This window comes from Sarcophilus harrisii, chromosome 5 (assembly GCF_902635505.1).
Source record: "Sarcophilus harrisii chromosome 5, mSarHar1.11, whole genome shotgun sequence".
Lineage (NCBI taxonomy): Eukaryota > Metazoa > Chordata > Mammalia > Dasyuromorphia > Dasyuridae > Sarcophilus > Sarcophilus harrisii.
This window is the reverse complement of record NC_045430.1, coordinates 245,205,204-245,327,099: the sequence shown is the minus strand read 5'-3', so window position 1 is coordinate 245,327,099 and position 121,896 is coordinate 245,205,204. Positions and strand designations below refer to the sequence as shown.

The following is a 121,896-nucleotide window of genomic DNA, read 5'->3' as shown; positions in this document are numbered from 1 at the left end:
GTAAGGAAAGAAGGAAGGAAAGAAGGAAGGAAAGAAGGGAAGGAGAAAAAAAGGAAGAAAAAAGGGAAGGAGGGACAAATGAAAAAAGGGAGGCAGAGAGGAAAGAAATGGAGGAGGGAAGGGAGGGAGGAAGGAAGGAAGAAAAAGGAAGAAAGAAAGAAAGAAAGAAAGAAAAAAGCTGTGTTTCCCAACTGCCAGTTCCAGTTGGGTCCCCAGTGGGCACTTTACTCACTGAGGTTGTTGTTTGTCCTTTGTTCTCAAAGACCATGACATCAGTGAGGTGATGCCATGACATGCAAGTGAACTGCATCTCAGTGAGGGTGGGCTGGACAAAGTCACCACTCTCACTTTCTTCTCCAGTGTCATCTAGGTCCAGACTTTTCTCATTAAAAAAGTCGATTCAAACACCATTTTCCATATTTAAATTCCACAAAACATGGACCAGGGAGTTACTTTGGGTAAAACCTATTGGGTAGAACAATGAAAACCCAATCCCAATCATCAAGTAACTTATGAGTTAAAATTGTGATCTCATGTGTCTCCTTTTTGTATTATATTTATGTGATTTGGCCTTTGTTATCTGGCAGGGAGGGGAACAGATCCCAGATTTTCTAACACCTGCAGTCAGTGTTATATTCACCTCTGCCAGGGTGAATTCTTCCTGCTTTTGACTGTTTATGAAAATCCAATTCTATTAGAAACAGAGGCCTTTGAATTTAGAAAAATACAAGATGTTGAAATACAAAGGCACTTTTTCCCCCTTTCATTTGTTGTGCCATTTCTGTAGTTTTTATTTGGATAATCACGTTACTTGGTAACTCAATGGCATTTGTCATGGAACATGGCCGACTTAGTAGAATAGAAATTGTATTTTCATACCATGGGTTTTACTTAGGATCTTATTGAGAGGAAAGAACCTATCAAGAGCAAAGTCCCCTCTTGAAAAAATGAAATCCTAGACCCTCCAGAAAAGTTTTAAGTTGACTCTTTGTATCCACATTTGGGGTTTTCTTGGCAGAGATACAGAAGGAGTTAGCCATTTTCTTCTCCAGCTCATTTTATAGATGAGGAAACTGAGGCAAACAGGGCTAATAGTTACATAGTTAATAAATGGCTAAGGTCAGATTTGAACTCAGGGAGATGAGGCTTCCTGACTTCAGGCCCAGCACTCTATCCATTGCACCATTTGCTCTCTCCAGAAGGTAAGATCAACTCTAGAAAGATTCTTCCATAAAGAAGGTAATTTTGGAAAAATTTCAGTTCAACTCAATAAACATTTATCAACTACCTATTATTTTCTATATTCCAAACTAACTTTGATAGATATAGCTAAATAGTGATGTCTTGTGCTAATGTCTTTGTATATTAGTCAAATCAAATCAAAAGACATGAGTATGAACCCATTATTCCACTTACTTGATGTGTAATTTGGGGTAATTTCCTTGACTTCTCAGAGATCTCAGTTTCCTCCTCTGTAAAATGGGATTGATGATAGTAATATTATTAAAATTCTGTTGTGAGAATCAAGATAATGTATGTAGAGACCTTTATAAACTTTAAAGCGCCCTAAAAATATAAGCTAACTTTATTATCATTGTCTGATACATGAATTGAAACTATGTTTGGTTCTGACTGTTAATTCCTAGACTGAGACATGTTTACAGGTTTCACTGATAGGTCTAAGGCAGAGGCAAGAGAAAAAAAGGGAAAAGAAAAAAGAAAAGAGAGGAAGTAAGGAATAGAAGAGGGAGATAAAATGAAGAGAGAAGAAAAGGAAAAGGGAAAAGGTGCATATTATGCAGCACTGTGCTATCAGTAATAGTCTCTAGTCTTGTTTTGTCACAATCTGTCCAAAGGTCTAACATGTAGAGTCCTTTATAATAAAGAAATATTGACCAATTTCATGTTGGTTCACTGGCTTTAATGATCTTTGACCTTTTAGTTGGTTCTTAGACCCAAATTTTGGTCCAAGGAATTTAGGTTAATAAATCTGATCTTCTTTGCAGAGAAGAGTAGATCTGTGCTCTCCTGAAGAAATGACTTTGAACAATATATGTAATTTACTTCAAAATTCTACATTAGTCACCATGAAGATACTCTCTCCTCCATTTTGTCTTAATATTTATGTTGACCACCAAGTTTCTCTCCCCTCCCCTGGTACCCAGTAGTTTTATTTTCTAAAACAATATGCAATAAAGAATTGCCTGTACTTTTTAAAAAAAGATATATGCAAGGATCCATTTAAATCTTCAGCTGTGTGCTGATGTCCTACTGCCAATCCTTTCTGAATAAATTCAGTATTTATTGATCTTAAGAGCATCTCTTTTATTCACTAGAGCTTAATATGATGGTTGAAGTCTAGCAATGGACCATTAACGGCACCATTTTTTAAGCTATCTTTTTTTTTTCTTCTTTATTTGGAGGGTCTCTGAAGCTTTGTACTAATGAAACCTTAGGCCATTTGTATTTTCCTTTACATAAAGCATCACATATGTTCATTTCCCAAGACTGCAGATTTTAGCCATTCCCATCCTTCATGAACTTGTGAATTTCAAACATCAGTGGAGATAAGCCAAATCAAATAAAAGCTTAAATACCAATGGTTTTGTATTTATTTTGCAGTATATTTCCACACAGATGAGACATAGTATGTACTTTTCAGTTACGTGGTCACATTATTCATTAAATGGGTTAGTGTAAATTCAGTATTTTTCAGCTACTGCTTAAAAATAGTCTACAATGGCAATTCTAATGTTGAGACAGAGGTTATTTTGCATTCTTGAATTCACTGAAAGCATAAAGGTTATTTTGAAGTATATTAGGGAAAAATATTTACAAATTTGTACAGTTTCCAGTTTTTATTATTTTGTTTTGTTTTTGCTTTGGCTATACCCATCCAGCAAAACTAGACTTCATTCCCATCATTCCAAATTTGTTCTCATTTATAGTTTTCCAGCTGGGCTCTTAGGCTTATCTACTGATGGTGACTAAATAGGTTCCACGGAAGGAGGATATGCTAGATTGTCCTTGTAATTTATCTGATCAGCTAACTGATCTATTGTTCTCTTTACAAAGCTTGCACCCCAAAGAGCTGATCTAGTAAAAGAGTAGACAAGTTTCACGTTTCTTTTTAAAAATGTTTTAAGCAAAATGCTAAAGGTTGATTTTGCAACTCCATAAAGGAGCCCAGTGTTGTAGGAAATCTTGACTCCTTTATTCACTCTTTTCCTCCCTCCACCCCCACATCCCAACCATTTACCATTGAAAGTTATTTCTAATTAGGTTATTCATGTTGGAAAAGGCTGATGGGTTTATTGGCCACAATGGCAACAATCTGTTGTAAAGGACAAGCATGGCTTTTAGGCAGCTCCCCCATGCTGCCACTAATGCATGTGCTGGTTTCTTGTGAAACAAAACAAATAGGTTTTAGAAAGAGAGAAGAAAATGTCTTTTATGTACATCTGTTTCATCATCTGATCTCTCGTGTCTATATTTGAATTCATTTCTTCTTTGCCAGAAATATTGCGCTTCCCAAAAGATGCCTGGTTTAGTGTTTCAGAATGGGCTATGGAAAGCAAGACCAAAGTACCTGGTTGGGTAGAGCTCCCAATTGTGACCGTATCAAAATCCTCAGCCCCTCTGCTATCAAGGAAGCAGCCACACTGGCTACCTTCCTTCCTTCCCCCTTTACGTTTCCCCTGCCCTTTTTCATAAGTCCGTCTCCCAGATTCAGGGTAAAGAAGTGCCTCTGTGGCAAGGAGTGCCAGTGACTGGTTTCTACCATCCTTTTCAACGAGATGGAGATGGCACTGAGCTCTCATGTCCAAGAACAACTAGGTCATTGCTCTGCAAAGGGAGTTGAGCTGTTTAGCTTGTAGCTGACACCACAAAATAAAGAATAGAGTCAAGTCTTTGTCTCAGGGTCAGGAAGGGTACTCTCCTTCACATTCACACCCCTGAAAGTCGCGAAAACTCCTTTGCTTTGCAATTTTTAGATATGCCATCCCAGAGCCAAAGGCTCCAAATTGAGCTAATTTATTCTCTCTGGGCAACACCGCAAAATAATAAGGCAATAGCATGATAAATCTTTCCAGTCCCCTATTTGGCAATAAGATATCTGGATTCTAGATAACACGGGCCTCAAAATTCTGGCTCATTAATGTCATCTATCTCATCAATTTGAAAGATGGGGCCAATTACTTTTTTTTTCTTTTTAAGGAAAGACAGGATGATCAATCCAAACAGGGATGTTTTCCTTCAATTTGGGAACGAGGGCAAAAACAGAGGCTTTTTATTGGTGAAGAATGTCACGGGAAAGATAATAATAGCATTGCCAGCCAGGATTTGCTTTCTCCTTTGCATTTGCCGAAAGCAACAGAGAAATAGAAGATGGAACATCTTAAGTTCTACTATTCACTGCGGAGTCCCTCAGGGTCTTTGAAAGGAACATCAAAATGTCAGTTTAGTCAGGTGTTCTTCTTTTGGGTGAGTCAGCCATTTTCCTTGCCCACCCAAGGCACACCCAATAGAACTGTCCCGGTTCACAGGTGAGTTTGATGGTCCTTTCCACCAGCTTCTGAAGGGCCAAGTGCCTCGATGGCAGTTAGACCTTCTGCATCTCAATCTGCTGGTGATAGTGCCGTGTCTGACCTTTGCCGTTCAACTTATACACAGAGCTCTTCTGCTGTCGCCGTCTGTAGCACCACACGGCGCTGATCACCACCAGCAGCAGCAGCAGACACAGGACGATTACTATGACGGCAATCACCGGACCTTTGCTGACACTTGAGCAATCCTCGCCCACACAAGACTCGTTCGTTGGAAGAGGCTCTTCTTTTACGCTTGAAGTGGGAAGCTCCTGCTCCATGAATCTCTCAGAGGGCACGTCTGGGAAGCTCTCGTGGGTGCTCATCATGGTGGTCGGGGCGGGAGGAGGCGTGGTAGCCTCTCTCTCAGCATCTCTGGGTGATGGGATGTGGTCCAGGGGCTGGGAATCTGCTATTGTCATGGTCCCTGGGGTCGAGTTGGTGAGGTCATAGAGTAAGGTGGACATCGGAGATTCGTCCGTTGCAAATCCCCAAGGCACGGTGGACTCATATGTGACCACATCGCTCACTCCTTTGCTGGGACTCACATTCTCAGGGGCAGTGGTAGGTGTGAAGGTCACTGGACCATAGTCCAATGTTCTCATCAGAGTGACGGTTATATCTTCACCTATAGTGAACATGGTACTGCTGGATTTTTTTACTTCTACGTGGTTGGGCTGGTCAGTCATAAGCAGCATGCTTTCATCCAGACCCACTGAGCCATCTCCTTTGTCCCCTTCATCTTCATCTTCTTCCTCTCTGGTCCCATCGGTGACGGGGTAGCCATCCAACCAGGATTCATCACTACTGCTCACGATGTGCTCCCCAACTTTGGTGTCATTTCTGACCAGTGTTGGGCCAATGGGGAAGTCCGCACTGTCATAGATCATTTTGGTACCTGGCTCGTGGTGTCTGGATTTCACTCCAATATGGTTATCGCCATCGGAAAAATGCTTCTGGGCCTTCTCCTCTATCATTTCCTTCTCCAACTCAGGCTCATGAAAACCCTCAGCTGGAAACCAAAACAAATGTTTCTGGCTCAACAAAGAGACTGGAGATTCTGTGGGAGCTCTGCCTTCTCCTCCAGGCAGGCCCCTCGTCTTTATGTCTTTGTTGCCAGCCATGCTTTCTCTTCCTAGAGAAACAGAGATGGAATAACCCTGTTTTAGTTTTTCGGAGGATTCCTCCTGGCTCCCGCTCTCCTTCTTTTCCTCCTTCTTTTGATCCTTCTTGTGATCTGTGAATGGCACTGATCGGTCATCAGGGAAATTCTCTTCATAGTCAATATGTGTCTCAGCTTCATCTAGGAAAAAAAAGAAGGGGGCATTAAGTTACATTAAACCAGCTTTTCCTGTCAAATTGTGAGCTTCTTGGGAGCAGGGACTGGCTTTTGCCTCTTTCTGTTATCTTCAGTGCTTGGAATACAGTGGGTGCTTAATAAATGTTTATTAGTTGATTGACCCATTAGGGACATTACCAAAGCAAGCTAAGCTTGCAGTATGCTCCCTTGTTAAGAATTACAAATAGTACAGAGAATGTAAGCATATCCTAATAGCTGGGTTGTTATTGACCAAGCTCCCCATTACATTGACAAAAGAGAGACAACATATGGTGCTTGGGCTATGGTTGGCTCATGGAGTAAGAAGATGACACACTGTGGAGGGTTTGCTTAAAACATGACTGACTAGGCTGCTCTTCAGAGATACAGGTTTTGATAGTGTGAGATTTCCTGTCAAAAATTGGACTCCCAGATCTGCCATTTGCTACGTGTTTGACAACGCTCCATCATTGGAATCTGCAATAAGGGAATCACTCACTCTCTGGGCTCAGTTTCTTCCTTTGTAAAATGAGGGGATTAGATTAAATGATTCTTAAGCTTCCTCCAGCTCTGTGCTTCCTCTATGCTTCTAGGATCAGCATTTGCAAAACACCTTATAAACTTTACTTCATTTGAACCTCCCAGCAAACTCCATTTAGGTTCTACCATTATTATACCCATCTACAGATAAGACAATTAAAATTCATTGTCAACAGCCTTCCTGACTCTACATTCAGAATTTGTGGAGGTGATTCAAGGCAATCCCAACAGATTTGTGATGGCAAATGTCATTCACATTACAGAGATAGAACTCCAGAAACAATGTGGATCAAGGCTTTTTTGTTGTTGTTTGGTTGCTTGCTTTTTTTTCTCTCATGGTTTTTCCCCTTTTGATCTGATTTTTCTTTTGCAGTATGATGCATTAGTTTTGTTTGTACAAAAACTTTTCAATTTGATATAATCGAAATTTTCTAATTTTTGATCAATAATGATCTCTAGTTCTTCTTTGGTCATAAATTCCTTCCTCTTTCACAGGTCTGAGAAGTAAACTATCCTATGCTTGTGCAGGATGATGAATATGGAAATAATATGTAGAAGAATTGCACATGTTTAACCTATATCAGATTGCTTGTTGTCTTGGAGAAGGAGGAGGAGGAAAGAGGGAGAAAAATTTGGAGCACAAGATTTTGCAAAGGTGAATGTTGAAAACTATCTTTACATGTATTTGGAAAGATAAAATAGTATTAAAAAAGTTTGTGAAGATGGTCCCTTGTTTCCTTTCCTTTTATTACTAGGTCTCAGCCCAAGTGACAAGGGCCCAGAATTAGCAAGGTATAATCTAGTAATTGTCATCGTTCAGGTTTAGAGCAAGTGGGAAAAGACTTTTGAGATGCCTTCTGCAGAAGTAGCGACCAAGGGAGTAACATCCAAATATAGAGAACATAAAAACCAGATCCATGGATACCTCAGCATGGAGCAAATCCCAACTGCATAGGTCTCCAAGGGGATGTCAAGAATGAGAAGGATCTGGAACTGAGACTCTACTCGGCTGTAGACATGATCTAGACTAGCCCGTGGAGGGGAAGAGATGGAGCTCCATTCTATTCCATTCCTGGCATCAATGTAGACAGAAGAGTGCTTTTGTCCAAGTGTACAATTCAAATCAATGCTCATTTATTCAGTCCCTATGCTGAGCAAAACTTGGTGCTAGTGGCAGAAATTTAAAAATAAAAACCCAAACTGCCCTTACCTTCAAGAATTATACATTCTAGTGGGAAGGAACTCAACATTATAAATAATAAATAAAAGATAATCCAAGGATGATGCATTGGAAGAGAGTGGTTTATGAAAGCCTTCTAGAAAAGATGGTGTCTTAGCTGAACATTGGTGGGTACTCTGAGAACTGGTCATGGGGAGAAAGTGTATCCTGCAAAGTATGGAAACGACAGATGAAAAGCTAAGCTAAGGAGACAGCTAGAAAGCGTGTTTAGATGAAACATGGAGGACATGAAGGGGAATACTATGAAATAAGTTCAGAGAGGAAAGTTTTGTTATTCAATTGTTTTCAATCATATCTGGTTCTTCATGTCCCCATTTGGAGTTTTCTCAGCAAAGATAATAGAGTGGGTGACATTTCTTTCTCCAGCTCATTTTTACAGATGAGGAAACTGAGGCAAACAGAGTTAAGTGACTTGTCCTGGATCACACAGCTACTGAGTGTCTGAAGCCAGATTTGAATTCAGGAAGATGAGTCAGGCTGCATGCTCCAGTCATTATGGTACCACCTAACTGCTTAGAGAGAAAGGTAATGGCCAGATTTTCGAATAGTTTCAAACAGTGACAAAAAGACTATACTGAAAAGTGTTTATCTTAACCTAGAAACAGAGGAGGATCACTGAATTAATTTTTTTTATCCTTTTGTTTGTCTGCAAGGCAGTTGGAGTTAAGTGACTGGCTCAGAGTCACACAGCTAGTGTCAAATGTCTGAGATCACATCTGAACTCAGGTCAGCCTGATTCCAGTGCTCTATGTACTGTGCTACCTAGTCACCCCTAACAACTGAATGTTAGAAGATGTTTTGGAGAGGGGGAAGACTGAAGAATTAGAGGATGTATTATTAGTCTAGATGAAGGAGAATTGAGTAGCATCCATTTGACTGAAGAGAAAGGTGATTTCATGTTGTGGAGTTGAATGTTAGTTCCTGGATAAGGAGGGTTTTGTTTTTATCTTTAGAATGTCAGCATCCAGCACCCTTGCACATAGTTTGTTACTGAATTGTGGAGCTAGAATCTACAAGAAGACTCAGTGCTCACTCAGAAGCTAAAAACCTAGGTGCTTGGGAGAACAGAATCATGAAGATGAAGAATAGTTTCTGTTGATTACATTCGAGGTTGCCTGCCATTTTCCCATTTTGGTGTCTATTGTTGTTTTTGCATTTTAGCAAGTGAGAAATTTATATCATGTTAAACTAGGATGATTCCTGAATACATGAATGCTTTATGAAATCTCCCGTTAGATTTTTAAGTCTTTGATGCTGGGGATTGTATGAAGTTTTTTCTCCATTTTTCTACAACTGTGTCTTAGATGTACTTAATGCTTTAAAAAAGATTATTGAATTGAAACTCACTGAGCTGTATCCAAAGATTCAATGAGCTTCGCTATTTTACCATGAAATCAAATTCACTAAGTTTTACTTGGTTCCCATTATTATTCATTCATTTGACAATTTTTTGGGGGAGATTCTAACATGGGGTAGGCTTTGGGAGAGATAATGATATTTAGGTTAAGATATGGTCCCATCTGTGTGGAATAACCTCTACACAGTGAAAGGGGGAAGGAATAGGGGAGAAAAAAATGTAATTGTGTATAAATCTAGTATTATGTATTAAGTGCATTATAAAATTGTGATTCGATGCTTCCATGAAGTTAAGGGGGAAAAACTACTCTCAGCTGAAGAGATCGGTGGAAGCTTTATGGAATTGGTGACTTTTGACATAGGAATTGATAAAGCATTCAGGCATCATCTTAGTTTCAGTGGGACACAAATTTCTTATTTGCTCAGTTGTAAAACCCAATACATAATAGGATGGGAAGATGGCAGCTACAGCAAACACATTGTTTCTGCTCATCTTCAAATATGGCAACAGAGATGTTGGCTGCCTTCATCTAAACATCCTGTGAATCAAGGCTACTCTTTGTTCAGGCAAATTTCTGAGGCTTGGGGATTTAAACAAACAAAACCAAAAATCCAAATAAATTTAGGATCTCTTTGAAAACAGTTTTACCCTTATCTCACCACCCCAGGCCCTCTCCTCAACCTTTTTTATTGTTCAGTCATTTTTTCAGTTGAATCTGACTCTTTGTGACCCATTTGGAGTTTTCTTGGCAAAGATACTAGTGTAGTTTTCCATTTCCCTCTCCAGTTCATTTAGCAGAAGAGGAAACTGAGGCAAACAGGTTTAGGCGACTTGCCCAGGGTCACACAGCTAGCAAGTGTCTGAAGCCACATTCAAACTCAGGAAGATGAGCCTTCCTAACTCCAATGTTGGCATTCTATCCACTGGGTCCACCCAGCTGCTCCATTCTTCATTCTCAGAGGGGATTTCTCCTGGAAAGACCCCAGGATTAAAGCAAGGAGAGTTCTGGCTATTCATTGTAATCTCTTGCTTCTCTCAGGAATCAGAGAGAGAACAGCCAGATCTTCCCACTGGGTGTAAAGTAAGCTACAAAGTTTTATCTGGAATTTCCAGCAGACATCTTGCTTAAGTCTCGTTCACTGTAGACAATGAGATAATGGAGTGAGTTGGCTGTGAGATAGCCCAAGGCCCTTCTGTGTTTGAACAGTCCATGGTAGCCACATTTATGTGTGCAGGAGTTGTTAGCTTTTGGGGGGGGGGACTGTATGAAAGCATCCATTCAACTCTCAGAACATCAAAGGCGTCCCTTTCCCCATCTCTATCAGAATGCCCTGGCTGACTGGCAATGTTCTGCCTTCCTGTCTCTGCTCTGTAAACTAGAGAAAGGCACCGTTGGTCACTGGATGGTCATGTGGCTAACCCCAGTGTCCCAAGAATTAACTGAGTCCTTTACTTCTTGAGACAGAGGCTTAGATTTGGGGTCGGGAGACGTGGATCCAAATCTCCCTCTGCCCCTTATTATGATTTTTGGCCAACCTCTTCACCTTTAAAGATCCATATCCTCATTTGTAAAAATACAGATATTGGACAAATGATCTGCCACTCAGTTTCTTGAAGCTTTAATGCCTGCCTCTTAGCACCTTTATAGATATACATTATTTTATTCTCTCAATAACCCTGGGAGGTAAGGAAAGTCTTACAATCATAGACTTAGAGTGGAAAGGACCATCGTGATTATCTCATCCAGTTCCATACTCTTATAAATGAGTCCATCACTCAGACATAAACTCTCATAAACATTTAGCAATTAGCATCAGAAAGCACCTACTATGTGTCAAGCAACATATTAAGCTCTGAAAATGCAAAGAAAGGCAAAAAATAGTTGTTGACTTCAAGGAACTTACAATCTACTGGGAAAATCTAATGAAAAAAATTAAAGGCTGGAGCAGTTAAATTATGGTCAAATGATTATGGTCCTAAAGATAACGACAGGCACAGCTGAGAAAATATTATGGGTATTATTGTCATCACTTCAGGCCTGAAAAAAATATAGCCATTGAATCAGTGTGAAATGAAGGATTATAATTCAGGTCCCCCTTGTTTTCTAGCTCCACATCTCTTTCTACTACTGTTCTGCCTTTCTCAAGCACCTGCTACATCTTTTCTCCAAAGCACTTGTTGATAAGGAGGTAGCAATGATCGTGATGATGACAGCCAACACTTATATAGTGCTTTAAAGTTTGCAAAGTACATACATTTATTTTCTTATTTGATTCTCACAATAACCCTGGGAGGTAGGTGCTTTATTATCACTATCTGATTGAGACTAAGAGATAAACTGACATCATAGAGCCAGTAAGTGCCAAGTCTGGATTTGAACTCAGGACTTCAGTGCAACACTCTCTATACTATATCTTTTCTATGCGGAGGTAACACGGAAGAGCTCTCTGGAGAGTTTATTTATTTAGTTTAGTCTCTAACTTAAACATAGCAGCCATTTGGTTGACTCTGGGTTTATTGTTCTATTGACTGATTTTGACCTTTCCTGATGATCTCATCACCTCTTGCTCCCTTCTCTCACCCTGGGAAGGCTGTCACACTAGGCTGACTAGCTAATGTCTGTTCCTTCTACTGCTAATGAGGCATCTCACTGTGCCTCATATACGGGCATTTAATGAAACTGATCCTACTGCTCCAGCAGCATCATTCAGCCCAACAATCATACTGATGATGCTCTCAGAGCCCAGAGGGCTAATTTCACTCCAAGATCAGGGGCAGAAGGCTAAAGTGACCCAGAAAAACAGCAGCCTGTCCTTGACATCCAGCCTTCAAATTCTGTGCTTTGGTCTCATAGAATGCAGTGCAGCAAATGCCAGAGGTGGAAAGAACCTTAGAGATAATGGAGTTCAATCTTAAGATTCCAAACTCTGGGATTCCCATAATATCTTAGCTCTGACAGTCAAGAGGCAACAAGAGAAAGGCTAATGTAATTTTTTTTTAAGTGACCAGGATGTCACATTGAAAGGAAACACAAAACCCTAAGGATAATTTTTGTATTGAAAATACATGGCCCTTTGAGGTGCCCAAGGCATATTTTCCCCATTTGACAGATGAAGAAACTGAATCTCAAAAAGCTTAAATAACATGCTCAAGGGTATAAAGCCTGCTAGATTAGATTAGATTATATTGATATTTTTATTTTTACTTTACCCTCATTTCTGATTACATTGTTCCCTACTCAGCAAATCATCAATTGTAACAAAGAATAAAAAAGAAAAGGTTCAGCTAATTAATCAAGAAGGCAACTGAGTCGTGCATATTCTTTACTCATGGTCCCTAAAGTTCTCATTGTTTCTATAGTGGGACAAGCTTGCTCATTATAATTACACAGCAGAAATCGGGTCTTTCCACTTTCCACTGCCGCTTCACCCGCCATCTTCCTTCATTGGGAATCAGCAAACAAGAAAAAGGAAAAAAAAAAAAAAAAAAAAAGAGACAAGAAATTCTCCCATGTTGGGTTTTTGTTTGTTTTGTGTTTGTTTTCTTAGAACTAAGGAAAGAAATGATAGTCTATCTAATCCTGGATTATGTCTTTTGCTTCTACAGATGGCTTGCAACAACACATCAAGATTATCTCAACTAGTGGCAGCCCTTTTCGGAGTGGCTAAAAACTGGAAACTGAATGGATGTCCATCAGTTGGAGAATGGCTGAATAAATTGTGGTATATGAATATTATGGAATATTACTGTTCTGTAAGAAATGACCAACAGGATAATTTCAGAAAGGCCTGGAGAGACTTACACGAACTGATGCTGAGTGAAATGAGCAGGACCAGGAGATCATTATATACTTCAACAACAATACTATATGATGACCAGTTCTGATGGACCAGGCCATCCTCAGCAACGAGATCAACCAAATCATTTCTAATGGAGCAGTAATGAACTGAACTAGCTATGCCCAGAAAAAGAACTCTGGGAGATAACTAAAAACCATTACATTGAATTCCCAATCCCCTATATTTATGCCCACCTGCATTTTTGATTTCCTTCACAAGCTAATTGTACAATATTTCAGAGTCTGATTCTTTTTGTACAGCAAAATAACGTTTTGGTCGGGTATACTTATTGTGTATCTAATTTATATTTTAATATATTTAACATCTACTAGTCATCCTGCCATCTAGGGGAGGGGGTGTGGGGGGGTAAGAGGTGAAAAATTGGAACAAGAGGTTTGGCAATTGTTAATGCTGTAAAGTTACCCATGTATATATCCTGTAAATAAAAGGCTATTAAATTTAAAAAAAAATTAAAAAAAAAAAAGATTATCTCAACTAGAGCAACTCAACACTCCTCCCTCATCCTAAAAAGCAAGGTGTGTGAAATGGAAATGAGCATTTATTAAAATCTGGTTTCACACTATCTTTCCAGACTGATCCTGTGTGACTCCCCCTCCCTCACACACATTCTGACCCCCCTGATTGACTGATTCAATTCCCATTCAGGACATTTCATCTCCTGTCTGTCCTGTTCATAAGTTGTATCTCTCTTCACCTCCAATCTCTTAACATCCCTGGCTTCCTTCAAGGTTCAGCCCAAGACCCACAAAGCCCTTCTAGCTTCCACAGCTATCAATGCTTCCCTTACAGAAATCACTTTGTATTTATGTTGACTCTTTTCAGTCTCTCTTTATGTATATACTTATTGATTCTCCCTAATAAAATGGAAGCTCTTTGAAGGTCAGAGAGGTTTTGTCTTTGTCATATTCCCAGTGCCTGACACAGTCTTTGGAACATAAGTGACTAATAAATGACAGCTGAATTGAATAAGTAGTTGAAATAATTGCTACTGGACTGTAAGCAAAGCTAATGCCTGTCTGGAAAATAGCTATATCCTGTATTTACTCAAGTATCATATCATTTCAGTCCAAATCCATACATCAATTTTAAGATTTAATATGAAGGTTTTTGAAGGTATCCAACTCCCAGTTAGTATTTTGGCAGCTACAATAATCTCATTAGCGTGGGTACTATTCGCAGTTAATACATGTTATAATCAAGCTTCCTTCCTAAAGGAGCTGGAGTTGATGCCAGATATTATATGGAATTGGGAAAAAGTCTATGTGTCTAACAAAGGGAGGAATAAGCTCCCACTTTATGCCATGGATTAAAGGAGACCTATTTGGGAGAGAGGGCAGATTCTGAAGGATGGCTACTAGCCTCAGGAGACAGATTGGAGAGAACTTGAGTTAGCTCAGCAGGGTCTGATATAATGATGTTCATACTTACACATTTACCATGCCAGGAAGTGCTAAATACATGTTTGCTAAATGTAATTAAAAGGATTTAAAAAAAACCCAAACAACCTCAAGAGATGGAGCAGCTAAACAGATAGTAGGCTGACCTTGAAATCAGGAAGACTGATTATTAGCTCCCAATTTAATTATAAGCAAATTGCTTGCCTTCTCTTCCCCTGGCAACTTTATTAGACTCCAAATTCCAAAGAGCCATGTCTTTTCATCATTACTTAGAACTCTCCTTCCCATGAGATCTAGACAGCCCTCCTCAAAAAAATCCCACCTCGTTTTTGTTGTTACAAATTAAAGGAGCTACTTTAGATCAAAGCTTCTTAAACTGTGGGTCAGAATTCCATATGGGATCACATCAGTGAATGTGGGGGTTGAGAAAAATTTAGCAATAGTAAAAGGTTTCTGAATGTTCTTTATATGCTGCGGTATCAAATATGCCACCAAGATTTAATTCTTTATTTAAAAATAAACAAGCAATTTATCTCATTAATATGCAAACATGCTTTCAGCTTTAACAAATGGTAAAATTTAATAAATGGTAAAATTAATAAATAGTAAAATATGTATACCAAAGGATTATTTTAAAATAAATTTCTAGATGATTTATTATGAGTAAATGTGTGATTTGTATACCTGTTTTATATACCTATATACCCAGGGTCATGAAAAAGTTTCTTGAACAAAAAGAGATCACAGTAGAAAAAAATTAAAAAACCTTGTTTTAGACCAGGGAAAAGAAGTCATCAAATGTACTCATCAGAACTACCTTGTGTCCTATTCTTGTAATTTCTCTTATCTGTCTATATGCTATCATCCTTTCTGTCAGAATGTAAACTTACTGAGGGTAGGGGCTATTTCCCTTTTTTTTTTCCCCTAGGGCTGAGAGCAGTGTCTAGACACAGAAAAGGTGCTTAATGAATGTGGATTAATAGACAAAGTTCTTTTCATATTTTGTCATAATGATAATCACTATTATCATTGTTATTCTTCTATACTAACATCCCACCCGATGCCTTATTGTGACATGGAGGTAACCTTAGCTCTAGAAGGCTATACCAACCCAATACAGATTCTGGTTACTATGCTGAGCTGACTTTGAGCAGTACTCAAAGGACTAACCCAGCTAAGTCTGGAAAGCCTTAGCTTTTTAGGTGATGAATATATTTTGGCCAAAGCAACTCATGAAGAATGTTTCTTTATGGAGAGGGTGCAATTTGTGCTGGTAGGGAAAGTACCCAATGTAGACTAAATCGGGAGCCTTTGGAAGCACTGAAGTAAGAAGAAGAAGAATTTATTCTAAATCTCACTCTGACTAGATTTGGAAGGGTTTCATTGGGACACCATCCCATGAAACATTTCAAATCCCAATTTGAACTTAATGTGAAAACTATCCCAGTGAGTGAGAACAGAGAATCTACAGTTCATTGAGTAGAATATAAAGAGCTCAAGAAGACAGTAACTCAAACAGCATCTGGCTGTGAAGGGGCAGAAGGAGCTTATTCCCTCACAGCCCAAAGAGATGCCAGGGCCAAGGCCTGGGAAAATGGCCAGTGATGTCATCTGGGAGTCCGGTAGTTTCAGGGTAAATACTCTGACTCTATATCATGGGATCAATATGTCGCAAGAATTATTTTTAAAAAAGAAAAGAAAGTTCTTCCCCATGCATTTTCTATCTAAATACTCAATTGGTGAAACTGTGAAAAAATTTACTTCAAAATTCAAAGGGACATCTACACCATGTCTCCCCCGCAACCTTCTATCCCTCACTCTCCACTCTCCAATTCCAAAAGCAACCAGGACAAATTAATATCTAGATAATTTTTCATTGCTCCAAAGAGTCAAATCTACAACTTCTACCAACTTAACAACTTTCACAGCTGAGGAAGTCTTTATCATGTGTATTTTCTCCTCAAGCTGAGATATCTCCTTTTTTCTTTTAATAAAATGTTTTCAATTAACAAATATTTATTTTTTCTCTTTTTCAATTTACTTTTCCTCCATGAAAAAAAGAGGAAGAGAAGGAGGAAGAAGAGAAGGAGGAGGAAGAAGAGGAGGAAAAACACAAGCATAAGCAGCAGAGAGAGGGAAGGAGAAGAAAGGAAGAACAGGGGAGGGAAGAAGAGGAGAAAAGAAGAAAGAGACAAATAAAAGACAAAAGAAACAAATAAAAACAAACAAAACAAATAGACATAATGAAATAAAGCAAATATCAGAGCCCAGAGGGCTAATTTCACTCCAAGATCAGCGGATTAATATCTAGATAAGAGGATCATTTCTTTATTTTGATCATTATCAAAGGAGAATCATTTCTTAATTTACTTTTTTTTTTTCTTTTTTCCCTATGGAAGCTCCATTGAAGGACTTGGACTATATTCACACAGAATGGGAAAATAAATCACTGGATCATAACATTGCTAAAGTTGCAAGCAGCTTCCAAATCCATCCAGGCCAGCCTTATTTTTTTTTTTTTAAATATATGAGGAAACTGAGGAACAAAGAAAATGATTTGTCCAAAGTAACCAAGATAGTAGATAAGGGATCCAGGATTTGAATCTGGATCTTAGAACTAATTTTAGCTCTCATTCCATCACATCTAAGGAGGAAGTTCCCACACTGATGAGATCACAGATTCATTAAAGTATCAACTTTCTATCCTTACTATTACCTTAACTAACTTCTCTGCCTTAACAATTCTTCCTTTCTTCAGTTCTGCTTCACTCATTCCCAAAGACCACAAAATGGTCCATTTGAACAATATTTCACTAACATCATAATTCACTCCAACTAATGTTTTCTAAAGCTGTTCTCATGATGTTTTTTGATTATAAAATTCTTGTACAAAGTTGTTTTATGGCCATACAGTATTATATCTTCATTCTCCCAACTCTCCCCACCTACCTTTTCTCTTAACTTTCCTGTTTCTGCAGAAGACTCCATCATGCCTAGAAAAACTCTCTTTCTTCACCTCTACTTCAATGAAGCCCTTACTTCCTTCAAAAACTCCTTCAGGAAGACTTTTCTGATTTCTCCCAATTAGTAATGCTATCCCTCTGTCCTCCAGATACTATCTGTATTTTGCATAAATTTCTACCTAATTGTCTTCTTATAAATGGCGTCCCATGAGCTCCTTGGGGTCAGGGACTGTTTATCTCTGTTTCACCATAGTCCATTATAGTTCTTTGGCAGAGAGTAGGTGCTCAGTAAATACTTGTAAAATTGAATTCTACTAAATTTCATTAGTGCTGGCATAGGCTCAACGGATGTCTCTGTGCCTAAATTCTCACCTTGGATCCTGCACAAAAATCAATTTTTGCAATGAATTATAATTTTTTAACTTGAAAAAAAATCTTTATACTGTGGTCTTTTTTATTTCATAGAAGAGTGTCTGTTGTTCATTCCTTTCACTCACATGCGATTCTTCATGACTTCATTTGGGGTTTTCTTGGCAAAGATAGGAAATTGGTTTGCCATTTCCTTCTCTGACTCACTTTACAAATGAAGAAACTGAGTCAAAAAGGGTTAAATGACTTGTCCAGGGTCACACAAATAAGAAGAGTCTGAGGACAGACTTTTTTTATAATAGCTTTTTATTTTCAGAATACATGCTAAAATAGTTTTCAACATTCACCCTTACAAAACTTTGTCTTCCAAATTTTTCTCCCTACCTTTCTCCTATCCCGCTCCCCAAGACAGGAAGTAATCCAATCAATATAAGTTAAACATGTGCAGTTCTTCTAAATATATTTCCATATTTGTCATGCTGCACAAGAAAAATCAGATCAAAAAGGAAAAAACGGAGAAAAAAAAAGCACGTAAACAACAATAAAGATGAAAATACTCTGCTGTGATGTGCATTGAGGCCCCATAGTCCTTTCTGGATGCAGATGGCTCTCTCCATCACAAGTCTATTGGAATTGGCCTGAATCATGAGGCCAGATCTGATTTCACAAAGTTGAGTTTTCCAGATTCTAAGTCCAGTGCTTTGTGTACCATGGCACCACCTAGTTGCCCAAATAATGTTTTGGCTTGGGATTCAATGTGATCACTAAAGTATTTTTTCAGTTCTATGATTTCATTGGCAGGTGCCATCCATGCAGTAAAGCGAAGTCACAATAAACATTTTTTTTAAGGATTTCACTTCCAATGAATGCAATGGACTTAATCCTCAGTTGCCCTATTAACACCACTGAATAATGATGGCAGTGCAAGAAAGTGCAAAGGGTTTGAACTTGGATTCAGGAGACTCGAGTTCAAGTGCTCTCTGAATTTACTAGCTGAGTGACCTTAAGCAAGTCTTTTAAACTCAATAAATCTCATTTTTCTCATTTATAAAATAATGATAGCAATGCCTACAGTGCTTACAGTGTAAGGATTTTTGTGAGCTTCAAATGAGATAATATATATAAATCTTCTTGCATGACTTTAAAGAGCTATGTAAAAGTTCAGTAATTATTAATTAGCACCACAGATCATAGATTTAGGATAGAAGCAATGGTTAATGTTTTAACAACTGGCTCTTCTCCCAAATAAATGTACACAAGGCATACTTTCAACTTTAATCTGTCTTATTTCTCCCCAACACTTTCTTAAGTATAGACAACAACAAAACAATAAATCAAGTCCTTATTTGTAGCATTTGACAATTTCCTAGATTTAAATGCTCCTGTGAAAATTTAACAATAAGCTCATTATGAGGTGGTTCCAGCACTTCTGGAAAAAGGAATATTTAAGGTCATCTAATTTTCTCTCTCATTTTAGAGATTATAGTCTTATAGGATAAATGCAGGGATCCTCAAACTAAGGCCACACGGGCCAGATGCAGCAGCTAAGGATGATTATCCCCCTCACCCAGGGCTATGAATTTTCTTTATTTAAAGGCCCACAAAACAAAGTTTTTGTTTTTACTATAGTCCGGCCCTCCAACAGTCTGAGGGACAGCGAACTGGTCCCTATTTAAAAAGTTTGAGGACCCCTGGAAAGAATTTAGTGCTAGAATGGACTTCAGAAATCATCCAGTTCAGTCCTTTCATTTTACTGATGAAGAAAAACTAAGACCCAGTTGGCTTAAGTGAGTTGCCCTGGGTCGTACCCAACATTCTTATCTACTATGGCATCAATTAGTTGTGCTTCATTACGTTTTCCCATACCATTAGAAAGGTTCTGCATATCATCTAGAGCTCTTGTGACAAGCCCAAGAGCTTTCAAAAATCTCAATACCTACCAATCTGGAAGATTATATTATAAAGCATCGTTCTCTGAGGACTTCTTTCTTAAATGGAAAGATTAAAAAAAAAGTATGCTTCCACTATTACTCCCCAGCCTGCCTCTGAGTCTCCACCAAGATAACACATCATCACACAGTTGTCAAAATGAAATTCTCTAGTTGCCTTATGACCAGGTATGGGAAGAGGTCAAGCTGAGAATGTCAGGGAAAAGAACATCTCTCCAAGGTATCTTCCCATGAAGAGAAAAAGCCTCACTTAATCATATTAAAGCAAGGACCTAGAATTGGTTTTTTAGCCCTCACTTTATAAATAAACTCACCCTGAGCAAATTACAAGGAATGCTGATTTTGCTCATTTTATTTTAAGTACAACCTTGATTTGACTAATTTTTTGTTTATTGGTTCATCAAGTCTTTGATTTGGAAGGCATCTTAAAGGTAATTTGATATAACCACCATCCAAATCATGAATGCTGTTTAGAATTCTTAAAATAATGGCCTCTACCTTAAGGACTCTAGTGACAGGGAATTTACTATTCCATTGAGATAACTTTCTCCATTCCTGAACTGTTTTAATACTTGGGAAGCTTTTCCTTGTTTTAAGTCAAAATCAACTACTCTTGATGGTTTATGGATAACTTCCACCTGAGTGGGAGCTCGACAGAACAAGCCTAATCCCTCTTCTTACATGGCAGCTCTTCAAATAAGTTCCTATCCAAAAAAAAAAAAAAAAAAAAAAAAAAATCAGACTGTTTTAGGAAAAAAGAAGTCTTACTTGTTGTTTCCTATATTTGAATCCCATCTTGCTCTTCATTGGGTCTTTGCACAGGCTATGTGCTATTTTGGAATGCTTTCCCTCTATTTTCATATCTCCGAGATTCTAACTTCCTTCAAGACTCAGCTCAAATTCTACTTCCTTCAAGATCCAGCTCAAATTCTTCAAGGAGCATATCCTTATTTCCCCAATTGTTAATCCATTCACCTCCTGGAAAACCCTTTTTAACTATATTATATATATCCTCCATTTGCTCATCTGTCTACATTGCTATATCTTCCAATAGAATTATAGGCTGCTTGAGGGCAGGGACTTTCTCATTTTTCAGTTTATATCCCTGGTCCCTAGTATGTGAAATGTGAAAACTATGTCTATAAATTGAGGGTTTCAGAGTAGCCATTTGATGTCAGATTGAATCATCTGAGGAACTCAGTCTTTTTTTATTCTTTTCTTTTTAGTACACATTTCTTTTTGAATCATGTTGGGAGAGAAAAATCAGAATAAAAGAGAAAACCACAGGAGAGAAAAAAAACATAAAAAAGAAGTGAACATAGCATGTATTGATTTATATTCAATTTCCATAGTTCTTTTTCTGCAGATGGCATTTTCTATCCAAAGTTTATTGGGATTGCTTTGGATCACTGAACCACTGAGAAGAACCAAGCCTTTCATAGTTAATCATCGTGCTTTCTTGCTGTTATTGTATACAATGTATTCCTGGTTCTGCTTCTTTCGCTCAGTCTCAGTTCATATACATCTTTCCAGGCCTTTCTAAAATAGACTTATTCATCATTTTATTTTTTATAAAACAATAATATTCCATTGCCTTCATATGCCACAACTTTTTTAGTCATTTCCCAATTGATGGGCATCCACTCTTTTTCCAGTCCTTTGCTAGCACAAAAACAGCTGCTACAAACATTTTTGCACATGTGGGTCCTTTTCCTTTCTTTATGATTTCCTTGGGCTACAGACCCAGTAATGGCATTGTTACGTCAAAGTTTATGCACATTTTGAGAGCCAATATAGCATAGGGAAACTCAGTCTAACTCTGGATTTTCTTCCTAATTATACCACCCATTTTCCAAAGAATACTAGTCAAATTATTTTAATTAGGTGTACCTCCAATTTTCTATCTTCAAAATGGACAAGTAACAACTGAAAAACAATGTTGTAACTTTGAATGATCCCAGGTCACAAAGCATTTTGGAATCCTTAAAGGCAGTGAAAATCAGAGTATGGCTCAGGGGAAAGACTGCTGAAGACTAACAGTTTGAACCTCAGCTCTGTCAATTATTAGCTATGTGTAATTTGAGATTAATCCCTTTCTCTCTCTGGGACCTCAGGCTCATCATCTGTATGAGGGAAAAATTGGACTAGATCATTTGTATGGCTCCTTCTAATTCTAAGTACCTTGCTTAGGAATATGCAGCTAGTAAATATCAGAACACAAGAAATCTATAGCGATGGAAGGGTCTAATTCTGGCACTTTATAGATGTTCAACCTGAGATCCAGAGAGATTACAAGATTTTTAGAGCTGGGGGAAGGGGAGGCTCTAACTCCAAATCCAAGGCTCTGTCTATAGCACTATCACACATCACTGTAAAAAAGCAAGAAACTTGGACAGAAAATGGTTTTTTTCTCACCACAGCCCAGCAGGAAGTATGGCTATTTTGCCCAGATTGTTCTCTGTAAACCATTTCAGAGAATCTCCCCCCCCCAAATGATTTCATTCCATGCTATGAGCATCCCCCTCCCCAAAATGAAAATGTGCAGCAAAGACAAGTCATTGATTCTGTTGCAAACCTACTCCCAAGCCTCAAAACCTTGCCTTTCCACAAAAAAGTGACGACACTTTTTTTTTAATCCCTAAATCTGTTCTGGACTACAATATTACATGCCAAGTTATTTGGGGGAGGGGGCAACGGACAAGGGGTACGGGAAGAGTATGTTCTTTCTACTACAGAAGAAATAATAATAAACTACAAAAACATACATTTCCTAGTCCCCTGCCAAAGGTTGCTATGTTTAGGCTGAATATGCCTATGTTCTCTGCTAGAACACAGTCCCCTTTCATGATGGGGAAAGACAGGAAACAGTAACTCTTCAGGACCTTTTTTCCTCAAAAAGTTTTCTCGATTAGAAATTATGGGCTATTACCTCATGTGTGTAATGTGCTGTAGGGCCTCTTACCACAAATTATCTGATTATGATGTATTTCTTTGTTTCTCCACGGTTGCCACAAGACACCAAAAAGTCAAGAACGAGCATACGGAACGGTTTAGTGCATGTGATTTCAGTCATTCCTGGATCTCCAAGGCACTATTTCTGACATTTCAATCATCTTTGCATTTCATCATGCCGAGATCCTATACAGCTAGCCATAAATGGGCTGCCTGAGCTGAAACCTGCCCGGCGTCCTTAATAACAGACGGCGGGAACGGTGAGACCGTCAGGTGAGCTTGGGCCGCATCTGTTCTGGGCCACGTTCAGTCGAGGCGGGCGATGGAAACCGGCCACATGTAGGCAGCCTGGCTAGCATCCCAGCAATCACTCTCCAGTTCCATCATCTCCTTTTAACTACAGACATATGAGTCTGTTCAACAACAGGTGAGCCCATCTAGAGACCATTCTTTGCCCAGAGAAGCAGCAACCAAATATTCTTGTGATAGCAGAGGCTAAAAACATCTTTGTGGGCTATGCCATATGCTTGCTGTCCCAGCACCATCGGGTTAGCTGGCTTCCTTCATATCTGATCCTTACCTGTAGTTCCCTTACCTGTTCCATACCTGAAATCACTTCTATTCTGCTCTGCTCACAACCCCATCTCCTTCATCTTTTCCTATGCTCCCCCCATCCATCCCTTGACTCCCCCCACCTTCTATCACCCCCACTCCACTTCTGTATTGTCTGTCACCTCCTCTGATGATCTTTTATCTGCCCTGATCAATCCTATCCTGGTTGTTGACTATATTGTCCCTGACCCTTAGTTCTCTCTCCTGCCAATCCCTTTTCCGTCCCATATCTTCCCAGATGGCACCATGGGGGAAGAAGGATCCTCCCATATACAGTGCTTGCTTTTCTTATTTGGAGTGTGAAATGGGAAGTCAGGGAGGATTTCTCAGAGCTGTCTACAGGCTACCTACTCTTTAAGCAATCATTTTTGTGACCGAGGTCAATCTATCCCCCTTCCTTCCTACTTCTAGCATCAGCCATGATTGCCCTGTGGTGACACAATGGATAGAGGACCTGGCTTGGAGTCAGGAAGACCTGAGCTATGTGACTTAACCTCTATTGCCTCAGTTTCTTCATTTGAAAAATGAGAATAATAATAGCACTCCTTCCCAGAGCTGTTGTGAAGACAAATGGGATAATAATTATATAGTGCTTGGCAAGTACTAAATGCTATATAAATGTTGGCTATTATATTTTTATGGAGCATAAAGACATGGCAGAAACAAGGATTGATGCTATTCAGGACGTTAGGGGATGCTGGCAGAGATTTTGAAATTTTGTTCCTAGGTTTGGCCATTACTGATTTAATAGAATGATGGGTAAAGGAAGAGATGAGGCAAGAGCCAGAGGGAGACAAAGGATTCAAAGAACTTGACTAGAAAATGCCATTCCAAAGTAAGTGCATGTTTCTGCCACTGTACTAGACCTCTCTTCATTTTGATCAGAGCAAAGTGGATGACAGGAGTAATGGTTCGAGGGCCTGGAGGAAGGAGATTCTCAAGTTTTTGCATCAGGAGGACAGAATGAAGGGCTTCTCCAATTACTCCTGCCAGTAATATGTTGAGTGCTTTTTGTGCCCAGGATGGTGTCCAGCTACAGAATTGAAGGATTTAGACCACAAGGCGCCAGAAGAGATTTGATCCAATCCCCTCATTTTACAAATAAAGTGATGGCCAGATATGGAAGTGACTAGCTTGAGGTCATACAGCTAGTCATAGGTCATAGGATTATTGATTTTAGAGCTTAAGGATTTTAGAGGACATTAATTACAACTTTCTCATTTTACATAGGGAAAATGATGACACTGGGAAAGTGACTTGTCCAAGTTCACACAGTTATTAAATATCTGAGGCAGCATTTGAACTCAGGTCATCATGATTCCAAGTCTAGCTCTCTATGCACTTTATCATACTCTTAAATCCGGGTATTCTGATGGACTCCAAACCCAATGCACCTTCAAGATTTGGGTTCAAATCACAGCTATGCAACTTACAACTTCACAGCTCTTATCTATAACATAAAAAGTCAAACTACCTGACTTCTATGGTCTTGTCTAACCCTAAATTCTATGTTCCAACAAGCAGAACTGGAGAAAAAAAACTGTGTTATATTAGGATATCATTGAAACAACCAAACACCAGACCAGGGAGCACGATACATTCTCCATTTTCCAGTTCTACTCCATTAGAAGGTGGAGAAGGGAAGATAAGCCCTTACCTTTACTTCTGCCTTCCACAGACCCAGAGGACCCTGACACTTCCCAGCCCCTATTTGTACCCTATGTCCTCCTGACTCCTTATCTTGAATGGAAAATTAAACCTGCTTTTGTCAGAAGGATCACTGGCCTTTTAGTCAAAAGATCAGAGAACTAAGAGCCTAAAGAAAGGCTGGAAGATCATTTATTTCAGTCACTTGCCCAAGATAAAAGTAGCCTCAGAAGTTGAACTTGGAAGACCACGGCTAGTTTTTATTATCTATGGCCATGTGACAGTGGGAAAATAGTGTAACAATTTAGAATCACTGAAGACAAAAGACTGGGTAATTCACAAATGACTTTCTTATATACCTTTAGATGATTTAAATGATAATATTTCCATAGACACTGGGTAACTTTATTCTATTGCTACCTAGATATTAATTCCCTTAAAAGAGTGAGGAACATTCCAAAAATGGCTTTAGATATTGGCCAGGAACAACGACTTAACAAATGGTACAGATAAAAGATTCTTTTAATGAGTCCCTATGGTCAGATCACCAGAGAGTAGGGTTATGGGTTTATAACCTGAAGGGACTTTCAAGGTTGTCCTGGCACTATTCAGTACCTGGTGAAATGGATCCCTCAGAACAGACAATTTAAAAAAATAATCCGTGTAATAAAAACCTATCTGAAGAACTCTGGTAAAAAAAAAAAAAAAAAAAAGGACAGTTGTTCCCTGGGTAAAGAGCAGCCCAGAGGATAAAAGGCACCGGCAAGGACTTTAAAACTGTTAGCAAAGAGGTTCCGAGGGGTGGGAGGAGCTCCCTGCCGCACTGAAAACCATTTTTATATACAGCTTGCCCCAAAGCACACACTCAGGCCCAGATCAATCCCACCTGGGGGCAAAATTAACCCAAATCACCTCAGATCTACACCATAATTTTCTTCTAATGGTCTCAGCTGGTGTGGTGGAAAGTCAGGAGGCTGAGGGAGGAGGTTGGGAGAAGGTAACTTCCTTCTCAGTTCCACGAGTCCTTGCCCACAATAAAGGTCATCATTTAAGGCAAAGTGAGCTTCTCTAGCATAAAAGGTCCCTGAATCACAGGATTTAGAAGAGGAAGAGATTTAAAAGATAATCTAGTCTCTCCTCCTTTCCCCATTTTATAGATAAGTAAACTAATTGCCACCAGGCGTGATTAACTTGATTAAGGTCATACAGCAAGAACATGTGGCTTTTAAAGCCCTCCTTAACCTGGTTACTTCCAACTCACTTGGGTCTTACACCTTACACTTGCCCCTCTGCCAACCATTGGCACCTGCCTCCTTGCTGCTCCTTGTAATAGCCATTCTATCTCTTGACTGCTAATGTTTTTAACTGACTGTTCCCGGCCTCCACGCCTCCTCATCTCCTCCTCCTGGCTTCCCTTAGTTTCTACCACATCTCAGTTAATTTCTCATATTTTGCAAGAAAACTTTCCAGATCCCACCTAAAGTTATATCTTACCTCCCTTGTTCGTCTGCAATTTATCCTGTGTGCATCTTATTTCTTTGCAAGTTGATTCTCTCATTAGACTGAGAGCTCCTTGAATGAAGGGACTCACTGTGCCTTAGCACAGTGCCTGGCACATAGTAGGTGCTTACTAAATGTTTGTTTGCTGACTGAATATAGCAGAGCAGGATTGGAACCCAAGCCCTCTGATACCATCCTTCTTTCTCTTTTGGATCATAGCTATTTGTGTTTTTCACCAAAGTTCTCCCAAGCCTGGTCAGAGGGATGGCAGATGACCCTGAATACTGTAAAGCAATGCTAGCTGGGTATCAGTTCTGGCAGGTCCCACCAAGGTTGGAAAGACTCCGTGTCCAGAAACGGACTGTCTATCTTCTGAGAACCAACCTCGCCCTATTAAGAGAGACCAACTCATCACCAGATTGGCTGTAGTGCCCCAGAAGCTCCATAAAACATGGAGGCTCCAAGATCTTAGTGCAAGAAAAAGACACAGACAAGATCATAGATCCTTGATGTATTGATGGGAAATTACTTGTGTACATGTTTCATCATCTCATTAGTTACGAGCTACTTGAGGTCAGGGAACATATTTTTTTTAAATCATCATCTATTTACTTATATTTTAAATTACATTTTATTATTATTTTTTCAATGAATAAGCATTTATTTTCTTATCCTCCCACATTCTCAGACCTTCCCTTGGGAGTAAGGGGGTGAGGGAAGGGATGGGAAATGAAAAAGAAAACCCTTGTAACAAATATTCATAGACAAGCAAAACAAATTCCCACATTTACCATGTCTACAAATGGGTAAATCATTCTGTATATTTAGTCTATCACCTCTCTATCAGGAGGTAGATAGAGTGCTTCCTCACTGGTCCTCTGAAACTATGGTTCCGTGCCTTATTCGTTTTTATGTTCTCCAGTATTTATCTTGGGGCCTTACAGATAATAAGGCTTTAACAAATTTTCACTGAATCAAAGTGAATTGAATATTGTGAAATGGACAATGTACAGATTAACTGACTATATGTATATTCAGTCACGTTTGTCACCCCATTTGGGGTTTTCTTGACAAAGATACTAGAGTGGTTTGCTATTCCCTTCTCTAGTTCATTTTACGGGTGAGGAAACTGAGGCAAATAGGACAGGGTTAAGTGATCTGCCCAGGGTCATGCATCTGGCTGGTATTTGAAGTCACATTAGAACTCGGGTCCAATGCTTTGTGCACTGGGCCACCTGGCTGTCTTAACTGACTCCAGTGATTCCCAGATTTTTGATCTCAAGATTTCTTTATACTTGGCTTCCCCAAAGGGCTTTTTATTTTGTGGGTTATACATAATGGATATTTTTTTATATTAGAGATTAAAATATTATAACAAAATAGTTTTGACTCTGAGAAGCCCTTGAAAGGGTCTTGGGGACTCCCTAGGGTCCCTGAATCCCACTTTGGGACCTACTCAATAGAATGTCAGTAAAAGGTTTCAGAAGCCTCTCTCTCCCAATTCATGATCAAATGCAAATACAAAGTTTTTAATTCTGTAGCCCAGGCTGTGAGAAAGTGACCATGGAAGTTCTGCTGCCCCATCGGAAAACCCATGTAGATCCAGACATACAAACCCACCCTGACCTCTCTTACTCGATGAACAAAACCCTTGGCTGACCAGTACAGCGAGTAGCATCATCTCCACCAAATGGCTCTAAAACAGTCTCCTGTGGCTGTGCTAGAGCCAGGAAATCCCCCTCATCCAGTAAAGACAAGAAGCCCATTAAAGGTCTCCAATGTGAGTCAGATCCAACCTTTGGTGACCACATCAAACACATGAGATCAACTCTCCAGGCCCAGGGTTTGAGTCTAATCTTCCAGTGCAGGTTGGTGAGGACAACTGGCCTCCTTAGTGAGAAAAACTGGTGTGACAGAGGAGGAGGGGAAAGGATATGTCCAAGCCTGGGAAATGAAGGGAACAAGAGCCCCCTCCATTTCTAAGAGCATCCTTTCTCCTACATCCTTCTCCCCACAAATACCTTCTCACTGAAGATCATGTTATACTGCTCAGAGACTTTTAAGGGTCTCTTGTTCTAGGAACTTCAGCCTCCAACTGTTGTACTTTCTTAAGCAATGACTGAGCCACCGAAGCAGAAGGGGAGTCTCAGCTTGGCTTTGGGATAGCAGCTCTGTCATCAAGGGACCTTTCTCTATTGATCAGAGGAATCAAGAATCTCTTCTTTTCAATGATTTTGTGTTGTCTATCCCATCCGCATCCCTAGTAGACTTGAGGACAGAGCCTTCTAAATAAATGTCTTTGTACCCCCAAAGAGTACCAAGTATTGCCTGGTAAGTGCTGCCACTGATACCTCTTCATATTCAATTCCTCATTAGAGCAATATGAAAAGGTCGCATCTATGAATGGGAGTAGCCCCAGAACTTCGCCTCTACTTCAGCATTGGTCATTTTCCTCTTCCCACCCCCTGGGTGGCGCGGGAGCACCATTCTTAATTTGTCCAGCTAACCGGCCATACAAGTAAACAGTAAGCTGGTGATAAGAAAACTGAGAAAGAATCAATCAATAAGGTTTTTACTCTGTGTTGGACACTGGAGATAAAAATACAGAAATGAAATCCATCCTAGACCTGGAAAAATATATGGTCTAGGAAGGAGAGACTCTGTGTGTGTGTGTGTGTGTGTGATGGACAGATATAGATCTATTTATTTAGACAGAAATATTTTATGTATATAGGTATTCACATATATCTGAAAGTAAGTCAGGGATGTGTATGTGTGTGTGTATGTGTGTATAACTCTCTGGTAGATAGATGGATAGATATAGATCTATTTAGATAGAAATATTTATGTATATAGATATTCACATATATCTGAAAGTGAGTAAGTTAGGGTGTGTGTGTGTGTGTGTGTGTGTGTGTGTGTGTGTGTGTGTAGCTATATGGATATAACTCTCCCTCCAGTAGATAGAAAGATAGATAGATATACAGATATATGTATATGTAATATATATATTATATATAGACACACATATATTTGAAGGTAAGTGAAGTATGTGTGTGTGTATGTGTGTCTGTGTCTGCGTCTGTGAGTTACCTGAGCCCACAAATCCATCATTATGCAATCCTTTGCCCATTGGTGGTGATTTATGCTTCATGCCAGTAATTGGATTTAAAGGAGAGTTGTTCAGAGAAGTAGAGACGAGAGACTGATTTTATTCAGTCTTTTGGGGGACTTTTGGCTTCCAGTGTTTGCGAGAGAGGACGTGTGAGATTCCAACTTCTCTTCAGGGCCATGAAGGCAGAAAGACTCTGGGAAGACTCATGAGAGGAGCTGGCAGTCTCTATCATGTCCTTATCCTTAGCTTGGTACACTGGAAGCTTAAAGGAATTTTCTCTGACTCTTCATCTCTCTGTCTGTCTCTTTGTCTTTTTGTCTTTGTCTCAGTATCTGTTTTTGTGTCTCTCTCTTCATCTGTCTCTCTTTTTTCTCTCTGTGACTGTAACTGTGTCTGTCTGTCTCTATGTCTGTTTCTATCTTTGTCTCTGTCTGTTTGTCTCTATGTCCCTGTGTCTGTCTCTGTTTCTCTTGGTTGAGCTGAGATACCTTACTCCCAATGGAGCTCCCAATGGGAGAGTATCTTTAGTCTGTATTGCCTGGTATATCTTTTTACATGTATATTCTTTCTGACTTCTGTTTTGCTATTGATTTGGATAAATGGGTTTTTTTGTTTTTTGCAATCAGCAATTTGCAGTGTATGTCTCCATTGTGGAACTGGTATTGGTGGGAGGAAGTCAAGCTTTGAATATAGAGGTTGAGATCTTCCTTTTTCCAATAAATCATATTGATCAAGAGTTTAGCTTGAATTGAGAAATACACCCCCTATAATTATGACAGACTTAGCTCTTCTCAGCAGTGATCCAAGACAATTCCAAGAGACTTGGTCTAGAAAATGCTGTCCACATGCAGAGAGAGAACTGAAGAGACTGAATGTAGATGAAAGAGTAGTATTTTCACCTTTTGTTGTTGTTTGTTTGCTTTTTATTTCTCATAGTTTTTTTCCATTTGGTATGATTTTTCTTGCACATCATGATGAATATGGAAATATATTTAAGCTGATATAATCTATATTAGATGGTTTGCTGTCTTGGGGAGAAAAGAGGTAAGGAAGAGAGGGAGAAAAAGTTTAGAACACAAAATCTTACAAAAATGAATGTTGAAAAGTATCTTTACATGTATTTGGAAAAATAAAATACTACTGAGAAAAAAGAACTCCCCTAAATGAAGGATGTTTAATGGAATAGATAGACATAATTTGAGCCTGCTATCCTTTTCTATGGAGAGCAGAATGATCAGCCTCTACCCTCCACTTCCTGTTTCCCTCCTGGCAGGAATTAAAATCTTCCTGGAGAAGACTGGGGAAAGGAGATGGTAGAGATATCTTATTCTGGTCTCCATGTGAATCATATTGAGATAGCTTTCATTAAGACAAATATACAAAATAGATATATACAAGATAATTTTGGGGGAGAAGATGGCAGCAGCTAGAGGGATAAAGGAAGACTTTATGAAGAAGCTGATGCTTGAATTGAATCTTGAAGGAAGTCAGGGATTTCAAGAGGTGGAGGAAGGTGTGGGGGAGAGTCAATGCAAAGACAAAGAAGAGAGACATAGTATCACTACCTATGCAAAATGAAAAATTCATGTAATCTCTTAGCCTCAGTATCCTCTATGAAATTGGAATGATAATAGCAGGATAGTTGTGAAGATAAGATGAGGAAATATTTGTAAAGTGCTTTGCAAACCTAAACTAGTTATTAGTATTAATTATTAAAATAATCAATATATTATTTATAATGTAACATTATGATTATCCTATTGTACTATAGCACAGAGTGCTATAGTATATGTGAAGGGGAATAATTTGTAATAAGCTAGAAGGGTAGGATCTGATCAGCTCATGAAAGGCTTTATTTTATCTTATTTTATATTCAAAGTAATAGGAAGTCACGGGAGGTAATTGGGGAGAGGAAGTAGTGGGGAAGATGTGTTGTAGTGAGGAGAGAAAACAAATTATTTATTATCTTTTATATAATTATCTTTCACACAATTAGACACTTCCTTCTCTCCCACCTCTAATTCTTTCTTTCTTGAGTTGAATAATCTGAATTTCTTCCTTCAGGAGGAAGTAGAAGGCAAAATAGGAGAGGAGAATAGAAGGGGGAATGGTGCAGACAAAGCTCGAAGCCAGGAAGGATGGGTGAGTTGCAGAAAGGATATGATAAAAACCCAGTGGAAGATAGGAAGTGGGGTAGTAGTAAAGGGATTATAGGAGGGGAAATATTGTGACATTGGTTTTCTAACCATAATCTTATAAGCCTGAGCTGCTTCTAGTGGCAAAGGGCAGTAATATGACTGAAGCAACTAATTCTCTCATTGACTGAACTTGGTCTGAGGAAGCTTCCACTAAGGAGACTCCTCATGCTCTGAAACAAGAACTGAGAACCTCCTTGCCTGGCACATAGTGGGCACTTAATACATGTTTGTTGACAGATGGGCTGGCTCTTGTAAAGAGAAAGGAGAGACTGAAATTGTTGGTAACTTGGAGCTAGACTTCATGAGTAAGTAGTTCAACATGGTTGCTGCATTCTGTGATCCAACAACAGGACAGAAGCGTCTCCACAAAGCTGGCCACAGGCCTGTCTAATGGCCACACACCGAGGCCATGAAGCAGTTTCCAGGCCAGCAAACACTCCTGATGGTTTCATCTCACAGTCAACCAAACGAAGGTCATCCAAACAAAAGCTCTACCTCATTGAATCCTAATTTCTGACTGAAAGAAACCAAGAAAGTTGAGTTCTTGAAAGATCTGAGCTATTTTCTAGGATGTTGTTGGACAGCTGTATCTAAACTCTAGTTTCCTCTCATGCTGCCCTTTGTTCTTTACTTGGGGATGGATGGGGTTGTCTTTGAAACAGAATTCCAAGATTGAAAGGGACTCAAGAGACCTTATCAACCCATATCTGTATAGTAATATCCTCTATAGCAGGGCTTCTTACACTTATTCCACTCACAATCCCTTTTTACCTAAATTTTTACATGACCCTAAGTATATAAGTATATAAAATAGGCACACAAATCGAACATTTACTGATAGTAAATCACAATTTCATGACCCCTCACATTCAGTTACACCACCCCATGTGGTGTTGTGATCTATGGTTTAAGGAGTTTTGTTCTAAAATATTATCAACAAGTAGCTATCTACTTTATCTACTATTTAACACTTCCAAGAATGGGGAAGTCACTACCTTCCAAAACAGCCCATTGCATTTTGGGAAGTTCTTTCTTATATGGAGTCAAAATATTGTTCAAAGCAACTTTGACTGCTGGCTCTTGGTTCTGACCTCCGATCAAGCAGAATAATTACAATCCCTCTTTGATAAACCTAGTCCCTTGGAGACAGGGATCATGTCTTCCTTCTCTCCTCTAGTCCAATCATCCCTAATTCTTCATATCCATCCTCAGATCTATGTCTTGGTCCCTGGTCCTCTTGTTTCTCCATCATCATACAATGTCTTTTCTAAAATGGGGCTTTCAATCCCTCATCTTCCTTGAGTCCAGAACTGTGCTAGTGTTAGCTTTGCTGTTATATCATACAGTGGACCCAAATTGAGCTTACAAACTACTAAAACCTCTAGATTTTTAAAAAACAAACTTCTTTCTAGCTCTTCCTGCCCATCCATTATGTGTGGAACATCCTGTGGGAACCCCAATATGGCGGGCTTACCTTTCACACAGGCCTGTACCAGTCCATACCATTCCCCACAGCTGTCACAGAGCAAAGTGAAGGCAGTTTCCTTGTGACCCATGACGTAGCCCTGAGCACAGACATACAGCAGCTCATCTCCCATCTCAAATCCAGTGTGGCCATGTAGGATGGTGTGAGGGAAGGAAGGGGGATCCCCACATGGTTTATCTAGGAGAGAAGAAAAGGAATATTGTTCATAAATTACAAAAAAAAACACAGCCTGGTTTGAAGACTTCGAGAAAGAAAAAATTATTAAAAGTCCCAGTGTGTTTTTGGTCTTGCAGCAAATTTTTCCTAAAATAGTTGTCAAAGCCATCTCTTTTACCGATAACATCATGAAGATAGAAAATAATCTCTACAAGGAATCTTTTCTTTGATTCAGGCATCTGCCCCATTTCTCACTTAGTATTTGGCTAAAGATTTGTGACCCATAAGTCCATGAGGCTGCCATTTTGGGTTCAACAACATGGCTTCAACATAAGCAGCTTGACTGTTGGTTTTCATAGTTTTACGTAGACTTCCATTTTCACTAGAGCAAAAAAAGAGGATTGAACACACAAAAGGGAAACTTCATTGACAGCTTTATTCTGTCTTTGCTTTTCGCCCTGTGGCCAGAGAAGATGGATTACAGTCTTTGTTTCCCTTCATGGAGGCCACTGTTATCTGGTGATGATTTCTAGTCAACCTGAAATCTATCCTACTTAATTCTTTAAAGGCCCAGTACTTCTCTTCATGCTCTCAGCCATTAATCTCCTCTCAGAACATGGGTCTCTCTTTCTCTATTATCTAATCTTGTTAAAATCGTATTTGGATTCAGTCAGTGATGGAGAACATTGGACTTTTCAACCAGCAGAATACTACAGACATTCTTAACTTGGACTCCATAAAGTTCAAAAAATAAATTTTGATAGTTCTTTCAATAAAATTGGCTTTCTTTGTAATTATATGAATTTTATTTGAGTCATTTGAAAACCTTCTGAGAAGGGGTCTATAGGTTCTACCACTCTGCCAACGGAATTTGTGACACACAAAAATTAAAAATCTCTGGAATAAAGGATGTCACGAAAGCATAGTGATGACCCTATATGTTCCATGTCTGGTACCACTCCCCAACCATATCCTCTGCTGCAGAATACACTCATTCATCCTCTCCAATTTTATTACTACACAAGGTTGGGGTAGGCACTCTATTCTCCCTAGAGTGTGACAAATATTTTTATGAACTGAGAGAAAAAGATGATTAACCAAATATAGCACTATTCTCTCCTAAGTAAAACCCAAGCTCAATAGCAGATAGAAAAGAAAATATTCCATCCCACAAGACTCTGGGGATCTTCTCCATCGGAGGATATTTCCATAATGGCATAGGCGGGGAATCTGGCCCAGGAAAACCACCAAAACCCATCTGACTTTCTCGGACCATTTACTATAGATTTCTGGGTTTCCCACACACATGCAACAAGTAAGTTCCAGTCATTTGGCCTGGGTGTTTTCTGACTCTTGGACGAAAGCTTCCTATTTTCACTAAATATGCTGAGTTTAGGAAGCAGCATTCCCAGTTAGAAACTTCTTGAATTTAGTGCCCTGGGCTTCCTATCCCTTTGCTTCTGGACTCAAATAAGGAAAGAATGAAGTATCTCTCGCTATGGCTGTCTAGGAAGCCAAAATGTTTTCGGCCTTTACCATCAACTCTCAATGATCCAAGGGCAGGATTAGAGTCCTGGCCCTGGAGTCAGGAGGGCCTGAATTCAAATCCGGACTCAGACACTTAACACTTACTAGCTGTGTGACCCTGGCCAAGTCACTTAACTCCAGTTGTCTAGAGGAAAAAAAAAACCCAACAAAAACAAAACTCTTAATGATGTAGTGGTTGATGATTCTAGTAAATAATCCTAATACTAACTATCTCCCAGAGTTGCTGGAGTACTCAAGTGAGATGATGCACATAAAAGGTTTCTTAAGCTGCAAAAAACCCTATAAACAGATATTTTGTTGGAGTTAGGAGAATGACAGACATGTAATTATAGACTTACAAGGCCAACATCTTAGATTTAGAATTGGAAAGACCCTGGAGATCAAGTTCAAGTCTCTCATTTTTCCAAATGAGGAAATAAGAGGCCCAGAGTGGTCAAGTGATTTTTGTAGGGTCACACAGTAAGTAACCAAGGCAGTAAGAATTTAAGGTCAGGTGCTCCTGACTTTAGCCACTAATTATGCAGTTTAGCAGGAAGCTCCCATTAAGTGTTAGTTAATTAAGTGTTAATTAATCTCCAAAGAGATTTCAACACTTATGAGAAAGGGCACCTACCCTGCAATTTAGAGACTTAGAGAGAGCTATCTGGGGGGCCATTAAGGAGTTGAGATATTTCCCCAGGATCACACAGTCCATATATACTTAAGGTAGAACTTGAATCCAAATCTTCCTAGCTGCAAGGTCAGCTTTTTATGTTTCACTGTTAATAAGTATCACTAGTATTCTAATGTCCTGCTTTTTAAACTGTGGTTTGGGACTCCATATGGGGTCTAATAATCAAATGTGGGGATCATAACATTATGGTTTATTATCAGTAAATGTTTGATTTATATACATATTTTACATACTTATATACACAAGGTCACATAAAAATTTCTTGGGTAAAACAGGGTCACGAGTGGAAAAAAGCTCTGCTTTAATGGATCTGTGCTGAGTTTTCCCTTCAGTGACACAGATTGTCACTTATCCATGTTTGTTCATGCTGTACAGCTGTGATTCACATCTTCACATCAATTCACCCTAAGGGAACCATCCATTGTGCCAGAATCATTCCTCATATTGTTCTGACATCATAAAGACAATGAGCTCTCCATTTTTATCACTTGCTCTTTTCTCTCACCAGCCTGCCTTCTCTTTCAAATATACATGTTTTTGATGGCATGCTTTATTCTCTCCACCTCCTCCTCCTCCTCCTCCTCCTCCTCCTTCTCTTTTCCTGACATTGATGGCATGCTTTACTCTCTCCTCCTCCTCCTCCCCCTCCTTCTCCTTCTTCTCCTCCTTCTCCTCCTCCTCCTCCTCCTCCTTCTTTTTCTTCTTCTTCTCCTCTTTTCCTGACATTTCAGTGCAATGAGCCCTAGCCCTTTCATTATTTGATACAATAATCACAAAACACAATTTCATTAAAAAAACCCAAAACATTATTTGATTAAAAAATAACAAAACATTATTTGCTCAAATAATAACAAAATTCATTTGAAAAAAAGATCTGGAATGTCAAGGGAAATGATGAAAAAAATACTAAGGAAGTAGAAATAGCACTTCCAGACTTCGTTATATTATGAAACAGCAAAACTATTCAGCATTGGTTAAAAGATAGAGAAGTAGTTCAGTGAAACAAATTAGACAAAGGATAGCCAGAAACAATGGACATCAATACTCCAATGTTCATTGAGCCCCCAAAATAAATTATTTAGGAAAAAAATCCCTATTTTATAAATTATTTTGACCAAATGTCATTCTCCAGTAGTTGAGTGGTCAAAGGATAGGGAAAAACTATCCTCAAAAGAATTGCTCTTAATAACTGTATGAAAGAATGCTCTGAATCACTAACAATTAGAGAGATTCAAATCAAAACAGTGAAAGGTTTTATTTCATACCCTACAAACTGGCAAAGATGACAAAGGAGAGCAAGGAAGGTTTGCAGGAAGATCTAGTGCATTATTGGTGGAGCTGTGAATCAGGCCTAGATAAATAAATTAGATAGATATATAAACCCACATTAATATACAGTGTCACATAGTAGTACTTTTTTGTGATAGCAAAGAAATGGAAACAGAATAAATGCCTATTAAATAGAAAAATGACTAAATAACTTGTTGTGTGTGAATGTAATATAACTTAATACTGTTCTTTAAGACAAATATGATGAATATAGAGAAGCACCAAAGAGTTATAGGAATCGATGTAGAGTAAAAAAAGAAAAACCAAGAATAAAAATACACAATGACTACAGAGATGTGACTATAAAGAACAACCACCACAAAATAATTGGAAGTGAACCCTGAAGAATTACAAAGAACAAAAACAGTCCCAAAGAAGAGTTACAAAAAGACATATACACTAACTCCTTTGCAGAGGTTAAAGTTCCATGGATGTGGGACATTGTCTTTTTAGACATTTTTCAATGTTTTGTTGATTTTTTTCTCATGCTTTTTAAAAAAAAAAATTCTGTCTTATATGGGATGACTCTCTGGAAAAGGGGAAGGAGAAGGATATGAGGATAAATTTTGGTGGTGTAAAAACAAGAGTTATTCATACTTTAACATATTTAACATGTATGGGACTACCTGCCATCTAGGAGAGGGGGTAGAGGGAAGGAAGGGAAAAGTTGGAACAGAAGTTTTTGCAAGGGTCAGTGTTAAGTTTTGTCAATAAAAAGCTATAAAAAACAAGAGTTATCAATAAGCTTTCTTTAAAGGTAGAAATAAGAGAAGCTTGAAGCCTGTGATTATGATGCAATTTGTGATCTCAGAAGCACAGAATATTATTACTGAAGGGGATTTTGGGTATCATTTAATCCAACTCTCTCATTCTCTAGAGAAAGAAACTGAACCTCATAGAGAATCAATGTCTCTAAGGTGACACAAATTTTGGATATAGTGGTCACAGGGATGTTACAGTAATGGAGTGATGGAGATAGATTTACATAGTGATATAAGTGATGGAGACAGTGTTACACAGTTATGTCACAATGATGGAGACACAGATGATGGAGATAGTGTGATATAGTAATATAACATTCAAACAACTAGATACAAGGGGAGAAAAGAGACACAGAGAGAGACAGAGAGAGACACAGAGAGAGACACAGAGAGAGAGACAGAGAGAAACCGAGATCAAGCTCTGGTAGCCTTATAAAACACAACACTCACATTAATCCCCATCTACTTACTTCCTTGGAAATTGGGTTTCCTAACTCTCAATGATAGATATAGAAGATACTGGACCCAGTCCAAACTAACAGAATGATAAAAGGGATACAACTGACTAAGACAGTGGGATGGTCCTAGGCAGTGAGAGAAGTAGAAAACATCAAAAAGTCCCCCTTGGGCCACAGCAGTTACTTTTCCTAATGAAGGATATGACCCAGTTGTCCTACCCTGGGTGGGATAGGGAAGGTAACTTGGGCAGAAAGATTTCTTTTCAATTAAAAACGGGAAGCCAAGGTAAGCAAATCACAGACTGGGCCGAAAGGCCTGGACTCCACCCCGCAGAAAACCTCAACTGCAGCTGCCACATGATTCAGACGGCTATATCCAAGACAAATGCCTACTAGCATGGAACAGAAAATCTTGTTTCCACCTGAGAATCAGAACCACAGATTCTTTCAACCTCAGAGAGGTTCCTTCCTCTCTGGCTGTCTAGTCCCACCAATATTCATCTAGAAATTCCCTCTACAATGCCTCGACAAATAATGATCATCCAGGTTCTGATTAAAGGCCTCCATAGAGGGGAAATTTATGACCTCCAAAGCAGCTAGCTCATTCCACTTTTGGATCTCTTTGATTGTTAGGAAGATTTTCCTCACATAGAGCCAAAATCCAACTCTCTTCAACTTCCAATCATTGCTTTTTATTGCTTTAAATTTTTTTGATAAAATATTTATTTTAAAAAATTTTAATTTTTTTTGGTGCTCCCATTCCATCATTGATACTTCCCAATAATTCCCACCTGTCCCATCCCAAAAGAAGCCTTCTTGGTAACAGCAACCACACTTTTCTCCTAATTCTACTCTCTGGTGCCAAGCACACTAAGCCTAATATTTCTTGCACATTGCAGCTTTTTCAGTGTTTAAAGATTGCTACTGTTTGTCCTTTGTTCTTGAAGAGGACCAATGACATCAGGAAGGTGATTCTTGGATTTAAGTGAGGGAGGGCTGGGCAAAGTCATCAACCTCATTTTCTCCTCCAGAATCATATTAGTCCAGTGACAAGACATAGATCAGGTTGACTGAAGATGCCCAGGATGCAGCAGATCTTGGCCTTTTTAAGCTAAGGTATTTCTCAGGTCTCATGTCTTCCCTAAGTCTTCTCTTCTTCCAGGTATATATTGTTAGTTCTTTCAAACGGCATATCATATTCTCCAATCTACAGACTCCTCCTCCTTGCCCCCCCCCCCCAGACTTATCATTAGCTTCTAGATCAAAGCTTCTTAAACTGTGGATCATGGTCCCATATGGAGTCACATAACTGAATGTGATGGTCATGAGATTATGATTTATTATCAGCAAATGTTTGATTCATATACCTTTTTAATATACCTAAATACCCGGGATCATGTAAAAAAATTCTTGGGCAAAAAGTGGTCAAAAATCGAAAAACTTTTTTTTCAATGTGATTTATATTTTTTATTTTTCTTTCGTTTTTATTTTTTATTATTATAGCTTTTTTATTTACAAGTTATATGCATGGGTAATTTTACAGCATTGACAATTGCCAAACTTTTTGTTCCAATTTTTCCCCTCCTTCCCCCCACCCTCTCCCCTAGATGGCAGGATGACCAATACATGTTAAATATATTAAAGTATAAATTTTTTTAATTTTTAATGACAAACTCCAGGTCATACCCTTTCCTAATGGCCACTATCCAGAGTTGATTCTGATAAAAGTTTCATCTACAAGTTACAACTTAAAGCCCAAGTGTCTGGAGAGAGTACCTCTTACTCTACAACTTCATTTGAGCTGCTTCTCCTTTTCAAATAACACTTTTATTAGGTAGGTTTCAAATATCTCTTATTCCAGACTTGTTGGGGTGATGGTGATGATGATGATGATGATAGCCGGCACTGGCACAGCTCCTTAATGTTTGCACAGCTATTCACATCCCATTAGATAATAGGATAATTATCTAGTATATAACTGCCATTAGAACACAAACTGGTTTCAATTCTTGGGTACATGTACATACCATCATTTGCTTTCTTTATATTGTACCAGAGTAGTTCCCTTGATGCTCTATAACCATACTTTATTGGCCGTATAATAATATAATCAAAGAAAGAAAGGTGTGAAGAGGTCATCGTGCTTTGCCTTGGAGCATTGAAACATATTTCTAGATTTGTCTGTTCATCTCCAATATAGTAATAAAGTTCCTCCTCATTGGCTTCAGTAATAACTGTGCAAGGGGCAGAGTCAGACCATACATTCTCAAATAATTATTTCATCATCTTTATGAACTCCCCTTTCAGCAAGAGGAGGAGATGGAGGGTAACTGCATACGCCAGTAGGCTTAGATGCCATTCATCTCGGGAAGAAAAAATGACCTGTTGAAATACATAACAAGTGCTTAAAAGCAGGAGGGAAATTTGTAAAAATGAAATGATAAAAACAAAAATTCTTGTTTAAATCACAGTAAATTTTTTAAAATCTCTCTATGATTGGGAAAAACAGTAGTGTATATTGAAAAGCATTCTGAATTTGGAATCACAGAGCACTGGGTAAGAATTCTGGGTGTACTTATTTTGTATGTACCACTGGGTCATTCATTAAACTCTTCTGGAGCCCAGTTTTCTTATAAAATGACAAGGCTAAATTAAAATAAAACTTTAAAGATCTTTTCAGGTTTAAAACCTATAAGCTCCTATGATTACAGAGGAAAGGGGAGTTAAAAGAATGCACATAAATTTAATATATTTGCTAAAGTGAAATGATGATCTGTTTGACTCAGTACATCATTAACAAATGTAATCCTGACGGGTTCCTGCTTAGTTACATAGAAGGCAAAATGGCAAGGATTTTAGTTCTGATTCTATCAGACTTGTTCTATACTTTGGAGATAATCTAAGTCTTGATTTCTCTGTCTTGAAAAAAAATTCTTATGATAAATAAGTAATATGGTGTGATGATTAGAAGATGAGACTAAAAATCAAAACAACAGGGTCCTAGTTCTCATTGCCTTTAATTAGCTGTGGGTCTAGTCAAGGGTCTCTCTGAACCTCAATTTAGTCATCTGTAAAATTAAAGAGTTGGACTCAATGTCTCGCATCCCTTGTAGACTCAATGATTTAAATCTCTATCCAAACCCCTTCCCAAGTCTAGTTCTGAAGTAACTGATCAATAAGCATTTATTGCCAGATGCCAGGTGCAATGCCAAGTAATGGTGTACAAGACAAAAATGAAACAGTTTTTCTCTCCTTACGTAGCTTATATTCTATCAGGGGAAATGATGTTCATATGTATAAAAAGATATAAAACATATATAAAGTAATGAAAAGATAATTTTTGGGGTGGGATCAGCAACTGGGAGGTAAGGGGAATCAGAAAAGGAAAAAAATAATATTTAAAATTAAAATATTACCAAAATGCAGAAAACAGTCAATATACTACCTCATATGGGAATTAGTATACTAAAAGATAAAAGAAAAAAAAAACTTATTTGGAACTCATTGGTATTGATCCATAAGTCACTTCAAGACAGTATTTGTATTATGTTAGCTACAAAGTCAGTTTGTTGGTGAAAACACCATCTTGAGAAAGCCTAGTGACTCACAGGAACAAGTCAGCCTGCTATTAGGACAGGATTTTGCTCAGGATTTTCCTGCCATTAATTCTGAGCAAAGATACCCCATGGCTACAGACGTCGTATTCCTGCCTTGGATCCTGCTGCTTTCACCCGGATAAGCATTGACGTTTGTGGCCGAGATCCACAGCTTGATTCATAATTGTACCAAACCAATGACTTCCATGTTTTGATATACTTCCCCTCTCCTCCAGACTGCTTTCCACAATCCATCACATCAGCTGTCTGCTTTTGCAATATGTCTCCTCTCTGTCTTCTCCTCCTCACGTTCTCCTTTCCCCACAAAGCATATACTTAACTTTCTCCTTGCTCTCAGCTTCCTAGTTGATACTTTCTTTTTTTTTTTTTTTTTTTCTATCATCACTTCTTGGAGAAGAGATGCACACAGCTGAGTACTCGAAGTTCAACTCAGACTATAAAGCTTTCCTCCTCCATCACTGTGGTCAACCATAAAGCTAGAAAATAGGGGAGTCCTCAAGCAAAAACAGGATTCATTTTTTTGGTAGCCATCATTTTAAAGATAATGATCTTCGGTGTTTTATAAAGAGCTGAATAACTGTGCTCTGATACTGGGGCTACTTGGGCAGGAGTCACTCTAATAAAGAGAGGAGATTGCTCTATCTCATGTTCTAAACCAAGTTTCCTGCTTTTCCCCATGCAGAAAGAAAGAATTCTCTCTCTCTCTCTCTCTCTCTTTCTCTCTCTCTCTCTCTCTCTCTCTCTCTCTCTCTCTCTTCCCTCTCTCTTTCTCTCTCTCCCTCCCTCCCTTTCTCCCTCTTTCCCTTCTTTCCCTCCTTCCCTCCTCTCTTCTTCTGGCCCTTCCTTTTGTCTCCTCCCCCTCTCTCTTTCTTTTCTTTCAGTCTGGACCTATGATTTCACTGATGGAAGGAATTATACATTAGGAAACTCTACCAATGGAGGTCAGAACCCAAATTTCTAGACTTCTAGGAATTAGTTCTTATTTAGAGAAAGTACACTGGGGCACCAAGGAGTTAAGTGACTTGCCACAGCCATTCTGTCAAAGGCAGAATTTGAACCCAGGGCTTCCTGCCCGAGATTGCCTTTCTCTCAACTATTCCCTGGTCAAAAGAATTCCTACAATTCTGAAAAATGTGTCTTCTCTCAATATCTCCTATGGAGATTTGGATCTTTCAATGAACTGAAAACCAATACAACTTTAATGATCTGTGGAAATTTCACATTCTCTGAGAATTTGTTTTACCTTAATAGGTCTGAGACTCCAAAATTGCAGGTACTCCCCGTGCCAAGAGATTAAGACTTCTATAGAAGCCTCCTAATAGAGGCTTCTCTATTCTTGTCTAGGGATAGCTAGGTGATGAAATGGTGTTAGGAAGGCCTGAATTCACATCTGACCTTAGACTTTTACTTGTTATGTGATCCTGGGAAAGTCATTTAACTCTTCCTGCCTCAGTTTCTCCTCTATAAAAATGAGCTAGAGAAGGACATGGCAAAATACTCCATTACTTTTGTCAAGATGGGGGTGTAAACAAAGAGTAGGACATGACTGAAACAAATGAACAACAATAAATTCTTGACTTATATAAATCTTCTACAGAGAATCTCCATGATGTGCTAGAAAGCTTTCTCTCATTATTATAGGATCTCAAAGAAGAATAATGCACCATTAGAATTCCTGATGGAGAATTTCGATTGGAAGAGATCTCTCAGCCACAAAGTCCAAATGATACTTGAAAGACTCTCTACTATAACAACTATAATAATTTGGAGACTTGAGAGGTGAGCTAATAAAAAACCCTCCTAATTTGTGTCTGCTCAGGCTTGGCTTGAACAACTTTGGAGACAGTCCAATCCATTTCTGGACACCACTAATTGTTATGAAGCTTTTCCTTTTTAAACTTCCACCCCACTGTTCTTAGCTCTTTCCCTCTGGGTCCAAGGTAAACAAGGGTAGTTCTCCTTCCACATGACATCCCTTCAGATACTATCCCAGCCCTCCACCATGCCAAGTCTTCTCTTCTCCAGACTAAACATTCCCAGTTCTTTCACTGAGTCTTCATATGGTATTCACCCTCCTGGCTGCCTTTTTCTGGACTTTTTCTCTCTCATCCTCAAATATGGCCCCCAAAAGTGGACATCTGTTGAGGCTCTCTACCTTAAAGGAGCCTTCATCATTCTAGCTTCCAGAGTCTTAGCCTCCCTTTCATGCAGAACACACACACAAACATCCTATTTGATTATATAGCAGCACATAGCAATTTGGGGTAAAACCTTCTTTTCAAAAACACCTTTTCTCTGGTCATGTTTATTTCTTTTAACTGGGAATCCAACTTGAGAATTCCACCTGCTAGGTCTCATCAGTTTTCAGACCCAGGGATGAAAAGAAACAGTGGCTCCCAGAAGCCAAGTGGTAAGTAGCAGAACCTGTAGGGATCACAAGTGTTATAAGACCATTTGATTCCTTGAATTCTCAACTCCCTCTGGGATCCCTAGCGGCCTAGGACTAGAATGGGTTGGGTATCATAAAGTTACTTAGACAGAGCTTAGGAAGCTTGGACACCACTAGGTCCAACCTTCAGGAAATTAAAGCCTTAGAAAAATTCTGCAACTTTCCCAATGTCACACAGGCAGTAAGAAAACAGAGGCATAATTTGGACCCAGAACCTTTGATCCTAAAAGGCAAGTGCTTTTTTTCATTGTAACGTCCTTTCCTTAGTTCTTTTTATTTGGTAATTTCTTCACAGCTAGTTCTCTTTCATCTCTGAGTTATTCTGGAGTTATTTAGGATATCGATTTGGTCTTTGGTTAGTTTGGGTATTTTCTATAATTTGGAGGTGATATTCCTCTAGGTCAGGTAGATGGCACCGTATTGCATAATGTGTTGGGTCTGGTGTTAGAAAAATATCCGAGTTCAAATATGGCCTCAGACTCTTAACTAGCTGTGTGACTGTGGGCACTTAACCTTGTTTATCTCAATTTCCTCATCTGTAAAGTGATCTGGAGAGGGAATAGCAAATCACTCTACTATCTTCACCAAAAAACTCTTAGTGGAATCAGAGTCTGCCGTGACTGAAAAACATTAAACAACAATTTCTCTATTTCTTTTGTGTTCTCAGTTCTGTTATCATATGCATGTGTAAAATAGGCTCTAATCATTCTTTTTCACTTCTTCTGATTTTATTGTGATTTTACCTTGTTTGTCTGCTATTCTGTTGATTTGAATTTTCTGCTCTCTTCTCTTTAACCATCTTGGCTAAAAGCTTATCAGTTTTATTAGCCTTTTCAAAGAACAAGCTTTTAATTTTACTCATCACTTATTTGGTTTCTAGTCTACCTGTTTCTCCTCTAATTTTTAATATGTTTTCTTTTGTGTTTTAGGTTTCTCAATTTTATAATTTTTAGAAATTAAATTGTTATTTAATTTAATATTTAATCCTATTATATAATTTTAAATTAATTTCATTATTCCTTTCTTTTTCTATTTTGTTAATGTATGTTTGAAGGGATATGATTTTTGTCATGAGGACTGCTTTAGCAGCATCCCAGAAATTTTCAGTGTTATTTCAACATTATAATTTTATTAGTAATTGTTTTTATATTTTGTTCTTTGATCAACTTGTTATTTAGGATTCCTTGTTTAACTCTTGATTTGGATCTTTTGTGCCTGTTCCCTGAGCTGATTACTCTTTTTATGGTCTCTATGATTATGGCATAGAGAGGATATATTTATTATGTGTAGCTTTTCACATTTGATTGCAATATCTCTGTGCTTTAATACATGGTCAATTTTTATAAAAGTTCCATGTGGTGCTGAGGAAAAAAAATGTATATTCTTTGGCAGCTCCATTTAGAAGAAGTCTCAAGTTTCTCCAGCAATTTGTACAGTTTTATATTTTCCTTTTTGTTTATCTTTCTGTTAGAATTATTCAAAACTGAGAAAGGAAAATTGTATTATTGTTTGTGTCTTTCTGAAGTTGTTAATTTTTCCTTTATGAATTTACATGCTAAAGTATATAAATTAAGGTTCAAATTAAGAGTTAAGGGAGAACGCTTAACTCTTTCCATTACATCATATTGCCTTCTCAAAAATGTCTTGTGCCTCTCCATTTCTTCTCATGCTGTTGATTTTATTTGAAATTCCTTCCTCTTCCTTGCCCACTCATTCCTCCTTTTGAACTATTATCCACTCTTCAAAGTCCAGCTCAAATACTGCTGCCTCCATTAGCCATCTCTGATCTTCTCACCAGAAGTGATCTCTTCTTTCTCCAAATTTCCAGATCACTCAAAGTCCTTCTTCCACACTCTTTTTGTGTCCAAACTATCCTGCCAGTCACCCAGATTTTTAACCTTGTAATCATCCTTGGTTCTTTTCCTTTCCTCACTACCCCATTCATCATTCAATTCATTGTCAAGTCTCAGAATCTTGTGGGTTCACCCTCTCATGTCTGCTCTCTTTTCTCCACTCATGGTCATTGTCCTAATGTGGCCCTCATCACCTCTCCATTGGATTCCCATCAAGCTGTCCTAGTTGGGCTCTTGCCTCTCTAATCCATCTAGGAGGAAAAGGGGAGGGGAATAATATGGAAAGTGTAGGAGTTGTAAAAACCAAAGTTATCAATAAAAATATATTTTTAAAAATGGGCTAGAGATATAGCACAAACATAAAACAGTCTCTACCCACAAGAAGCTTCCACTCCACTGGGTCAGAAGTAATATTCAATATGTACATGAATAAATTCCACAGAGCAGCCAAAACTAGATTCTTAAGATATGTTGGACTATGGTACTCTCTCTTTCAAAATATTTCCAAGGCTCCCCATTGCCTCTATGAAAAAAATACTAATTCTGTTCCTCCAAAATGATTGCTGCCCATCTTTGCAGCCTTATCTCTTGATCCTACACTTCAAATGCTCTCTGGTTCAGTCCAATGGAACTGCTGACTGCTCCTTACAATTGCTGCTTAATAAATATCTGTTGAGTTGAATTGTATGTGGTTTGTCTCCCTACACAGCAAGCTCTCTGAGGGCAGGGGCTCCTTGCTTGGTGATTAGTATAGCATCTTTCAGTACTTGAACACACACTGTAGCACTTAACAAAAGCTTATTGATTGACTGGTTGGCAGCAGTTTCTCAATAAATAAGATTTGAATGAAAATACAAATGAGTCAAAGAATTAAATGAACCAGGTCTACTGCTGATGGCACTGATCTACCATCCCATCCAGGCATTCTGGGTTAAATAAATCCTGATTCATTCAGTTTGCTTCCTTTGAAACAGAGAGATAGTGAGAGACAGAGGGAGAGGGAAACAGACAGACAGAGAGACACAGGAAGGGAGACAGAGAGGCAGATATAAGAGACAGAAAGATAGAAAAAGAGACAGAGAGATACAGGGAGGGAGACAGAGAGACAGAGGGACACAGGGAGACAGAGAGACAAACAGAGAGATAGAAAAAGAGACAGAGAGACAAATATGGGGGACAGAGAAACAGAGAAAGAGACAGAAACACAGAGAGACAGCAAGAGAGAACAAATAGGAATTCATTTCAGACAATAAAAATAATATATCTATATATTTAATATATGTATTTATTAGTATATACTTATATGAGATAAAGGAGGCCTAGGAAAGACTTCTTGTATTTTAGTTGAGACTTGAAGGAAATCAGGAGGTGATGATGAGGAAGGTGAGAATTCCAGACATCAGGAGTCAGTCAGTGAAAATGTCCAGAGTTTTGAGATGGAAGGTCATAAATGAGGAAAAGGAAGGAGGACAGGGTCATTGGATTATAGAGTAGGAGACAGAAAGGTGTAACACATTTTGAGAGGTAAGAAGGCTCATCTTTGAACATCTGAGGATTGGATATTTGATCATGAAGGCTATCAGGAGTCACTGAAGTTTGAATGGTCAGACAGGAACTCTAGTGAGACCACTTGGACAATTGAATGAGAAGGTGGGCTCTGGGAAAGTAAGGCCATTTGGATTGGGTGGGGCCATCCTTAGGGAGAAGAACTAAGAAGAGGTCGATTGAGGTGGCCAGGAGGGAGCCAGGTCACCCTTCCCTGAAACAGAAGAAATGGAAGCCCAGAGAGACTGAGTTCAGGTGGACTAGAACCTGGATCTCATGACGGTCAGCACTGGGATGCTTTGCCTGGAGCAGCCGGGATGTCAAGAGAAGCAAGGCTTGTGACCCAGCATGGAGGAGGCTTCTTTCACTGGCATCCGGTTAGTTAAGAATAACTTCATTTATTAGTTTAAGTGAGATCACCAGAGGGCTGGAAATTCACTGTCAGCCTAAATGCAAAGTATTGGAAAGGAAATAAAAAGGCCTGCTTTGTGGCAAAGTTTATTAATAACAATAATCTTTTTAAAAGACGGCCCATGTGAACACTCCCCAGGACTTGTTTGCCTTCCGCGCCTTTTACATAAGTTTATGAGACTTATATTTGCCTTTATTGGAATTCTAAGCTGTCATTTTTCCTTTATGGCCAAAGAGAAGGGGAGCTGAACTGACTGCAGAATACATCACTGGGAAACAGGCAGCTCCTGACGAGTGCCACAAACCAGAGAGAGGAAGCCAAGCAAAATCTGGGTCTTGTGCATACGGCAACAGCCCTGGCCTTGGAGGACCTCGGGTCGAGGTTGGGTGAGTCCCTTCGACTGTCCAGGACTCAGTTTCCTCATCTGTAAAATGGGAGGGTTCTGTCTGACTAGATGATCTAGAGCTCATGTCATAGAACTTTGAACTGGAAAGAACTTCTGAGGTTCTCTAGTCCAACTCCTTTTTAAAGATGAGGAAACCAAGTCTCAGAAAAATGAATGAACTTGCCCATAGTCACACAGTTAGGAATTAACACAGCTTGGATTCCCTTAGATTCCAAATCCAGAGTCTTTTCCATTGCACCATTTATTTCCATTGATTTTATTTTAAAATATAAATATCAATAATAATCAATAATCAATAAAAGTGATGACAATGTAATATATAGAAGGCATCAACAGGAAAAATATATCTGAATTAGAAGCCATGAAAATGCTAAAGATGGAACCAATTGTCAACCTTCCTTTTCCTATCATTCCAGTAAAAATACATAAAATAGAATTTTTGGGGGGAGGACAACTCACACTTAAAAAATAATAATAGCTTTTATTTCTCAAAATAAATACAAAGGGGCAGCTAGTTGGTGCAGTGGATAGAGCACCAGCTCTGAAGTCAGGAGGATGTGAGCTCAAATCTGGCCTCAGATACTTGATACTTCCTAGCTGTGTGACCCTGGACAAGTTACTTAACCCCAATTACTTCAGCCAAAAAAAAAAAAATACATGCAAAGATAGTTTTCACCATTCACCCTTGCAAAAATCATGTTTCAGATTTTTTTCCCTCGTTCCCCAGTTGTCCCATCCCCTAGACAACAAGCAATCCAATGCACATTAAACATTCCATTGACTTTTACTATGATTTCATTCCAGGTCTAGAGATATATTTTGGATCATTATGGGATGCTGGCTACTCCAGTTCCCATCAGCCACAGCAAAAGAATCCCTTAGGGCAGCAGAGACTAGCAGAACTGGAGGGGACTTTGGGGAACATTTCATCAAATATTCATCTGAAAGTACTGAATAGGAAGCCTTTGCTGATCTCTCTCAAAATCTGCGCCTTCCCTTGGTGGGTTCTCTGCAGTTTATCTTGTAGGCATCCTGTTTGCATGTTGTCTCTCCCTTTGGCTTCCTCCTGGTTCTGGCTTTGGGGGCCAAGAAGAACATGTTAATGCCTCCTCCAAAGAAATAATAATAATAAATAATATAGCTAGTAATGGCTAACCTTTATGTGGAATTTCCTATGTCCAGCCACTATACTCAGCACTTTACAATGATTATCTTAATGGATCCCCACAACAATCCATGAGGTACGTGTGATTATTATTATCCCCGTTTTACAGTTAAAGAAACCGAGGCAAACAGGATCGTGTGAGTTGTCCAGGATCACACAGATAATAAGAATCTGAGACCAGATTTGACCAGGAAGACCAGACCTTCCTGACCTCAGCCCCAGCACTCTATTCACTGCATCATCCATCTGTCCCTTCAAATAACTTGGAGACAGTTCTGTTCCCCCAAAGTCTTCGCTTCCTCAGGCTAAACATCCTCAGATCATACATAAATGAAACATAACTTTTAAAAAATATTAACTACAAATTTGTTATTACACATGAAATTTATTGGAAAGCTCTCCTTCCATTCACCCTCAAGGAAAAAAAATCCTATTCAATTGGTCAGCTGTTTCTTGTTAAAGTTATTAAATAGTCTCATTGAGGGAGGTAAGAAAGCAACAGAGACTTTCAAAGAAAGTCATTTTAGCATACAGAATGAGCTGCCATTCATTTCACATTTGTATGTTTTGTAGACCCTGTTAAAGACTGTTTTCTATAAATCTGACAAGATATTATATGTATTAAGTGCCTAATAAATGCTCTTTCCTTTTTCTTTCTCTTTTTCACTCTCTCCTTTTCTTCCTACTTTCTTTATTCTCTTTCTATTCCTTCCTTCCTTCCCTCCTTCCTTCTTTCCCTCCTTCCCACCTTTCCTATCTTCCTTCCTTTCTTCCCTCCTTCCTTCCCTCCTTCCCTCTTTCCCTCCCTCCTTCCCTCTTTCCCTTCCTTCCTTCCTTCCCTCCTTCCCACTTTCCCTATCTTCCTTCCTTCCTTCCCTCCTTCCTTCCTTCCCTCCATCCCTCTTTCTCTCCCTCTTTCCCTCTCTCCTTCCCTCTTCCTTCCTTCCTTCTTTCCTTCCTTCCTTCCTTCCTTCTTCCTTCCTTCCTTCCTTCCTTCCTTCCTTCCTTCCTTCCTTCCTTCCTTCCTTCCTTCCTTCCTTCCTTCCTTCCTTCCTTCCTTTCTCCCTCCCTCCCTCCTTCCCTCTCTGTCTCTGTCTCTGTCTCTGTCTCTCTTGCAGCCCCCCCCCCTTTTTTCACTCACTTTCCGTCAGCTTATTTAGGTTGGTGGCTGATATAACCAGAGATCACTCCCCCATCTCACCATTATAGCTATCAAGGGGAAAGCCATTTTCCTGCATCTCCAAATAATCATTGACCCCAAATCTCAGTTCACGATAAAAGAAAATGAAATCTAAGACAGAACTCCACGGCAGGGGAGCTGATTAGAAAGAAGGTTATTGGGTTCTGTTTCCCCAACTCCCGGCCCTACTCTAATATGTCACTAAATTTTCTTGCGCTTTTGCTCCAAAGTCTGACTTGCATAATGACTCCAAGATCTAGGGCACCAACTCAGTACAAGCCAAAGTGCCAATGGGAGAATAGTTCCTGGCTGGCAAAGGTTACAGCCAGGCTGGCCACAGGAGCTGAGGCAGTCCTGGGTGAATCCAGGTCAGGTTAGCAGCTGGGAAGGATCAAAGAGGGGGTAAAGGGGAAGCATCTCGGGCTCACTATTATACAGCACTAGATGGTCTGCTAAGCCCATCGGCAGAGGTAACACAAGTATTATCTCCCTTATTTTAAACATTGGGAGAGTGAAGTTCAGAAAAGTGGCCCCTGGTCACACAACTAGCAACGCAGAAAGAAGATTGATGTGGTAACAGACCCATCTTCAAATTCTTGTGCCAATTATTACCACATACATGAACTGGGCCTCGGTTTATCTGTAAAATGTAGGCATTGGACTGATCTCTGAGGTCCCCTTCAGGTCTAGATCTATGATCCTAAGGGCTGGAGCTGAGACTTGGGCCCAGGGCTGATGTTCTTTCCACCATAGCTCTCAGGAAGTAGAACGTTTCCCATCAGATCCTCTCCCAGCAGAGCAAGTTGGAACAAGGAGAGGTAAAGTGACTTAATCTAACTAGGGCTGGGCTGAAAAAAAGGGGGGAAACAAGCATGTATCAAACACCTATTGGAGCACCAGCCCTGGAAGTCAGGAGGACCTGAGTTCAAATCTGGCCTCAGACACCTATCACTTCCTGGCTCAATTGCCTCAACAAAAAAAAATATCCATATCTATATCTATGTCTATATATCACCAGTATTTTGCAGATGAGGAAAATCAATTCAGGAAGGTTAAGGGATTTGCCCACAGACTGGATTTGAATCCAGCTTTCTCCTGACTATTACAGTCCAGGCAGTGTGATGTAGTAGAGAAAAGACTCTCTCTGTGGAATAATTCTCCTATTGGATAATAAAAAGACAATAAATACTACTTCCATAGGATACTAAAGAGACTACTCTATTTCTATAGGTTTGGATCAACCTGGATGCTTCACCCATACTCTGGGACGCGATATCATGTTGGAAGAGACCTCACCACATCTAATTGGCCACAGATTGGAGCATGTTCTTTCTTTGGGCATTTTTGACCTGCCACCCTGCTGCTGCGTCAGAACTACGGAGACTAGGACCCAGAGGGGCTTTATCATTCATTCATTTTCCCTTTGTTCACTCTGATCTCAGGATGATACTCTCTGGGTTCTGAATGAACAGTGTCAACCGAGTTGCAGAGTCTCTGACGATTCACACACAAAAGGGACGTGTAATGAGGGCAACATTGAGGACTTTCTCTCTAGAGGCAGGGCCCAGAATTCATACTTCACACCCCAAAGTCAAATAGACTAAAAGAAGTGACGCCTGAACCAGAGCCAGTCATAGTATTGCCTCATCCTGTATACAGTAGGCATTTAATAAATGTTTATTTAATAAATTGAACAGAATTGCAATAGGAACATCACCTCTTGTAGTAAGCACATCATAAGTGCTTCATAAATACTTGTTGCTTAATTGCTTGATTCCACTCTCTGGCTCTCTGCTTTCTGGAGAATGAAAGAGTTGGATCAGAAGATCTCCAAGATTCCTTCCACTTCTAAGTCTATGATCTTAAGTCACAAAGGCTCTCTCTACTCTCCTTCCTCTAAAGTCGCTTAGGCAATGTCACCGTCTGCTAGAGGAGTTCTGGAAATGCGAGTCTTTGAATATATCTTAATTATACTTTAATCTATGCTTTCATCTCCAGGAGCAGCACTCATTAATGTTCTCCCTGCAGCTTAATATTAATTTCATTTACCATGGCGAGAAAAGCAGGCAGGAGAATTGACAGTATTGATGATGGGGGGTCAATAGTTCCTAGTCAAGAAATCCAAGGATTCCAAAACTCTCAGTATTTCAGAGCTGGTCCTTCTACCTGTCAACCTCCACTTGTTTGATTGAGGTCACCTTATTTGGAACGGAAAAAGAAACATACTCAGCATCTGTTGAGTGCAAACACCTGAGAGTTTCTGTCATTTAAAAAAAATGAATGCACTGAATGCTGCTTGTAACCTGTAGGATATGTAAACCTTCATTGGGAGTTAATTAAATCTCAGTTCCCATTACAGATTTAATTTGCTTCAGCCCAGCTGTCGGGTGTGAAGGTGCTGGCCTGTCACAGCACCCATGTCAATCAGGTACCTCGACCAAATGACAACCTTGCACATTACCCATGTCAGAGGTGTCTGAGACGAGATATTGGTGGGAGTGAGGAGCTGGGTGTGGAGTCTGGGTCTGGACGAGGAGTGACCCGAGTGACCTTGAGATGCTCACTGAGTGCCCCTGATCTGGGCTGATTGATGGCTGAATAGGATACAAGCGGTTGCTAGGCTACCGGCTCACTGGAGAGAGACATCCTCATTCCTCTTCATCTCATTGATGTCACAGAAAATCTTTGGTTCATTCTAGGATCAAAACCAAATGCTGGGGTTTGATTACTCACTCTTGCCCATGACTTAACTGGCTGACCAAGGGCAAGTCGCCTCTGACCTTATCTGTGGAATGGGTGTGACAATAATACAACTGTCTCATTTTATAGCTCACAAGATCACAGACTATAGATCCAGAACTGGGATGTACCTCTGAGGTCACCTCATCCAATTCCTTCATTTTTCAGATAGGGAAACTGAGGTCCAGAAAGGACTGACTGAGCTAGTGATCACAATGTAGTAAATAAACAATATAGCCAATTTTTGCCTCCAAATAGTGTTATAACATATATATATATATTATATGTAATATAATGAAATATAGCATTTTAGTTTGCCAAATGTGCTAATCATTGTAATCTTGAACATTCAAACTAACTTCAGTGTTCTAGATTGACACACAAAGTTTTAGTTTTCTGTTGTTTAAAGCAACTATTATTTCTGGTGCATTTTCACATGAACATGTGTGCCGGTAAAGGAAGACTTATTTTTTACTCCCCAACTCATGACTATGTCCCCATGTTTCTGTTTCCCCTCATACCACCATACTGAAAAATCATCTTCCTTTCTTTTTGCTCAAGATACAAAAAAATGCCTAGTTACGACCCTGTCAGCAATTGATTTTTTCTGCTAAAAGGTAAGCCTTCCCTTTTGAGATACCACGTTCAACAAGTCAGGAAAATGTCCCAGCCCCACAAAAGTTTTTCTTTAAAATGCCCCCTTCTCTTTAAAGGATTGGGAGATCCTACTGGTGAGTACCTAGCTTCAGCTAAGCCCCATGAGCCTATTTGTGGTTTTTCAGCAGCTTCAGCACTAACCTTCATCCTTGACACAAAGGGCATCATATTTGTTGCCAGGAATCAGCTCACTTTCAATTTTCACATCCACAGCTTTCAGACTCTGCTGCTCCCCACTTATCTTGCCGCACACCGTTGTCCTAAAATAGAGGAACGAGACAAAGGAAAACTTCAAGTGGAACCGGAGAAAAGAGGAGCAATTACTAGTGCTTGTGGGTCACAGTGGTCACTAAACATTAAACATCAGGACACCAGCTTTCAGTTGGGCAGAGATATCACCCATAAAATACTTTGACTAAATGTACTGGAGTGGAAAAACCCATTCTGGGAGAAGAAAAAGAAAGACAGAAAAGATTAAGAAGACAATTCCTGAGCATCTTCTAGATTAATTCAAGGCTCAGAGAGTAACACATGTTGGGTTGTTGTTTTTTACACTGGCTTAAAATATGAAGGTGGAAAATTATTTCTGAATTTGCTAGAGAAGAATGCTACTTGTACCACAGTCCCTCAAAGCCAATGGGTCTCAGATTATTAACTATAAAAATCTTTCCATCCTGATCCAGGCTCTTTTCCAGGACTGCTGGGGTATGTCCTTCTTCATCTAAAAATCCAGAATTTGTTTTTAATAAGAAATCATGGGGGGAAGGAAAATGATGGAGTCTCCAGAAACTAAGTCCTAAAGGAGAGGAGTAGGAGAGAATTTAGTCAATACTACCAAAAAATCAGGGTGGTTCTAATAAGATTGATGGAGAATGTGAAGAGGGAAAATTCATATCAATTGAGAAATTAAGAATTGAGCTTGAGTTCTTCAAGGGGAAATGTTGGTCCAAAAAGGTACAAAGGACAACTCAAGAGATGATTTGGAAATGTAAGCTGTGACTGTGTGACTCCTTCTGGTTTTTTAGTCAGTCACTCAAAAATTATTGAGTGTCTACTATATACTGTTCTAGAATGCTAAGAATTAACACAGTCCTACTCTTTTTTTAATTAAAGTTTCATTTTCAAAAAATAGGCATGGATAATTTTTCAACATTGACCCTTGCAAAATCTTGTGTTTTAATTTTTCTCCCTCTTCTCCCCAACCCCTTCCCTAGATGGCAAGTAATCCAACATATGTTAAACATGGTAAAATATATGTTAATTCCAATATATGCATATATATTGTACATATTTATACAACTATCATGCTGCACAAAAAAAACCAGATCAAAAAGGAAAAAAAAATGAGAAAGAAAACAAAAAAGAAAACAAAAGTTTAAGAAGACAACAACAACAACAACAACAAACAACAAAAAGAGTGAAAATACTATGTTGTGATCCACACTCAGTTCCCACAGTTCTCTCTCTGGGTGCAGATGATTCTCTCCATCACAAGACCATTAGAATTGGACTGAATCATCTCATTGTTGAAGAGAACCATGTTCTTCAGAATTGATCATCATTTTATCTTGCTCTTGCCAGATACAATGATCTTTTTGTTCTATTCACTTCACTCAGCATCAGTTCATGTAAGTCTCTCCAAGCCTCTCTGTATTCATCCTGTTGGTCATTTCTTACAGAACAATAATATTCCATAACATTCATTTACCATAATTTACTCAGCCATTCTCCAACTGATGGGCTTCCATTCAGTTTCCAGTTTCTGGCCACTACAAAAATGGCTGCCACACAGTCCTACTCTTGAGAAGCATTTTACCCAAGCAGAAATGCATTGCATAAGCATACAGGACTGAGAATCAACTAGCAATTCAGTGGAGTGCGATGCGACTGATGGCTAACCAGGGAAACTTCCACTGAAAGATTCTGAGATAGATTAATATTAATATTAATAATATTAACAATCACATTAATACTTAAATAACAAATACGTCATTAATAATAATTAATAATAATATTAATTAATATTAATAATTAGATAGGGAATAATTAATAAACCAACTTGGCTAAAACAGAGGATGCCCATAGGGGATTAAGAAGAGGAAAAGCAGGTTGTGCCCGTAGAAGGGAATTCAGAAATCATATGGTCCAAACTCCTGATTTTATACTCAAGTAAACTCGGGTCCAGGGAGGTTAAGTCACTCACTCAAGATGACAGTTATCAGAAGTGGGATTTGAACCTATGATTTTTGACTCTTAAGCCAGTGCTCTCACCAATGAGCCATACTATTGTAGGTCTTTATATGTAATAAGGCTATTTGACATCATGGTGATAGAATGAATCATCCTTGCAAGCAGGGAGATTTCACGGGAATATATTCAAACTGTAGGTTAAGCACCATTACATTCAGACGGAAAGAGGAAATACTAGAGAACACTGAATATTTTGACGGAAAAATTGCCTTGGATTGGGTTGATTGGGAAGCCAGCCACAAAACAATAGCAATGCTATTTACAATTGATTTCTCAGAGAAAAACTATTTCAGATCAAGGAAATTGTCCAAATATGATCTTACTTTGGGACAATACAATATTTCTTCAGCGTTATAATGTCATAGTGTACTTTAATATTATAGAACAGAACTTGATGTTAGGAAAGTCTTTCCTTGACTCTATCCAAGGAATCCAGCAACTAGAGTAACAAAAATAATTTCTCCTTGAAGATCTTGCTGAGACTCGGGCTCTGGATGTTTTCTCTCTTTCTCAGTGCATACAGGTAGGTGTATTTTAGGTAAGTAATCAGATGCTGATTTAGCTCACTGTTTAGGACCTCTGCCAAAGGCAACACTGTGGACAGAAAGAAAGCTAGTCAAATTGCAATTCTAACACACCCATTAACAAGGACTACATGGAGTATTACCTTTCGTTGCTAATCATCCCGCCTAAACCTGGGCCAAGACTCTGGGACTCACTCTGATTGCCAAAGTTACTTATTCTAACATGGGCAAGCTTCCAGAAGATGGTACCTAGAATTGTTGTTTAGTCATTTTTCAGTCATGTCCAACTCTCTGTGACCCCATTTAGGATTTTTTGATTTGCCATTTCCTTCTTCAGCTTTTCTTTTTACAGATGAGGAAACTGAGACAAACAGGGCAAAATAATTTTCCCAGAGTCCCACAGCTAGTAAGTGTCTGAAGCCAAATTTGAGCTCAAGAAAATGTATCTTCCTGACTTCAGACACACTCTGTGTACTATATCCCTGGCTACCTGGGATTGGGTGAGGGATTATAAGGTATTTACCTGATTTTTCTACCAGATTCCGTTTTAACTCGTGCATTTTTTTCACATCATACTCAGCATGTCAAATACACAACAAAAGAAGGATGTTTGAGGGTAATTGGCCAGCTATCAGCTTGTTCCAATCTCCCTTTCTAGCCATTCTTCACACTTATTGTGGAACCTCCTCAGTTTTACTAGTCAGAACTGCTTTTTTCTTAAAAATAATAGTAGCTCACATTTATATAGGAAGCTAAGATTTGCATCCTTTATCTCAGTTTGGTTCTCACAACCATGTTGTGAGGACTTGCTATTATTATTCCCATTTTACAGATGAAGAAATTGAGTGATTAAGTGACATGCCCATAGTCATACAGCTAGTAAGTATCTGAGGTCAGATTTGAACTCAGATTTTCCTGACTCAAAGTCTATCCTATCAATTAGTTCACTCTGACAACATTCTCTCCAAGGCCCAACCTAAGGGATACCTCCCTTTTGTAGCTCAATCTGGGCAGCCGGAAGGGTCAAGTTTTCTTAGAATACATTGTTTGAATTTCTCCTTAGTCATCATCACAACTTCAATCTACATTATATTTACTTCTGTTAATATATATATATATATATATATATAATATTAAGTTAATATAATAATATATATTTACTTTTGTTTCTTCCTCTCATTGCTTATCCCACACCCATTCCCACCATGAAAAATGTAAGCTCCCTGAGAACAGACAATATATCAATTCATATTTTAACAGTCTGCAGTACCAAACATTAATAAATAATAAATAATATTTATAGAATTGAACTTAATTGGCTTATTTAGATGTCTATGATAAGGGAGAACCTTCCCTCTAGCTTTCCAAAAAGCTAAAGACATTTTGGGCATTACTTTTTTTAATCTATTGTCAGCTTAATGAATCCTTTATGTCAGTTGACAAACAATTGTGATACATTCATTGTTTTAAATAATGTCCTAAGCACTGGGAATACAATCTTCAACTCTACTCAAATAAGCTCCCCAATCTTCATTGTTCTTCCAGCTCCCCGAGTTTCATAAATCCTAGGTCTGACATTCTTAGTCAGTTAATTAGTAAGTGTTTATTGAGTTACAATAAACATTTAGTTTATTCTCAAACTAAAAAGTAAATCTGGAAAAAATCTATTGCTTATCTATCTCTAGAGATCACTTCATTCTGGACTTCATGGTATGATAAAACAATAAAAAAAACTGGCATTTATGCAGCCTTGTATGTTTTATGAAATGTGGGCAAAATACATTATTTCATTGGCAGTTCACAACAATCCTGCAAAGGAAGTAATGCTGGGTATTATTATCTTCATCCTACAGATGAGGAAATTAAGGTTAAGATTGGTTAAATGGATATGACTCAAAACTATATAATCCCTAAGTTCAGGGTTCTTTCTAGTACTGCACAGCCTAAATCTAAGTTAAATTCTATGGAGGAAAGATTTAAGTAACAAATAATGTACATCACCTAGATAACTTCATTCAATCAACATTTACTGAGGTACTATTGTGTTTAAAAGCCATTAGGTACTCTGGCAGATTACTCAGAGCAAAAGAGATGAGACATGAACAAAAATGGTGATGATACAATAGTGTGTGATCATTGACCAGGAGAGACAATAGGAGGTAACAGAGACCTCAGAGGTTATCTAGTATAACCTTCTCCTTTTATTGATGAGGATATTGAAACTCTGAAAAAATGCAGTTATGTTTAATGGAGGCCTGGATTTATTTATTTGTTTGTTTATTGTTATTTATTTTTTATCTTTTTTAAAGTTTTATTTTCAAAACATATGCAAGGATAATTCTTTTCAACATTGACCCTTGAAAATCTTGTGTTCCAATTTTCCCCCACCCTTCCCCCATTCTCTCCCCTAGATGGCATGTAATCCAATATATGTTAAACATGGTAAAAATATATGTTAAATCCAAAACAGGCATACATATTTATACAATTCTCTTGCTATACAAGAAAAATCAGATCAAAAAGTAAAAAAAAAAAAAAAAATGAAAACGAAAATAAAATTCAAGCAAAATACAACAAAAATACTATGTTGTAATCCACCCTCAGTTCCCACAGTCCTCTCTCTGGGTGTAGATGGCTCTCTTCCTCACAAGATCATTGGAACAAACCTGAACCACTGGATTTATTTCTAAACCAGATTAAGCAATTTGCTAAAATTTGCCTAAGTGATCTGTCATGAAAGTGCTAAGTAGCAGAAGACAGATTTCAACCAAGGGCTCTTCTAATCCAATGCTCTTTCCATGGGACCATGTTGACTCCTCCATTTGGTTGGGTAGGTTATTAAGGCTTGTGGATTGGAGTCTATAAAGCCTGGAAGAAGCAAAATTTGAATTGGGGCAAGGAAGATTTTAATGTATTGGGAATAGTAGAAGAGAGGGAGGAGCTTGAGCAAAGGTGGGAAAGAGGAAATGGAATTTAGCAGTTCAGTTAAGTCAGAGAGTTGGCCCAAGGGATAAGACAGGGCACATTCCTCCTCCCACTTCCTGTCTCTACTCTCCAACACAAGATCTATTATCTAAAAGTACAATGAGGAAATAAAAAGAACAAGTATGGTGAGCCACCATGAAAAGGCATAGTTAAGGATATTTTAAGTCCACGCACCCCACTGACCCTTGGGCATTGAATTAGATATCTGATTAAAAATACAGGACACAAGATGATCCAGGTTGGGATCCAACTGAACTTTCCCAATATTCCTCTCCAAACAACTTTAAAATTAAATCTCAAATTAAATTTTGAAGTGGCAGATCATAAAGGAGGAGAAAGGACCCACATGTGCAAAAATGTCTGTAGCAACTTTTTTTTGGTGGCAAAGAATTGGAAATTGAGTGGATGCCCATCAATTGGAGAATGGCTGAACATGTTATAGTATATGAATATGTTGGAATATTATTGTTCTATAAGAAATGATGAGCAGGTTGATTTCAGAAAAGCCTGGAAAGAGTTCATGAACTGATACTGAATGAAGTAAGCAGAACTAGCAGAACATTGTACACAGTAACAGCAAGATTGTGTGGTGATCAATTATGATAAACTTGGGTCTTCTCAGAAAATCAGTGATTTGAGGGAATTACAATAAACTTCAGATAGAAAACGCCATTCACATCCAGAGAGAGAACTATGGAGACTGAATGCATATCGAAGCACACTATTTCACCTTTTTTTCTTTTTTCTTTCATGCTTTTTCCATTTTGTTCTGATTTTTTTCTCCCAACATGACTTATATGGAAATGTTTAAAAAAAAAAGAATGCATATATATATATATATATATATATTTATATATATATATATATATAACCTAAAAATATGTGAAAAAAAATTTGGAGTGACAGAGTGAACAAAAGTTTAGAGAGAGAAATTTTTCCAGCCTACAACTTAAAAGGTCCACAGGAAAAGTCTGAAACATCAAGATGGGCCTAAGCCCAAAGTACAATAAGAGTAACAGCTATAGATCTTGGAAGTAGACAGTAGCATCCATCAGCTGCTTTGGGAGTAGGAGTTTTAGGTGTAAAAGCTTTGGGAACTTTCGGTCCAGAGATGTAGGGAGCTGGACAACAGATCAGAAAGAAAATATAGGGGATTCTTTTCTGGCACTTGATGTAACTAGCACTGAAGAGTAACTCTACTGCCTATAAATAGTTCTAGATCATAGGTCTAGGATAGGAAGGAGGGTTTCTCATTAGTCACAAGGGAGAAAAAGTCCTGGTCACAGTTCCAGGACCAAGTGGAGTTCTAGTACTTGCAGCTATAGGGGAAACAAGGATTTTTCCTTGGTAAAGATCAAAGTGCAGATCATGATAGAAGGACTACACCTCTGCCAGGATTATCTCACCTTGGAAACACTGAAAACTTGTAAAACTAATATTAACATAATGTTCAAATTCAAGAAAAAAGCTGGAAACATGATCAAATAAAAAAAGAATTTGACCCTAAAAAGCTGCTATGATAGCAGGGTAGACCAAGACATAAAAATAGAAGACAACAATGTGAAAACAGCTAAAAGCGGGGCCTCAAAGAAAAATGTTAATTGGATCCAGGCCCAGCTAGAATTCCCAAAGAATTGAAGGAAAAAATAAGCTCAAAGGTTCATAACATTTATAAAACACTTTGATCCAGACTCTGCTAAGATTGTACTCCAAAAAGACCAAAGGGGAAAAAAGATGTATATGTACAAAAATATTGATAGCAGCTCTTTTTGTGGTACCAAAGAATTGGAAATAAAGGGGATACTCATCAATTGGGGAATGCTACAAGTTGTGGCATATGATTGTAATGGAATACTATTGTGATATAAAAAATAATGCAGAGCTGTTTTCAGTTTAAAAAATGACAAGATCTACATGAATTGATGCAAAGTGAAGTGAGAAAAATCAGTAGGTCATTGTGCAGAATAAAAGTAATATTGTAATGATGATCAACTGTGAAAGACTTGGTTATTCTAATCCATACAATGACCCAAGGCAATTGCAAAGGACTAATGATGAAAAAATGCTATCTACCTTATAGAGAGAAATGGTAAACTTTGAGTGCAAACTAAAGCATATTTTCCTCACCTTTTGCTTTTTTAAAAATATGGTTAATATAAAATGTTTTTCATGATTTTGCATATATAATTGATATATTGTTTGCCTTCTCAGTGGATTCGTGAAAGCTGGGAGGGAGGTACAAAATCTGGAACTAAAAATTTAAAAAGAAAAGAAAACTTAAAATAAATAATTAAAAAAGAAAAAGAAAACCTAGCATAGGAACAAGCACAAGTATTAGGAGATTTCCTTGTAAAATGTTTGATGAAAAGAAATACCATATGTAAAGTATTTTGCAAACTTTAGAGTATTATATTAGACATTATTATGTAAACATATATGCTACATTACATGAACCACCTGCCTATTAACTTTATCATTAAAAGAATGTTTGATAGGAAAAAATACACAATAAAAAATAACATTCTAAGCAACCATCTCATGGTAGATTTAAAAACATCAAACTTGCCAGAATAATTTTTGCCAGGCTTTCCCAGACTTACCAAAATCTGGATTAAGATATAAATTATGCAATGATGATAATTAGTAAAATGGCTGTTTTAAGCAGAATTGGATTGCAAGCAGCAGCACTGGGTTGTTTCTACCAACTCCAACTATGTCATATCACTGGGCTGTTCATTTTTTCAGCTGGAAAAACACAATTTTGCTGGAGCACCCTGTTAATCCTTGCTACTGGGGTGATTGAGGCTTGTGAATCACTAGGGCCTGGGAGTTTTGAGATACAGTGGGCAAAGTTTATCAAGTGCCTTTACTAAATTCAACACCAATATGGTTACCCCTCAAAAGACTGTGTGTGTTTGTGTGTGTGTGTGTGTGTGTGTGTGTGTGTGTGGCCATGAAGCCACCCAAGGAGGGGCCAACCAAGCTAGCTCAGAAATGGAGCAGGTTAAAAGTTTTTGCGTTAATCAGAATCAGAATGGGATCATGAGTGCTTCTTATGCTTCTAGGCCCAGCACAATAGAGAGATCTAATCTTTAAAAAAAGAAAGGAAAGAGGGGGGAGGAAAAAAGGAATAGAAAAGGAGGAGAAGGAAGGAGGAGGCAGAAAAGAAGAAGAAGAAGCAGAAGAAGCAGAAGAGGAAGAACAACAACAACAACAAGAAAGTAGAAGAAGAAAAAGAAAAAAAGAGAGAGGGAGGGAGGAAGGAGAAAGAGAGAGGATGGAGAAAGGGAAAAAAAAAACTTTGGTTTTATACACACACACACACACACACACACACACATCTCTGGGGATGCATGTGCTACTGGGAATAGATATAGGCTGTGTTCTAATTAATTTTTTATTAAGGTGAATAGCTCAGATTTGCAGAGGACTGGGACTTATTGTCTCTTCCATTAAAATATAAGTTCTCTTGAGGGCAAGGGCTATTTCATTTCATCTTTCTATCCTCAGCACCTAGCACAGTGTTTACCACACTGAAGATACTTGCTTAACAACTGCTTACTTGATTGTTGGGTGTATTTAGAGTTCTTTCCTGTTCTAGAAGTTCCTTGGGGGCAAGAGGGATGTTTGTTTTGTCTTTGTATAGTCTTTCCCAATTACTTGCCTTATTTCTTGCTGGAACAGAGTGAAAGAATAAGTTAATAAGTGCCATTTCACTTTTGCAAGTTAGACAGGAATTGCTCCCATATGCCAGAAGGTGAAGATGAGATATAAGGAGGTCAAATAATTTACCTAAAATTGTACCTTATGGAGCAAACATAGAATTTAGAGTTTAGAGATGATTAGATTGACCCTTCTTCGCTTTCAGGAGGTACAAAAACCTCCTGGGTTGCTCATGTTTTGTGGTCCTAACTGAGTTTAAGCTATGAGATTGACGAGTCCAATATAAATTAAGTGTGTGTTCTCCAAAGGTTTCTCTTTTGTGAGAGATTTGGGGTCTAATGGAGAGTTGGGATCCTTTGAAATTAAGAGGCTTGGTTGCTTTGCCCATGGTCTTATTTCTATCAGATCTGACAGTTTCTGTCTTAGAAACCAACTCTATAAATCCATGCTTAGTTGAATAACTATCAGATATCTAAAAGAAGATAATATTCCAGTGGAGATGTCATAAGTTAAGACTATAAACCAGTAGGATAAGGAATAGCTACTTGAAAATTCATTAGGGGTTTGTTTGTGGCTCACTTTGAGCATAGCAGACATAATGTGTTACCTCAAGCAGGCGGCTGTGTGAGAAGTTTGTGGTTTAATACTGGGTAAAGGTAGGTTCCTGCTAACACAAGCAAGACAAGAATTTTTACCCACTTGTGAAATCCAACCTCAGCAGGCACCTCTTACCAAGGCCATAATGGCTGTAATCAATTATAAGACCCTCAGTGCAAACAGATTATTAAAGTTGACAACAAACTTGTAAAGGGGCCTCAGTTAATTAATTTGTTAATGATTTTTCCCTGTTTAGAGACATTAGCCCAAATTTCTTCTATATTCTTTTAAACAGTCACTGTCTCTGCTCTTGTTCTTCCAGACCTTGGAAAGAAAGGAGAATCCCATGATGAATTGAGGAGACTGGGAAAGGAGATTTGTGCCTGTTAGAGCTGGGAGGTGATTTCCTGGCTGAGGTCTGCCTGGAATTTACATTTATTTTCTTTGGTAAAATGCCCAGGAAGGCATTTGCCTGGAGGGTGCTATAAAAGATACTAAATAAATAAAATAAATAATATGTTGATTTCCCCCACCCCATCTACCTATTTTAATATAAAAGAGAGACATGCATACATATCACCTCACAGGTCATAAATTTATAGATCTGAATATGGCTATAATATATTTTAAACATATAATATATAAATACATGTGTATATACATATATTACAGATTGGGATACTTTTATAGGCCCCCATTTTGTTTCAAGTTGATCTAGTAAGGAGAATTTAACAACTATCTATTATCTTCCAATTATGTAGTTAAACAATGGCTACTCACAAGGTAAAGGAAATCAAGCTGAAATAACAAGGTATTCTGGGGGAAAAACCAGGCAAGTCACCATTTTGACCGGTAGCTCCCATTAACCCCCCTGGAAATATCCCAGGACCCTGAATCCAAGAGGCTTGAGAATAACTGCTTCCAGCCCACTATCCTCTGCTATCATCCGGGGAAATCATTCTTAAGGAGTTGCAGACTGGACTTGCTCCCGCATGTACCATAGCCACAGCTACTAAAAACCCAGGAAAACAAGCTCTTGCCACCAAAAGTAGTTTGAGATCATAAATTAATATGATTTCAGCAGTGGAAATGACATGAAAAAAGGCATTCCCCCCTGCTTTACTGCTATATGCTAAAGAGCACGAGATGGTTCCATTCACCTTGCAGCTGAAAGCTTCCATAGGGGACATCTCCCCATTAGAATGTCAGCTTCTGGAGGACAGGCAATGTCTTACTTTTCTATCTGTATCCCTAAGGCTTTGCACATAACAACACTTAATAAATGGATTCATTCATCTATTCCGTTCATTCCTCTCCAAGTTCAGCAAAAGTCAGTTAACTCCTTTTAAAAGTCAAATCAATTCTGTTCATCAAATATTCATTAAGTGCCTACTATGAGTGAGGCACTATGTTGGGTGATGGTAATGCAAAAATAATAACTAATGAAACCTTTCCTCAAGGGGCTTAGGTTCAAGGAGGGTGGAAGTGGGGGGGAAGATGGGGAGAGGGTACAGCCTGCACAATGTAATTTTACACTAACCACTGGAGTGGGGAATCAGCAAAGGCCTTGGAGGAGAAAAGAGACTTGAGGGGGAAGGTGATGAGGGACCACATCATACCTAAACCACCTTGACCCAAGATGGTCCCAAGTAAAAGGCTGAAATAGATGTTTTATCAGCGTTAGTCAATTTATATTTATACCTTGTAATGTGAAATATAAGGTGACAACATTCTTTCCTGTTGGGGAATGTTGCAGGGATTCTTCCATATGGACTAGTAGTCTCCTTTCCATCTGCAATTGCCATTTTTACGACATAACCATCATTTCAGTTTCATATATGGAGGGATCATAGTCAACTGAGTGATTATCTTCTCTTCTGAGTCACTTTCTGCAATGATCCAGGATTTGATTTCCTTGGTGTGGAAATTCCTTGAACTGACACAAATTATAACCTTTCTGTGCCTCAGTATATTGTTACCATGAATATTAAGGTAAAAATATTCATCTCTGGGCAGTTAAGTTCTTGGTAAGATGTCTTTCCAAACTCAGCTAAGCTGAGAGTTTCAGGTGATAGACAAGTACAACTCAGGAAAAATGTTCTTTTTGGCATTTAAAAAATTCTTCCTCTTTTCCTCATCACATTTAATCATGTTTCTTTATGTGTATTTTACCTAACATTTTATCCCCAATGTACGATTATGATAAAACACAAGCTATTTTGAATTCATGCTGATCTTTTGCCTTCCCCTACTCAAGTCCCTTCCCAAGAAGTTCTTCATAGAGTTTTTTCTTTAAATTGTGAACTTTCTTTTTATCTATCTATCTACTTACTTATCTATTTTTTATCTATATTATTATCTATTATCTATCTACTTACTTATTTACTTATTTATTTTTGCTGAGGCAGTTGGGGTTAAGTGATTTGCCTAAAGTCATACAGCTAGGAAGTATTAAGTGTCTGAGGTCAAATTTGAACTCAGGTCTTCCTGTCTTCAGGGCTAGGGCTCTATTCACTAAATTGTGAACTTTCTTATTCATACTATCTCAGTATCCCATCACTATAACATAGTATCCAAATCTCCATTTATTAAACTTACCATTTAGAATGCAAAAGAAATAATTTTTTAAAACCACAAAAACGGTGTTATTTTCATTGTGGATACTCCTTCTGATAAAATCACAGCTTCTTAAATTCTTCACCTAATGAAACACTATCTGGTAGTGAGCCTCTCCACATTTAACTAGTTCTCAGGCAACACTGTTGTCTGTCACCAGGCCCAAAGTAGGAGTTCTCCTTCAGGTTTTCATGATTGAGGACAAGGAATTCCTCTCCCAATGTAGATCAGCACCTGCCCTGCAGATTATTATTTTAGAGAATCACCCAAAGTTTTGAAAGATTAAGTGACTGGTCTAGAGCCTCTGACCAGCATGTATTAAAGTTATTGAATTAACTCAGTGGTCAGCTCTATATTCCCTTATATTAAACCATGATGTTTCTCTGGTCCATGGTAGGCACTAATAAATGCTTATTGAAATAATATGACTCAAATTCAATTTTTGACTCAAATTCAATTTTTCCACTCAGAAAGAAATCTAAAGGTACAAATTATATGCAAATTGGTGATTAACAAGTAAACCAGCATGACTTCTCATCCAGGTTAAAACACAAGTTTTATGTCACAGAGCATTAATAACATAGCACAAAAGTTCCACATAGCTTCCCCTCAAAATGTGTCAGGCTCTCTCTTAGCCTCCTATCCTTTAGTAAAAGCTCTTTCTAGCCGATCAGATCAAATTCAGATCCTTAAGAGTTGAATGGAAACAGACTGCTTTACTCTTACATATTAACTGCAGCAAAAACCTATAAATCCCATCAGGAAGAGAAGGGAAGGAGAAGGAGAAGGAGAAGGAGAAGGAGAAGAAGGAGAAGGAGAAGGAGAAGGAGAAGGAGAAGGAGGAAGAAGGAAAAGAAGGGAAGGGAAGGGAAGAGAAGGGAAAGGAAAAGAAGGAAAGAGGGAAGGAAAGGAAAAAAGATAATGAATAGAGAGAAGACACTGGTATTAAGGGGAATCAGGACAGATGAAACCTATAGCCTAGGGCTCTCTTTAAGATTTAGGACTCAGGAACTGCCCACAGGGGATAACTAAGAAAAGTCATTTTCCCTTTTCAGTTTGTTATGCCCTTATCCAAAGTTTTTTTTTCTTTTTTTTTCCAAAAAGTCTCCAATATAACCTAGATATAACTTACATCTAAGTTTTCCCTATAACATGGGGTCCCTTGCTCCCTTAAAAGCATTCAAGGTTATAAATGCATATTGGGTAGGATAATCTTTGTTTCCCACCACAGAAAATGCAAAAGGCTTGCAGAAGCCCTTAAAACAGATCTAAGAAACATATTAGGGATTCAAAGCCTTTTCAGGAGCACAAAAGCAGATGTAGAGAACACACTAAGTACTCAAAGTAATTCCAACATTCCAGTAAGTCTCATTTTATCCCCAGACATCCTTTGGGAGACTTGGATCCTTTTGGAAGAGAAATACACTCTGGGTTTGTTGAATAAGCAATCCTCTCCCAAGCAGATCAACATTTGTATGAATACCTCATTGTAAAGGCAGTGTGGCAAGGTCTAAACTCATGCTTCCCCAAGTGCATCTCACTTTGGGGTGCATCTCACTGCCCTCCAGTCGCAAAAACCATGTGAGTGATCCTTATTTTTCTCCCAGAAGCATTCATGCTCAGGAAATCCTTTTTAGCAACCAGGTCCCCAAGCTTTCAAAATTTGGGTTACTCTTGGAGTAACCCCTAAAGTTCTCAATGACCCCCAAATCTCCCTTCTCTGGTTAGAAGGGGTGAATATGAGATCCTCCTGCCCAAGGAAGAGAAATTCTTCTGCCATACTTAGGAGGTTGGGATTCAGAGATGTTACACATCTCTAGGCTATCCTCTCCAGCATCATGGGTAGGCACTTGTTTGCTTCTACAGTGAGTTTCTGTAGGAACCCTCAATTTCACAGCCATGACCATTGTTTGGGCTCAGAAAAATCCAGGTTCAACAACTCTTCTCTCAGGGGAACTCAGATCTCTAGCCTCTGAGATTTCTGCTCCAAGCTGGCCATTAATGATTCCAATGGCAAGAGACTCGATCCATAGAATCTCTTCCTCTCAGAACCAACTATGCTCCTTTCTGTGGGGCAAAGGTGAAAAGAAGTCCCCCATATCCCCAAAGCTCTATATTGCTTTCTTTCATGGGCCAAAGTGGCAGTTCCCCCTCCTATGTTCCACCCGCTAGCTAATCATTTTAGGGGTTGTCCCAATCCTTGGGTACCAATCAGCACAATAAAGAATTGTTCTCTTAACCAGGTAACAGTGGGTATTTCCATATTCTAAAGTAGATAGACTGAGGGATAACACTAAAGTGGATCAGAAACTGTGACCCACCCCTCATTACACACACACACACACACACACACACACACACACACACACACGATGCACATTGTATCTAAACACAATACAAATACAATTGGGGTCAGTCCTTCACAGATATTGATTTGTCACTGGCTGTTTAAGAAGAACAAGAAAGTTGGAATAGGACAAATGCTTTTTCCATATGTTCTGTTACCATAATTCTGTTTTCTATTATCAATTAATTGTCTTATTACTTGCCAGCTTTTCAGAGGGAAAAAAAAAAAAGCAAAATGTATTGAAGCCAGAACTTGCTTAATACCTCTTTCCTCTTTGTTTTTCCACCTGGTCCTTCCACTTAAGGCTTCCTTAACTCATCTCCCTATGCTTTTATTCTGTAAACCCCAAATGTATTCTTGGATACTTTATCAAGGAATACAAATTGTATTTGTAGTGAGGAAAAACTGCATTTAAATTCTGCCTCCAATACTAGCTGTGTGACCTTGGGCTAATCATTTAATCTCAGTCTCACTTTCATTCTAAAATGCAGCAATAGTAGCACCTACCTAACAAGATTGTGAGAATCAAATGACACAACAGATAAGTAAAACTCTTTGCAAACCTTAAACTGCCATCTAAGAGCTGGCTATTATTATCATTATTTGTTTAAGAGTTGTGAAACCTGAGGAAAATTATTTAATCTTTCTGAGACCCAGTTTCCTCATCTGTAAAATGGGATTTATGAGATCTTTATGTAAAGTGTTTGACAAACATATTTTTCTCTAGTAGAGTAGATAAGACACATTCAGTCTCATTCACAGATATTACTATCAGTCAATCAATATACACAGATTAAAATCTTACTCTGTGCCAGACATTGGGGGTTATTATATTCCAAAAGGATGTATGGGGGAGAGGACACACAAAAAGACCTGTTTCCTTATCCACCTTCCCTCCCCTCTCCCGGCCACAACTGGACCATCCATCCTTTTTAATAGTTCACTCATTGAATGAAATAGGAAGTGATGACATAACCACTTTCTGGAGCCGAGCTTACAAACAAAGATAGGTTTCTCTGTTCAGTGAATTTCATCCCCTTCTCAAACCTCCCCTCCCCATCCCTCCAACTCCCACACTCATCTCCCAACCAACTACCATGAGATGGTCCTGATTGAAAAAAAAAAATGCCTGGTAAGCCACCATTCCCATGAAGTAAGGAAGATAAAGCCATAAGATTGAAGGATTTAGGGCCAGAGGGACCTTGGAGATCACAATCATTATTATGGAAAACACGGAGGGAGAAAGGAGCACACCCCTCCCAGCAGAGCATCAGAATTATATGCACTTTACATACCTAGTCATAGTAAATTATAGAGTTAGAGCCAGGACTCATCCAGTCCAATTACCTCATTTTACAGAAGTACCTTATGCAGTCCAGGTCTTGCTATCATCCTAACTAAGGTGAAAATCAAAAGATCTGGGACATCAATGAAGCCCCCTGCCAGGAAATGCTCTGCCCATTCCCTCCTCTCTCCCACCTCCGCCCTCACCTAGGTGCCAAAAGGCAAGAACCAGGTCATGGACTTAGCCATCTTTGCAATCTATTATATATAGAGAGATATCTAGTTAATGTCCTTAATTGAAGTGACTAGTATTTGCTCCAGAGAAGGAGCTGAATTTACAGATGCTCTCTCAAAATGCAAATTAGGCAATTGGTCCACAGACTCCCTCATCTAGCTGAAACCCCTCTGCTTGCCTGACAAATCCGCCCATGAGCTGCTGGCCTCTGATTACAGCATGTGAACACTTCCTTTCCATAATAGCCAGGGCTCCGTGCTCATCTGGACCTAGTTACTCAGCCATGTGAATGGGCCTCTATATTAGCGGGTGCCAAGATGATGCTCTATGTATATAACGAGATGTGAGTTGAGTATTTATGGTGTTTGACAAAACACTCTTTATTGGAAACAGTTTTCGGTTTGTGAGAGCTTAGATCACTTGGCTTAGGGAGGCTTTCCTCTTGACTGACAGGTTCTTGGCACCCCGATAACCCATCCTCAAGAAGGCATCCGTTCTGGGTTGCCCCTCAAGGTTTGTGCTGTGTGTAAGGAATGCACATGTTCTCGTGACAGCAAAGGCTTATGGTCCTAAAAGTAAGCAGCCAAAGAGGCATTTCTAAAGAAAAACTGAAGTGGCAAAGGAGTTCATTTCTAGTAGCATCTTTCATCCTGGCAGGTAAATAGTCATGGATAGATTTATATTACAGAGGGAAAGAGGGATCTCTCTTAGAAGGAGATGGAAAGGGGGGGGAAGGGTGTATGTCTCCTACTAGATGCTAAGTTCCTTTAAGAAGGACATTGGATTTTAATCATATTTGCTTTCTCTGAAGGGTCTGTGGTAGGGATCATGTTGTGCAATATGGAGGGTACTTAATAAATGGGGCTAGAGGAAAGACTCATATGGAGTTCAATCTTGGCTCTGCTTCTGTTGAACCTTAGTAGACAAGTCCCTGTTCCATTCTGGCTTTTAAAAGCCCTTCAAAGCCTGTTCAAGTCAGGTGGAATCAACGAGCATTTATTCAGGACCTTCTCTGGACCAAGCACTGGGGTTCAAGTCAATGAACAAACAAAAAAAATTAAATTGTGCTCTCAAGGACCTTACAGTCTACAGAGGGAGACCATAAGCAAACATGATATATTCAGGATTAATTGAATATCATCTCAGATGGAAGACATTAACATTAATGGAGATCAGAAAAAGCTTCTTGCAGAAGGTGGAATTGTATTTAGAATTTGTAGGAATGTGATGGCTTAAGCTGTAGGGAGATCACTTTGGTAGCTGAATGGAGGATTGTCTGTAGTGGGGAAAAGCTTGCAGCATGGGGACCAGCCAGAAGATTATTGTAATGGTATGTAAATGTGAGGTGATAAAAACCAAAAAATGTGAGGTGAGTGATCAGAGAAGAGAAGGGATGTTGGGAGGACAGAAGCAATAGGAATTGGTAACATTGAATAAGAGGAATAAAAGCATCTGAGAGAGTGAGGATGATACCATGGGCGGTGATACCTTTAACCTCACCTAGCTTTCCAGCCTCATCATTCATCATTCCCCTTCCCTCACTCTACAATGATCCAGCCAAATGGATCCTTGCTTTGTAACTCAGCACTCCATCACATCTCTCATAGTCTTTGCATTAGCTATTCCCCATTCCCGGGAAGCAATGCTTTTTTACTTCTCTCTTTTCTTTCAAGTAAAAACTCCAGCACAATCTTCTACATCAGGGGAGGGAAATGTCTGCCAAAGGCTGTATAAGGCCAGAGAAATCATTTGCTAAGGCAACCGTGGACAATGATGAGCTGAAAGCTAGGTACAACAATCTCCCATTGTGTGAGTTGTATAAGTTGATAATTTTGTATGGCCTGCAAATTATATTCTAAATATCGACATGGACCTTGGCAGAAAAAAGCTTCTCCACCTCTGGTCTACATGAAGCCTTTCTTAATCCCTTCAGTGCTAATGTCCTTCCTTTCTAACTACCTTGGATCAATTTTACATTCATTCTGATCTCTGTGCTTGAGGGAACTTCTAAGACTATATGCTCAAGAAAAGGTTCAGATCTCCATTAGGGTGAATTTGTTCACTGGGAGATCAATGAAAACATAATGTGGTCCAAATACACATGTACATATGTGCATATACATGTGCATATTTATATATTTTATATAAATAAAATATAAGCCTTATATGTGAGGTAGACAGATATATGTTTATATTGATCTAGTAAATTAGACATATGTATATACATATGTATGTGCATATTTATATATTTTATATAAATACAAAAGAAAAATTATATATATAACAGATATTGATCTAGTAAACTATACATATATATGCATTATACATACTCATATACACACATATCCCAGACATTGTGGAAGGCGCTGTGGAAAAAAAAGACAAAAATGAAAGAGTTCCTGCTCTCAAGGGACTTATATTCTATAGGATAGAGATAACATGCCACAAATCCAACATAACGGAACCGCTTGTTGATATAGAAAGAATCACTGCTTGCATTAAGAAGGAAGTAAGCCAAATTCACAGGTGGATGGATGAACAAATAGATGTATTGTAAATTCAGGATAGTTCACAGTTCCCAAATCCCTTGGGAACATTCCCCAGAGAGGGCAACTGTGCAAAGGACTACTCTGCTAATCTGCAGGCATATTTACATTAGTCTGCCACCTCTCTGTGGTTGAAGTTGTGAATCCTGTGCATAGAACACACAAAAATGGTCTTGTTCCATTCCCTCTCATAGGAACAAAGCAAACAAATGGGAGGTAGAGCCAGGGGCTCTGGAGAAAAGTTTTTATGACCACTCAGTTCATAGAAACCAGCTCAACTGTTAACAAAACTCCAGTGTTTGGATTTCTACTCCCTGTCCATTTAGCCATCTATTAGTCATTTGCTGGGCAGTCTAATAGGCAATTGCTGATGGCTGTTTATTTTTCAAGTACATTAAAGGGGCTCTCCCAGCACCTACTTCTTTCCCTCTTCTTTCTTTGTCTCTATTTCTCTCTAAGTCTTCTTTCTTCTCTCTCTCTTCCCCTGTCTATCTCTGTTTCTCTCTTCTTAAATCATCTCTCCTCCCCTTATTTTCTCTATCTCTCTCTAGCAATCGTTGTTTCTGTTCTACCTTATCTCTTTCCCCCCTTCTCCATTAAACTATGTGTGTCTTTCTCTCTGCTGGCCCCCCACCTTGTCACAGTTACAATAAAAATAACACTTATATCCCACAGAGAATAGGATGACTCATACATACCTCATAGGGTGCTGAATAATAAGCTGATTCAGCACACAGATGCCCGGGAAATGTCTAATCGTATTTTTTAAGGTCTCAAGTAGTTCTGATGTCTGGCCTTGGAGACTGCTCTGGGTGAAGAATTCCTATTTCTCTATCATATCCCTCTTTGACCAGGGTACATAAATAGAGAATAATTGTCCCTTCCTATTCTAGGGAACAGAAGACTGGAGGACTGTGTAATATGGGAGCATGTATCAGGAAAGACAAAGTATGAGAGCAGCTATTGGATCTGAAAAAATCATATAATTTATAGCTATATGAAGCCAACTAATCTAACCCCTTTATTTCATAGATAAGAGAAATGAGGTCTGAAGGGGTCAAGTTTCTTGTCCAATGTCACATCTTTGATCAATAGCAGAATAAAAATTCAAGGCAGATCTTTTGATTTCAAATGCAGCTCACATTCCTCTAATCCACCCTATTCTTCAATGTTCATATTCCTAAAATCATTTAGATTTCATTCATTCAAAAACCTCAACCACTTAATGCCTAATGGTACAATAATAACAGCTAAAATTTATATAGCACTTTAAGGTTTGCAAAGTATGTAATAGCATATGTTATTATCATTTTTAGCAATCAGGAGTAAGTGATTTACCCAGGGTCACACAACTAGTTAAGCATTAAGTGTATGAGACTAGATTTGAACTTAGGTTTTCCTGACTTCAGGACTGATGCTCTATTGCATCCATTTCTCTGCCCCTATGTGTAATCTTTTGATCTTTACAACGACCCTGGAAGATCGTTTTTTCAGATTAAAAAAAAATAGATTACACATAAAGAAACTGAAGTGGAAAGAGGCTATATGTCTTGCGTGGAGTCACTAAGCTAGTAATTGATTGAGGTGGGATTTGAATTTAGGGCTTCTTGACTTGACTCACTGTACCACTTAGCTGCCTCTAGTGGAGAGAAACAATAGCATTTGGAGTAAGGAATTTATTGTAGTTGTGTCATTTCAATTCTGTTCAACTCTCTGTAGCTCCATTTGAGATTTTCTTAACAAATATACTAGAGCGGTTTGCCATTTTCTTCTCTAGTTCATTTTATAGATGAGGAAACTGAGGGAAACAGGGTTAAGTATCTAGATTAGAGTCACACAGCTAATCCATGTCTGAGATTGGATTTGAACTCAGGTTCAAATCTGGGGCTGACTTTGGAGCTGGTGCTCTATTTACTGTACTACTTTGTGGTCTCAGAAAATATGGACTAGCTGGCTTCAAATCCTACCATGGCCCATATTCTGTGACTCTCAGTTGCTGAATGGATGCATTAGCAGACTAGGAGTTCCAAACACCAAAGAAATCAGAGATGGTGACCTCCAAAAATTGTACCATGCACTGTCAGAGTGAGTTTTCACAGTGGAAGTTCCACACACCAAAGAAATCACAGCTCATGACCCTCCAAAAACTGTTTAAAATACCATGCTAGATATTTGAGGATTGTATTTAAAAAAAAAAAAAAGGACATTGTTCCTGCCCTCATAGAGCTCACAGTCATAGACAAGATAAGACCTGCACACAAAAATGTCTAAGATGTTAAGTGTGTAAAAATCAGTTCATACTGTCCAGGAAGTATGAGACAAAGTAATAAAGGATATGAATGAAGAAAAGTTTTTTGGAGGAGGTGACATTTGTGAAATTAAGAAAATGGTGAAGGTGTTTGTTTTTCTGGTGAAATATTTTCCCCCAAAAGACACTGCTCTGGCTACAAATTGACTTTTTATAACAACTCCCCATCAAGACTGTCCTTGATTCTCATTTTAAGCAGCTATCAGCATGTAGAATATTACCTGAGGACAAGGAGAGTTATAATGGATGGGGAAGGGAAGGAAGACATCACATAGTGAGATTTTCCTCCACCAAGAAGGTAAAAATGGTAAAAAGGAAATTGATATCCAAGATTAGTAAGGAGATAGCTTGAGAGCACCTATTTGCCTTTGAACTCAAATCACTTTGCCCAGATAAACAGCTTATTTGGATATTAAAAGAACTGGTGAGTAAGATTGTGGGGCCATTGTTAGTATTTTAAAGCCTGCGGGAAGTAAGAAAGGAAGTTCAGGACTGGAGAAAGTAAATGTCCTAATTTTTTTTTTTTTTAAGAGGAGGGCAGAATTTGCAAAATATAGATAAGAGAGCTTCATTTTGATTTCTTGGAAATTTTTAGAACGGTTGGCAAACTCCTAGAAAAGAAGGAATGACTTTAAACAACCAGTTTGCTTTCATCAAGAATGGGTTATGTCAGACTAATCATTTCTTTTTCGGTTTTGTTTCATTTTCTTGTTTAGCTTGATCAATAAGTTATCAGATGAAGGTAATGTTATACATATAATTTACCTTGATTACAGCAGAGCATTTGCTGTTGTTGTTGTTGTTTTAAGAATCTTGTTCTATTCTTGTGGAAATGATAAAATGATATACCCAATTAAATGGATATGGAATAGATTGAACGACTTATACTCAAAATGTTGTTAAGGATTCAGTGTCAGCTTGGCAATGGAATGCTCCAGGGATCTGTTCTTGGCCCTTTGATGTTTTATGTTTTTATCAATGACTTGGCTGAAGGCATAATCATAATTTTCAGGTGACACAAAATTGGCTGGGAGGCATCAGTACCACATTGGACTGCAAAGCAGAATCCAAAAGGCTCTTGACAGGCTTGAGTGCTGGACTGAATCTAATAATAAATTCAACACGAATAAATGAAAAGTCTTGCATTTTCATATCAGAATGTCAATTTCCCAAGTACTGAAAGGGCGGGGGAACCATGGTCAGATAGCAATTTGAAATAAAAAGGATTCAGGGATGCATATATGTACACATATATATATCTCACACACACACACACACACACACACACACACACACAAAATTCCTCTACATTCCCAAACTCCTCCCAAACTCTGTCTTTGTCTCTTTTCTGACACTGTTTCTTTGTCTCCCCCTCCTTCTTTCCTTCTTCTTCTTTTCTTTTTCTTCTTCTTCTTCTCCTTCTTGTCCTCTTTCTCCTTCTCTTCCTCTTCCTCCTCTTTTTCTTCCTTCTCCTCTTTTTCCTCCTCCTTCTTTTTGAGAAAAAATGAAACTGTTGTCCTGGTGAAGTGGGAACTCTACTGTTTCAGAAGGATCTTCTTTCTTTGAGCACAGGTCTGCACAACATATTCTATCTCCCATGCTGGTCCTTTTCATTGATTGACTCTCTTGCCTAGAATATTCTTCAGGCTTCCTTTAAGTCTCATCTCAAACTCCACTTTCTACACGAATCTTCCTTGATGATAGTATCTTCCCTCTTAAATTTCCTCCATTTCTCCCTTTGCACATTATTGTTTGCATGTTTTCTCCTTCCATTAGAATGTAAGCTGTCAAAGGATTGGGCTACCTTTTCCTTTCTTTGTATTCTGACACTTAGCACAGTACCTGGTACATAGAAAGCACTTAGTAGGTGTGCCTTGATCTGACTGGCCTATGATAAGCAGTCAGCAACTTTAGAGTTTAGGATAAATCAAGTTCAAGGTGTCTTCTGCTCTGTCCATAGAGAAAACTTCATAGCACCTGCATCTTCTGTTGCCAATGTCCATCATTAATTCTCCTGATCCCTTCCTTCACAGGAAAAGTCTGACTTTTCCCTCTTATCATTTCCCCCTTTCCTAACCCTACTTCAGTCACCACAAGACAAAACTATCATGCGAGGACAACGAAAAGGCTAGGTTTTCTACCCAAAGGAGCTGTCCAAAAGCAGAAAAAGAAGGTAGAGGGGATTTTTGTTGCAGTACAAATTCAGATGTACTTTGAAATACCTTCCACCTCCAAAATCCTTTGATTCTTGGAAATTCAAAGTTTTATCTAAGATACAGTTCCTGTCCTTAGGGAGCTTAAAGTCTAACTGAGGGAACAGGATATATAACCCCTAATTTTGAGAACAAAATTAGAACAGGTTTTTTTTTCCCCCAAGTACATTGATGCCCATAATAGTGTTAGTAATCCTGTGAAAGTAATATTGAGTTTACTGAGCTCTTGTTTCTATCTGATGCACCTCATGTAGAAAAACAACTTCACATAATACCCCGTTTATCCTGAGTTTTCTCTTTCATATTTCAGAACAAGGAGACCAAAAGGTATAAAGTAATTTCTATTCCATTAAACAACAGTAATAAAACTATACTTTTAAAAAAAAAGTTGTCAGCATCTTTAAAAATACTCAAATATTCTACTTTTGTTATGTACAAGTTTGTCTCTACAGCAAGTGCATTTACTATTTAAATAATAATTTAGAGTGGATCTTAACAGAAAGATGTATTTGGAATAAGAAAGCCTAGGCTTTATTTTTGCCTCTATTACTTGCTACTTGTTTGACTTTCATTAAACCATTTTCAAGTTTCTCTATTCTTAAAATGAGGGGGTGGTCACAGATGATCCACTCTAAACTTTATGACTAGGATTTCGTTTTGTTTTTGATAACATTTAATATCTCCATGCATTTTTATAGGGCTGGCGGGCTAGCTCTCACATGTGGATGAAACAGTGTGAGACAAAATTACTGTGATTTAATGAATCATTTTAGATGTTAGGTGATACAATAAATAGAGTGGCCCGAAATCAGGAAGACTCATTTTTATGAATTAAAATTGGCTTCAGATACGTATTAGCTGTGACTCTGGGCAAGTCACTTAACCCTGTTAACCTGAGTTTCCTCATTTGTAAAATGAGCTAACAAAGGAAATCGCAAACCAATGTATTATCTTTGTCAAGAAAATCCCAATTGGGGTTACAAAGAGTTGGACAAGATTGAAAAAAAGCTTTTAGATGTATTATTAATACTATAGCTACAATCTGGCTATACTGGATCCCCTCCCACAGAGGAAAAAAAATAGCCAGAAGGATTGATGAGGTTACAGGTATGACACCAAAGAAATTTTTATCAACTCCTGAGTATATCCTTATCGGTCTTATTTAAGGATGTGTGGGCTAGAAGATGTCTGGAGTCTGCTTCTCTTTGAATAATGCATTTGGGCCACTAGAATTTAGTGATTGAGATCTGGGGTGAATTTGAGGTGGCAAAGATACCTGTGTCACTAATCTGTGACTCGGTTGGTTTGTAGGCTAAAATAAATTCTATAATTAGATTAACCAAGGATGGGACTCTGTTTCTATGCCTTTAAAACAAGGGTTGGCAAAGCACTATGGGCCAAATCTTGCTTGAAGACTGTTTTTGTACTCCACAGAAACTAAGCATAGTTTTTACAAAATACAATAAAATTTTATTTTAAAATATTAAAAAAAATTCTTAACTCAGAGGACAACAACAACAAAAAAAAACCACAAGGTTGGCTAAATTTGACCTTTAGGTCTCAATTTCCCCTGCCTTAAAATCTCTGATTATAGGATTGTCAAGAGTAGGCATTTTTATTAATACCCCCATTTCAAGTTATTGATCCAGACATGGAGGGGACCCTGGGTTCTTTTCATTTCTGCCAATGAAATGAGTATAAGCCCTCTACAAACTGGAAAAGCTTTAGATATGGGCCTAGTAAAGAGCCTGTAATGTCTTTTCTTCCAAGATCAGATTAACTACATTGACCAGAAAGCTTGACATCATAAAATTGGTCTTCTTGGACATAGAAGGCTTGCATTTGACCCACATCAACAAAATGGCAGATTTGTAGTGTAATACCATACATTTCATGAATATAAATCTATTTGAAAAGATAAACATTAAAAAAATATTTTTCCCATAGTTTGATACAAAGGTAAGAACATCAAATTAGGAATTGAAAAACATTTTGTGTTTGAAACTTTGGTCTATCATCTACTAACTGTGTGACTCTGTGCCCATGACCTCAGTTCTCTGAACTAGTCCATTGATAAAATGAGGAAATCAGAATAAGATGGTCTCTCAGGTTCTTCCCAGATCAATATCCTATGATTTTTAAGAGCATAAATAAAGTATCAACAAAGATAGATAAGATTAAGGAAAGACAGGCTTATTTTCAGTGAAAGTTTCATTTGAAGGCAGAGACTTACTTGAGGGATGACTGCGGGTTCTAGAAAGAAGCTCTAGGTTAAGATTACCATTAACTGCCAAATCTCACCCCTCTTTGTCCATGTCTCCAATACATCTCTACCCAGTGCCCACCATGGTGTAGCTCTGTAAAGTGTACAGTGGGTTAGGACCAGGCCACAAAAAGCCTACCAGGTCACAGCCTGTTGGGGAAGGCTAATCAGTTTGGATTTTCTTTTGCAGTCAGAAGGGATCCCACAAATTTTGAGCAGAGATTCAAAGCATTAGGCTTTAGTAGTCTAGAAAGAGATGAGCACTGGGTCTTTTCAGTAGAGTTATGATTATTCTTCATAGCTCAAGTCAAATCCAACAAGCTAAAAGGTCGATATAAATATCCCTCTTGTATGTTCCACATGCAAAAAAAATGGTCTTTGAAAATCAACATGAAAATATTTCCCTCTTTTTTGCATATTTAAAAAATTAATCTTGTATTCCCTTTGCTTATAGGGATCTAAAGTTCCAGGCCCAGGATTGAATTCAAAGCCTCCTAACCAATCTAAATAAAATGTCCTTTCCCTTGACATAAGGTATAGCCTATGAGTTCCATACCCAGGAGTAATTCAAAGTTGTTTACAGACTCTAAATCCCCAGATAATACAGATAAAATTATGGTTCTATGGTTACATGAAAACCTTTCATATTTGTCTGAAATATGGAAACTGGCATGAATGGATGTATTTTTGTCCACCAACAGAGATTGCACTGTTTGATGCATGAAGGTCACAGGTATAACAGATACGACCTCGCTTTAGCATTGCCTTTTCCATTTAGTTCCATCCAATTTCATCCAAATCCATAAACATTTATCAAGAGCTCCCTAGGTATGAGGCTGCTAGGTCCTAGAGGTACAAAGACACATTTTGAATTGGCTTGGGGGAGTCCTGGCAAATCCTAGAACTCAGTTAACCCCTATCTTATTTTATACATGAAGGAAGTAGAGATTTAGAGATATCATTACCCTGGACTTGTCACTTCTCTCTGAGCCCCTGTTAACTGTAAAACGAAGAGATTAGACTAGATCTTCACCTCCTTTTAGGTTCCAGTGCCCAACTCCTGAAGGAAGCCTTTCATGATCCTCCTGGTCGTTAGTGTAGTTCCCTTAATTTATCTTGTATTTATTTATACAGAAGTTGCTAAGTGGCACAGTGGATAGAATGCTAGTCCTAGAGTCAGGATGGACCAGAGTTCAAATCTAGCCTCAGACACTTACTAGCTGGGTTATCCTGGGTCAGTTAATTCTTTTTGCCTCGGTCTCCTCATCTGTAAAATGAGTTGGATTAGGAAATGGCAAACCACTCCAATATCTCTGCCAAGAAAACCCCAAATGGGGTTTTCAGTCAAACAGGACTGAACAACAGGAAGTTGCCAATTTCTTTCCTAAGTATCTCCACATCTCATACCCTTTCTAGCTTAAATGTTTTTTTGACTGCTTATTGGAATATAAATTCCTAAAGGTCACAAACTCCCTTGCTTGTATTTGTAGCCCAAGTATTTAGCACCGTGCTTGACACAGAGGGAAGCACTTAAAAAGATGCATTTATCTATTACAGATTCCCTGACCTTCTTGCTGTTTTTAAATTTAATTAGTGTTTTCAATCCACAAGCATTTATTCTCTCTCCCTCATGAAAAACAACAGTCAGATAAAATAAATTCACACATCGGCCACGTCCTAAAATTTGTTTCAATCTGTATTTTGAGGCCATTGAATCTCTCTCAGGAAGAGGGGGATCCTTTATCATTATTCCTCTGGGATCATCATGGCATGTTCTTTAATTCTGTTTCAGGACTAAGAAAAGTCCACCTCTGTTCTATTAGGAGCCTTCCAAACACCTGCCCCATGGTCTTCCTTCCAGCACTTGCAGCCTTCTTCCCAACAACCCCTTTGAGTCACCCAATCCCGATTAGTAATAGCTTAAGTTTCAAAGCTTTTTTCCTCCTAAATCATCTCATTAGGGGGAAAACACCCACCCAGCCAGCCTCCTAGGAGCAGACAGCTGGGTATAGGGGAAAAGGGGAGGGGGAAAAGTCTTTTTTTCTGATGCCTTTCTCTCTGTGATTCCCCCAAGTTCTCATGGGCCTGTCAGCCACTTAATAACCGCTGGGAAATGAGCTGGAGAGGCTGCTCTGTGGCCGGTGGACCCAGGACAATAGACACTAATTGGTTCCATTATAGATAGCTTCAGCAGAAAGACCTGGGAATGAATGAACATGAATATGAATGGACCGATGCTACCCTTTCAACACTTAGAGGTGGTCCTTCTTAAAAAAAGATGGGTGGAAAGTTCAAATGAGGAAGCTTGCATAGGCCTGACAGTTCTGGGGCCAAAAAGGATCTGACTTTAGGGCTGTCTCATTTATAGACTTTGTTAATTACTCTAGATACCTCACAAATCACAGCCAAAGAGCCACTTCCTTTGCCCCAGGTAGGTAAAAGTCTACCCAGAATAAATAAAAAAGAATACTTGATGATGTTTATTTTTCTACCTATACCTCCAATCTCTCCATTCCCTATCCCACTCCCAACACACACACACACACACACACACACACACACACACAGCAAATTAGTTTAAGGAAATATGCAAAATAAATCAGTGAGAGCCAGGCTCCTTTAATCTTAGGTTCTCAATTTACTCTATCATTGGAGTTTATGTGTTGTTTTGTTTGTTGCTTGTAGCAATTTTCCCCCCTGGTATTTGGAGAGAAAACTTGAAAGATGTTATCAGTATTAGCTTCAAAACAATGGTTTGCTATTAATTCTATAATACATATAATTTGATATCAATTCTGTTATTCTATAATTGTTGACTCTTCCCAGTCGGGGAGGAGGAGGTGATATAGACAAAGATATCATTAGCCATTGAAATCTCCTACAACTAATAATAATTTAAAGACATTTCAGTCAATAGTTTCAGTCTCCAACAGGATCTTTTGCCTTAGCTACAAAAATCACAGCAAGAAGACTGGTTAGCATTTGAGTTTCTTTTCTCGGATCCTACCTTGGGATGCTTTTACGATGCATAAAAATAGTCAATAAATGGACAGGCAGCCAGGGTGAGAATGAGAAGAAGCCTGCAGCTGGATAATCCACAGCCTACTACTATGCTCTGAAATAATCAAGAGTTGGCAATGGCAGCAGTAACTTGGACTATAGTCATGATTTAGGATCATAAACTTCAAAAATGTAAGAGCTGGGATTGACCCCAAAGACTGAGCATCTTAATCAGAGTCATAACTAGGGTGGGGCGACTAGCATTTTATCCAAGAAGCTATAATTTAGAGGGTGCCAAAATTTAAAAGACTGCATAATTTTAAAATTTGTTACATTTTGGACAGCATTTTCTCTCTTTCAGCAACTTCGAAATAACTGAGCTTACCACTTGGTTAGCAAGAATAATTAAGCTGGAAACTACCAGATGGTGCCCTTTCAATAACCCTTATTTCCATCCCAATGGCCACATACCAGGTGAGTGTTTCCCTGTTCCCACCCTCTCCCCTATCCCCCACTCATCCATAGAAGCTTCCCCAGAAGCCTCTTGGTGTCTCAGAGGGGTCTCTCTCTGCCCTCCCACTTTGTCTTGCAGTTTTTCTACATCATAAATTACAAATTGATTTAAAGGCACATTTTGTGCTGCATGCTTTGGATGTCAAAATTGTACCTACAGGTCTGCTTCTAATCTAATTCAGTCATTTAACAGATAGGGAAACACGAACCCACGGAGAGTAAATGGCTTTCTCAAGGTCACGATATCATCAAGGCAATCAGTTCTCAAGTTTCATCTTCTAGTGAAAGTCCAGGGAAGTGCATCCTTTCAAATCTCATATTGAGAAAGGAGAGGCACTTCCCCTGAACTCTATGGAATATCTGGGCAACTGTGTTGAGGCCTGAAGCCTCCTACCTAAAATGTAAGAGGTCTCCCCAAGTAGATAGAGTTCTCCACTTCAAGGTGACCTGAAACCCAGATTACTTCCCAAGATAGTCATGGAAATTTGTTGCCAAGGTCACAAAGTCTGGGTCTGGCTCTTCAATTTAAAAAACTGGGGAGGGGGTGGGGAGGAGGGTACAGATTTGCTCATACCTAGTCCCACCTGTAGCCATTAAATATATGGCTATTATTTCTCCCTATATTCTATTACCTCTAAAGAGGAACTAGATGGCACAGTGGATAGAGCATCATCCCTGGACTCAGGAAGATTCATCTTCTTGAGTTTAAATCTGAACTCAGATATTTCCAGCTGTGTGACCCTGGGCAAGTCACTTAACCCTGTTTACCTCAGTTTCCTCCTTTGCAAATGTGCTAGAGAAGGAAATGACAAATCACTGCAGTATCTTTGCCAAGAAAACCCCAAATGAGGTTACAAAGAGTCAGACACAATGAAAAACAACTGACCAATTCCTTCCCTCTAAATGTATGATTACTGGTACAATGGATTGTCTTCAATGTAACTGGTGATATAACTTGTCACTGACCACAGCCTTTTGCTTTTTAATTTTTAATGTGAGGGGCATTTAAAAATAATTCAGAACAGGTCTTTCCCAGTTATTCCTGGGAACATCTTCACAAGCACCCTTTACCCTTTGCTCCCTCTTCCTCTTCTCATATAGAATGATAAGTATACAGCAGATCATCTAAACAACTCCTCGATGTCAGCAAGAAACACAAAAGAAAATTACCTTTCAGAGATCTGTTTATTTTGTAGTTTTAAAAAAGGTGAAGGGTCTTTGAGAAATTCCAGCTAGGAGCCTAGAGTTTAATCATATCACCTCCACTTTTATAAGTGATGATACACTTTGTTCTCTGTCCCCAATTCTCATACTATAAGTTAAGGCCATTTAAAAAGATTTTCTCAGAATCAGAGTAGAAGGAACCTAAGAGATTACATAATTCAAGACTTTCATTTTAAAGAGAAGGAAACTGAGACCTGGAAGTATCAGTGTTTTTCCCAAGGGTATCCAGGTAGCTTTGTGACAGATTTAGTGTCAGAAGTCTGTTCTGTGACTTCCAGAATACAGCTCATTTTCATTTTTTTTTTAATGAACCTGACACACAATAATGAACATCAATACTTTTACATTCAAAGACAAACAGAAAAGAGAATTGTATAGGTAACTGACATCTTCACATATGTAGTTTCTTTCTCTTTTTTTAGAAGTTTATGCTAAAGTTAACATTTCCCTTCCTGAACCTGGGTGCTCTCTTTTATTTAAAAATTTTCATTGACATTATTTTCATTGTTTTTCTCTTTTTTTTATCTCAATCACTGTGCACTCACTCTAAAATAAAAACTTTCTCTTGCAATAAATATTTTCAAGCCAAACAAATTCACTCATTGGTTGTGTCTGAAAATGTACATCCCATTCTGAGAAGTGGGCAGCATACTTTTTCACTGGTTGGGACTAATCATTTCCCCCCCCCCCCCAATACTAGAATCCTTCTAATTAAAGACTAAGATGAAGCATAATTAAAATATACAAATCACAGAATACCAAGAATCTGATGTACTTATTATTGTACTTAATTTATCATTTGATTCATTGATTGATTCAAAAGACATTTTTACTATACATAGGGTACCATGCTAAGTGTTATGGATGCAAAGATGAAAAAGAAAAAGAACAAATCTGTTGTTCTTGAGAAACATACATTCTACTGGGGCATAAATGAATCAACAAACATTTATTTTGCACCTACTGTGTGTTAGGCGTTGCATTAAGCACCAGGAATACAACAAAATACATACACAAGTAAATACAAAGAATATACAAAGTAGCATAGGGTGACTTCAAAAGGAGTGAAAGGCTAATGTTCTTCCCTAAGGTCTTCCCATTCTAGAGAAGCAGCTTTTAACCTTTTTTAATGTCCTGGATCCTTTTGGCATTTAACCCTGGTAAAGGAGGAAGAACCTGAGCTGTTCTAAAGGATGCTAGGGATTCTTCAAATTCCCTGCCCTCAAGAGGCTTATATTCCATTGAAAAGGCTGTTGTCTCATTGTCTCCACCCTCGTACAATAGCCAGTCTTATGCATGAGACCGAATGCTGGACAGAAGTCTGGGTAAAAGGGAAGTGGGGAATGATAGAAAAGTAAGATGAATAAGCAACAATTCATCTGGGGACTTGGAATTCAACCACTGGCGGCAGGGAGATTAACAGCTCACTTTTTCTCCTCTGAGGGTGCACGGAGGAGAGGAGCCCTATGGAAGTGGGAGCTATTGTTCTGGTTCCCTTACCCGACGGTGCCATCTGCCAGCCAGCCTGTGGTGCACGTGGCAAAGGAACATTCCAGCACGGCTCGGCGCAGCTCCGCCGCTGTGGCGAGGTGAGCGCCCGAAGCCTCACAGGAGGCCTGAGCCATAGGCAGATCCAGGCCCTGAGAGCCATTCCAGGATTCCAACACAAAGAGTTTTCCTGCAGGAGAACACATAGACACAAGCAGACATATCAGTCTGAGTAAAAGTGGCACCTGTCTAGGTCTATTTCTCAGGGCCAGGCACCTAGCAAGCCATTCTCTTCCCCAATATCTTCCCCTTCCAGAACAGCAATTTTTAACCTTTTTTACGTATGTCTCGGGCAAAGCCAATGGACTTCCTTGAAGAAGAATGTTTTTAAATGAGTAAAATAAGATATTTAGAAGTACAAAGAAAGATAATTAAATTTATTTTTCAAAGTTCCTGGATCCCAAGTTTAAGACTCTTAATTCTAAAAGACCTCAAAGCCCTTTAAGCAGATCATTCCCATGTTATATATCTTTTATCACATCAAAGTATCTTATCCAAGATTTAGCCCTTAGAAATTCTCCAGTATAGATAAGAAAACTGAGGCAAACAGAGGTGAATTGTCACCTTGACCAATGTCACATAGCTGGTAAATGTCTGAGGCTGGATTTGAACTTAGTTCCAAGTTGACTTAGAACATTTCCAAAGTTGTCTTTTTGAATTTAAGTTTTAGATTCTAGCTAAGCATAATCAGGGAAGGAAATGTCATTCTTAGCTGATCCCCAAAGAGAGAGACACACACAGACACATACACATACAGAGAGAGAGAGACAGAGAGAGAGAGGAGAGAGACAGAGACAGAGAGAGAGAAGTGGGGGGGGGAGAGAGAGAGAGACAGAGAGAGAGACAGAGAGACAGAGACAGAGAGAGACAGAGAGACAGAGAGAGAGAGACAGAGAGACACAGAGAGAGACAGAGAAAAGGGAGAGAGAGAGAGAAGGGAAAGGGGGGGAGAAAGAGAGAGAGAGGGAGAGAGAGAGAGAGAGACAGAGAGAGAGAGAAAGAGAGAGAGAGGGACAGAGAGACAGAGAGACACAGAGAGAGACACAGAGAGAGAGAGACAAAGAGAGAGAGATAGAGAGATAGAGAGACAGAGAGACACAGAGAGAGAGAGAGAGAGAGAGAGGAGAGAGAGAGAGGGAGAGAGAGAGAGAGAGAAGGGAGAGAGTGGGGGAGAAAAAGAGAGAGAGAGAAAGAGAGAGAGAGACAGAGAGGCAGAGAGACAGAGACACACACAGAGACATACACACAGAGAGAGAGAGACAGAGAGGCAGAGAGACAGAGACACACACAGAGACATACACACAGAGAGACAGACACAAACAGACAGAGAGAGAGAAAGAGAAAGAGAGAGAGAGAGAGAGAGAGAGAGAGAGAGAGAGAGAGAGAGAGAGAGAGATGGAAGAGGGGGAGAAGGGAGAGAAATAGAGAGAGAGAAGGAAAGAGAGACAGAGACAGAGAGAGACAGAGAGGCAGAGAGACAGAGATAGACAGAAACAGAGACACACACACAGAAAGAGAGAGAGAGACACACACACACAGAGACAGACACAGAGAGACAGAGAGAGAGAGAAAGAGAGAGACAGAGAGAGGGAGCTTAGGATCAGAGGGCAAGAGGAGGGGAGAGAATAGTTTGCTGATATCTAAAGATTCAAACTATTTTATCTATCTCCCAAGATTGTGAGAATCAAATGAGATAATAATTGTAAAATACTTACACAGTGCTTGGCACATAGTAAGTGCTATACAAATGCCATAATTAACAGCAATAGCAACAACATTATCAACATCAATTCCTTCAGTATCAACATCATAATCTCATTTGAGTTCTCCACAGTCCTGGCAGATAGGTGCAGTGATTATCCCTGTTTTGCAGATGAAGGAATTGAGACACAGGGAGATTCCACGATGGCTCATGATCACACAGCTAGTAAATATTGGAAGTGGGATATGGACCCAGTTCCTTCTAACTTTAGATTACTTCCCTTTCTGCACTATACTGAACCATCATGAAAACTGATTTATTAATTAGAACTTGTCCCCTGAGGACTTTTGCTACACTTTCTTAGCTTACATTTAGTTGTTGCATATTTTGGTAGGTACCAAAAATTTTTTTAAATTAAAGAACTGTATAAATGCCTATTTTGGGTTGTATAAACTGGCAAAAACTGTCCCAGGGGCTCCGAATAACTGGATTCCTTATGAGGCTTTTAAGCACACTGGCCTGATCTCCATAAACAACTACTCCTCATCCCCCTGTACCCCACCTGCAGCAAGGAAGATAAAATGTCCTCTAATCTCAGATGGAGTTGACTAAAAAGGCTTTGGGAATCAGCTAAGTGTAATGACAATTCCTCCCCTGGTTATGCTTAGGTAGGATCTAAAAGTTGAATTCAAAAAGACAACTTTGAAAAAAACCATTCCAAATCATTTCAAAGACAACTTTGAAAACTGTTCTAAGTCAACTTGGAACTCAGTCAGTCAAAATCTCCAGTGAGACTTTACTGAATATATAAATACAAATATTTCTATGTAGTCATAGATAAGACATATTTTCCTTCTTTCTCTGTCCCTCTCTCACCCTCTCTCCATATGTCTCTGTTTTTCTTCATCTCTGACTCTCTCCCTCCTTTCTCTCTCTCTGTCTCTATGTCTGTCTGTCTGTTTCCTTCTTTCTGTGTCTCTTTCTCTTTCAATATCAACAAATTTCTTCTTCTCTGAGGCTTTAGAGACAACTAAAATACTTAACATTAGAATTTGTCTTTTTGATGAACCAGTTTCTAGCCAAATCATGAAGTCAGCCCCTTAAACTGAGTTTATGTCAATTAAGCTAGGGTTTGGCTTGAGTGGTTTGTGGGTAAAAATAAAAATGACCTGCAATACCTTCTTTACCCTATTCAAACTTCAAAAAAAAAAACAAAACACTTTTCCTTTTTCTCTCTTCTTCCCTTGTCTCTTTGTTTTCTTTCAGGTTGGGTTTCTGTTTGAAAATGTTTGCTACTATCTTCATGCCACGATTCCTATTTTCACTTCAAGAAGAAGTCTGGTGGTAGAGCACCGGGCCTGGAATCACAAAGATCTAAGTGCAAATCTAGCCTCAAATACTTGGCACTTACTAACTGTGTGATCCTGAGCAAGTCACTTAACCCTGATAGTGGTAGTGGTAGTAGTAGTAGTAATAGTAATAGTAGTAGTAATAATAGGAAAAAAAGAAGAAAGAAGAAGAGGAAGAAAGAAGAGAAGGAGAAGGAAGAGGATGAGGAGAAGGAGGAGGAAGAGGAGGAGGAGGAGGAGGAGGAGGAAGAGGAGGAGGAGGAGAAGAAGATGACGACCTTGGACCATTAATATTTTGTTCATAAAACATATCAGTGCCTGAAATTGGCTTAATACATGGATGTGTATAGATGTGTAGACACACACACAAACAGCAAGAATATCGCAAAATGTGCAAGTAGAGAAGCAGCATATTGACACAGCCTTCAGATATCCTGTGACACAGTTGTCTGCTGAAATCTTGCCAGAAGGACAACTGGAATTTCTCATTCTGTGTCCAGCATATAATAAAATGCAGAGTAACCTGGGCAAATAACCTCTCTCCTTCCCTCTCTCAGAAGTAGCTCACTTTTGGTCAAGACCCAATGGAATCTGACCATCTACCTCTATGTCTACTAAAGGGCTTATCTCAAGACCCTGAACATGTCATTCTAATGCACTCAGGCTAAGACAAAACTCCCCAGTTGGGACTGATGTTCTTCCAGCTGCATCTCCCTCCCCAGGGCATATAGGAGAGACTATTCCTAGAACCACCCTGAAGTCATGAATTCAAATCCAGCCAAAAACACTTGCTGACTGTGTGACCCTAAGCAGGTCATTTTGCCTTTGCTCCAATGCCTCAAATGTAAAATGGGATAAATGGCACCTATCTCACAGGGCTGTTGTTAGGATCAGATGGGGTAATTTTTTTTTAGATACCCAGTATAGTGCCTGTGAGATAAAAAGCACTTAATAATTGCTTGTATCCTTGCTTTCCTCTTTCCCTTGCTCTGCTCTGGTGGGCAGCTCCTTCAAAGAGAATAGTGAATGCTGCCATGAACTCCCCGGGGCAAAAGTAATATTAAATCAGTTCACAGATTCTTGAACTAAACCTGTGTTTTAAAGAGAAATCTTCAGGAGGAAACTAGTCTCACCCAAGCTGTTCTGTACCTTAGTTCCCGAGATTTGCTCAGGACATGAACTGATTAAGTGACTTGTCCAGGGTTATACAACTGGTAGGTCTCAGGTAGAATATGAATCAAGGTGTTTCTGAGTTCGTGGCGTATCCTATCATGTACATACATATGTATATATAAGTGCATGGATGTAGCCGTCCTTGTGAAGCAAAGAAGTCCTAGATATAACCCAACAGATGTCTTAGAGCCACCGCCACCACCACAAAACTACAGAGCCTGTGAATATGCAGAGATATGTATGTATAGAAATATGTATGTGCATTACCAATTTGCATCAATTGGATGGCATTTCCACACTATTCCAGGAAAATCACCCTCTACATCCCATTTGCCACAAAGAAAAACTAGTGGGGGAATATATTTTATTCAGCAAATTTAAAAATCAGACTGCATAAAAAAGGTTCTCCCTAAGAGTCAGGGACCTTGGAACTCTCACCATCATTCCCCAAATCGAAATTATGTATAACAAGCAAACAAAATCTTCTGAAACACACAAATTCAGGAAGCTTGAAATCTAGACTATGGTTGGGCTTGGTTTAGGGTGGGTGGGATGAGCTGGGTTCATGCCTGGCTGGGATGCTTTTGAATATACTGATTTGACGTGTTCCAGCCCCCTAGGGGAATCCTGTGGAGCTCAGGACTCCTGTTCCTGCCATAGGAAGGCAAGAAGATGACTGGACTCCTGTTGGATTTCCACTGCTTGGCTTGCTTTATAGCCTTCCAAGGCAGTGGAATCCAATTATTCATCCCTGTCCGTCTTCTTCAGGGATTCATAAAGCGAAGTGGTAATCCAACAGGAATAAAAATAATATTGCCTCACATTCTTCAAAAGGAAACAAAGGGCCATATGGGCCACGGCCCAGCTAAAATCCTTAGCCATGAACACATCACTTTCATGGCATCCAAAATGAGACGAGGCAAGATCTGAAGCTGGGGGGAATCCATTTAGAAAAATGCCTCTGTGTCACCAACCCGGGACTTCTGTGATCCTTCTGAATGGGGTGTATGCTGGGTCTCAGCCATCTCATCTATTTATTTTCCTTTGTATCAAACCCTTTCTTTAGGACAACTATTAACCTCTTCTGTATTATGGACCCTTTTGACATTCTGGTGAAGCCCTTCTCAGTATAATATTTTCAAATGAATAAAATAAAATAAAAAGGAATTCAATTATAATGAAATAGTTGTAAAATATTTTTTAAACAAAACTCACTGACACCCTGAAATCTATCCAGGGATCTCAAGTTAAGAACCTTTGCCTTAGGTACTTAAAGCATTCATGGATGGGTGGATAAATAGATATGATTGATTTTTACCTTCACTGCCTGTTCAAAAGAATAAAGACTTCCAAAAAATACTGTGAATGGGATTTGAGAAACTTGGAACCCTATAAAAGTCAATGTGAAAATAAAATTATAATATCACAGAGTGATCGAGGCTTTGTTCCAAGGAGCAAAAATGGAGGAAGATGTACTTCCTCTCTAGGAGTAGAAGGCTTTGCTTTCTGATCCCAAACACCTCCAGTGTCTGGTCACTATGTCGTCCCCTTCTTTTATTCTAATATAAAGTTGAATGGGACCTTATAAGTCCAACTCTTTCATTTTATAGTTGAGTTAAGTTCAAGGTGACAAGTGGCAGAACCAAGATTCAGACAGAAATAGGAGGAAGATTTGATAGTGGAGTCAGAGCACATGTGTGTGTAATAAGGCAGGTCTAGTTCAATCCTCTGACTTTGATAGTCAAAACTCCTAGCTTATATAGCCCAAGGGATATTAAAAATTTACATGAAAAGAAGGAAATTGGTCTAACCCTGGGGGTTATTTTGATATACAAAATGAAAAGGCGTTGATCCAGTGAACAGTGTAGACCCTTCACTTCAGGTCCCAGATTTTGTTACAGACTTGGAGAAACTGAAATTATTAACATGTTACTTTTCCCTTCCAATAGAAAAACAAATTATTCTCTCCTTTAAGAGAACCAAATGAGAGATAAAAACTTAATATTCATTGCATATTCAGATACTAGGGTGAAAAGTCCCTATAGAAATGAGAAATTAGTGTTGCTTTCTTAGCCTTCTCCAGACTTATCTTTCTGTCTCAAGCAGGATGAACACCATTATCACAATCTTGGAAAATTAAGGATTTTGCCTTTCAGGAATAAAAAATAGCCCTGATTTGTGTATAAAAAATGAGGAAGATCTTTTCCTTGGGCAGGTATTCCAAAGCATGGCATTCACAGAAGTGTCAGGATTCCCAGCATCCAAGCCTCTTGCCTCAGGCAAGAAAGTTAGGTGCTGTGAAGTATCTTGCACCATCTTTTCAAAGCTCCTCTTTGAGGATATCCACACCATTGTCCTGTGTAATAGAGTAATTTGACAGCCAGTTGGTACTCGAGTCCCAAGGGGCCAAACACTGAGGATGGAGATCTCGGGGCCATTGTTAAGAGTTTTGGACAGAAACCAGGAAGATGGCGATTTAAGACATGGCTCTTGTTAGTGCTGAGAATCCTTTACTAGTATTAACTTCTAAATTTTATGTGGTGCAAGTCTACCCCAAATCAAAACCTTGGTTTTCTAATGTGTGAGTGTGTTTGTGTGTGTGTGTGTGTGTGTGTGTGTGCTTATGTCCTTGAGGGCAGGAGGCAGACTCTCTCCTTTGAGGAAATTCTCTGGAATCCACTTTATAGCAAGCTGTGCATGAACTCCTGTGTGATGATGTAACCCAGCTCTGAATTCTGACTGATTAGGTGGCCATGCTTCCCAAATGCAGGTCTTTAAAAAATGGGATTTTTTTACCCAGGGGTTACTTAGACCCAATAGCTCCCCATGCCATCTTCTTTTCCTGATTTTTTTCTAGGATCTAACACCGTCCCATATGGAACACTTAATCAAAACACTTAGGATAACATTTTGCCACATTTTATCTCATCCCGAGTGTGGGTTGATAAGAGAAACTCAATTTCACCATTCCATGTTAACAATGTAGTCTCATACACGTACATAGTGGTTAGATTTTTCCTTTCTAATGTGCTTGGAGTTGTAGAGATTTGAGTTCAAATTCAGCCTCAGACACTCACTAGCTGTGGAATCCTGGGTTAGAAACTTAACCTTTTCCAGCCTCAGTTTACTAATCTGTAAAATGAAGGGGTCAAACTTAATGGCCTTGAAGGTCTCTTCCAGTTCTATGCTTCTTTGTGCCAGTAACAGTGAGGTCTATCTGTCTAACTTTGGCTGGTGGAAGGTTTTGTGGCTAACTTTACTTCAGAAGCTGACAACTATCTGACCCTCTTGTTCCTCCTACCGACCAGAGCAAATCCTCTATTTTGGCCAGACTGACTTCGTTGCCATGTACATCCTTCCCCACCATGCTCCTTCCCCACCCTGTGTCTCAGTTCAGTGCTGTTCCTCCCCCGTGGAATGTGCTTCCTTATCCGTTTCACAAATCAAAATCCCACTCAAATTTCAAGGGCTGGCTTAAATCCCTGTGGTAGATGGGCCTGTCTTAATGTATTCTCAGAGTGGTGGTATATTCTAATTTGAGAGTGATGAGAGAACAGATTCTTCTTTATTTTTTTGTCTTTCCTTATTTGGAGGGGAAAGGTTAGATACTCAGTAATTAAGTGGGAATGTGAGATTGAAACACCCCAGAGCCACCATGCAATAAGGAGCCCTTTTGATTGGCTGATGCTGAGCCTTGGACTTCAGATGGCCACCCATATGATTGAATCCCAAGATGGTGGAGGAAAAGGCTGTTTTTTTTTTTTTTAAGACTTCATTGTCTTCTGGGATCACGAGGGAGCTATATTTCTGGCCAAAGGAGTGTTGAAAAGATTAGCTAGATCTGAATGATAAATATTAAGTTTAGGTACCATCGAGTTCAGGTCAGGGTACCTTTTTTGTTTTCACATAACATAAATGCACATATTTTCTGTTCCATTAATAATTTTTTTTAATCCAGATCTGTGATTACATCAATGTGGTTAAGTCTTGTTATGGAGACTCTTGCCACAGATATAGATCTGCAACTAAGCATCTTGGAGACTTGCCTGGGACATTGAGTGTCTAACCAATAGTCACACAGCAATTACGTGTCAGAGATAGTACCTGAAGCCATGTCTTCCTAATTCCAACAAGCACTGGACCTGAAATCATACAGTAGGTCAGTCAATAAGCATTCATTAAATGCCTACTATGTGTCAGACACAGAACTAAATAAGCTCTGGGGATATAAGGAAAGGCAAAAAAGGGTTCCTGTCTTGGAAGAGCTCACAATCTAATGGAATGAAGATTTAAATACTTTCTATATACTTAAATACCTGTGAGACAGTCAATGTTACAGAGCTTGTTTATTCAGTTTGGGACTGATAATAACACTTCCCTCCCAGGGCTGTTGTCAGAATCAAATCAAATACTGTATTGTACAAATGTTTTGTTAATATACACATTACTTATTATTAGTTATATTAATGAGTTATTATTAGATAATAATATTATCATAGAGAGGAGCATTAAGCCAACTCTGGGGCAATAGTGCATTCATTGCATAGAGTAAATCTTTAATGAACATTGAATTGAATTTGAATTGAAATTGAGTTGAATTGAAACCTTAAGTTTAAAAGATTATAAGAAAAATAAGATTATAGGCAATTATATGATTACTGGATAATGATTTTTAAATTGGAAGGGACCTTGGGAGCCATTGAGTCTAACCCTTTTGTTTTATATATGAAAAAACTTAGGCTTAGTGTATTGAACTGGCTTGCCCCCCGAATCACACAGATATTAAAATAATAGAAACAGATTTTGATTTCAGAACTTCCTGAATTCAAAAAAAGGTCTTTCCATTAAATTCCCTAACTATCTCTAAATGAATAAGAAATGGTGAAGGGGAAAGGAAACAAGCATTTATGTAGTGCTTTCAATGGCATTGTGCTAAACACTTTTAAAAATATTATCTTATTTGATCCTCACAACAACCCTGGGAAATGGATACTACCAATTATTATTCTCAGTTTACAGTTGAGGAAACTGAGACAAACAGAGGGTAGATGACTTGCTCAGGCCCATCTTCAAAGCCTTTTCAGCTTGGTATATGATCTGCCAGAGCTTATGCTCCACTACCCAATGGCCCCTGCAACGTCTGAAATTGGATGTCCTATTGGCATCTTCAACTCCACATGTTCAAAATGGAGCTCATTACCTTTCTGCTTAAACTCACCCCTTGTCCAAACTTCTGTAGTACTGTCCAACCAGCCCCACAAGTTCACAACCTCAGAGTCCTACTTAGCTCCCCCTTCTCTTTCCATCTTGTCATTTCTACTTCCGCATCTTTCACATCTGTTTCCTTCTCTCCACAGGTATGACGCCACCTTAGTTCAAAAGCTTTTTACATTTCCCCTGGATTATTATAATAGTCTTCTCACTGGTCTCCTTGCCTCAGATTTCTCTTCATTCCAACTCCTCCTTCAAACAGATGCTTGATTTTCCCATGGCACAGATCTGACCATCTCATTCCCCTACTCAATGAACTCCAGTAGCTCTCTATTACTTCTAGATCACATGCAGACTCTTCTACTTGGCATTAAAAGCTTGTCACAACCTGGCCATACCTAGCCTTTTCACATATTCTTCTTCTTCATGTACATTATGGTCCAATCAAACCATTCCTCACACATGATATTCAACCTTCCTCTCCATGTCTCATTTTATTTGTGCTTAGAATACCCTCCCCTCCTTACCTCTGATACTCAGAATCCTAGTTTTCCTCAGGTCTCTGCTCAAATATCACCTTCTTTGGCTAATTACTCCCACTCACAATGAAGTTTCTGGTGTTTTCTCTCAAAATTCCCTTATATCTATTTTGTTTCTAGATAGAAATTTCCACCTTATGCAAGCTCCCTGAAGGCAGGGACTATTTCACTTTAGACTCTCCAAACCCAGAACCATGCATAAAGTAAGTGCTTAATAAAGATGTGCTGATTGGCTGATTGGTTGGTTGAGAGTTCAGGGGCATCTCCCTGCCTCTTGAGGCAAAAAAGAAAACTTGGGTGGAAATCGTAATGAAACAAAACAAAACCTCAGCATTTGGTTAACAGCATTGTTTTCTCTTCCTTTCCCATATCATTAAGTGAGGGTTTATGTTTTGGGGAACTAAATTATAATTGCTTCACCTGAAAAAAATTATCAAAGAAGCCGTAAAATGACAAAAGAAGTAGGAGTCATTTCTGAGCTCATCTGCTCGGTCTTTGATTCTCAATGAAATTATAATCACTTCCTTCTAGCTATCTAAAAGGAACAGCTGCTTTCAAAATAACTGCTTGAAAGAGCCAATACTTGTTGTTGCTCATCCTTCGTTTTCAAAAAGAACCAACAACTTTATGTGATGTCTTAACTTCCCCATAAATTGGACTTAAGTGATGCAAAATTACACAAAGTCATCAGCCTCACTGTCTCTTCCAGAGTCATCAAAGTCCAATGTCTAGACAAAAGCCAAGACAACTGGCAATGACGGGAGAATGCAGTGGGTGACCTTGACTTCTTAGATATCTGACCAAACTCTAAGACCTCCACAGTGTAGTATAATTGGGACAGCCCTGAATTAATTTAGGTAGTATTGTCATTTTTCTTATATTGATATGGTCCAACCATGAACAATTAATCTTTCTAATTATTTAAGTTTGTCGACTATCTTTTTATTAAAATAAGAAAACAAACATTTGCTCCTCACAAAAAGCCCTAGTGCTACTCTCTCAAGACAAATCTGGTTTTCTTTTGCACCTTGTTGCTTATGCCCAGGCACTTGGCAATGATTCAGTAACAATGGATCAGTGGGTGGAGATTTGGAGAAGAATATTTTTGACAATCTTTAGTGAGAAGCCTTAAAATAATAACTAGAAGTAGGGTTTTTTTTTAATGTATAGTTTCTTCACAATCGTTCTCCTTTCTATTGAAAAATCAAGAGGTAGCAGGAATCAAGTGTCTAGGGGAGAATTAGAGTTATTCATAAAACTAGTTTTCAGTTTTTTCTAATATTTTGTTTACAAAATGTCCTTTTCTTCTATTGTCTATCCACTCTGTCTTTCCTTCTCTATTGGAAACATGCTTATACATATGGTGTGTATATACAAAATGGACACATACATTTATACACATATATGTATTTATACAAAATGGACACATTCATTTATATATATATGTATTTATGTATATAAATGAATGTGTCCATTTTCCACTTATTTTCAGTGTTTGCTCTGATGACATTTGTTCAGATCATTCCCAAAGAATCTTCACACTTGAAATATTGGGGACTCTGGTCTTCTGAGTATGCTAATGTTCATGGGTATTCTGTGAGCCCTCATGAAGAGAATGCGACCCACTGTGATTCATTCTATTTTCTTCATCCAACAGGCATTCAGAACTGGCTTCTTTGTTCCACTGGAAACCTACATCCTGATTGAAAAGCAGCATTAAAGTTTTCAGCAAAAACTCAAGTTAGCAAGGCTTTTTTGGAGTCCTTTATATGTTTTTCAAGCTGCTAACATAAGACAACTGGGCTTTACTGTTGGAAAAATGAAGGTCCTGGGTTTCCATACAACCCACCCACCTCTCACTGCAACCAGCTGTGAGGGCATTTCCTTTTGACCTACAATTAAAAAATAAAAGAGATTCTAGGTCTGAAATCTTGAGAGACTCTACCTAATTCAAATTCTGAAAGAAACACATGCTTTTTTGCTATCCAAGAACAAAAAGGTTGATGGAGTTGAGGGTGGGGAAAGAAATCTTAACTGATAATATGTCCTGACATCCTATTTGTCAGAACAACTTAGTATCTGCAAAATACAATTGGACCAGATAGATGTTGTGGAATCTAGAAAGAAGGTATACTGGGGAGTCAGAATATGAAGAAGAGAGCTCCTTCTAACAATTAAATTTGGGAGAGGGTGGAAGCCACTTGACAGGGACCCGAATTTAAAGATTGCTAAAAAATTATTATTCATGCAGCTTTGTTCTGGTGTGGCTTACATGTTGTTCATTCAGTAAAATGATAGCATAGTTGTCCCAAAAAGTTCTATTCAGTTTTAGTCTGGGAAAACTGAAAACTGTTTAAGGCACCTTGTTTAAGGCAAATATATTCCCCTTAGTTCAGGCTGGGTTTTCTTTTGATCCTCACAACTGGAAGGTGGTAGAATTATAGTAAGATGATGGAAAAAAAAAACCAGTAGGACTAAAGGGCACCTCTCAAAATGCAAGGCTAACAACTGCTTTCTAGATTTCATTAGAGATGAGTGTCAAGTTGAGTTGAGTTGAGTTGAGAAGTGGAGTTGAGTTGAGAAGACCAGGTTTGAATCCAGTCTCAAACATTTATGAGCTATGGAATGTTAATTAATCTCTCTGAACCTCAGTGTCCTTATCCATAAAATGGGGATAATACGTGTTTCAGAGTCTTTCAGAGTTTTCTTGTTCAGTTGTTTCTGTAATGTTTGACTCTTTGTGACCCCATTTAGGGTTATCTTGGCAAAGATACTAAGAGTGGACTGCCATTTCCTTCTCCTGCTCATTTTACATTTAAGGAAACTGAGGTAAACAGGATTGTGTCTTAACCAGGGGTGCATAGTAAGTGTAAACGTTTACTGATTGACTAACCTCAAGGATTTTAAGGAACATTTCCTTCTTCACATCACATAAGACTCTTCCCTTTATAAAAAGATATCTATAGAAAATTAATCAGACTACTCTTCAAAATGGATGATGATTTGAGTTTTGTCTAACAGATCAGATAATAGTTAGATCTCCACTTTGCCTGGTTCTGGGTAACCAAAGCCATGTGAGTGGTATTTTTCTTTTGACCAGATCTATTCTATTCCCAGGGTCATGGCACTAGAGATTGACCTGGAGAAATCTTGGGCTACATAGTTATCAACAACCTATTGTCATGCCTTCTAATTGGACCACAACTCACTTAGACAATAGAGGATTGTGAAATGTTGGCCAGGAATTATATTTCTTTCAAGGCTCTACTTCCTACCCTTAAAACACTTCCCAATTTCCTACTTTCTCTTGGCAGAAGAGGACCAATATTGATTGATATGAATGCACAAATAATGTACATTTTCTATTACAGATTGTTACTGGATCATCTAGAGCAGAGATTTTCCCTATTTTGTTATCTATACTCATAACAGAACTAAATGTTAAATTTCAGTTAAGAGATTAGTGAAAATTTAAATGTTTCCTCTCACCTGTTGCATGGGAATAATAGTGCTTGCTCTATTTAGGAGCATAGATTTATAGTTGGAAGGGATATTAAATAGAACTGGGAGGAAAATTTTATCTAATCTAATCCAATCTCTCATTGTATAAAAAAAAGAAAGCGAATTCCAGAAAGAAGAAAGAGTTCGCTCAAGATTACATGAGTAATGATTGGCAAGGCTGGAATTCAAACTCAAATCATAGCTCAAAGACTTGGAGTAGAGATTAGAAGCTGGATCCAAGAAGAAAATCAAGACTCAGGAAGAATGAATTGCCCGCCCTCTTTGTAGTGGCTAGAAACTGGAAACTGAATGGATGCCTATCAGTTGGAGAATGGCTGAATAAATTGTGGTATATGAATATTATGGAATATTATTGTTCTGTAAGAAATGACCAACAGGATGATTTCAGAAAGGCCTGGAGAGACTTACACGAACTGATGCTGAGTGAAATGAGCAGGACCAGGAGATCATTATATACTTCAACAACAATACTATATGATGACCAGTTCTGATGGACCTGGCCATCCTCAGCAACGAGATCAACCAAATCATTTCTAATGGAGCAGTAATGAACTGAACTAGCTATGCCCAGAAAAAGAACTCTGGGAGATGACTAAAAACCATTACATTGAATTCCCAATCCCTATATTTATGCCCACCTGCATTTTTGATTTCCTTCACAAGCTAATTGTACAATATTTCAGAGTCTGATTCTTTTTGTACAGCAAAATAACGGTTTGGTCATGTATACTTATTGTGTATCTAATTTATATTATAATATATTTAACATCTACTGGTCATCCTGCCATCTGGGGGAGGGGGTGGGGGGTAAGAGGTGAAAAATTGGAACAAGAGGTTTGGCAATTGTTAATGCTGTAAAGTTACCCATGCATATAACCTGTAAATAAAAGGCTATTAAATAAATTTAAAAAAAAAAAAAGAATGAATTGCCCAAGATCATACCAGCCACATCAAGGGCGAGAGTTGACTCCTTGAGTCCCAAGATACTGTATCACACTGAAAATCTCCCTGTCTTTTAACCATCCTGTAGCTATTCAGAGAGTTGGTGTGAGGATAAAAAAGAGAGTGAAATGTTGGATGGGAAAACTGAAAAGGCTCAAATTCTCTATAACTGTAAATTATCTTGTACTGGGTTCCCAAAGAAATGAAACAATGAAGGCTGCATTGGATGAGATCAAAAATTTTTTTCCCAGCTCTAATCTTTCATGAATCTATGAATGTATATACTTATGTGTTTGTGCTCATGTGAAAAACTTATGTGTTCCAGGACTTAAGTAGAGTGTCTTCCTATTCTTGCTTATTAATTGGAAGACACTCTACTTGCTTATTAATTGGAAGACACTCTACTTAAGTCCTGAAACACATGCCTAACATGGGATAGATCTGTTCCTGATTTTCCTTAATCAAAATTCTGTGAATAAAATGATCTTTTCCAGTTAACTTATATTTTTATAATTTCAGAGTCAGTTTCCTTATTTCTGACAGATCTTTTAACTACAATCACCCCTTAACATTTTTCAAAATTTCCTTTTCTTCTTCTAATCCATCCTCTAGACTACCATCTTCATTTCTGATCTACTAATAAGCCCAAACCTGATCAGCTATTCACAGAAATATTTAGCAAGGAAGAGGATATTGCCTCGAGATAAATTATTACTCTTAATTTATACATAAATATGTTTGGTACAAGTATACCTGTATATTCTCTATGGAGTGGTGAAGGGGGGAAGGAAAGAAGGAAGGAAGGAAGGAAGGAAGGAAGGAAGGAAGGAAGGAAGGAAGGAAGGAAGGAAGGAAGGAAGGAAGGAAGGAAGAAAAAGAGGGAAGGAGGGAGAGAAGGGGGAGGGAAGGAGAAAGCAAGGGAGGAAGGAAAAAAGGAAGGAAAGAAGAAAGAAAGGAAGAAAGAAAAGAAGGAAAAAGAAGAAAAATAAAGGAAAAAGAACAAAAAGGAGAAATGGAAAGGAAAGAGAGAGAGAAAGAAAAAAGAAGGAAAAATGTACTACTGGCTGGAGGTCAGTGGAAGAGGCAGTTTGTTTTTGGGTGTGGCATTTCTAAATGGCCTGCTCAATGAAATTTTTCCTTCAATTTTCACAAATGAGAGGATCTGTGTATTTTTTAAAACTAGATCTAGTTAAATTTTTTGGTGGAGGAATATATTTTCATCCCATATAATATATTAGGATCCACTGAAGCAACTTTATATTGTTTCTTTTCATTTTAAATTTGAATACTTAAAAAGAAACTTTTGACTTTACAGCTTTTCCATACAAACCTTATTTTAGTGCATATTCACTGATTACATTTGCATTCCTTATGAAGGATATGAAGTGAAAAAAAGATTTGAGTGATAGTCCAAAACACCACAACTCACAACAGATCACCAATAAATAGGTTTGATCAGAGTAAACATGTACCCTTAGCCTCTTTCTCTCTCTGAGGACATAGAGAAAGAAATGAGAAGCTTTTCAATCTTCCTTAAAAGCAGAATTCTCAGATCCTCAACAGTGACACTTGAGATGAGAAACAGTGAAAATTTTAATAATAGTCATAATTATAATAATTTTCCTCTCTTGGTTTCCTTTTCCCTTTTTACTACAATGCTTCTTTTTGTTTCTCCCTGGCAGAAGGGTTATTTAAACACACACACTCATAGAGAATGACTGCAAAGACTCTGAAACAAATTGAGACATTCCCTTTACTTTATCCATGAAGTTTCTGCTTAGCCAAAGTTAATGAGGAGCCAATTTCCCTCCAAAGCTCGGAGAATTGGTCTGCTCAATAATTTGTCTCCTTTTTAAAAATCTCAGCTTAGCCTAATACCCTCCCTCTCAAACAAAGCAAAACAAACCACCAAAGGCAACCTGAAGGTAATTTGTCAAATGAATTGCCTTCCTGATTTAAAATGAGTAATTAAAAAAAAAGTCAAATCCTTTTGAACACAAAACCCAGTGTGAAGCAATCATCTTTACCTGGATCTGAAAAGTTTTAGGGGTGGAGGGATAGGACACAGGGGTCTGTAGTGGAAAGAGCATTAAAAATGCCAACCCTGCCACTGCCTAGGAACTTGTGGAGCATCCTTCAGTTTTTGATGTGCTTTAAAGCCAGAGATGAGGGAAGTCTTGAAGTTGACAAGGTTCAGAAAGGCTGACAAGTCAGCCAGGAGAAAGAAAGTTGTCTGAGCAAAGAGGGAACAGGGTCGTGGCTCCCATCTGTCCGGGTCACAGCCCCGGTGGGCAAATTCTAACTAACCTCGGGGCGCAGAGACAGGGCATCTCCATGTGCTGCTGGGCTCCTGGTCCATGGGGACACGGGCAGAGAGGCTCAGGGGCAGGCTTGCTCGTTCCCCTCGATTTCCCCTGAGCTTCCGTTGTGTCCAGCTCAGACACACAGAGCCCAGGAGGTGGCAGGAAGGTGGCTTTGGCTCCCGAGGTGGGCAGGGGTGGGGATGCAGGGAGAGAAAGCTAGCGGGTGCTTCCCAAGAGGGAAACAAAGTCCCTCGGGGGCATTCTCCTGAGAACGTTTCCCTGGAGAGAGGGCCCGCTGAGTCCCCGCGGGGTGCTTTGCTCCCGCTCCCCTATTTATGCAGCACTCCAGCCCTCCTCCGCTTCTCCTGCCAGCCCCTTCCCCATTCTAGCTCAGCGTGGCAGCCCTTCAGGGTCCCAGACACATCCTCATCATCACTAGGATCCTCTCTACTTGATACTAAGTCTCGGCTCCCGTGGGAGGGGGTGGAGGTGGGGGTCACCGGCGGCCCGCCCTCTCATCTGGCACCCAAGGTAGAAGAGAAGACCCCCTTGCTCGTTCTCCTACTCACCGTCAGCCGTCACCGACAGGCAGCGGAGGCTCAGCAGCAGCAGCAGGGCGCCCCCGAAGCACCGGACGAAGGTGGACGCCTGGGACCCCCGGTTGCCTCCAGCCGCCATGGTTCTGACCCCCGGGAGGTGTGGGAGGGCACTGGTGGGGAGGGGGCGCTGCTTCGGATCGAGGGAGGACGGAAAGGGCGTGAGGGAGAGTCCCTTCCCAACGCCGGGGCTGCGATACGGGAGTCCCCCCCAAGAGCTCTTCTTCCCAGGATGGGCTCGCGGAGATGAAGGAGGGAGGGATGGTAAAGAGAGGGAGAAGGACGGGGTTAGGGGAGGAGGGAGCGGGGTGAGACAGAAGGAAGAGCGAAGGTTGCTTGGCGTCCGGGGGGGAGCCAGCGGAGAGGGAGCCCGAGGTGTGGCAAAGACGCGCCTCCGGTGGGGGGTCTGAGGTGGATCTGGGAGGGGGGCGGGGAGGCGTCTTTATCCAGTCCTTGCCTCGCTGGGGGCTGGGGTGCACCTGGAGGGCTGGTGTGAAAAGTCACATCGCCCAGTCACACTGCAGAGCTCTGGACTCAGCCCTGAGCCAGCCCAGCCAGTGCAGGGGGCGAGGGAAGGAGGGGGCGGGGAGGAGGGGGGCCGAGGGAGGGAGCGAAGGAGGAAGGAGGAGGCTGAGGAGGACTAGAAGGAGGAGTGGAGGGGCACCGGGAGGCAAAGAGCTGACTGCGAAGGCGAGGGGAGGACTGTCTGCAAGGAACCCCAGGCTCCAGCCCCCCTCTCTTCTGGTCCTAAGGGGAAGAACACACACGGCTGGAATACTTGTGCTGATCCTGGGAGCCTGTTATCCCTTGGTTCCTATGAATCCTTCCTGTATTTTAGATCTCGATCAGGAAGAGACCTTAGGGGGCATCTAGCCGAACCTGCCCCTCTTTTTATAGTTAAAGAAACTAATTCTTACAGAGAGGAAAATAACTCATCCAGGATTATTCAGGTAACAAGAGTCTGGGTCAGGATTCGAACCCAAGTTCTTGGAGGGATCCAGCCCTCTTTTCAGGACACCACTTTGTCTCCCCCATTATCACTGCAAGCCTGAAGGTCCCATACCAATGAGATGTCCATGTTTTCTCTCTCATGCTTATCACATGACCAGCCCACTTCATTTTCTGATTACATATAGGCTTGATAATTCTCTCTTCTCTGCTTTCTCTTCTCTAACACACCGCAGCTTGCTGAGACTCACTTGTGCCTTTCCATCTCCTTCCCTTTGGGTTATATTGTCATTTGATTTCTGCACTGGGAGCCTTATGAAATCATGGGTGAAATTTTGGTTTAAAGGGCTAGCCTTTGGGAGCAGCTGGTCGTTTGGAATCAAGACGACAGCAGCCCGCTGGACACTGCTGGATTTTGATCTCACATCGAAGTGACACAAGAACTGTTTACATAGCTAATAAATTTTCTCAGAATGGCCTTTATGCTCATGGACATTTATGGATAACCAAATCAGATCATCTAGCCTTAGTGTGTGCACTTTTGTTTGAAAACATTTACTTGAAATGAATTAGGAGAATGGTAGATTTCTATTTTCTAGTTGATCTTAAAGTCAGAGGACCTAAATTCAAATCTCACCTGGGATGTTCAGTACCTGTTGTGATCTTGAACAGGTCACGTAACTTATCCAGGCTTATTTCTATGTGAAAGAGAAAGTTGAATTTAATGCTTCCGAGGCTTCTTCCAGTTCCAGATCTAAGATGCTATGAATTACCATCCAGTGGTAACAGCACTGGCCTAGTTTGACTGATAGGGTCAAGAAAATGCATTAAATATTGAGCCATGATATTTCAACAAGTCATTTAACAAATATTCTCACCTATTCTCTTTATAGAAAAAAAAATGGAGAGATGTGAGCAGGAATGGTTTGGAGGCCAAGATGGAAAGAAGTCTTCAGTAGAATGCCCCAACAATGGGGATGAAGATAAGGATGGCAGCCCCCATTCCTGTAATAATCCTATAAATTAGGTGATCAAAGTGATCAAAGATAAGTTAGTAAGTCAAAGATCTCTGATTTTGTCGATGTAAGAACTGCCTCCACCCAAGCACATTGGAATATCGTCTATAATTTCGTAAATAAATCTGAGAATTATCTGACTTGCTCATGTTAACAAAGCTAGTAAATATGATATGAAGAATGTACAAGTGATGGCATAGCAGTTAGAATGCCATGGCTAGAATCAGGAAGACTCATTTTCCTGAGTTCAGATTCAGCCTCAGACCCTTTCTAGTGGTGTGACCTTGGGTAAGTCATTTAACCCTGTTTGCTTCAGTTTAGTCACCTGTAAAATGAGCTGGAGAAGGAAATGGCAAACCAGTCCAGTGTCTGCCAAGTAAGCCCCAAAGAGGGTCACAAAGCGTTGAAATGACTGAATGACAACAACGAAATATTAGGGTTTTGTTGTTGTTGTTGTTTGTCTGTCTTATTTTTAACAACCAGGTCTCCTTAGTTCAACCAGGCTGGAAGTGCAAAGTTTGCTCGGGGACTTAATGCCACTGCTGATCTCTTGATTGTCACAGATCAGCATGAGAAGTTTGACTTACTCCTCTTCCAGCCTCTTCCACCTCAGAGAATTTGATGTCCCCCTCCTCTCCAAAGGGATTGCCATTTTAATGCCAAACAGTTCAGACTTGACACTAGCTCAAAATTCAAGAGATGCACCACCTCAGCATCCTTGGTAGCAGAGATTATAGGCATAAGTTGCCACATTCTGCTCTAGAATCCTTTTGCCTCTAAATCAGGTAGTATTTATATTATTGTCCTCATTTTATATGTGAGAAAATAGAAGCTCTGAGGGGTTAAGTGACTTGTACACATAGTAAGTGTCCGAGGCAGGATTTGAATCCAGGTCTCTTGACTGTTGACTACACGATGCCGGTTCCATCCTTGGACCTAGTCTGCTGGACATGCGATGAAGAGTGTATCTAATTTGCAGGTCTCATGAAGGGGGAGAGATAACTGCCACGCTGGATGACAGGATTGGGGTCTATATTTTTTTTTCAACCAAACTTCTTAAAAAAGTTGTCTGCTTGAAACCTCCATTTCATCTCTTTCTTCTTCAACCTGGTGCAGTTTGGTTTTCAATCTCACCAGTTAACTGAACTCTCTTGAAAGTTATCAATGATCTCTTAATTGCCAAATCCGATCATCTTTCCTTGACACAATCCTCCTTTTTCCTTGTAAGCAATCAAGATTAAGTGATTTACCACTTACTTATCAAGGGTCATACAGTTAATGTCTGAGCCTGAGATTTAAACTCAGGTCCTCTGGACTCCAGGGTTGGTGCTCTAGCCATTCTGCCACCTAGCTGTCCCAGACCTAGTCTTTATTGATCTCTGCTGCACTTGACACTTAGACTTGATCATCCTCTTCTCCTGGACACTGTTTCCTCTCTAGATTTTTGTAACATTACTCTCTTGGTTCATCCTCTTCACATTTGACTTCCCAGCATCCTTTACTAGTTCATCAACTCATACTCCCTGACTGTTGGTATTCCCCAAGGTTCTATATTGGGTCATCTTTTCTTTTCTATATTCTCTCACTAACATCAGTTCACATGAGTTTAACTATCATCTCTTTGCAGATGACGCCCAGAGCTACATATACATCCCAAACCGCTCCCTCACACTTCAATTCTAGATAGCCACTTTTCTATTGGACATTTCTAAGTTCACGCCCTGGGACATCAAATTCAACATTGACAAAGAACTACTTAGTTTTCCTCCTAAACTCTCCCCTCTTTCCATCTTCCCTGTTTCTGTCCAGGGCTCCACAATCTATACAATGACTCAATTTCATAATTTTGGAGTTATTCTAGACTCTTAATTCTCTCATCCCACATATCCAGTCAATTACCAAATCTTGCCATTTCTTCCTTCATATCTCTTGCATTTCATTCCTTCTCTCCATTCAACTATCACCTTATTTAGTCCAAACTCTCATTGTCTCTAATCTAAATTATTGGAACAGTTTCCTAATTAGTTTCCTGGCCTCAAGTCTCTCATTGACTATAGCCAATGTTTTGCAGTGGAGAGCAACCCTTTCTATACTCTGCGGCCAGTGATTTTCCTTAAAAGCAGAAACATAGGATTCTCCTATTCAATCAACTCCTGTGATTTCCTATCACCTCCAGAATAAAATATAAATTCCTTAAATTAGATTTTAAAATCGCGCACAAGCAGGTCCCAAGCTACCTCGCCAGATTTATTGGATATTGCTCTCCTTCTCAAATATGAAGATCTAGCCAGACTGGCCTCTCTTTTTTACTTGCCATTCCCTCCAGTCTTGGTGATTTTGTATTTTTGTTGTTGAGTTGTTTCAATCTTTGTTTCTCTATTTGGGGTTTTCTTAGCATCGATATTGGAGTGATTTGACACTTCCTTCTCTAGTTTATTTTCTAGCTTTATTTTCTTTGAATCTAGGTCTTTTGACTGTTTAGAATCAAGAAGAGGAAACTGAGGCAAACAGAGTTAAGTGATTTGCTTAAGGTCACACAACTATAAGTGTCTGAGGCTGAATTTGAACTCAGGTCCTCCTGACTATAGGGATGCTATCTAGTACCTGGAATTCATATCCTCATTATTTCCCTCTCATAGAATCCCTCTGTTTCTTTAAAATTCAATTCATGTCATGCACTATCTTTTGCAGGAAGCCTTTACTGATCCATTCACCCCCACCTCAACTTCTAGAGCTCTCTCTCCCTGACTTTACTGTATGTAATTACTTTGTGTATATAAATACATATATCCGATATTTGCATATACATGCATAAATGTATTAATAACTTTGTATTTTATTCTTTATATGTATTTTACATGTTCTTGTTAAAATATAAGCTTTGCTGAAGCAGAGGTTGTATTTGTAGTACTGAACACAATAGCTGGTATTTAGTGGCACTTCATAAATCCTTACTTACTGATTGATTGGGATATCTTTGGACAGTGAGACAAAGTGATCAAGATGGGATTTTAATAGAGATAGATGTAAAGTCCTGCAATTAGCTTTATACTTACATATTGGGAGCTTGGTGGACTGCCTACTCAATTTGAATCTACACCATAACCAAGTCACAAAAAAGAGAGTGGGTTTTGGGACGCATTAATCTAATTGTATCTAATTAGCTCTAATTAATTGTGTCTAAGAGAAGGAAATAGTTAATCCGATTTTACAAAGCCTCTCTCAGACCACATCTGTTTGGATTATTTTTTTTTCCTAAGCGCTCATCCTTGACTTCTTTGTAGCCTTTGATATTGTTGATCATCCCCTTTTCCTTGATATCCTCTTTGAGGTTTTCATGGCACAACTCTGCTGGCTCTCCTACCTGTTTGATCATTGCTTCTCTATCTCCTTTTTTTGGATCTTCATCCACCTCACACCTAAAAGTAGGGGTCCCTTCAACTCTCTGTTGTCTGACCTCTTCTCTTCTCCTTCTCTACTATTTTATTAGTTGATCTTATCAGCTCCCATGATGTCAATTATGATCTTTATGTAAATGACTCTCAGGTCTTCTTGTCCAGTCCTATCCTTGTTCCCCTTCTTCTCTGGTCTCACATCTCCAACTGCTTTTTAGACATTTCATACTGGATGCTCTGTGGACAACTTAAACTCATCATCTCCAAAATTGAACTCATTATCTTTTCCCCAAAACCCATCCCTCCTTTTAATTTTTCTCTTACCGTCAAAGGTACCACCATGCTCCCAGTCAGCCACCCAGGTTCACAATCTAAGTGTTATCCTCCACTCTTTACTCTCTCTCTCAACCTCCATATCAAATTATCACAAAGTCCTGTCAATTTTACATTGGTAATGTCTGTTATATAGGGCCCCTTCTCTCTGATACTTCCACCATCCCAAGGTAGGTCTTTATCACCTTATACCTGGACTATTGCAATAATCTGCTGCCTGGTCTCCCCCACGCAACTCTCTCTCTATTCCATTCTTCCTTTTCTGAGCTGTAATCTGTAAATTGGTCTCTTTAAAGCACAGATTTGATCGTGGCATCCTCCTTTCAGTAAACTTTAATGACTCATTATCTCAAGGATTAAATATAAAATCTGTTTAGCTTTTAAAATTCTTAATATAATCTAGCTACCTTACAGTTTTTTACACCTCTCTTCCCTCTAGGTAAACTGAAATTTAGTGACACTGAGCCTCTTGCTGCTCCTTGAATAAGACATTTTCACTTGTTGTTCTCCATGCTTGGACTACTCTGCCTCCTCATCTCTGCTTTCTACCTTTGCTGACTTCCTCCAAGTATTAGCCAAAGCTCCACTTTCAACAATTAGCTTCAACTGGTTCAATGAATGTTAGTGCCCTCCCCAGATCACTACCAATTTATCCTGAACATGTCTTTTGTTCATAATTATTTGATGTCTCCCCACATTAGACTAAGAGATCCTTAATAACAGGGTGACTGTCCCTTGACTTTCTTTGCATCCCCAGGACTTAATACAGTGTCTGGCACATAGTAGGCACTTAATAACATTTGCTGACGGAGTGAAATATTTATAAGAGGATATGGACAAGAGTTGAAAATAAAACAGAAAGGTGGCAGTATTGTAAGTTTCTTGAGAAAGGGATTGTCTTTTGCTTTTCTTTTTATCCCTAGTGCATAATATAGTGCCTGATACATAGTAGGTGCTTGATAAATGTTTACTGATTGATTATGTTGTGATCTGCTTTATTGGACTAAATATCCACATAAATGAGGCTATAGTGCCATCAAACTATCTGGCCTCCACATTTTAGAAAAAAAAAATGAGAAATAGGAATCTAGTAAGACTGGCCAGGATGGTGAGGGTGCTAGAGACTATGACATCTATGACTGGAGAAACTATGAATGTTTATCCTAAAGAGGGAGGTTATGTAGTTCATGACTGATGTCTTTAGCTATTTGAAGACCTTTCATATAGAAAAGAAGATAGATTTTTGGGGGGCCTAAAGGGGAAAAGTAGGAGTGATTTAGAGGTAAAACTTGAAAATTTTATTGAAAAATATTGAAAACTACTATTGAAAAGTTGAACGAGTTACCTAGAATGTTGGACATCTTCAACTGAAAAGCTAGATCGCCTCTTTGGGAATACATGATCTGATATGAAGGAACTATGAATCTTAAAAAGTAACAAAAAAGAAAAGAAAATACAACTTTTCTAGGATATTTTATGCCAAGGGCACATACCATCAGAAAGGGAATTTAGAATGAGAGTATAGAGGAAGTTGAGGAAAAATCAATCAGTAATTCAAACAAAAAGAAAGAAAGACAAGAAAGAACAAGACACTAAGGGGTGGGGGGGAAGCTCATAGAAGCAAAGATGGGAGAGTAAGAAAAAAGCAGTTCAGATACAGAAGGATCTCAGGAGCCAGAACCATTTCAAATCTATCAAATACTTCATTTGAGGGTGAGCTACTTACTCAGTGGGTAGTTGCTGTTAGTGCTGCTGTGTTCTGTTAGAAAGAGCATTGGCCTAGATGTTTCTCTGTTACTAACTACCTATTTGACCTTGGATCATAGAAATTACTATACTCCTTTGGGTCCTTAGTTTGCTTGCTTGCAAGATGAAAAGATAAGATGAAATGATCTTCAGCATCTTTTCAAAGTCTTAAATTCAATGATCCCAAAGGTTAGCAGGCAGCTTCTAAAAACCAGAATTTAAGATATTGGACTTCAAATCCTAAGTACTAACAAAAAATCTTAGAGTGAGCAGATTTCAATTCTTTAATAAAATAAATTTAATAACTAGATTGGATTAGGATTAAATGGTCTCCAAGCTGAAGTGTGCTGGATCCAACAGGCTGCCCATTATCATTAAATTTTCAGTCTGATCAAGTTACTTACATCTTCTAAACTGACAAATGGTACAAATCAGGGTTTGATTTATTGTTTTATTGATTGTCTAGACTAAAGAAAATGATGGAGAAAATTAAAATTAAGTTTTTTAAGCTTTAAAAAGACCCCAAACAATTTTTAAACATTTTATAGTATTTTTCTTCTAGAGAACTCTTGTTAAACATTTATTAGCATGCCACTGCCTCCAAAGCACCTTCCCTTTCTATATCTATGAGTCAGAGATTGGTCCAAAAGCAAGAATAAGCACTTATAAAGTGGTTAGTTATGCATCCCAAAATGGATTGATATTTGGATGACCGTTTGTTGAGGAAATTGTAGGTGGGCTCCCTCCTCAGGTGCAGTTTTGGACTAGAGAACTTTGCAAGTTGATCCCAACTTATTCTAAAAGGTTAGGAAAAATCTCAAAATACACATGTGGTATGGAGGAAATTGTTTTAACATTCTCACCTACATGACAAAAAGATCAAGTTATATCAAGAATTGTTCTTTGGAATAGGATACATTTCTTCTGAGCAGATTTAAGAATTTGGAAGTATTTTGGAAATGGGAGTATTTTTTTTTTTATAGTAACTTTTTATTGACAGAATCCATGCCAGAGTAATTTTTTTTTTACAACATTATCCCTTGCACTCACTTCTATTCCGATTTTTCCCTCCCACCCTCCACCCCCTCCCCTAGATGGCAAGCAGTCCTATGTTGAATATGTCCTAGTAGATCCTAGATACAATGTATGTGTGCAGATCCAAACAGTTTTCTTGTTGCACAGGGAGAATTGGATTCAGAAGGTAAAAATAACCCAGGAAGAAAAACAAAAATGCAAACAGTTTACATTCATTTCCCAGTGTTTTTTCTTTGGGTGTAGCTGCTTCTGTCCATCATTGATCAATTGAAACTGAATTAGGTCTTTTTGTCAAAGAAATCCACTTCCATCAGAATACATCTTCATACAGTATCGTTGTTGACGTATATAATGATCTCTTGGTTCTGCTCATTTCACTTAGCATCAGTTCATGTAAGTCTCTCCAGGCCTCTCTGTATTCATCCTGCTGGTCATTTCTTACAGAACAATAATATTCCATAACATTCATATACCACAATTTACTCAACCATTCTCCAATTGATGGGCATCCATTCATTTTCCAGCTTCTAGCCACTACAAACAGGGCTGCCACAAACATTTTGGCACATACTGGTCGACATGGGAGTATTTTTAATACCCCCTAAAAAGGACCATCAGCATTATACATCACCTCAGGATCTAGAGTAAACCTTGTACATTAGCATGTACTCAATAAATTTTTATTGGATTGAATTGAAAGTGGTTAAAGTTGTATTTATGATATATGGGTGTAACCTAGAAGAATAACTGAAATAACTTCGCTCTTCCTGTTCAACCTTTTAAAAATCTATTTTGTGCTTTTGTAACATTAATAATTGGTATAATATCGTGGGAAAAGATAAGAGCTTCAAGGACATGGGAAGAGTTAGAAATTTCAAAGGATAATAGATTCAGAGTTGAAAGAGCTCTCACAGATCATCTAGTACTATACCTCCATTTTGTAGATTAGGAAACCAAGATTCAAAGATATTAAAGAGAATTAGAAAATTTTAGATAAGAAGTCTTGTCAATCATGTAGTGTACCTCATGTTCTAAAAGAATTCTAGCTAGAGAGATGAATGGTATATGAGTATCTAGACAATTAGTTGGTTAGATAGATTATGGATAGATAAACTGCAGACAGATAGATAGAGAATATGTATTAACTGCTTATTTAAAATGTGGCAAAAACTATGCTGAGCTACAAATACAAGAAAATAAAATAATCTCTATCCTCAAGGAGTTTATATTCTAATGTAGGGAAAATACATTATACATAGGAGAATTGGAACAAGAGATACAAATTATCATTGAGCCATTTCTTAAAGACCTTTAATTAACACTAAGTATTTATTAAACATCTAATATGTGTCAGACACTGTGCTGAGCACTTTACAAATATTTGTTGTGCACATTTCTCAGACTGGCTAAGATGACAGGAAAAGATAATGACAAATATTGGGGAAAGAGGAACGCTGATACATTGTTGATGGAATTGTGAACTGATCCAACCATTCTGGAGAACAATATGGAACTATGCCCAAAGGATTATCAAATTGTGGATATCCTTTGATCCAGCAGTGTTTCTACTGGGCTTTACCCAAAGAGATCATAAAGAAAGGAAAGGGATCTGTATGTGCAAAAATGTTTATGGCAACCCTTTCTGTAGTGGCCAGAAACTGGAAATTGAATGGATGCCCATCAATTGGAGAATGGCTGAATAAATTATGGCATATGAGTGTCCCAGAATATTATTGTTCTGTAAGAAACAACATGCAGAATGATTTCAGAGAGGCCTGGAGAGACTTACATGAATTGATGCTGAGTGAAATACTTTTTGTAAATAAAAACTTCAATAAAAATATAAATGATAAAAATATTTGTTGTGGTTGTTGAATGATTTCAATTGTATCCAACTCTTCACAACTTCATTTTGGGGTTTTCTTGACAAAGATTCTGGAAGGCTTTGCCATTTCCTTCTCCACTTCATTTTACAAATGAAGAAACTGAGGCAGCCAGGGTTAAGTGTTCTGCTTAGGGTTACACAGCTAGTAAGTGTCTGAGGCCAGATTTGAACTCATGAAAATAAGTCTCCCTGACTCCAGGCCCAGCGTTCCATTCACTGTTCCCACCTAGTAATGACACATCCCCTGTCCTTGTCCCCAAAATTTCCTGTCCCCAAAAGCCAGAAAAGAGGGAGATGATAGGTCAGAGTTCAAAACGGCATATCTAGCTAAGGAATGTGAAGCAATGAAACCTTAAAGACACTCTGACTCCTTCCTTATTTCTCTTTTACAATTTACACCCTTATAGACTGTTAGCCTGCTATCTAAGCTCCAAATTTTCATTAAAAAAATCTCCCCTATTTCTAATTGCTAGACTCCCTTTAGAGACTAACCCATCAGCTATGAGGTAAATAAATCTTTTGTGACTATATGAGAATCTCTTTTTTTAAATTTTTTAAAACTCTACTATGTTTCTTCCACGGTTCAGTAATAACCCTGGGAGACAGTATCATTCCCATTTTATAGTTAAGGAAATTGAGACATGTAAAGATTAATTGACTTGGCCAGGGTTAAATGTTTGATATGGGATTTGCTGTCGGCCATCCTTAGTTCTCAGAGTATCAATGACATCAGGAGGGTGATGGCTTGACTTGCAGATGAATTGGATTTGAGTGAGACAGAGCTGGACAAAGTCATCAACTTCATTCTCTCCACCAAAATCTAGTGACAAGAAATAGTTTAGGCCAACTGTTGATGGCCCCAGATGCGGTAGGAAACCTTCTTCTATTTGTGCTGGGTCTTTCCCAGCTTTCAGTTTGTCTGAGGCAACACCCATTCAGTAATTGAAGGCTAGGTAAAAATTGAAGTAAAAGAATCTGGGAAGGGAAGAGCCTCAGAATTTCTGGCCAGATTGCTATTTACACTTACTCTGAGCTATCAAAACCCACACAATGAGCAGGTTAGACTTGACCTGGGACCTATTATTGGCCAGACTGATTTGGATTTAAAGGCATAGTCAGGTAGCTACATTTGAATTCCAATGTTTTTTTCAGAACTATATTTCAAGAAATCATAAATGAAACCTCCATGACACAAGAGCTAATTGTCCCAGCTTTTCAAAAATCAACAACAGAATAAATAGGAAAGAAAAAACATCTACCATGTATTTTGAGTATCCCATAATACTTTGCAAAGTATAAGTGAACAAAATTTGTATTCCTTTGGGCAAAGCACCCACAAGTAAGGTTATGATTCCTCACATGGATAGAGAAGGAAGAAGAAGAAGAGAAGGAAAAAATAGAAGCACTGCCCAACCAGGAACTGCTTAGGTCTCCAGGGGGGCAGCTGCTACTATTCATAGATTTTTGTTTGTCCTTTGTTCTCCAAGAAGGGCAGAGTTACCTTGGCCCCATGAATTTCCCATGTGGGTATTTCACTTCTAGCATACTCGGTGCATAAGCCCTCCCTTTCTCATCAATGTTCTGTGTATTTGTAAGTACAAAAGGATTTTTATCTCCTTCTTCCTTAATGGAGTCCAAGGTCATATGAGCTTTTTTGCTGTCATAATTCACTGTTAATTTATTTTGAGCCTGTCATTTACTACGACCCTTTATTTTCAGCCTGCTCTTAGCTAAGACTCCCAGATCTCCTTTGGACAAACTGACATCTGATGCCTTCCCCACCGTGTATTTGTGAAGTTGAGAATATTTCAAACTTGCCTAATGCTTTACATTTAACTCTATGATGAAATCTATTTTATTTTATTAGATTTGGCCCAATGATCTAATCTATCAAAATAATTTTGGATTTTGACTATAGAGTCTTTTAATGTGTTAGCTATCCAGCTCAGCTTTGTTATCTTCAAATTTGATGAGCATGATGATTTCATTCAGGTAATGGATAAAATCTTTTTATTCAAGTAATTGATTAAAATGTTAAATATCACAGAGCCAAACTCAGATCAATTGATCACTCCCCTGTAGACAGAAGTTAACCTACCTTATAAACAATGGGCTAATATTGACTACTCTTTGAGTATGACCATGAAACCAGTTCTGAGTTAATCCAGTTATCCATATCTCTTTATCTTTTACACAAGAATAATATGAGCAGCTTTGTTGAATGTTTTGTCAAAATTTCATTAAACTATATCTACAACATTCTCCTGATTAAATAGGTTGTTAATTAAATAAAAAATGCTGTGGTCTGTTTTTTATGAAGCCATGCTTGTTCTTAGTGGAAATGGAAAATCTTTAACAAAATAAATAAAAATACAATAAAATACAGATATTACATTTTGATTGGAGTCAATCTGCATCCCGCAGTGCTCCTCATGTACAGATTAGTGACTCTTGTTTCTATTTGAATATGCCATCACTGACCTGAACCAATTTTCTTATTTTATAGATGAGTTTCAGAAAAGTTAAAGGTCTTATCCAAAGTCAAACAGCCAATTAGCATCAGAACCAGGATTTGATCCCAGTTTTCCTGATTCCTAGGCTAGTGCCTTTTTTTTTTAAACCACACCATGTTAATTGAGAAAAACTTTTCATGTAATTGGGATCTGCCTCTGAAATGAAGAAATCATGGCAAATGACTCATTAGAGGAACTAATGAAATGTCTTCCAGTTTAATAGGTTTCTGAAAGATTCTTGTGGATTGTAGTATTCTGTAATCGTTACTGGGGGTTATGGCAAAAAAGGTGGGGAGAATTAAAAAGCAAGAGTAAGTGGTTTCTATTTGTAGTATCTAATGTTTTCTTTCACCACCCTCCATACTGAACATAAAATATGGAATGTAGATTTCTAATGGAGAAGCAGTATGGTGCCATGGAAAGGCTGTTCATCATGGAACTGTCCTGCCACTATCCTAGCCTGAGTATCCTTATTTGCAAAAAGAGGGGGTTGGACTATGGATTCCATTCTGGCTCTAAATCTGTGATCCTAGGATTTTAACCCTTAATTAATTAATAGTATTATGGTTCCTGTCAGCACTCAGAGCTAGCCAGGAATCAGTTGTCCTTAACATAAATAAACAAATAAATAAATGGATGGATGGAGGGATGGATGGATGGCTGGGTGAATGGGTGAACAAACAAATAAAGGTGCAGGATTTTCCAAAATAAGGTATAAATAGCTGCCTTCCTACACCCCTCAAAAAACTTATATTTGTCCTTTATACTAATGCCTAGAGAAGACCCAGGAAATAAAGGACAGATTGGGAAATCAGGGAGTGATCACAATGTGTAGGAAGAACATTCACTCTCATGAAATCTCATAAGCAATAAAGTTCCAAAGTGTAGGTTTCCTTACAGGAAGTAGCCTCCACTTAATACAGTATCACCTTTGCAGGAGGCTTACTTATGGCAATTGTGGGGCTCATTTTAGGCTTTGAAAAAGATATGATACAAGTGCAAATCTTGAAAAATTTGCCTGGCTCATAGTGCTTAATGAATGTTTGTTGACTGACTGATCATAAAGATGATATCTAATTATGCGAAAGCACCGTGTTGTTTGAAAAACTATGTTTGGAATGAAGCATCACCGAATTGAGATGATGAGGATATACTTGAATGCATGTTGCGCACACACACACACACACACACACACACACATACACACTTTAGATACACTGTGAACAAGACCTAATGATCTGTCTAGAAGTCAATTTCATTATCAGATATCCTTTGAAATATATAATTTATTTTTCCTTGCTTCAAAAATTTATAAGAATCATCATTTAATTAGGGTGGGTAGCTGTCTACTGAAAGAATTCGTTGACGAGATAGAAATAATTATAACCTTGGGGGAAAATGACTCCACCATTCATAATAGATGAGGAGAAGAATCTTAGGTATAAGTCTCTCTGCACTTTGGGATAATAGATTTCAAAAAGTCCAGAGTAAAAATTAGTGGGATCCCATCTTATAAGATTCTCCTGGGGCAGTGAAAAGCTGACTCATTCAGAATAGGATGTCCTTAAGAATAAAGTGTTCCCAACAAACACAGATGACTCCAATGAGGAAGAAAAGAAGACAACATATTAAAAGATGCGTATAACTGTTCAGGGAGTGATTGACCAAGCCAGAATTTTAGAAACCACCTGAAGAAAATGCAAAAACAAAATATGAATGCCAAGATGTGACAAGTTAATGTCAGGAATATCAAGGAGGTGAGACTTAGAATGGCTAAATGATATCAAAGTTCTCTTCCAACTCTAGATTTCAAGACCTTATGTTCTTTTAAATTCAGAGAATAACAGAAGATGACTACTGGGTGGGTGGGGGAGAGGAAAATGACATAATGAAAATGTAGAGAAGGTAAATATTCAGAAGTCTAAAAATTGTCTTCTGTTTTCACTAGCAAAGACTCTTATCTTTAGATTGGTTGTAGAAAGCAAACATGGTCAACAGAAAACTGAAACCCCATATTCTACAAATTTAAGTCATTAACACCAGATAAATTGCTGTTCAGGGTACTGAAAGAACTTAAAAGATGTGATTAATGAGTTGCTATTGATGGTCCCTGAATAATCATAAAGAAAAAAAGAGGTGTCATAAGAAAAAGAAAGGATAATTTTTTTTTATTTTTTTATTTTTTGCTGAGGGATTTGGCGTTAAGTGATTCCCCCAGGGTCACACAGCTAAGTGTCTGAGGTCAGATTTGAACTCAAGTCCTCCTGACTTCAGGGCTGATGGTCTATCTACTCTGCCACTTAGCAGCCCCTCCAGTTCATTTTACAAATGAGGAAACTGAGGCAAAGGGGTTAAGTGACTGGCTCAGCTTAGTAGCTCACACAGCTATTAAATGTCTGAGGGAAGATTTGAATTCATAAAGATGAATCTTTCTGATTCTGAGACCAATGTGCTACTCACTCTGCCACCTAGCTGCTATATAGTAATATCAATACCTATATCTATCTGTCTATCATTTCATCTGCTCTTCTCTCTCTCCATTTATATATTGATATCTATCTATTGTTCTACCATTCTCTGTGTGTATACATATATGTATATTTACATACTATATTGACACACTAAATTCATACTGAGCAGATATTTGGTAACCATCTTAAAACCTAAGAGTAGAAGATGATGAGTAAGATTTTGGTTGTTTAGTTTCCAACCAATTGCAGCTCTCCAATAGTGCAATGGGCTACCCCAGGAAGTACTGACTTCTCCATCACTGAAAAGCTTTGACTAAAGACTAGCTCAGCACTCTGGTGTCTGGTAGCTGGATTTCGGTTCAGGTGTGGGTTGAATCATAGATGATTTTTGAAGTCCATTCCGACACTGAGATTCTATAATCATGCCGTTCCATTGCAGCTATTTCAAGGGCCTGTGCAAGAAACTGGTCTATGATGCTAAAAGCAAGAGGCCTTTATCTGGAACAAAACTCATTTGAGGGAAGGCTTGAGGCTTAACCTGAGAAACCTCAAGATGTCTGATTTGTTCCCCATCTCTGATAAAACAGGCAAGGAGTGTCCAATTAGCAGGGGAGGTTCTAGCATGGAGGACTCCAAATGGTGGGATTGCGTTCTGAGAAAATGGACAGGGCAGGGGTAATAAACAGGAGGAGAAGATAGACCTAGAAGTAGTCTTTGCAAGAAAGACTAGGACCCTCCCCCAAACCAGAGAGGTTTTTCTGAACTGTACACACACAAATACACATTTACTTCATAATATACATTTTTCATTTTCTATGAAATATTCTCTAGACTCCCCCCCCCCTTTTTTTTCCCAATAAACACACACATCAAATGAGTTTAAGGAGTTCTTTTAGGATTCCCAGACCCAACCTTTGTTTTACAAAATGTAAGCTGTTTCCTCTTGAATTAAGTACATGAATGTCAAATCCTAAAAACACCTTGCCCAGTGTCTCTCCAGAGCCTTTGAAATATCACTGGATTGGACAACCCCTTTCAATTTTAATTCCACACACTCCCTTCCCCCCCACCCCCACCCCCGCCCATGGGTGACCACAGGAGATGTGGCTGATTATGAAAGACATTCAGTGCCCATCCTAAGCTAGGTAAAGCATCTTCTAGATATGGAATTAAATATGGTCAGATCCACATGGATTTATTGGCTGGGCTTAGAGCAGTTAAATGAGGAAATTTGGGGATGGCGGTAGGGAAGTGATTTTGTATTTTGATGTATCCACGGTGCCATGATACATTTTCCCCCAGCTGCTGCTGATTCAGGGAGGCAGTAGCACTGTCAGATAAATTCATCGGTGTTGACAGAAAAGCTGCCGCTAATTCTGCCAGGGAAGAATGGCAGCCTACTACATGCAACGTTGGCCGACAAAGTCAATATAAAGAATGGTAGTGTAGGAAAGGGTGTTCCATGAAAAAAATTCCCCATAATTTCCCACCTGCTGCTATTTTAATTGTCCACGTTTATAAATGGAACATTTCACTTGGACTTTACAAACTTGACCAGGAGTTAGCATTTGGGAGATTCTGGAGCACTGGCTATTGACAGGTCTTTAATCTCCTGACCCTTAGATCTTGAAAATATTCTTTGATTCTCTTCTCTCTCCTTTTCTCACCTTGGAACAAAGCCTGCAGTACCCATGTGAATACTGACCAAGCTGTGCCTTTCACTTGAGTCTCTCAATTGTAGGGGGGAAAATGGTTCTTCCTCTAACACCAAACTTAAGACTGATAATTGATTTATTTAAAGTGGTGTTTCTTGGATTTTTGAGTGGACTTGTGAGAGGGGGGATAGAATGACTGGTTCCATTTAAATTCACTTGTGTTCTATTTTTTCCCTAAACCTATGGAATGAGACAGATCAGATAATGTTCAGCCCGGAAATTCCCTAGTAATCTGAGAGAGAGTGAATCTCCTTAATTTATGATCAAAGAATTGACAGGTAATAGTAGCAAGAACCTGACAGATTCCCACAAAAGTGCAAGAAAAAACATGTATTTTCTAATCAGATGGGATCTGGTATAGTCCAAGAGAAAGCAATATAGTATGATGGAAAGAATGAATGAATTAAGCATTTTTCAAGTTGGGGATCCAGTCAAGCTCTAAGAATACATTACAAAAATTAAGAATCCCTGCATTCAGAGAATTTAATAGGGGGAAACAACATATATAGAGGATTAGTGGTCAGGGAAGGAAATTTTAGTCTAGGAAAACATAGGAATAATGGATTGATCCTTAGGTCAGTTAATCAACTTTTTCAGAAGCCATAGAGATGTTCATTTGATTACTGTATTCCAAGCAGGAGGTGCAAAGTATTGAGGCGGGAGAGTGGAGTACAGATATGACAGTAAAGAAATAGCAAGATGACCCAAAGGTTGGTTACATAAGATATGAAGGTAAAGAAGGGTCTTGTCGGGGGTTTGGAGCCGATGAGATATAAGAGGCTAGATAAATTTGCATTCCCTCTGTCTCCCATTAAAATGGCTAGACCTCAGTGTGGGTGTTCCAAAGATGAATCGATTAATTTCCCCAGAAAGTGGGAACATAGATTCATCCTGGAAGTCCAATGTGGAGAGGATACTGGTCCAGGTGAGGAAATGGGAGGAGGCAGCAGGAGTAGGCAAGGAACAAGATGGCCTAGAGTATCTGGCTGGATGAAAGGTGAAGGTAAAGATTCATCCTATAAATACAAAGAGAAAAAATGAAAGTGAGGTGATCCGGGTCAATTTAGTTCAATTCATGGAAGTATTTATTAAGTACTCACAAAGTGCTGGGAATACAAAGACAAAAAAGAAAAGAAAAAAAAAATCTCCATTCTCAATCAAGGAGATTACATCGTATCATGAAAACTATGTATATACATACATATTTATAATTATATATTTTTTTGTATATATGTAGTTTTCCTAATATAAACACATGGGTTTTCTTGACAAAGAACCGAAGTGCTTTGCCATTTCTTTCTTCAGTTCATTTTATAAAGGAGGAAAGCTGAGGCAAAAAGGATTAAGGG

At 38.8% G+C, this 121,896-nt stretch overlaps 1 protein-coding gene across 1 annotated transcript; it reads right to left on the bottom strand.

Annotated features, from left to right (window-relative positions):
- Nucleotides 1-1,160: 1,160 nt before the first annotated feature.
- SUSD5 (sushi domain containing 5) lies at nucleotides 1,161-103,910 on the bottom strand. The gene is made up of 5 exons (XM_012551297.3): nucleotides 103,464-103,910; nucleotides 86,106-86,283; nucleotides 54,179-54,297; nucleotides 33,078-33,266; nucleotides 1,161-5,889 (listed from the first exon to the last, which is right to left on the bottom strand). The coding sequence occupies exons 1-5, from the start codon at nucleotides 103,570-103,572 to the stop codon at nucleotides 4,604-4,606; spliced, it is 1,881 nt and encodes a 626-aa protein (XP_012406751.2). The 5' UTR covers nucleotides 103,573-103,910; the 3' UTR covers nucleotides 1,161-4,603.
- Between the last annotated feature and the right edge of the window lie 17,986 nt (nucleotides 103,911-121,896).

What these genes read in the sequence shown, in the direction of transcription:
- SUSD5 (XM_012551297.3), bottom strand. Translation starts at nt 103,572, where the DNA reads ATGGCGGCTGGAGGCAACCGGGGGTCCCAGGCGTCCACCTTCGTCCGG. An exon ending in CTGGCAGATGGCACCGTCGG is followed by an intron (nt 54,298 to 86,105) that starts GTAAGGGAACCA and finishes CCTCTATTTTAG; the next exon opens with GACAACGGTGTGCGGCAAGA. An exon ending in CCTTTGTGTCAAGGATGAAG is followed by an intron (nt 33,267 to 54,178) that starts GTTAGTGCTGAA and finishes CTTCTCTCCTAG; the next exon opens with ATAAACCATGTGGGGATCCC.